The sequence below is a fragment of the Canis lupus genome, chromosome 12 (assembly GCF_048164855.1).
Source record: "Canis lupus baileyi chromosome 12, mCanLup2.hap1, whole genome shotgun sequence".
NCBI lineage: Eukaryota > Metazoa > Chordata > Mammalia > Carnivora > Canidae > Canis > Canis lupus.
In genome coordinates, this window is record NC_132849.1 from 61,376,817 (window position 1) to 61,520,995 (window position 144,179).

At 47.9% G+C, this 144,179-nt stretch overlaps 2 long non-coding RNA genes across 3 annotated transcripts in view; one reads left to right on the forward strand and one right to left on the reverse strand.

Moving 5' to 3' along the window:
• Positions 1-30,846: 30,846 nt before the first annotated feature.
• Positions 30,847-87,220, reverse strand: LOC140601806 (uncharacterized). 2 transcript variants are annotated; one of them, XR_012004909.1, is made up of 6 exons: positions 86,881-87,220; positions 45,376-45,859; positions 42,289-42,564; positions 40,793-41,116; positions 40,413-40,599; positions 30,847-40,296 (listed from the first exon to the last, which is right to left on the reverse strand). It is a non-coding gene; the product is annotated as an uncharacterized lncRNA (long non-coding RNA). The 2 variants fall into 2 exon arrangements; XR_012004908.1 differs by having other exon boundaries at positions 40,413-41,116.
• Positions 87,221-142,903: 55,683 nt separating this feature from the next.
• LOC140601807 (uncharacterized) overlaps positions 142,904-144,179 on the forward strand; it is a 16,507-nt gene continuing 15,231 nt past the window's right edge. The window contains exon 1 of the long non-coding RNA XR_012004910.1: positions 142,904-143,940. This is a non-coding gene — a long non-coding RNA (uncharacterized lncRNA). The remainder of the gene's footprint in view (positions 143,941-144,179) is intronic.

The following is a 144,179-nucleotide window of genomic DNA, read 5'->3' on the forward strand; positions in this document are numbered from 1 at the left end:
TATCATAAAACAGATATAACTCAGGAACAACCATATGGAAGAGATGCTTAGGACAGAGTATGGGGAAAGGGTGAGGAGCTTATATATCTCATCCAGGTGCACTGGTCTCTTAAACATCCATGTGTTTCCCAACCTAAAAGTTCTTCAAATCTCATCTCATCCCCTTGGGTTCTTTCACTGAGGCCTCATTTCATAAACACAGATGATTAAATCTTTGGCCATTGGCCATGGATTCATCCTCCCCCACCCAAATCTCCCCAAAGTCTGGACCCTCTAATCACAAGCTTGATTCTCCTGGCAACCAGTGGTTCAAAACTCGCCTCATTAACATAACAAAAGACATTTAAATCACTCTCATCATTTAGAAATTTCCAAGGGTTTTAGGAGGTCTGTGCCAGAACAACAGCAAACATATATTTCTTATTATGAATTACAATTTCTCATGTACCTTGTTTTCCTTGCAAAAGTGCTGTGAGATCAACTCAGGTAACACAAATGTTCTCAGGAGCTGAGAGCATGATGTGCATGTGAAATTAGCTGCCTCAGGATTCTTACCATCCCCTGGGCTTATGTTTATATAAAGATGCACCCCTGGAAAGTCATCCTGGGATTCTAAACAGTTTGATTTTTTCTTAAAGATTTATTTATTTTTACATACAGAGAGAGAGAGAGGAAGTATGAAGTGGAGGAGCAAAGGAGAGAAGGAGAGAGAAACTCAAGCGGACTCTGCACTCAGTACAGAGCCAAACTCGGGGCTCAATCTCAGGACCCTGAGATCACAACCTGAGTTGAAGCCAAGAGTCAGATGCTTAACCAACTCTGCTACCCAGGTGCCCTCTAAGCAGTTTGAATTTTTCAAGGGAGAAATATGCCAGAAGAAATGAGGCTTCGGTGGTGAGAGAAGTCTTCATGCTCTTAGAGCCAGTGAAGTGCTGAGTCCAGATTCAAATATGGGTCTATCTTGATTCCAAATCCTTGCATGTGGCTGCTGTTATCATCAGGAATCCAGGCAAAGCACAAATTGCCTAAGTTGCTGCTGCTGCTGCTGAGTATTCCAATTACACACTTGCTATATTTCAAACATGAAAATGATTTGTGTAGGTTGGTTTACATAGGAGTGACATTCAATAAAAGAAATACATTCCTTGATCTTTGATTTGCTTAACAAGCAGCTTTCAACTTTCAGTTTTATTAATTGCTCTGAAAACCTACAATTTAGGTAAAACTAATTACGTTTGATTTTACTCATTTGGTTAGCTCTCTTTTAATATAGGTGGGATTGAAAACAATCGCTCTCATCTATATGTGTCATATATGATATGACAATAGGAAATACCAGGAGACATCTATCCACTCCTTCAAAATTAGATCTAACTTGATTTCTAATGAAGGGTTTGCTCTTGCAAGAAATTGCCTTGACAAGTCTTTTCTTCCAGGAATCAATTTTTTTTCTTGTTTCTTTCTAAAACCAATTTCCTTCTGGCATCTTTTATACCTTCTACAATAAGGAATGACCAATGTTAATTTACTATGGATGCATACTATGGAATTCACACTTTGATCAAGACAGACATGGTATTTGTCACACCAGGGGGTTGGTGGCAAGACTTTGCAGAGAAGGAGTTCATAGGGGTAGAGAGTTTGGTTCAGAACAAGAGGTTATTGTGAGCTTTTAACACCAGGACTGAGATTTTGAAGACAGTGACAGACATAATTCTGAACACCCTAATTGCTTTTCAAGGTGTGAGTCAGAAACCAAAAATTCAAGAGAGTTGACCAAGACCTAAAATATAAGAAGAAACCAGGTACAAAATGAAGAATAGGAGATCAGACACAATGGGTTCCATACATTTTACCACCGAGGCTCACTGAGTGGGTCAGTCTTTGCAGGGCTAGCCAGATCAGAGTGACTCTATCCACAGGGCATCATAATACCTGAAGGTTCATCACATGATCATGCAATACCTGATATAGATATGAGATGTCTCCCCATGTCATATCTGGTCATTAGTAAAGCAAAATCACATTTATGGGAGAAAAAAGGCTTGGATTTACAAACCATACTGAAAATTGTGAGAACCCAGCCTTACTCAAAGCCATCTTGCAGGAAGTCTCAGGGAATATGACATATCCCATAAGGAAACAAATGGCCTTGACTGTCATCATCCTCCACTGCAAGGCACCTTCTTTCCAGTTCTTTCTACAGATGTGGGGCATGATTTTGTCAAGTCGGTTCAATGCCCCCCCCCAACTTTGTTCCTTATTTAAATGGTGATTAACATCTTCTCTCATGCAAGGCAGCTGGAAAGTAAGAATAATAATGTGTGTCAAGGGACTCATGGACAACAGATTTATAAATTTTGATGGATTTATTTTTCTACCTCTATCCCATGTCAACTTCTATCCCAAAGGATAGCTTAGAATCCATGAGAAAATGGGACAGAAAGGCATTTGTTATTCTTTTTTTTAAGATTTTATTTATTTATTCATGAGAGACACACAGAGAGAGAGGCAGAGACACAGGCAGAGGGAGAAGCAGGCTCCACGCAGGGATCCTGTGAGGGACTAGATCCCAGGACTTCAGGATCATGTCCTGGGCTGAAGGCAGGCACTAAACCGCTGAGCCACCCAGGGATCCCCGGCATTTGTTATTCTGTGGCATCCTCCTCCACCTCCAGGCAGAGACCTATGTAACACAGCTCATAGGGGGTGCGTGCTCCGGCTCAAACACGTCTAGCTTCTCATAGACTCTGCAGAACACAGTGAACCAACACTCCCAGGTAGACTAGCAATCATTCAGTGAGCTGGCTTTGCCATCTCTGAGTCCTGAACAGAGATTGTACCTAAATCTCACTGCACATGAACTCCAGGTGACCAAATATCATGTTTGCAGAGAAAGCATTTTATCTTAATTCTCTGATAGTCGTCCATTCCTTCCTTCTTTCCTTCCTTCCTTCCTTCCTTCCTTCCTTCCTTCCTTCCGTCCCTCCTTCCTTCCTTCCCTCCTTCCTTCCTTCCTGTAACACGATGGGGCCCCATGTGGCCTCAGAGACCAGCAGCAGCTGCCACTGCAGATCAATGTGCCTGTGGGCTGCCCTGCACCAAGAATGGGACCAGACGAGCAGAGAAAGCTTGTCACCTTTGATTACTCGCCCTATCCCAGTGCTAAAGAAACAAGATGTGAAGAATGGCCTCTCAAGAACATTTGATCCAGCCTGCAAAATCACTGCAACTTTAACCCTTCCCTGCTGGAGATCCATGTCTGGTCCTCAGAGGCATTTTCAATGGAATGTCATTTCCAATCAATGGCCGACACACAGACACGCACGCATTTCAGACGCCACAGGAAAACCATCCTTTATTAGGAATGGCCCGAGAATGGCAGACCTGGCTCCATGGAATTTTCCTTTGGCAACATGTTGTGGTTAGAAGGGCACTGGACTGGGTGGCAGGAAATCTGGCTTCTAGTTTGTCGTGAGCTGGCTGTGTTCCTCCATCTGTCCTAGGAAGAAGCTGGAGAGGTTGGCAGCTCAGGGCCCCTCCATGTCTGAAATCCCCAACATTACACAGCAGCCAACATCCAGGGCTCGAGATGCACACCAGACGAGGGTTAGTCTCAGCACCACCAGTGACCTGCAAGTCATTAAACTTTTTTTTTTTTGAGTTGGTTAGCAAAAACCAGGATAATAAGAGTGCTTAATACATAGAATTATTTTGAAGGTTTTAATACCATAATTTAATCAAAGTACTTTGCTCAGTGGTCGGTCTCCAGAAGGAATTTAAATTTTACAACTATACTTAGGATTGCTTGTAGGATCTGCTTAACTGTTGATCACCGTTCATGAATTTAGAAATAAGATGGCTTTAAGAAGTGGTTGTTCAGTAAAGATGTGTGGATCTCTATTTGTGCAAATGCCCCTGCATTACTGTACCAGGAAATGTATAGGAAGAAACAAACAGACAAAACAAATAAATACAGAGTGTGTAAAACATTGCTCGCTGAACCACATCTGGGGCCCGGCCACTCAAGGCCCTGCCTCTTCCCTGAGGGTGCACTGGCTTCTCTGCCCCTTTCTCCGTCCTCACTGCTAGCAGGTCTGCTCACATCACGTAAGCAACCCGTGGAAACCCCATTGACAGTCAACCTGCATAGAAAAGCCAAAGGAAAGAGTCAATGCAATTAACCCAGAGTGAAGTCCTGCTTCGAAAAAATTCTCCCACTCTATTCTTGGATTTATAGTACAAGGTTTTCACTGTAATGGCTCTTGTAAATTAATTGCAGACACAATTGTCTACGGGCATTCTCAGAATAAGTGGCAAGTAGTTAATTGCACCCCGAATTAGCCAATTCTGCCCATAATTAACCATTTGAAGACAATTAATTGCATGCATAATATTTGCACCTGCAACTAATTGGAGGCCCTTATATTGTTCCTGGAAGAAATAAATAAATAAATAACAACACCAAAAACAAAAGAACCAGGGGCTACTCTTCAAATGCATTCTTTCACGGTCCTGGGTCCCCAAAGCTGGAAGGGGAGGGGAGCAGAGGAGTCACTGGTCTGCCTTAGGCTGCCTCGGTACAAAAGCTACCTTATTTTTTCAGGAGGAGGAAGGTGGGCAGGATCTTCTTTGCTTGTGTTCCTTTTTCCCCCCTCTTCTTATCATCCCTTAGAACTAACTGTACTTAAACCTAATTTCTTCAGCTGTGCAATCATAAAATCTGAGCCTCTCCAATGCTTGGGAAAATTAAGACCATCCCACATACTAAAATAGCGCTGTTGTCTTAAAACAAAGGCTAAGTCCTCTTATTCTTGCTCTGGTTTTATGCAGAGGCAACTGATGGTGGTTGCCACGGTGAGGAGCAAATGGCCTCTGCGGCCTATGGGCCATGAGAAGAATAATCACATATGCATCAGTAGTTCAGAGGGGTGAACTACTATGTTTGGCGAGGCTGGTGAAGTCTTTCACTCTCAAAACAATAAATTGCTATTAATAATAATAACAATGACGGTAATACCAGCAGTGACCACCACTACAAATCCTGTGTAGTAAAGGCTTTTGCCTCACACTATACATAATCTCACTTAAGTTGTTACAGCAATTCCAAGAAGATATTTTACGTCCATTCTGTAGATGAGAAAACTGTGAATAGAAGCTGCCTAATTTCCCTAATGTTGCACAGCCAGTAGGTCATGGAAATATAATTTAAACTTGGATAATCTAATCCACGTAAAGTGCTCAGTACAGTGTCCAAAACACCATAAGTACTCAGTTAAGATTAACCAAGGTATTTATATCCCTATTAATTTCCAACTTTATTCTCTTTTAATGGCCACTTTGAAGATGGTGTAGTATTTAGGGATAAATACTAAGGGCTCATTATATTTCCATTACTGTTCTAAGTGCTTCACGTGAACTAAGTCGATTTAAATTCGATAATAAGAGCTTGAGAAAATATCATTATTATCCCCATTTTACAGATGATAAAACAGAGGCAGAGAAATGTTAGCTAACTTGCTAAAGAATATAAAACTAGCAAGGGGAGGAGATGAAGGATTCGAACACTGGCAATCTGGCTCTAAAAGGATGTGTCCTTAACTCTTACAACCTGGACAGATGGATTTGTCTGTTAAAAATGTGTTTGTATATACATTAACTTGGATATGATAGAGCTGTCTGTTAAAAATCAACTCACAGTATTTAAAAAAAAAAAAATTGTCCTTGTTGCCAAATGCTTGCTTTCCAAATGGGAGCAGAACCACTGTGGGAAGAGGAGAGGAAAATCCTCTGGTTTCCCCCAATCTAAGAAGCTAGAGCCCACTGGTTGTAGTGGGTCCTGGGAGGAGGAACTCTTGTCAGTGACTCAGAAAAAGATTTGTAGAACCATCCAGAAAAGTGGCTGAGAAATATGAAAAGAGGATCAGGGACAGAGCAAAGCATGGACCCAGACCCAAGCAGAGGAAGGGGGAGCGCAGGCTCACTAGCAGGAGGTGAGGTACCAGGAGGGAGGGACGGGGTTCAACACGAAGGATGCTGTGCTGGGCTCAGGGTGAGCCAGGGTTGGCTCCACCCACGTTGGGTCTTTCTAGGCCATCCTAGACTTCTCACGGGGATACCTGGATCTTTAATGAGCTGAATGGCTCCCTGCTTCGTGGAGGTAGAACCACACTATAGTAAAACCTGAAAAACACGGGTGGTTGAGCTGCCATTGTGGCAAAGAACTTAGATGTGCCGGCTAAATGTTTTGTGAGGAATAAACAGAACAGGGCTCACGCAAGAGGAGCAGATCAAGTGGAGCCTCCGGGGGAGGTAAGCAATCACCACATCTCAGCAACAGAATGGACACCAAACTCCTGGCAGTTGGGAAAACAGAGATACTAACACCTAGTGGTGGTGGAGGTGGTGGTGGTGGTGGTGGAGGTGGTGGGAGGGGGAGCATGAGTGTTCTCATGTGACCATGACAAGCTTCAAAGGCACCAAGACCTATGTGGCTCCCCACCTCCAGAAATAAACCTAAATCATGGCATCACCCACTTCCGTGATAAATGTTTGAACCCGGCAAAGCAAATGCTAGGCCAGGGAGCTCCATCATCCTGCGGCCACAGTCCCGGGCATCATCGTGCTGAGAGGCTGGTTTCACAATTGGGTGCAAACTCAAACCGCTGTCCTTTCAGTTCATGTTTTCCCAATTTCTCTACAGCATAAAAGAAAGGGTGTTCGAAGGTCTTGCTGACGCCAGGTGCTGCACACTCACGTGCCTATCTAGGCCCGAGGCTGTCCCCACATTTCTTCCACTCACTAGTGTCGCTCCTGGTCCATGAAAACAGTGACGTCAGCCTGTACGTGTTCTTTAAAAGGCAGTTCTCCCCTGGAAGAGTAATCCTTTCTTTCTTTTCTCCGTTTCATTTCCGTCATCTACTTAATTACCAACCCTGATATTATTTTGGTCGTAGATTAATGTGAAATGGATGAATCCATCCTCCACCCCTCCCTTTGCAACGTAAGAGCATAGCTGGTACCATGATATCACCGTAGCTGCAGGTGGATAGAAGAGGCGTTGACACCCGGTATGCAAGCCCCTCGCAGTCCCTAAGTTGGAAGACCCAGGTCACCGTGCCGGGCAGTAAGCAGTTCCTCTTGTGTGCCCATCCTTTTTGGGTAAAAAACACACCAACTTTGCCTTGTGGAACTGTCCTTTCCCTGGCACACACTGCAGAGCCTCATCTTCTAGAAGGATCATTCATCCTGAATAATTTGCACCCTTCCACTGTGTTATTCCAGTTGGGGGGGGGCATCCCATCAAGTCTAGGGAGTTGCCATAGTTACCTAGCATTTATTTATTACACACAGTTTGGGACTTTTAATAGACATCCAGGATGCCAAACTTGTGGTCAACCATCATCTTGAGCTTCCTCTGAACAGTGATTTTTGGGGGGAGGGGACTCGTATTCTTATACACATTTGCTAATGCTCCCTCCCACTCTGGATTCTGAGTCCCCATTCTGTCTCCAGACAGAATGTCAGCATGGAATTAATGTGCACTGGGGGATTCATCATCGGCCACCACAGCATCTGTTACCCTGTCTTACGCTTTTTCCCTATCACCCACCAAAACTTAAATTTAAAGCTTCCTTAACAAAATTGGCAAACATCCTGTGAGATGCATGCTCTAAGGAGGGAGCTGGGTATCTGCCAGCTTCTCTGTCCCCAGGTGGGTGCCGGCGGCAGTGAGGGTGAGGGGCTGTGGGGCAGGGCAGGGGTGGGCAAGACCGGAGCGCAGCTGGTGGGACCTGGGGATGGGAGCAGAGGCAGGATGGAGGGGACAGACGAAAATACCACCCTCTTAGCTCAGGGCAGCCTTCTAACGTGATGAGATTCCTCTCCCCCCACCCCCGGAGCTCCCCACCTCTGTATTTATTCTCATCGCACACATTACCTTTGCACATTGTTCACAGAAGCCTAGAGATCCCATTTCCCTCCTCCCCCCTCGGCCCCACAAAAGCACACAGATCCATCCAGGAGCCTCCTGACTAGCACGTGAGCAGCGTGAACTCATACATGCATAATTTATACAGACATGCGTTCGCTGACTGATGCCACAACACGCAGAGTCGTACAAAAGCAATGAAAAGAATTGCTCCTCGCACACGAGGCACAAATCAGATGGCGGTGCCCCCAGTGGTATTGTGGAACATGTGCCTTAATAATGTTAAAGTCTCCCCTCAGCCTCCATGGAGCGAGCTTCAAAGGTGCCAGCGTCTCAAACCACTGCATCTCTTTAGAACACAGTGACAACAGAGCCATTTCTCACATTATTTGCAAGTTGTTCACCTTGCCCACTCTTCAAACATGACCTAATTGCCACCTGCCAGGCAGTGGCCACGGTGTAAAACGTGGTCCTATTATGTAGGAAAGTGGTGTGATCATACAGCACCTCACATCCAAACAGCCAGATTGGAAAGAGCAGATGGAAACAAGACGGTGGGGAAGAGGGCAGGATAAGAATTAAGAATTTGTTTCTCGTTCATTCACTAGGGTACCCATCCCACTGTACATGAGTTTTTAAAAACCGGTCGTTTCAAAAAAAAAAAAATGGAAGAGAACAAAAACTTGTAAAAGGATTAGCCAAGGACAAAAAAAAAAAAAAAAATCTCACAGCTGGAGGCATTCCTTGTTCAGAGCTGGTCTGAAATCTGTTTCTCAGGTTGGAGCTGCTGGCACCTTCTTCCCGCTTCCACGAAGCCTGGCCTTTGAAGTGAGTTAAACACTGAGGATCCGTTTTATCAAAATTACAACATGGCTTGACTATGGCTTCTGGAGGTCTGGTCTTAGAGATGGAATATTAATGAAACAGCAAGCAGACAAAGAAAGAAACCTACTGAGAGGTTGAATATTTGGTCCTGGGATCATCTCTGTGAGAGATAAGAGTCTGGCATCGCATCAACGGGTCCAAGTGGGCTTGTGGGATCCATTCGAATCTTGCCTAACAAAAGGCTGGATTTTAAATCAAGGGCAGAGGCGTTTTTAGATGTCCGTTGAGGCAAATGGTAACAAGTGCACTGTTACACGAGTTCTGTAAAGACGTCCGGGATAGAACTAACACAGTGATGTGAGTCAACTATGCTTCAGTGAAAAATAAATAAATAACAAATAAATAATAAATATATAAATATTACTATAAATAATATTATAGTATTATAAATATTATTTATAAATAAATAAATAAATAAATAAATAAATAAATAATAAATCAATACATGAATATATAAGTACATACCCACACACGTACATAGAGAGCCTCTACAGTGGACTATTGCCTTTGTGGGGTGAAAACTGACAGTAAATCAAGGTCACAATTTATTACGGATGTGCTCACCGTGTGGGCTATAAAGCGAAATTCTGTCCACCAGGCTTTACATCTAGAACCTTGTTTGCGGCTGCAGCAAGGTCGGGAACACACGCATTAGATTTTTCCTGGCGAATAGCAGAGAATCCTGTGGTTCCAACCATCATGCAGGGGCACAGGTGAGAGTGTGGAAACCGGCCAATGGCAAAAAGCAGGTGTTTCAAGTTTAAAAACAAAGTGGGGCTCTGAGAAAAATACAGGCTTTGGGGGGAACTTTCTAACAAAATTGGCCTATGACTGTCTCGGTCTGTATGTGGTTTAGAAAATAAATCTCTCTTTATCAGATATCATGTATCTGGCCATTCCAGATACCTTATCCGTGACGTGTCTAAAGCATGGGTTGACAATAATTGTGAAGTAGGTACAGTACTTGGTGTGGAGAAAGTTTAATTTAATTCAGGGCTGAAGTGTGCTAGAATCAGCTCTGGGCACATTCGAGGAATTACAAAATTCGACATTGAATTTGTGGTTCCTTGTCTGCCACACACCATCTTTACTCTCCTAGAAATACCAGGAGTGGGCCTGCAAACCCACCTCACATGGCCTTTCTTTGTTCTTTGCCATACAGTTTATGTAGACTGCGGGTTGGCCTGACCAAGACAGCAAGCCTCAGAGTATTAAGAGCAGGTATTGCAACCAGGAAGACAAGGCATCTGAGCTCTGGTGGTTTTCCAGACACCTTCGAATCACACAGAAACCAGGTAAACGCAGGAACCAACACCAGACATGCCTGAGGCCACTCGAGGTCGTCCAGAAACACCCTAGTGTCAAGTTAGGTCCTCTCTTCCAGACAGCACCTGCCCCAACCCCAGACTTGATCTCCACTGGCAGAGATGAGCTGTTCAGAGCTTCTGACAACAGCTGGAAGAGTCCACCAATGTCCTTGAAAAAACAGAAATCCTGCTCTTCGGCACATTGCTGTCGAGGAGGTGATCTACCATGGGGCCCCACGTTGGCTTTCTGTAATGGAACCAGTGTGTTTAATTTTGTTTAAAGTAGCTGCAAAGAGAGGTTCAAGTTGATGTTCAGGTGAGAATGAGCTGGATTTTCCTTTCGTCAAAGGCTGTATCCAGGCACACGATGCAAGTAGGCCACTTCCACAGCGTGATCCCATACAAACTGGGTATGTTTCGGGGAACAATTTTATACAAGTAAGGTGAGTTGTGAGGCATTCAAAAGGAAAACACTAGATTAACGCTGCAGAGGAAGATATTTACTGACTTAAAACAAACAAGCCAGGGATCCCTGGGTGGCGCAGCGGTTTGGCGCCTGCCTTTGGCCCAGGGCGTGATCCTGGAGACCCGGGATCGAATCCCACGTCAGGCTCCCGGTGCATGGAGCCTGCTTCTCCCTCTGCCTATGTCTCTGCCTCTCTCTCTCTCTCTCTCTCTGTGACTATCATAAATAAATTTTTTTAAAAATCACCATTTAAAAACAAACAAGCCTTCTTTGTTTCTGCAAAATCACATTTTTGATGTCAGGGAATTCGCAGGGCTGTCTACTGATTTTCACAAGCCATCCTTTACCACTTTTTCCCCCCATAAATGCTTCCGCTGAAGCCAAAGACAGTTTAAAGGGCAGCCTATGGAAATAAGGCCTGGACTGAGCAGTTTGAGGCAAACTCCCCCCACCTCAGACTTTCACTTTGAAGGCCACTTGTGCAAAATCAGTGGAAGTATAACTTGAAAGTGGCACCATTTCTGACTGTGACTGTCGCTTCTCAATGGGAGGTGCAGGAGATAGAATAAGGGGGAGCAAAAGAAGTAAGGATATTCATGCTTCGGGGAAAGGCAGTCATTTGGAGGTTAGGCACGCTGGGAAGTAAAGCAGAAGATACACTTTGTCTTCAAGGTCAGAGCTCATCATCCTGTAGACTGGAGGCCAAAGCCAACCCAGCACATAACTGGAGCTTTACAGGAACACAACCATGGCCACTGGCTTGAGTGTTGGGTGTGGTTTCAACAAAGTCCTCTTGACTTACAAAATGAAAACTATTTACACCCTGGCACTTTGTAGAAAACGTTTGCCAGCCCCTGCTTCTAAGCAATGGACACCTGCTAGAATGTATCTCTCCATGATGACATGGGAGTAACAAGAGAGGCTGGAAAGCAAGGAGTGGGAGCTCAAGATCATTTTAAATTCTTTCTGCCCTAAACATTTGTGATCTCTCTCGCTCATGTTAGGAAATTGTGTCATCAACAAAAATGCATTGAACCACATGGTAGGTAGTAACTGAGTTCTTTCTTGGTGATGGTGATAGATTTTCTTTCATTATTTCTCCTTTTTGATTCCCATAACAAAGTGGCAAGTGGCACATCCTATGTTCTTCCCCCAATCACCAAGCCTTTGCTATTATTTAAACAGACACTTTCTATATCTTTACCCAGAAAAGTGAGCCAGGGATTTTCCTGGGTCTTGGTAGTAGGCCAAATACGACTGAACCTTATAAAATTAGGGATGCTTTTCCAGGGCCCAAGTAATACAGATTAGGATATACAGAGAGCTAGGTTTGCATACTTAAATAAAAAGTTTGCTCATCCATTGAGGTAAAGCTGAGCGAAAAGCCCAGCTTTATTTTTTTTTAATTTTTATTTATTTATGATAGTCACACAGAGAGAGAGAGAGAGAGAGAGGCAGAGACATAGGCAGAGGGAGAAGCAGGCTCCATGCACCGGGAGCCTGACGTGGGATTCGATCCCGGGTCTCCAGGATCGCGCCCTGGGCCAAAGGTAGGCACTAAACCGCTGGGCCACCCAGGGATCCCAAGCCCAGCTTTAAATACAATTTTCTTAATAGAAAAGGTGTAAAATGTTCCAACTAGACTGTGTATTGTGCACTATTAGCAAAGGCCGAAGAGATTTGTTTTCCATTGGAATAAGGAAAGGAACTTTCCTTTTCTGTGTGATTAGGATCTTCCACTACTTGTGGTGAGAATCATAATTCTGGGCAACGTGAACAGAGCTTGATTGAGAAATATGTCACCAATATCTTGTGGCATCTCGAGAAGAGTTTGCTTGATACGAATTTGTTCTAAAATGTAGTCGGTAACAAAAGGGGATGACCTGTGAGTTCATAAGGCTCTAGAGAAGGGAATTTATGTCTCATTCTCTCAAAATGTGGAATGATACATTGATGGATATTCCCTGGTCCTCATGCTTTTTGTTGGTTTCTTTTCTTTGTTATTTGTCTCGGGTTTTGAAGTCCATGAATAACTTGCTCATGATTCCCCCCTCAGAAATAAGCCTCTTTTTTACTTCTTACTTTTACAGTGTTCCCAGCATTTTGGATAATTTTCATAAGGCATTTGGCAGAGATGCAGTAGAAAGGGAAAGGCTTTTGAAGGAAGTCAACACAAACTTTGTATTCCAATTGCAAGACTCAATGGCCAGAGTGATCTTGGGACAGTGGACCTTACTTATCTCTTTGACCTTCGTGTTACCTATCTATAAAATAAATGGTATCTGAAAATTAAAAGAAAGGAAGCAAAAATAGCAGGATTCTCTAGGCTCTCACCAGTCCGTGGTTGCAGATAGGGTCGGAATAATAGTCTCTGGAGACTTCCCTCAAGTCATTAAAACAGGTTCCCCCATTGAACACCTGGCTCCCAGTTTGCTAACACAGTGAGCTTGAGGAATTCTCTTTACAAGAGCATCTTCTTGTGTCTAGTTGGGTTGATAGCCACCCCTCCTCCCTGAGCTGTGAAACCTGAGTGACACTGCTCGTGGACCATGGCTCTCAGAAGCTGGTCACTGTGGCCTTAAACTAGCATTGTTCCTCTCCTTGATGACTAGGGCTTTGTTGGAGGTGGCATCTGATGAGCTTCATCCCTCTTTCTTATCAAACACCATTGAGAAAGCTGCTTTTCACTTCTCTGCATATTCTTGTTTTCAGACATGGCACTTACTGTATCACAAGCAACAATCTGTCTTAGACTCCTCTCATTGATTTATCTTATACTCTTAAATGTGATAGACCCCCAGTCCTAAACTACCACCCATTTCTCCTCTGGGCAGCAGCTTGGATGGCTGGAATGAGACATCATAGCATGGACAGCCTGAAAAATTGAAACATATTTTCTCACAATCTGAAGACTGAAAGTCCAAGGTCAAGGTCAGAGTGCCAGTAAGGTTGGTTTCTGATGAGACCTCTCTTGTTGGGTGGCAAAAGTCTTCCTTCTCACTGTGTCCCTGCGTGGCCTCTTCTTTGGGTGTGTGTGGAGAGAGAGAAAGCTTGAGAGTTTCTTCCTCTTCTTATAAGGACACTAATCCTACAAGATTAGGCCCCTCTGCTGGGATGCTATTTAACCTGAGTCATCCTCGTAAAGGCTCTGTCTTCAAATATAGTCATGTTGGGCGTTAGGGCTTCACCCCAGGAATTCTGGGGGACATATTTCAGTCCATCATAGAGCTTCTGGATTTCTGGTATGTCCATCCTTAGAATCTACCTCAGTCTGTCTTGAATTTCTTCCAAGTTATGACTCCAGCCATGTGGATGGTTGGACATCTAATGCATGGTACAGTGTGCAGTAGCCCCTCAGGGAATGTCAGACTCTTCTATAACCACCCCCTCTTATTCTCAAAAAACTCTAAGTGGTGCTCTAAGAAATGGAATCTGTACCCAGGATTTTCATGTTAGAGGAAGTTACTTTTTATAGATGGCCCTGGAATAATATCCTTTGTTGCATGGTGCGTTCCATCGCCTACTGGGACCCACAGCTACGGACACCACTTAGCATTCCAACTCTGCCATCGCCAGGTGCCTTGTTGCCTCTCACCTTCTTCAAGGATAGCTTTTTCCCATTGCTGTCTGTGAAGGAACTGCAAAGTAGAAACAGAAACTCTGTCAGGAAACAGGATGAGGGACATGAAAAAGCATGACACTTGGGCATAAACAATATGCTCCCCACACCCTCAGGTGCAACTCCACAGTCTGCAAGCCTGCCCCATGAATGCCAGGGTATTGCTTTCAAAGACAGCCATTTTGGGATGAATGGGTTTTTTTGTTGTTCAGAAGAAGTGTCTGATGATCAACTGGGTCAACATGACAGTCATAAAGTCTTAAGCTTCAACAAAGAGGGGAAGACCAAATGCTTAAGAAGTCATGTGGAATATAGTGCAAATCAGGTCAATTAAAATTACATTTTAATGTAATTCCTGCCCTGCTCCTGATGCACAGAATGCTCCTTTTCTGAACTAACGCCAGCTTATGCCATCAGAAGACAGATCAGATGCTCATCTAGAAAACCCCAATGCCCACATGGAGGATCTCTGCTATGTATGCGCAGGGATGAGAACAAGGTCCTGAGAGTTTATCACACATGGAACATTAGACAAGGTGAAGGGACAAAGCACATGACAAGGTGGTCATGGTGTTTTTAAGGGAAGTTATGTATAAAAAGCCACAGTTTCTAATCCTCCCAACTCCCTCCCACGACCACCTCCCACCATTGCAAGTTGCTATTGCTTTATTTTATTAGCAAGATTAAATAAGTCTGAAAAAACTGGAATGGTTATTGATGAAGGGCTCTAAGAAGACATCTCATGAGAGAACTGAATTTCAGTATTCCATCAAAATATCCAGGTCCTACTGCATGGACCGACACTGGCAGTAAGCTTGCCAAGGAGTAATTTTAGCACATAAAATTTTACCATTCTGACTCTTATTCAGAACAAATTTTTAAAAACAAAGAGTTTTCATTCATTTTTCATTAAAGCTGACTGGGGCCCAACAGCATCATTTGCTCTGAGCTAAGGAGGGGGGACCTGTGTCACCCGATCTAGGCTCCATGCTCAATCACCCCAGACTCAGGCAAAAAAAAAACAGACATGGACGATCAAAATTCTCATTTCTATAAATAGCTTCCTTTCAGAAGAACATACTTCATACTTTATTGCTCACACAGACACCTCCCGGGACTCATGTTTTCAAAACCACTAATCTCCTTGGTTTCAGAATAATTTTGGAGAAATCTTACCACTCAGTCTTGCGTTTCAGAGACACATGTGCCCAATTCCTGCCTGTGCTCCTTTCAGGCAAGAAGATAGCTCACATTTTTTAGAGCATTCTTCCTTTCTCTTCTTTGTCTCAGACATTACTGTCCTAACAACTTGGAACCACTTGGCCTTCTGCAGAATGGGAGGGAGAGCAGAGCCCCTTTGTTCTGGGTTGGCTGGCACACATCTTTCTCTGCTCACATTTAGAAAGAACAGAGACTAGACTAATTAAATCCCATATTTTTTTTCAGATAACTCAATTGAATAAACTGACAATGATGTTATCTGTGGGCCTGTTGTCATGTTTGATCAAGTTCTTTACAGAGCTATATAATCTCTCATAAAACCTGCCTGAATGGTACAGTTCAGAGAAGCCTTTGAACAGAGCTGGTTGTCTGTTGTTTCCAGAATCCATCAGGAGTGGAGGTTATGGGGTTGGGGAGCAAAGTTTGAGAGGCTCATATCATTCTTATCCAGTGATTCTTAAATTGATTGTTTTAAGAAAATACAAAATAATAATTAAAAAAAAAACAACTTTCCTCATCTAGGGCTTTTACTGTCTTGCTGTAAAACCCTACTCAGGGCATAAAGTGATGTATATTTTCATTTATTTCTAGAGTGAAAAGAAGCACTTCAAGCTCGTACCTTTTTAAAGCTGAAATGTGTCCAATGTGTCCCATCTCCCAAGCTCTAGGCCTAATGTCCCACATGCGTCAGCTTGTTTGACGCCTGTGACAACCCAGACTACTAATTCCACTTTGGGGATGAGGAAATCAGGGCGTTAGGTATAGTGAATACATGTCAGGGTCACACAGGAGAGAAGATGCTTCTGAACTTACTGAGAACAGGAGCAATCAGGTCTATCCATCTGTCGGCATCAGTGAGGGCTCCAATGGGAAACATGCCTCAAATAGGAGAACTTGGAAAGTTATATCAGAGGTGTAGGTGAGGTGGAGGGGGCCAGGGGCTGCCTTAGCTGAGCTGTTACCTCCCCAACATGATGCTGTGGGAGGATCTCCAACCTTCCTGCCAGGGAATAGTAGCCCAAGGGAACCCTTAGCTCCTAGGTGGAGACAAAACCTCCCTCCCCAAGTGGGGGAAACCCACTCAGCCAACCCAACCCCGTCTGGAGCCCAAAGGGCACAGAGTCCTACTGACCAAGTCCCAGTCTCCTCTGGCAGCCAGGTCTCAGCTCTTAGCATCTGTTCTCACTTCCAGCCTTCAATCCTGCTTCTCCCCAAGCTATGAACATCCATGAACTCACCTTGTGCTGGAACAACAGAGAAAACTGAGATGAGGTGTGCCTTTAGAGGATTTTCAGGCTACAAAGGGAATAAAATAACCCCACAAATAACTGGAATTCACTTTGGAAAGTGGCAAAACCCACAGCAGATAAAACGTATTCAGTGTTGAGGAAAAGGGAGATTATGACTGTCTTTGAATCAGATGCTCAGGGTTCAAGTTCATGTCTAGTGGAGGATTTCCTAGAACCGTCTTCCTAGAAACCTGGAATCATTTGGTCCCCGACTTGGCTTCTGGACTGTGAGCTCCTTCAGAAAGGGACATGCTGACCTACACCGTCCGGTGTCCGATGACACACTTCCTGACCCTGGCCATGAATGGGTCCTTGTGTGGCCAGCATCTCATAAGGCTTCCCTCTCTCTTCCGAATGCTTGCAGGGCCCGAGGTGGCTCCAGCCAGGGTGTGCTAAGCCACAGCCAGTTTCAGTTTCCCAGGAAGGGTCTGAAATGTAGGTAAGGGAAGCGATATCCCAGATGACACAGTAAGCTCAGGTCACAGCCAGGTCACCTGTTTCCAGTGTGGCACTCCATCTTCATCATCCCATGCTGGCATAAAACTGGGTAAGACGAAGCTAGATGGAATAAAGCAAATCTTCCCTTTTATTAAGTTAAAATAAGTTCACAATGCCAATTGGTGCTGGAAGGTTTGCAAACACAGTATCTTGTCTTCTCTTAAAGTCTCCTGGAAAGTGGTTCCTGTGTTTGAGAACTGTCCCTCCCCATGTCTATGCCCCTTACTCTCTTGAGAGCCCCTGGGGACCAGAATCTGTACCTTCCTTGCCTCAGGGTCTTCTGTCCAAGCAGTGCCTATGTGTGAAGAGGATCTGGCTAATACTTCCCAAAAAAATGCTAGCACTGACCCTTCCCCCCCTTTGGCAGCATTTATAAATTTGTAGTGACTGTACCCACTGCAAACACTATGAAGTGCCCCTTTATTGATGTTCTTTCACACTGTTTCTCAGGTAAATCATTTTAAGGTGCTCTCAGAATATTACATTAATTTCCATTTTACAGATAAGGGAACAGGGCCGTGGTCAGGGCTGTGGTCTACTGAACAGTTGTAGCTAACACCCCTCCACCCGACTCTGTGTTGGGGACTGTTGGAAGCACTTGGTATACCCTGCCCACCTTCATGCTCAGGGCAAGTTTATGAGATGGTGAAATTATGATCTCTGGATTTAGTATGATGACCTGAAACACAGAAATGCCCACGTAAAGGGCCCATCACAGAGCAGTGAAAGGAACAAGCAGAGATTTGAGAACAACTGGCTTTAGCGCTCAAATCCTTATTGACTTCACTCTACTTCCTTCTTTAACGACAGGCCGAGGATGCAGAGCTGGCCAGCCCCAACACACCCTCCTCTGGTGAACGACTAGCTCTATGATATTGAGGATGTCTCTGTCTCTTACACCTCGTCTTCTCATTCTTTGAGAAGTGACACTAACGCCCCCTTCACTCACACAGGTCTGCCTTTCTAGATCACTCGCTGGGCTTGTCCTGCTCATCCTGCAGAGAAAACAGATCCATCCACCATTCTCTGGCCTTCACAGTACCAGCATCTCTGATCAAATTCTTGTATCCTCAACCTTGTTTAATATACCAAGGAAATAAGCCCACCATCTGTCCAGGCCTGGATCCCCCCAAATAAATAATTCTTTAAATTGTGAACATCAGAAGAATGTTGGAAAAGGACTCACAAGCTGAAATCTGAACATCTAAATGTTACCACTTCATTTCTGAGTGACTTTGAGTAGTTCATGTCAATTCTATGCATTTACTGTCCATCACCTGGAAAATGATGATAATAGGAACAAGTACTACAATAGTAATACTTGTCAATGGATTCAGATGAAGATATGTCAGAGCATGGCAAACAGTTTTTAAGAATAATAATGATTGGTTAAATGTATGGTCATTGTTTCTACAGATTTATTTGCTCTACATTATTGGAACACAGACAGAAACACCAGTGGTCTAACCAAGTAGGTAGCCCAGCAGGAGGGATGGCAGTCTCTAGACTGTATGCTCAGTTAATGGATCCTTGCTTTGTTCCCCACCTGCACTGCCCAGAAATAATCCTGCCTAGCAAGTGATGTAGGAGAAAGGTCATGTGTTCGACCTTCGACAACCTATGGAATGTTTCAATATATCCGTGGATATTCATACTTACCAAATGAGGATTATAATAATTCTCAGGGCTGCTGTGGGTATAAAGGGTGATGATATACATACAGTGCTTAGCTCAGGGTTAGACATAAATTCTGTTTTCTTCTTCCTTTGGATAAAATTCTTCTTATGAAATGGAAGGAAATCATGGGAAATTTTAAAGTTCATAGTTACCAAGTGTTACTATTGACAAATAAAATTGCTCGTCCTTCTCTCTTCTCCTTTGCCAATACTTTGATTGTTTTCTTGATTTCACACTCCATTTGCAGGATGCTAAGTGTCCAGGAGAATGTTTACATTCTTACAAAGTAAAGAGTGCCTAATTGATGAAAGGAGAGAGTGTTCGTACTAGTTTCCTGGTAGAAGCCAAATTCTCTCTCCTTCTTCCAAACCCCCAATGTGGTGGTGTATCTCTTTTCATATCTTATATAAGAGCCACCTACATGCATGAGCTAATGGAAGCAATAGATTTGGGGAGTTGAAAGACCTGGCCATAACTTTAGGTCAACAATTTTTATTCCTGATGCATGGGACCACCATGGTGATTTTATGAGCCTCAGTCCAATCATCTACAAAATAGGGATCAAGTGAGGCAAATGTGTAAAAGTTCTTTTTTTAAAAGATTTTATTTATTTATTCATGAGAGACACACAGAAAGAGAGAGAGAGAGAGAGGCAGAGACACAGGCAGAGGGAGAAGAAGGTTCCCTGCGGGGAGCCCAATGTGGGACTTGATCTCAGGGCCCTGGGATCATGACCTGAGCTGAAGGCAGACGCTCAACCACTGAACACTCAGGTGCTCCCATGTGTAAAAGTTTTTAACACAATATCTCATAGATAGTAGAAAGTTTATAAATTTCTATTTCCCATCATCTTTCCCCGCAAGAGCATAATTTGAATTTTGCATAGCAGTATAGCTCCCACAATGATGAGCAATGTGTTCTACACAAAATATGCTCTTGGTAAATGCTCACAGAATTAAGCTGAAGTATAAATATATAGATAATGCAAATATGCTAGGAACACAAGACTATTCTTTGTTATAAAAAGCACAAGCTCAGCACGTAATTTTGTGTATTTTGAGTATAGCCTTGTAATTTTAGCTGAAAGCCCACAATGTTCAAACCTATTTTTGTTGGTTGGTTTATTTCTTACAGATGATCTTGAGAAAGGCAATGGCTTCATAGAAAGAGTAAACTATTTGGAGTCAGAGTTGAATGTAAACATATCTCTTAGGCTACATGAACTCAGGGAATTTATAATATTTTATTGGCTCTAAGGTGCCATTAATTATAAAATATATATGTACCACTAAAATGAAATAAAATGTTCCATTACACAGAGGCATGATTGTTGATGTATTAATTGCAAGATGAATCCTTATTTCAGAGATGTTAAGGGGAAATATGATTCAGGGATCTATTTTATTTAACTTCTCTAATCCTTAGTTTTTCCATTAGAATAATAAAGTTGATGATAGGGATGCCTGAGTGTCTCAGCAGTTGGGCACCTACCTTTGGCCCAGGGCGTGATCCTGGAGTCCCAGGACTGAGTCCCACATCGGGCTCCTGCATGGAGCCTGCTTCTCCCTCTGCCTGTGTCTCTGTCTCTCTCTGTGTGTCTCTCATGAAAAAATAAATAAAATCTTTAAAAAAATATAAATAAATAAATAAATAAATAAATAAATAAATTGATGATAACTGAGAGGACATTGAAAGAATCATGTGGAAAAAGAGTATGAGTTTCCTTTTCAAACTCTAAAATACAGCAAATATTATTTATAGACAAAGGCTTCTTTTAATGAAAAACAGCTTTGAGATATGAAATTTCTCTTGCCCTTCTGATCTATTTCTGTACTAAATGTTTCTCAATATTGTTTTCTCCCCTGGAAATGCCCTTATTGGCTATTTATGGAATGTCATGACAAGCTACATATTTTGTGTTTATTTCAAAATATAACCATAGAGAGTCTCTGAATTTGTGCTATTTGGCTTAACTGCGGACCTCTAAAAGGAGTTTTTTGCTTGTTTGTTTGTTTTATTTTAATTGTTTTTAGTAATTATCCAAATACAAAATTTGTAGTTTGGTAATTCCTCAAGAAAAATTAAATATCCCATTAAGGTTATTCACTTAAATGAATTAGCATCAAACCCAGCCAAATCCAGAAAACATAAATAGGAAAGCCAATGAAAGAAAGAAAGAAAGAGAAGAAAGAACGGAGAAAGAAAGGAAAGAAAGAAAGAAAGAAAGAAAGAAAGAAAGAAAGAAAGAAAGAAAAAGAAAGAAAGAAAGAAAGAAAGAAAGAAAGAAAGAAAGAAAGGAAGAAAGAAAGAAGAAAGGAAGGAAGGAAGGAAGGAAGGAAGGAAGGAAGGAAGGAAGGAAGGAAGAAAGAAAGAAAGAAAGAAAGAAAGAAAGAAAGAAAGAAAGAAAGAAAGAAAGAAAGAAAGAAAGAAAGAGGGATCCCTGGGTGGCGCAGCGGTTTGGCTCCTGCCTTTGGCCCAGGGCGCGATCCTGGAGACCCAGGATCGAATCCCACGTCGGGCTCCCGGTGCATGGAGCCTGCTTCTCCCTCTGCCTGTGTCTCTGCCTCTCTCTCTCTCTCTGACTACCATAAATAAAAAAAAATAAAATAAATAAATAAATAAAAAAAATTAAAAAAAAAAGAAAGAAGGAAAGAAGGAAAGAAGGAAGGAAAGAAGGAAAGGAAGAAAGGAAGAAAGGCAGACCAGATCAGGGAAAGAGCTGGACTACTTAGATAATGAACTATTTTTTGGAATTTTTAAAGCATATCCAGGATATCAGATATGAACACTTCTATGACACCCTCAACATATTCATTTGACTTCAAATTTTGGGATTGGGGAGAGAGAGAGATGCTTTCTGGGTTCTCTGTTATACTCAGTGTCAAATGACACTTCTAAAGGAGTACATGTCATTTAAATGAAAAAAAGTTAAATGTTGCATATTCATTGTCTCCTGGGCTTTTGCCAATACCTCTTGATGTGACAAGCACCAGTGCCAAGAAATACTGTGATTAATGCCTTGTGAGTCCCTCCTGTGTTTCTGATTTTGTAACTCCACTCCTGCTGCCCCTGGAAGAGATGGTAACCATTCGCTAAATCTGATTCATTTGGGGTAAAGCTCAATGAGCTAATGAAGCTCAAAGGTTTTGCCAGTTCCCAAGACCATGGAATGCCACAATGAAGTTAACAAAGTCACAATATTTGACGGGAATAATTTCTAAAATTTAGGAAAGAGCAGGGCCGCTATGCCTAGTCCAGCATTAGCCCCGGGGATGAACCCAAGTTCATGTGCAGAGCATTTGACCAGAGCATTTCCTTCATCTAGAATATCTTCCTCCCCACCTCTCCTTCATATTTCAACTTTGCTTCCCTCCTTCCATAAAATGTTCACATCTCCATGTGTGTCTCTCTCTCAGGAAGCATTCCATTTAACACATTCTATATAGATTCACGATAGCTTTCATTCCGTTACTTGGGGATGTAGAGATGTCTGTCTCCCTCATAGATTTGAATTTCTATGTTTTATTCATATTTATAATCCCAGAGCTTATGCATAGAATTACTCAATATTTGTTGGTTACATTTGATTTTGAATAATAGAAAAAAAAAACATTGTAATAGGGATGGGGAATGAGATGTAATTTAATGCCATAAAACAGGGATCCCTGGGTGGCGCAGCGGTTTGGCGCCTGCCTTTGGCCCAGGGCGCGATCCTGGAGACCCGGGATCGAATCCCACGTCGGGCTCCTGGTGCATGGAGCCTGCTTCTCCCTCTGCCTATGTCTCTGCCTCTCTCTCTCTCTGTGACTACCATAAATAAATAAAAAATATTAAAAAAAAAGTTTTAAAAAAAATGCCATAAAACAATGGTTGTCAGATAGAACAATGGATGACACCCCACAGTTGCTGTGCTCCCATGCCCAACAACTGCCCCATTAAAACCAACTCCACCTTTTCACTCCCAGGAAAGAAAAACATAGATGAATCCAAATAAATTAGAATAATATTATAAAAAGAGAAATCATTAAATTTGCAAACCTAGCACTTCATTTTAGTGATAAAGTACTTAAAACACATCTCAAGTTTCTGCTCACTTGGTTCGGCAACTCTATACTTGAGAACTATTGCCCCAAGACAGTGCTTACCAAATTCCCCACGGTGATTGTCTCAAACCTCACTCACTCCCTTCCAGTCACTAGACACTCTCCAGGCTTCAGAAACTTACTTTACTTCCTCTTTTATCCATCCCTAACAGAGGGTCCCAACATTGGCACCACCGACGTCTGGATCAGATAATTCTTGGTGGTCTGGGCAATTCTGTGTCCTCTGGGACATTCAGCAGCATCCCCGGCCTCTATCTGCTAGATGCCAGTAGCAATCTCCAAGTCACAACCATCAAAAATGTCTCCAGACATTTCCAAATCCTCCACTTGGAAAGGAAAGATCTCCCCAGTTTCCACTGACAAATACAGAGACTCTTCTGGCTACGCTCCCTTGGAGCAGATGACAGAGACTATGATACTAGCAGAGCAGAAAGGACACATGGGTCGGGCGGCGAGGGTGGTGGGCGGGGGGCAACTGCATATTAAGAGAAGCCCAGAGTGAGTCAGTAGAAGAGTAAAGTTTCTAGAATATAAACATGAGTATGTCATTCTTTTGTGGGGAGGAGGGTTGTGCAGAGGGAAGAGAGAGAAAATTTTAAATACATTCCATGACCAGCACTGGGCCTGACGCAGGCCTCGATCTCATGACCCTGAGATCATGACCTGAGCCAAAATCAAGAGTCCGACACTTACCTGACTGAGCCCCTTGGGTGTCCCAAGCATGTCACTCTTGTGTTCCAAACCCTCCACCAGCTCCCTGTCACGGGAGAGAGAACACGGAGGAGTGCATGGCCAGGGCTCACACGTGGCCAGGGCTCTCTCACCGTCCTGTACTCTGACCCCGTTACCTCAGACAACAGACATTTGAGTGTGTTGTGATCCTTCATGCCTACCTTCTTGGCAGACATCTGTCTCTAAATGCCATATTTTGAAGTTTCTTGCCATCCATGTCTGCTCCCCGCCACTAGATGTGAGTTCCATGAGGACAAACAATTGGAGGACAAAACTCCTTAACTCATCATTTTGTGCCCAGCACCTTATTCGGTAAGGACAGTGGGAAAATGCCCAAAGTCTTTACATTTTGGCAAATAGCTTGGCTAGCCTGGAATTCCCTTATCCCCTTCATTTTATTCATTCTTAGAAATTCAGTCTAACCCCCTAAAATGCCTCCAGAGAGAGAGAGACTTAGATCATCTGCACTGATTTGAATGTGCCCCTTGTGTGCCTCCCTAAGATCTCAACATGTTGAGTCGTTCAGGTGGCAATCAGACACTCTCCTTCAACACCACCCATTTCTGAGAGCAAAGACCAAACAGCATGACCTGGGTCACCTCAATGTTTAGTGCTCATGCTCAGTTTCCAGGAAATGTTTTATATATTTTTTTAAATTTTTAAAGAACATCTCTATCATGTACTTTTAGCTTTTCTTTTTTGAGGACAACATAAGCCATGCCTCATTCTTCTGTGCATTATCCACAGAAAACACACGTAGCACAACATCTGGCAAAGAATATATTGTGAGCCAACACACCATATTTGTGGCTTCTTTGTCATTATAGGAAGCTTTGGGAGAATGCTGCACTTGGAGTCTTAGTTAAGTGCTTTCCAGAAGAGAGAAGACTGCTCTCTGGTTTCAGAGTGATTGGCCACCATAGTGAATGTCGTCAGGCCTCCACCTACACCCCTGTGAGCAACTTTTACTGCTTAGTACTCGCCATTCCCAGCTCAAGTACCTCTGTCTCCAAAGGTCTGTCCCTGGGACTGTTGTTGAGGATGACGCTCATCTACTAGAGTCTCCTCAGCCTTGTGTGCAGACAGCTGGATGCTCTTGTGAGGTCCTCTCCACTTGTTACTCTTTCCCCAAAGAATAAGGGGTTGGAAACTCAGCTACTCACAGGGATCAGACAGTGTGAGCATAGTTCATACCCCACAGCCTCTCAACCCGGAGCAAAGCTCTGGGGTCTTTTCCAAAGTACATTCTTGCTTTGCTTCTTCCCTTTTATTATCCTGGGTCCCCCAATTCTATACCTGCTTCTCCATGGAACACTTCCTTAATAAATCACTTGCACACAAACTCTTGACCTAGGGTCTTCCTCTGGGGAGCCAATCTAGAACAATCTCTTCCTTTCTCCTAATTGTCCACAGGGAAGGGAGAAAGGGCGAAGCTGGCTACATAGTTTATAGGGCTCACTACAAAATGAAGATGCGGGTCTCTGTAAAAAGTACTAAGAGTCTCAGGATCAGCAACAGCAGACCATTCAACTAAGACTCAAAAGTTGAGCATCCTGATGTCAGCTCTGCTGGATAATCTCATTCAAATTTCCCATATCCAGCAACCCTTCCACAACTGCAAACAACTAACTAGTAACACAGATGTACAGAGTTTGGATGAATGTTTTCTTTTTCTATAAACAGTTTTTATTTAAAGTATTATCAGCATAAAAATAGCTATAGAAATGGAAGATATATGGGACAATTTAAAAAAAATAGGCTCAACAAAATGATCTATGACACATAAGGGAGTTTTGAGATTCATTGCTCCTGGCAAAATTCTGAGCACACAGTAGTCACTCAATAAATACTCGTTGACTGACTAAGATATTTAAAATTTTTTGACTTTCTTTTTATTGGTTTCCTTTGCACTTGACACTGTGAGAAACACATAGGTTTGGAGTAAGCGAGTTAGAAAAGATGAAGGATCTCAGTAATCACAATGAGTTTCCAGATGGGAAAACTGAGATCGATATATTTGAATGAATTCTGTATGGTCATGTACCTGATATATGATAACGGAGAATTGTGGCGTTTGTTGTTTCCAGAACAACGGGATGTGATTTAAAATTGTTTGTGGAATTGTATTAACATAAACGTGAAATATTACCAGAGGGTCAGTGAAGCTGTGTCTGCATGATTTATCTGTAGCATGTAACGAACTGCCACAAAATTTAGCAGCTTCAAACCACATGCATTTGGCCTGAAAAGGGGGTAAGGGGGGCAGAGATGGAGAAATTGGGAATTTCTCAGGGAAGGGGCAAAGTGGAGAGGTGGTGAAGCTCAGAGGCTGTTTTTGTTGACATGAGAACACTTCGGAAAAAAGCCAGGTGTCATCTGTGGGAAATTTGGAATATGTGTAAGATAGATGTGTATATGCAAGTGATGGGATCAGTGGTATTATTTTGGGTGGGGTGAAGCAGCTGCAGGTGTGAGAACCTGAAGTGAGGTGGGGGGAGATGAGACCAGTGAGGGTGTTGTGAAGTTTGGGCTGAGTCGTGGAAGAAATCCTAAAGACATAGGAGTGTCCAAACGAGGAGGAAGAAGGGTCCGTGGAGGTAGAACTGACAAGCTGGTGGTGTGCGGGGGTGGGGGGGTTGTGATTTCAGGATTGGGGGAGAAGGGGCATTGAATGACCAGATGACATTGCAGAGCAGGTCTGGGCATGCCAGGCCCTTTCATCCTCTCCCCAGACTCATCACAGATGCCCAGATTTCCCCTAAACCAGACCCACTATGAGGTAGGGAAGCTATTTCCAGGAAGAACAGCAAATGCAGGAAGCAGGTGTTTGAGCAAATCCCTCAGATGCCAACAAGGGCACAGGATTCTGGGCCCAGGAGGCTCTATGCTGGTTTAGGGGCTCAGGGACCCATTAACGACTCACAATGAGCCGTCCTGCCAGGGGGCCAGTGACATGTTATGTCAAAGGACGAGTTCCGGTTATAGTAGTCGTCTATGGCCTTGTAATATAATGCCTCCAAACTTAGCAGCTTAGCACAACGCACCGTGTCTGGGTTCAGAAATCAAGGAGCAGCTTACTTAGCCGGATGATCTGGCTCAGGGTATCCTGCAAAGCCGTGGTCGGGCTGTTGGCTGGGGTTGCCATCCTCGGAAGGCTCGAGTGTCAGCTTCTAAGGAGCCAACGCACAGGGCTGGAGGCTGGAGGCAGAGGTCTGCAGGCCTGGGAGCCTCTCCTCGGCCAACTGGCCTCCCTCGAAGCTGGTGATGAGAGACAGAGGGAGAGACAGAAACAGAGACAGAAAGACAGCAGAGAAAGAAAACTAGAGAGAGCAACAGAAAGGGAGGGAGGAGAGAGAGAGAGATAGAGAGAGAGAGAGAAGATGCACAAGAAGCCACCGTGGCTTTGTGACCTGCTCTTGAGCTCAGACACCATCACATGCTCCTTATCCTATGTGTACGAAGGAAGGCCAGCTCACACTCTAGGGGGAGGAGATGATCTCCACCCCTCGAAGGGAAGACTGTCAAACAGCATGGATATGTTTTTAAAACCACTGCAGAGAGTGAACTGGGCTGCAAATAAATGTGTCGGGAAGCTTGAGCAGATGGGGGGCAGGCGAAGACCCCCTGCACACCGAGGGAGGGAGGGAGGGAGGGAGTCCAGCCCACAGGGATTTGCACCCGGCGCCTTCCCGGGCCTGGGGCCCAAACAAGGGCTCACCTGCCTTTGAGATTAGGTGAAATTTCATTTGTCTGAATTCTCGTGTTCTCTTCCCCACTTGTTCCAGACTCAAAGTCTGTCATCAGATCCTAGGGAAATTGTTTCGGAGCTTGTCGCTCAAAACTTTAAATAGGCTGATGTCAACGCAGACGGGGCTACAAAGTGGGTCCTGGAGGCACAACTGTCTCTGAGGGCCGGCCGCACTCATCCCCCGGGTGCTCCTCCACAAGACCTGCCCCTTTCAGGGGCTGCCCGGCTGCATCTGCTCATCCTCCGGGCCAGGAACGATGATGGCCATGCCAAGTACACTGTAGGGTGATTGATAAATAACCTTGTGCAATCTCCGGGCTCCCCAGAGGATCCCACAGCTCATTTAAACCTCTCTGATTTGGATGCTGAGCCAAGACAGCAGGATCTTATTGTCACCCCTCCCTGTGAAGCTAAAAAAAAAAAAAAAGAAAAAGTCAATAACAATTGCAGAGTATCTACAGCTGAAACATCTGAGATCCGTTGGCTCCATTTCCAGTGGTTGGGAGACAGAAAAGGCAGGACGATGCTGTAGAGGAAGCCCTAGACCTCAATCCAAGCCCTGGTCTGAGGGGCAGGCTTTGCGACCACATCACTGCCACATCCAAGAGGGGAGATCCTGAGGATCCTGAAATGTGTGTTCCACTCTGGGCTGCAGGTCACAGGCTCTGACTAGTGGTTACCAATGTTCTAGCAACTTCTGGCCCTCAGGTCCTCGCCCTGTATTGCAGTTCGGTATTTCTGCCTCTGTCAGCAAGGTAGGGAGGGCTTTTACCCTGCTCTGACCTCCAGGGCTGCATTAATTTTATTATTATTTAATTTGTTTATTTTTGGTTCCCAAGTATTAACCTTACTCTTAGTTTGCAATATCGTCTGACAAGACACCCAGGATTGGAAGGAGGGCATGTAAGCAACCACCCCTGTGCTGTGCTTAAATGTGCTTCTGCCTTGAGTCCACTGCATGCACCTCAGGGAGGCACCTGCAACCCCCCACCCCCACCCCCACCCCACCATCTCAAACACCTCCAGGAGGCTTCTCTGCTTACCTGGCTTCCAATCAACCTGTGCCTCCCAGAATTCTATGAGGCTGAGTAGATGTTACTGCAACTAGGGTCCACTGCCTTCCAGTTCAGTATCCCCAGCATCGCCAGATTGTGTGGCCCCCTGGGACCCACACCACAAAGCCACTCTAGCGAGTGATGGGGTATAAGTGCAGTTCATATCTGACCAGTCTTCATTCCACAAAAGAAAAATTAAAAACAAAATAAGGAAAAAAAATAGGATGCACAGTATCCAATGTGTTTCCCATGTTCTGACACTTTTTTTTATTTTAATTTTAATTTTATTATTTTTTTTTATGAGAGAAGTTTCTAAGAGTGTAGAAAAACGTGTTTCAGTGAAGGAAGGCCAATTTTCAAAACCACTCATTTGGCAAATATACAAGCTCTCAAGCCGGAAAGCCCTGCTTCTGGTTCCTCGCAGTTTACCTAATCCAAAAGCAGTGGTAATCATGTTGAAAAAAATTATCAGCTCTGCCAATAGCCTTGGGCTTTGCTTGCCACAGTAACGTACACAAAGCGAGGTGGCGATAAGGGGTTGCTTATGCAATTGAAATGCACTGCCATCCACACAGAACGCGAAGGCCTGTTTGAAGAGCTACCGGGCACAAAATTTATGACGCCCTTTATTTTACAACTGCACCGCCCTCACTATAAATGCTTTCATGGGATCAGCCGGTTTATTCCTTGGCTAATAACCCATCCATTCAAGCTGGAATGTCTGACTCGAGAGTTCTTTCTACAACATGCAATATTTGATCAGACAATAATCAATGTATCTCATGGTTCCAATGCCATATCAACTTCCATAATAAATTTCTCACCGTTGTATGGGTCAAGTTCCCCCAAATAGCTAATAACTTGGGAGAAAGCTAAGCCTTTGAAAAATCGGCTGGCATTCCAAGTCTGCGGGAGTCTCTATAAATCTGCTTTCCAGCATTATAAAATGATGCGTCTTCAGCATATTCTTCTTTTTCTTGATGTTGAATTGCATGTGCTTACCAGAGCAGAATCAATGAGGGATTGCTACAAGGATATCTTACTACAGCCATTCTCTTCTGAACCATCCATTTGCAAGAGATTGACTAATTAAATCACGTCTTGGGTCTTCCTTTTAGCAAGAAAATGCAGTTAGCTAATCTGAGCTCATATGCTAACACCAGAAATAGGCATTTTCACATAGGACGCATTCGTCGAAGTCCCACAAAATACTCTTCCTTATTTATATTCAGTGCCCATGGACTCAGGCCTGCGACCAGAACCACACGAAAATGGGCTGTGGATCGTTCACAACATTCAGGGTCTCCATACAAATCATGCAGCATCCCTCAGCTTCTTGACTTTTATTCATTAATTAATTCAGTAAATGATTATAAAGTATGTGATGTGCACCAGGTAACATTGGCCTCCATACCTTCCTGCCTGTGGCTTCACTCAGGCCTATAGTTCTATCTTGTTCCATACCTCCAGCCCTCGGTCTTTCTTTCCCTTCTCAGTTACAATCTGGGTGCTTATCCCAAGCCAGATATTTCCAGGCAGCCCACTGTCCTCTTAAGGAAGTAAGGAGATGATATAAAATGATTGACATTAAGATACCAGACTGAATATTCCAGCGCTAACAGCTTCTTGGCGAAAGGGAGCAATGTGGATCCTCACATCCTGCCAGTTCCTGGGAAGACTTTCTATAGCAAAACAACTATTCTGAAAGATTCCTAAGATTACTACAGAGATGCAGGGGATCCAGGATAGCCAGACAGCCTTGATAAAGAACAAATTTGAAGGACTTACACTTCCCAAAAGCTTAAGGCAATGTGGTACTGGTATAAGGATGCACTTAAAAGGTCAGCAGAATAAGATGAGAACCCAGTTGTAAACTTGAATTTACAATCAATGGATTTTTGACGAGGTATCAGGCAAACTCAATGAAGAAAGAATAATCATTTACACAAATGATGCTGGAAAACTAAATACCCACACATAAAAGATGAAGTCAGACCCCGATTTCACATAAGATACAACAATTAACTCAAAATTAACGATCCATTGAACCCTAAGAGCTAAAACTGTAGAAGTCTTAGAAGGAAATAGGAATAAAACTTTGTGACCCTGGTGGAGGTGGCAGTCTCCTAGATTGAACCCCAAAAGCATGAGTGACAAAATAAAATATAGTTTGACCTAATCAAAATTTAAAACTTCTGTGTATCAAAAGGTAAAAAGACCATTCACAGACTGGAGAAAAGTGTTTATCGATCATTTATGTGATATGAGACTCATATCCAGAATCTATAAAGAATTCTTACAACTCAACAATAAAAAGACAATCCAATTTTTTTAATGGGAAAATAATTTGAATAGACATATTTTCAAAGAAGACGTACAAATGGCCAATAATCCCATGAGGAAGGTAACAGACAATCACAAATGTTGGTGAGCCTGTGGAAAAATTGGAACCCTTGATCGTTGCTAGTGGGAAGCAAAATGGTACAGTCACTTGGGAAAACAAGTTGGCAGGTCCTCAAAATGTTAAGCATAGACTTACCATATCACTCAGTATTCCACCCCCTAGATGCGCACTCAAGAGGACTGAAAATATACGTCCACACAAAAACCTGGACACAAATGTTCCAGCTATATTATTGTTAATAGGCAAAAAAGAGAAACAACCCAAATGTTCAACAACCAATGAATGCATAAATAAAATGTGATCTATCCGTACAGTGGACATTTATTCAACTATAAAAAGGAATGGAGTACTCACACACACTACAACATGGATGAGCCTCAAAAACAAGCTCAGTGAAAGGAATCAGACACAGATGGGCACATGTTGTATGATGTCATTTACATGAAATGTCAAGAATAGGCCAAATCTGTGAGACAGAAGGTGGATGAGTGGGTGCCAAGAGGTCAGGAAGGGGAGTGGGGGTTGATTGCTAACGGGATGACCTTTCTTTTCGGGATGATAAAAATGTTCTGAAATTAGATAGTGAACAGCTCTGTGAATATAAGGGAAAAAAATCACTAAATTGTAAACTTTAAAAGAAGAGATTTTATGGTGTGTAATTCGTATCTCAATAAAGTTGGTATAGAAAAGTCCCCCTCATTTATTAGCTCTCTGCTCTGAGTCCAGACGTGACATGACTGAGTTTTCTGCTAGCAAATCACATACAAGGTGAAATCAAAGCGTTGGTGCCTGGGCTTTCTTCTGGATCTCGGCACACTCTTCCCAGCTCACTCTTGCCCTTAGCAGAATCCAGTTTCTTGGAGAGGAATAGGGCTACAGACTCTGTTTCTGGGCTTGCTATCCATGAGGGTCTCCACATTTCTCACCACGTGACCCCCTACATCTCAAAGCCAGCAATGGATGATCTTCCTTGGGTAAAATCCTAGCTCATGCTTCAAATCTCTTCATTTGGGATGGAAGCTGTCTCTTTATGTGCTCATCTGAATTAGATCAGTGCTGCCCAGAGTCATCTTCCTTTTCTAGAGGCACCTGTGCTATGTAACCTACCTTCACCACGGGAATGATATTCATCACATTCACAGTTATACTGGGTGTGTGCACCAGTGGGTTACAATCTAAGTGGGAGTTCTGTAAGTCTGCTTACCATGCTCCCTGGCTTTAAATCTCCCTGGCCTTATGCTGACCTGCCTGTCATGCTCCTCAGGATTATTCTGTGGATTCCCTTGAGTACCAAGTGGCCTAGCACAGAGCACAAAAAAAAAGTACTTTCAGGATGACTGTCAGGCATAATGGGTGCACCTTGCATGTCCTCAGTGGCAGGGGACTCTGGACAACATGGAGGTCCGTGTGCGTGGCATCCCTTCTCATGTGCATTCTAGGAACGGTGCTAAATTCTAAAGCTTTTAGGGATGGTCCTATGATTGTTCCAGAAATCGCAGTCTTATTTTCTATATTTGGAAACTCAACACTCACAGAAATTATGTGTGTTTGTGTGTATGTGATGGAGAGAACATGTGTGTGGGTGAGAAAGACAGAGATGGCTGGCAGAGCCATGGCTTTACTGCTGTTACTGCTTCAAACCATTCTGCTTAAAAATAGGAAATCACATCAAAATCAATAGAACATAATAAAAGTCATCACTGAGGTAAGAAGTCTGCAGAAAGACAAGCAGGTTTCATGGAATGCTGGTCCTGTGCTTTTCTTTCTCCTCCCCACCTTTTCAGATGGTGTGGATTTATCCACAATATGCCCAGATTCTGAAAACCCGAGGGGAGGGGTGAAGCTTAATTGCAGCCACATGAAGCCTGGGAGGGATTGGCTTATTGACAAGGCCTCCCTGCAAGAAGTAGAGGGACTGGCCAAATGATGGTAATTGACCCAGACAGCAATCGCGGAACATTTTAGCTTTGCGGAGGGATTGTATTCACCAGTTGTGATGTAAGATGAAGAGTATGATGCTATGGTTTGTCTTTAAAGAAAGGCTCTTACTTATTTAGCAAAAATGTCTTGGAGTCCAGTTTTCACAGCCACCTAAAATGGGGACATGACATGTACCCGGGTTTTCAGGAGTTAAATGTTAAGAAACGTCTATTGTTTAAAATGTGTGTTCTTTAGATAAAAATCTGATTTCAATAAATAACTTTTCCAAAGATTAAAAAAATGTTCCTATGCACCCGTCGGGAGATTGTATTTAAGACACATTGCCCAAACCCTCAAATAACTCTTTGAGAAACATTTAATTCCCATTCTTTGCAGATCAGAAAACGGAAGCTATCAAAATGACATTGCTACTTATGGGAGCTGAATGTTAGAGAGACCCACAAGGTCTTCTACTGTACTGACTTCATTTTTTTCTTTCTGTAGGACGATAGGTCTCTGCTACCCCTTGAGAACATGACTCACTCTTTTCCCATACATCTCAACAAGATAATGCTGCATTTTTTTTCCAGAGGAACTTTACAAATTTTTATCATTGCACATCTTTTGTCTACAGAAGTCGTGTATAACCAAAGGCACGTTGGATCGTTTGGTCATGGAGAATCCTAAACACATGAATTATGTATTTCACAAGGTTATCCAACTGTGTACCATGCATGAAAAGTTGTACATTTTTTTGATAAAGAACCACCTCAGAATATTTTCAGATCAAGATTTGATGTAAATAAATGTAACAAATATTCAATATTATTCCCATTTTTAGAGTCTTGTCAAAGCCATTAAACTGAGAAGTAAGGTGACAATCCCTCATTTTTGAAAAATGGCAGCCAGACTCATCCTTCACTAAGGATGATTGCTAAGAGGTCATCAACCTTCTTCTGAGACACTCCATCTATTGCCTGTCTTTGGACTTAAAACCGGAGCCTGGAAACTGGTCAGAGCTGGAGAGAGAAAGGAAATCAGGGTCATTTCCCCCAGAATCACCATCTTATCAGTGGGAGTGAGGAAGTCCTTTCTCAGAACCACAGAAAGCAAGTGGGGATGTCTGCCAAGAGAAAAACCTGAAGGCTAACCTGTTCCCCAGCCCAGTTTGGAAATAACCAAGCTGCCTACACAGTTGAGAACAAACTCAGGGGGACACCTGTCTTCTCCCAAAGCAGAATAGGCTGGGCTGACAGGAGGTGCCAGGATTTCATGCCGGGGTGGGGGCAGTGCCTGCATCACTTTTGGAGTCAATGTGGCTCTACTGGTTAGCTGTCTATACTTCTGCTGGGAGGGTCTGCATTACTATAGGCGTGTGTCTGCATTTGCACCAGAGGTGAATGCACTAACATTGGAAAGATCCACAGTTTGATTCTAGGCAGATGTACTTCCGTGGGTAGATACCTGCATTTCTCTTGGGAGAAGTCTATATTTACCATTGGGAGGCAAGGACATACATAGATTCTCAAGAGTAAGAATGGCTGGTGTTTCCTATTAGCAAGAGGAGACCCTCAGGAAATCAGCTGGGCCAAAGGTGGGTGATCATCTATACCAAGAAACAATGTATTGTCTGATATATGGGGCTAAGAGGAGAGGAAGACAGAAAGCCAATTATATCTCCTGTAAACCCACAGTGGCCCAATGTGACCAAGCCAGCAGTTAGGAATCTGTACAGAGGTCCCTAGGCACATAGGACCTTGCCCTTGTATCCCCCTTTACAGAAAGCAAAGGTAGGGATCCCTGGGTGGCGCAGCAGTTTAGCGCCTGCCTTTGGCCCAGGGCGCGATCTTGAAGACCCAGGATCGAATCCCATGTCAGGCTCCCGGTGCATGGAGCCAGCTTACCCCTCTGCCTATGTCTCTGCCTCTCTCTCTCACTGTGTGCCTATCATAAATAAATTAAAAAAATAATAATAAAGTTGTTTTGGGATCCCTGGGTGGCGCAGTGGTTTGGCGCCTGTCTTTGGCCCAGGGCGCGATCCTGGAGACCTGGGATCAAATCTCACGTTGGGCTCCCGGTGCATGGAGCCTGCTTCTCCCTCTGCCTATGTCTCTGCCTCTCTCTCTCTCTCTCTCCCTGACTATCATAAATAAATAAAAATAAAAATAAAAAAAAGAAAGCAAAGGTAATGAGGGTGTAGATGGTGTAATGTGAGGTGAACAAGTAAGAGCACATGGCGCCTTGCTTCCCCAGTGAAGGCTGCAGAGCCCGAGCAGACCTGAACCATGGGCTAGGATGTGAGATACAAATGCTGCCCTAGACCAGCCTGGAGTTTTAATAACCGAAAATGAGTTTATTGTAATGCCTGAGCATGATCCAGAAGGCTGTGATTGCTGCCCATTCAGGGGTAGGGAAAAGGCCAGCTAGGTGGGTTTGAGGATCGCAACACACAGTTTCTTATGTCTGTCAAGTTTAGCCCGTGCAAACTTACTCGAATAGTGGCTGCTGGGGTAGAAATGATATGTGAGGGATACTGCTTTCAAAAGTTTGGACTCTGTCTTAAGAGCCAACACCATTCATATCTACATTCATTGACGGTATGCCGCCTTTTTGCCTTCCACACCTACCTATGGCGCTCCCGCAATGCATCCAGTACTAGGTTATGGAACATGCAGGGACGCAAGAGCATCTGTCTGCTGCAGACACAGGGGGAGCAGGGCTCACAATAGACATTACTTCATGAAAATAAGAAATGGGGTGGCCACATTAAATGTCTCAAAGACAATGAACTTCAAATCTTCAAAAATTTTATGCACTCATTATATTGAAGAAATATGTTTAAGTGCATGACTAGTTGGGTTGATTATGCAAAGGGAGAAAAAAAAAGGAAAGGTCAATAAAGGGACAGTGAACTAACAAGAAAAACATGGTCAATCCAGACTTCTTGAAAACCCTGATTGCCATTTCACTAGAATAGCAATTACCATTATAGCAGCTGTGTTTGGGGAGAAATGAGAATATGTCAAGCGTTATGATCCCAGCTCTGCATTAACTACCTATTTGATCTTGAATAAGTCTTTTAACATCTCTGAGCCTACTCTCTCTCTCTAACCAGCAGCTCTAAACCTAAACACACATTCCCAGATTTCCAGTGTCAAGAATGCAGTTGAACAATCTACATATTTTAATGCTTATGTTGGGTCTTTTCCATAACAATTCCAGGAGGTAAGCAAATTCACTCGTATCCAGCCTCCTACTGCATCTTTTCCAAAAGATAAACTGAATTTTAGGGTAACAGATGTTTGCTTATTATAGGAAGACAATGCTGTAAAATTCTAGCAGCCCAGAGCATTTGTTTCCAAGCATGAGAGTTTAAGACACTCTGAACATTTGTAAGGCTTCGGTGGCTCTGGCTGGACAAGACGTGGTCTTTGTCCGTGATCTCTCCACGGCATGAGATCCCACGGCAGCGGTCACAGACGGGAGAATGAACTCAGGAGGGGCTACCTGAAGGACACCTACCATGGTCAAAAAAGATGGCAATTTTTAATGAAGCATGATCTTTTCATTTGAAATTGTGATTGACCAGCAGGGTAACTTTTCTCAGCTTGTTACGTTCCGAGTTCTGCAGGTTAGCTAGCTAGGCTCAGATGTGATTGGCATGCAGGGCCCCTTAAAACTGTCAGGCCACCTTGCAATTAGGCATGATGCCACCCGAACAGATGGCATGAATGATGGCATGCCAGACAGCCAATACACTTATCGGCATTGAGCATTCAGAGAGAATTTCCTCTCTCAGAATGTCAGAATATGGATCTATGGCATAGCGAGCAGCCGAATATTTCACATAGCGCGCAAACTGTAGGAAGAATCAGAGTGTTTTTGTACAGGGCTAGATATGGCACCAGAGCAGCATAGACTAATGGAGTCCCAGGGTTTAGAGATACTTTAAAGGCAATGAATTCTGGTGACCTATTAGATGCTCCATTCATTCATCCATCCACCCCCTGGGATATTGGACATTTATGATGAGTTAGGTACTATGTAGCTGTCTGCACAACCAACCAGCCAGGCCTTGACCACATTCACTGGCAGGGAACTCACTACTCTTACTATATCCATGTCACCCTCCACGGAATCACTTTAAATTTGATCACATCTTCTTAACACACAGCGTCCAGAGCCAAATCCACTGCTATACATACAGCTGGTTCTCAGATGGCAGACAATTCAGTAGCTTTAAGTAGAACTGTAACATTTTTGGTACTTTTCCTTAAAATATAAATATGACTTATTATTCAATGTGGTCACTTCCTCACTTCATTCCATTTTTATAAAACACCACAAGCTTTGTGATTCCAGGAAAGAAAACAAAAAGGCTATGGTTTAAAAACATCCCTGCTATGACCTTGGATAGTAAAGTAATGTAGAAAAGAGCAGTTTCTCTCAGGGTCAGACATGGCCTACCTCTCAGAGATGGCATTTCCTTGCTGAGTGATCTAGGGAGAGCTCTTTTGTCTCTCTGAGCTTCCATGTCCTCGGCTGCAGAATGGAGATAAGGTTGTAATATATCGTACATCTTATCATATATCTTTTCCTTTATTTGGCAAACATTTTATAACCATTGTGTGCAAGGCACCATGCTGGGGCATATTCTATTAATTATCAAATACGATGAGTTTATGTTATAACAGGTGAACACTACATATTGTTATTGAACACTGATGGGAAGTCACTTGATTGTTTGGCATCATCTGCCAAAAATATCTGTGGAATGAAAAATAAACTTTGGGCTTGAAAGTGACCTTATGATATAACATGGGCACGTCTGTCTACACCCACAAGATGGTACAATTCTTTGCAGGAAAGTTACTAGAAGTGAACTCCTCTAAAGGAAGAAAAGGATGAACCCACAGAATTGGATCGTTTGGATAATGGGCTGTGATGGATCAAGGAGAAGGTTGCAAGGAGCACAGCGGTCCTAGATGAAGTGTGAGGCCACCACTCTCTACATACTATAGTGCTATTGCTTCAGAGTATAGAAGACTTTGGGCAAGAAGGAGAGGAATTTAACCAAATTTCCAAGGACCTCTGATGGCCCAACACCATGTGTGCCTTTTCCTTCTATGTGTTCTCTCCACATAAAGCAGGAATGGGGGATATAAGGGCAAAGGATGCCTTCGTGATTATTCCTACTCCAGACCCGTGGGTCATGCCTGACTCCTTGGCAAGATGGATGCGTTAACATGTAAGCACAAGTGGAAGGTGCTTCACTATAGCCTCTTGGGATGGCTGAATGCCTGAGATCTGATAGCATTGCGCCAGTGGTTTGATGTACAAAGAACGCCACCTTTGGAGGCAATGCCCAACATGGCAGCTTTGGCACAGGCATTGGTGGACATCCTCAACAGTGGTGGTAATGGTTTTAATGTGGGCTGTTGGTAGTAGTACCTTCCCCACCATTGTGAGCACACGTGCTGCTTTTGGCAGTAGACGGTGTTACGGGTTGAATTGAATCTCCCTAAAAATTCACATGTTGACTTCCTAACGCCCAGTATCTGGGTGTGGGGACTTATCTGAAGATAGGGTTGTAGCAGATGTAATTAGTTAAAATGACGTCATAGAGTGGCACTCTAATTCTTATTTAAAAAGTGAAACATGGACACAGATGTGCACACGAGGACACCACATGAAGATGAAGGCAGTTAGGATGATGCATCTAAATACCAAGCAACACCAGAGATCACCAACAAGCCATCGGAATCCAGGGTAGAAGGGCTGGAAGAGATTGTCCCTCACACCCCGAGAAGGATCCAACCTTACCAACCCCTTGATCTCGGGCTTCCAGCCTCCAGACCTGTGAGAGAATGTATTTCTGTTGTTCGAGGAACAGGGCTGTGGTGCTTTGTTACAGCCGCCCGAGAACACTAACACACCTGGAGGAAGAGACAGTCCTCCAGGCCACAGAGCGGGGCCAGAGGAAACAGCCGAGGCTCCAGGTTGTGCTCAATGTCGAATTTTGCGATTCTGCGTTTAGATTCTAAGACACATGAGTGTGCTCTCTCCAAAGACCACACAAATAGAAGCTAGGGTGCAGAAATGACCAGCTAGCTGAATGAGTCGTCTTATAAAAAATGGTCACTTTGTCAAGGAAAAAAGGGAAAAACAAAACAAAACAAAAAACACCCTGCTAACACCAGGTAAATTTGACTGCTCAGGTGTTAGCGCCCTTCCTGGTGGCCCCAGTGGGGCAAATGGCAGCTTAGTGACCAAGTCCGGTTCAGGTACGTGACACCGAAATTTGCCTTACAAACAGAGGGGGCGAGGAAGGGGAGGCCTTTCTGCACCAGCCCACCTTAGCATATACTTCTGGTCAGCAGCATTAATCAGAATGGTAAATATTTATAAACTTTATTTATGGTGACTCTTGCTCTGCCCGAAAACTCTCCCACACCGCAACAGATGGGAGCCTAACATTATGCACCAGGTATAAATATATAAACATTATATAAGCAGGTAGATGAATATATGAGTTAGCCTTGAGACTAAATCAGAGTGCAAAGGTGTTGAGGGACATCCTGCTTTTGCCATTTTTTTTAACCGACTCTAGTTATGGAGTTCTTTAAACTAAAACTCAGCATAAGCAATCCTCAAGGGTTCGTGCCTATGTAAGTCCTTCCGGGACTCTGAGTAAATTCAGGGTAAGGCGCCGCGTAGGCATCAATTCTAAAAGCAACGTCCTAGATCGTAGGGCTTCTCTTTTATTCATTCTGATTAATGGCCTATGCAAACATCATTTAAAAAGGCACACTCCAGCGATTTAATGAGAGATTAAGTAATTTTCAAAGTATTACAAATACAAGGGAAATTCCATCCAAAACGACAGAAAGAAATGGTGTGGAGTATCTGCTGAATTTCTATGTGCTGATTATTGACCAAACGAACAAAAAGAGGTCCCATGTTGGAAATGCGCAGTAGCGCCTCACACATACTGGCACTGGAGGCGGGGGTGGCCGGGGTCAGTTCTTCTTTGCCTTGTCTCCCTTCACTGGTGTCTGCCTGTCTCTGGCCCCTCCCGACCCTCTCCCCCAGGCAAGAGTGGGAAGCGGGCTCCTCTGGAGGACAGCTAAAGGCTTTCGACGTGGATACCAAGGTCAAGGCCAAATGCCCACCCCCTGGCAAAGCATCAAGCCCAGTTCCCTGGGATACATTGAAAAAGCAGACGGAGAGTAGCTCACAGCTTCTCTGTACTAAATAAAAGTGGTAAGTTCTGATTCAAATGCAAAGTGACCAAAACGTGTTATCTCACCACCGGATACGGATTTGAGGACCTTGAACCCGTCTGCTAAGCCCACCTATCGATCCCAGAGTCAGGTCTCTGAGTTTCTAAGGCGTGGCCTGGTACTCCACGTAAGTTATGCCTCAATTTTGAAATGTGTTACCTATTGGAAGACAGAACAAGAAGGAACCCATTTTAAATTTTTTTCCAACACTGATCTATGACACAGATATAGGTGTACAATATCGTTTTACTGAAGATAAATGAATATGAACTTACGTCAAAGCATGTGTCTGGCTGGTAGCCTCCGGAATCAGAGCCCTGGCTGCAACCGCTGAGCTAATTGCATAGTGTAAGCCACAGTTAGGAACCCAGGGTACATAGGGGACAACTGCCGCGGAACAGACCTGGAACTGTCCTCATGCCTTTGAGGGATGCCTGCTGGAAACGTGTCCCAGATTGTCCCCTGTAAGGAAATCCCAGACCGGTAACCTTCAGAAAGCAGGGCACCTGTCTTCCCGGGTGCTACTTCCTAAGCCTGGCAGTGTGACGTCCCCCCACCAGGGGTCATTTGCTGCCCCAGGGTAAATAAAGGAAAGAGGGTGGAGAAGGATGGAAGGAAAACTTTCACCATGTAGCAGGAGAGATTTCAAACGCACATGGAAGGCTGACTGTGGCAGGTGTGCTGCGAAGGGAGGGAGTGCAGGCGGGATCTGCAACAGGGAGGAAAAGCATCCAGAGCCAAACCCGAGAGGCGGGGTAGATGTGGTCATCAGGGATAAAAAAAAAAAAAAAAAAAAAAAAACACAGTCAAAAAATGTTAGTAGTTTCTGTGAAGGAACTTGATTATTCATCACTCATTTCTTCACTCGTTCTTTGATAAATATTTATGGGGCAATCTCTGTGTTCCAGGCACGTGTCAGGCTGTGGGGAACAACTCAGTGGATAACGCGGAAGCGTCCTGTTCTCGAGGAGCTTTCGTTCTAGCAAAAGAAGAAAGGCCATAATAAATAAGCCAACCTGGAGGGAGATAGAATATTTTCAGATAACGATAAATGCTTTTAAAAAATGAAGCGGGTTAAATGAAGCATAAAAGACACACTGGGGGAAACTTTCGGGATCACATGGTCAAAGCGGCATCTCTGAATGAGGGGCAGAGTCCTGAAGGTCAAGAAGGAGGGAAACTGATGGTAGAAGTGTTCTCAGAAAGGGCAAAATGCACCCAGAGGTCCTGGGCAAGGAAGGCGGGGAGCTGTGAGGGATGTTGTGTGTCATTACGACATCTGGGATTTTGGGAAGACCTGAATATATATACAAAGAGGAGCCTTTAAAATTCTTATCAGCTCCACATCTAGGCAGGTTCTGACAATCTTTTAATTAGAAGGAAGAGTGAAGCAAAGTCTTACGAGCACCCATCCCTCCGTTCAGAGCAGAGCTCCCCGGAGACCAGCAGGTGGAGGCTGATCTGAGAACGCGCCCCTGCAACAGGTGCTGAAGAGTTGCACGTGCAGCTCTGGGGTTTCGGTGGAGAAAGCCGCAGATGTGAGAACCATGCTCAGCCAAACTGCCTGATGTTGTCATCAGGTGTATAAGCACTTCGAAAACGTATCTGCCTTCTATCTTTTGGGGAGATAATAGTGTGCCCTGGGATGATGAGGAGGGACTGGGGAAAATAAAATCAAAATTCCTTCCTGAATATCAGGGGTATGCTAGGTATGATTTTTTTTTAAAGACTGTTGGTTAACCAGAGGGTTAACAACAGGCTCGGTGCCCCCAAATCGTTCCTCAGGAAAACGTAAGAACATCTCCGCGAAGCCTACGCTTCTGAGTTGGGCACAGTGAAGCCTCTATCAATCAGGTCTGCTTCATGATCACATTAGATGTTTAAAAGTTGTCTCTGCATAAATTGCTTCCCCTTATTCTCATAATTAAGCCAAAGAGATTGATCTGAAAGAGACTTTCTTCTGGATAAAACATCCACTGAATAAAGATCTCGGACAGAATGTGATCACCAGTGACTATGAATGTCCCCATCCACCCAAACTTAGTGGCTTAAGGCGAGATCAACATTCATTTGTCCCATCCCCAGCTGGCCTCCAGGTGCGTCCCCATGAGGCCAGCCTCTCTGCTTCCCTCGGAAGGCTGGGAGCCGCACCTGCTCCAGAGCTGGTGGCCGGTGCTGGGCCCTCGCTGAGCTCCTCAGGCTTCTCCACCTGCAGGTGCACCTCCAGCCAGGGAGCATCGGGCAGCCAACACCCTGTAGGCAGGTCAGGGCTCCCCGGCCACACACCCCAGGGAGAGAGGGAGCCCGGCCCGGGAGGAAGCCAGGAGGCGTCCTGCGTGCTCTCCCTCAGAAGCGAGCCTGAAGGCCAGCGCAGGGTGGCGGGGAGGGCCCCGTGGTGACAGCCACAGTCTCGAAGGCCGCCGGTGCCTGCAAGAAAATATTAACAGACAAAATACACAAACGCAGTATTGAAAGACATTTCTATGGTCGTCGTGCTTTCTCAATATTCTTCAGTCAACTCCTGCTTAAAAAAAAGAAAAGAAAGAAAAAGGTTAAAGTTAGGAATGAGCTAACTGTGCAAGCTTTTCTCCAATGCCGCCGCTGATAACCTGCTCCCCGCCTTCTCCTCGATGGCTCTCTTCTCACATCCTACTTCTGGGGCTGCTGAGCACACTTGTTTCTCAATAATAACCTACAGTCCAGGCCAGTCTGATGAGATCCACGGAGGATTCGGGAGCACGTACAAATACGGGTTCACATCCTGTCCTTTGCTAGGGACATGGACTTGGGAAGTCCATCCAACGGCTCTGCGGTTCCGGCTCCTTAAGGGGAACTCACAATGCCTGTGTCATGGGGATGCCGTGAGGATCCTTCAGGCGATGCTTACAAAATGCTCACAGAATGCAGCACACCCTCTAGGGCACTCGGTTGCACAGTCTGGCCTTGACTCCTTCCCAGAGCACCCCGAGGCCAGGACGGCCGTTGTGTCCCTCCAGGTGGGTGGTCGGTCAAGACGGCTCCACCGTCCACCGTCTGCTATTTGCATTCCTAAGGACACACACACACACACACACACACACACATACACACCGCAGCACGAAAGGTAAGGCAATGTTACAGTCATTCTAGACTGGGCCAGAATTCCTAGTTTCAGAGCAAAATGGTATTTTTTCCATCTTCCCAGAGAATACTCATCACCTAGTCACCAATTTCAAAAGGAGAAATTAATAGGTAGCTTGCTACAGGCTTGAAGAGAGAAAAAGAGCCCATCAGTCAGCCCCCGTGGTGCCCCAGGTAGAGTGTGCCAGAAGCCATGGGAAGCAGGGTGTGCAAACCTTGTGTTTTAGAGCAGAAGCAGACCCATCTCTCTAAGGATGGGGAAGCCCATTGTGAGTTAGTGAATTTTACAAATCAGCAAGTAAGAAAAAAAATATATATGTAATTAAAAGAATTAACAGCGAATCGTGGCATGTACAAGGTTCATCTATTGTGGCAAGGATAATTTAATTTTACTTATTTAGGGTAATATTTCATAGTGTGCTAATGAGCGAGCTCTCATCTCTCTGGTAAAAGTAATGAAATGTTAGGATTAGGAGACCTCAGTGCTGCTCTCTGTTGGTCCTGACAGGGGGTGAGACCCCCGGAGGTTGTGCTCCACGGCCGGGGTGCGTGCACGTGGGGAATAGCAGTGAGAACGGGATCCGGGCTTCCCGAGGGACTACAGTGAAGGCACAGCCGTGTTCACTGAAAAGTGAGTACACACAAATTTAAAGGGATATATCAGGCGACATGTGGATAGCAGTCTTCTTCTGGAACCATCTAAAATGGATTCTTTGCTAAGAAATCAGAATCATCATTTGTTTAAAGGCAGTTTATATGCCAAGAGGCAATACTCCTTCTAGATCTTCCCATTTCTTCCAATGAATCTCTCTTCGTCCAAGCCAAGAAGGCAGAGCACGTAGCTAGGCTTCTTCTCTATTTCGTTTCCTCTCCGATCAGTCATGAACACCATCCTCATGATCCCTACCTGGTCCTCCCTCCCGACTCATCACCAGAGTGTGGGACAGCCCAATGCCCACATCCGGCTTCCCCATCCTTTGTCTTCCTTCCATTCACTTATGTCAGATTGATCTTCTCAAAATGTTCTTGTGAACATGGCAGCACTCAGCCCGAGAACCTTCCGTGGCTCTGTGTTGCATTCCTGTATTTCTAGACTGAGATTCAAGACCCCCCACAGGACCCTGCTTCTTTCTCTCTATGCATATTTCCTCTAATCCCACACAGAAACCTGATTTTCTGGTCTACAGGTGTTGTTGGGTAAACAAATTCATTGGACCTCTGTCTCTCCATCTACAAATGAGCCAGATTAACTCCAGGCTCCCCTTTACCTCCATTTTACCCTCTGTGTTTAGATTTTGATCTACTCTTTTTTTTTTTTTTTTAGATTGATTGATTTGGAGAGAAAGAGGGAGAGAGAGAGAGAGGGAGAGAGGAAGGGAGCACCCAAGCACGGGGAGAGGCAGAGAGAGAGGGAGAGAATCTCAAGCAGACTCTGCTGAGCATGGAGCCCAATGGGGGGCTCAATCCCACAACCCCAAGATCATGACCTGAGTGAAAATCAAGAGGCGAAAGCATAACCAACTGAGCTACCTGGGCGCCCTTCAATCTACTCTTGAATCCATAGACATTACTCACCCAAAGTTCCCCAGAGACTTCAGGTTTGCAAGCCCAGTGATGGGGTCCTCCCTGTCTGATGGACACTTTCAATGACTTCTCTCCTTGGCAATCTCTCTTGCTAGCTTTCGTGACATTTCTCTTGTTTGCATCTCCTCTGCCCTTTCTGACCACTTGCTCCCATCCCAGTCTGCCTCCCTGATCTCTTTCTTCCTATTTCATTAATTTTATGATTTAAATTTATGATTCCTAGGGTTTTCCAGTTATCTTCTTGCTCCTTTTATTCTCATGGTTTGACCACCTGGTTTGTGAGTGCTCTGGAAAGTTTCTGACTTCGGTGCCTACATCCCAGCCCAGGGCTGGAGCTCCAGGCACTCGTACCTCATCTAAAATTGACCCACATTGAAATCATAGCATCAGCTCCAAACACTGTCTTTTCTCTACATTCCCTGGTTCAACAGCAGCATCAGCTCAAGGTATCCCAGCAAGACTCCAAACCCTCCTCACTGCAGCTGAGCCCACTAATGTGATCCTTAAATAACTGTAGAATCGACCATCACAGACCTTCATTGTCTCTTCTCCTTTGGAAGAGTTCCCTCAATTTGTTGGATCTCACTTTTCTCCCCCATTGAGTCCCTCCTTGAACACAGCCATCAAGGTATGAATTCAACCTCAAGGTTCTGCTTGGAGCTTCCCAGCTGGAATCTTTCCAATAGTTTCTCACATCCTTCGATGGAAGCCCATGCTTGCCCCATGGACCGTGGGGCTCTCTATGATCGTCTAGAATGTCCTACTTCAATACTCTTCAGTCTTCCAGCTGACCTTCACACAGCTCAAGGTCATTCTCCCTGACTCCAACCCTCCTCAGTCCTCAGGGCTCCTGAGAAGGCCTCTCTCCCAGTCCTCACCATTGCATCCTATAATTGTCTACTTGTCTTTTTCTCTGCCTCCAGATTGTGTATTTTCAGGGCAAGAAGACTGTCTCATGAATCGTCATGGCCCCAGTGATCTTCCCAGAATGTGGCACATTGTAGTTGATCAACATTTCCTGTGTGAATAAACAAAGACATCTATGTTATGTTATGTTATGTTATGTTATGTTATGTTATGTTATGTTATGTTATGTTACAGCATCCTGGACTCCCCTCCTGGAGCACCAACCTAAAAGACTTTGCTGTCCTTTATCACACAGGCTCTAGTTGCTAATCTTGTATTTGGACAATGTCTGTGGCTCAGGGTGGAGCCCATTAGGGTCTGTAACCAGGCAGCACCTGGCATGACCGAGGGGAAAATACAGCCACAGAGTTCCCAGCCTGTTCCTGAACGCTGTCCCTGTCCCCTCCCATTTGGATTCACTGTCCCCCCATTTAACACTTGAACTCTTAGCTGCTGAGATTTGGAGTGAGGGGCTAATTAGTCAACAAGACATGACAACATCCTGCTACAGTGAGATTACATACACCTACGGGTGTTAGCAGACGCAGAGTAAAACCCAGCAACTTGAGAGACCTGAAAATGGTGTTATCTTCCAACAGCACACGGGAGAATGTTCCAGGAGATAAAACACACAAGACAAATGGTGTCTCTAATTGAAATGCACTGGAAGAATGGGGCCCATAGAATTCTAAATACACTTTCTGTTCCAACGTTCCTCCTATATGGGCACAGTGAACTGGATTAACAAAGGATTGTGAATATTTTTAACCACCAGAAAGAATGTATTCTTTCTAGAGGGGCAGACTCCAGAGACCGTAAAAATCTACAGACATCACACCACTGTGTTACAATTTCTGGTCTGTTTATAATTTATTATTTATTCCTTAATATTAATGCAAAATGCATGTCTTTATTTGGTGAAGAAGAAGAAGGTTGTTTAGGAACCCCAGGGGATTCCTTTCCACATAATTATATTTCTAATTATAATGGTGCTTGTGATGTAACAGAAGAATTGAAGCCCCACGGATGCCAGCCCAGATTCCCACGGCCTTGAGAGCGCACAGCTACTCCTCACTGGACCTGGTCCACTCTGGGCTTTCCCTGTATTTCTTGTCCTTTCTGACCTTCACGTGGCCGCCGCCCTTCAGGGGGATCCAGGTGGGATGCTCGCCAGACCGCCGCGGCCTCCCCGGTGCTGGGGCCTGAGGCACTGTGCTCAGGGCTCTACTGCACACACCCCGCACAGCACCCCCGGATGGGAGCTCTGCCCACTGCGTGACTGCATCAACATCACCAGAGTCCGCGCCCGGGCCCTGGGAGGTAGCGGCAGACACGGCGTTCACGTGGGAGAGCCTGGAATGACCATGTCAACAGGCACACGGTGGCAGAGAGTGCTTCAAGACCAGAGAAGTTTCATAAAACAAGGAATGAGGAGGGTGGGGCTGTATGATGTGAGAAAGTGCAGGAGGTTCGTCTGAGGAGGGGATACTGAAGAAAAGGCACGATGAAGCAGGGCTCACAGCTGAGCAAAGAGCTGTGTGGCATGGGTCTGCCCAACGTCCCTCCACCTGCCCCTCACCCGCCCTGCCCTGGTCTCCCTCCCCTGCCTCCCCTTCCCTCCCCTGAGGCTGCAGCTTCTGCAGGGTGACTGGGCAGCCTGACACACCTTCCTCCCATCTCCTCTCCCCTTCCCCACTCTCTCTCTCCCTCTCCCCACTCCACTCCTCCCCGTCTCTCTCCTCCCTCTCTCCCACCCCTCCCCCCTCTCTCTCCTTCCCCTTCTTCCTGCCTCCCCTTACCCAGTATTTTGGTCAAGATGCAGAAAGCACACCTAAAATCAGCATTCCATAGGAGACATGATGAGTTGGGGTGAGGCTGGTCCTGTGCACGTAGGTGAACAAGTCGCTAACGCCCAGAGGAGCTCCTGGGGTGGGGTCCCTCCTGCCAGCCCGCCCACCTCTGTTGGCTTGTCCATCCTCACCACCTGGCACCTGGTGCTCTTCAGAGGAGGGATAGTGTGGACGAGGCAAAAGGAAAGGCCTCAGAGCAGCCAGAGAATGGGACAGGAGCAAGGAGCACCAGAGGAAGGAGCATCAAGGAGGAGAGGCAGGAAGAGGGGACACACAGGGGAACGAGGGATTTACGTGCTGCCTCGAAGAAGCCCTCCCCACCGAATCTCTGTCTCCTCACTCATGTGATGGGGATAAGGTCCACTGCCCCCAAAAGAAAATGAAGAAGTGCTTTGAAAAGAACAAAGTAATAATACTAAGTGTAGCATTACAGCTAATAAGCAGCACACAGGCTGCTCTCGATGACGGCGACCCTGAGCATGCCATCTCCCTGGCAAGAGGAAGGGTCTGGACGGGGGCTATATCCCAGTCACACGGAGGCTCCCCAAACCATCCCCCACGGCCACCGGCATCTCGTTTGCGGCTTCGGTCGCTCAGTCGAATCCCAGGGTTCAGCACCCACCCCATGCCCCTTGAGCCACACTCTGCTGCACCTGGGAAAAGTCAGAGCATCCAGAGTTGGACACAGAAGTGATGACTTGCAATGAGCCTTTTACTCTGATTCACAAGCTCCAATTTCATATTCCGTATTGCATACAGCGTAAGGCACCTGCCACATAGCGTAACGTATGCCACGTAGTGCAGACTATATAGCACACCGTGTGACGTATACCGCACGGCACATACCACATAGACCATAGCATAGAGGTTTTTTTTTTTTTTTTTTTAAGATTTTATCTATTTATTCATAAGAGACACACACAGAGAGAAAGAGAGAGAGAGGCAGAGAGAGAAGCAGGCTCCATTCAGGGAGCTCGATGTGGGACTCGATCCTGGTACTCCAGGACCATGCCCCGGGCCAAAGGCAGGCACTAAACTGCTGGGCTATCCGGGGATCCCCCATAGCACAGATATTAAAAGAAGTCTTTGAAGTGTATTTTACCAAGCAGAGAGGAAAGGCATTCCGACTTGCAAAGCCTGAGCACTGTCTCTCGGGCACGGGGTGCAGGTCCTAAAAGAGGGCCTGGGTGAGCAAGAACCTGCACATAGGAGGAGCCTGGAAAACACAAGCTTCGTTTACGAAAAATCATTTTGGAGGCAGACGGAAGTCAGACTGGAGGGCGAGGAGCAACCCAGAGGTAGGAAGCCCAGGAGGTTGTTTTGCATTCACGTGGCAGGAATGATGCAGTCAGTCCTCAACCCGAGCAACAGCGGCCGTCAGGACAGGGAGAGCGCCCAACGAACCCAAGGGGTGCGGGTAGCCACGGGGCCAGGTTTCTAGCTGGGCTCATTAGGAGGGTGCTGCCAAATAAAGGTGGGGGGCACAGGGAAGCAGCGGGCTGCGGAGCCCATGCTCAGGAGCAGAGGATGCGGAGGCTTCGTTGGTTGGGGCCGTGGAGGTGGAGGCGCCCCGCCGCGCAGGCCGAGCCCCCTGCCCGCTCTCCAGCTGCCGGGCCAGGGTCCAACAGAGGCGTGTGAGCGAGGTACGAAGGTTTCAGGGTCATGATTGTAGAGTTGGAAATAAAGTCCCTGGGTGTCAGTACGGGTGTGAGGGAGGAGGTACAGCACTAGGTGAGGGCGAGGAGAAGGGACGGCGGAAGACAAGCCAGCAAGTGGACAGACGGGGCAGGGCTGGACGGCGACCGGAGGAGGCCGGAGGGACATCTGGAGACCCTGCGGCCCCCGCGTCTGGCGCGTCCCCGTCTCTCCCCCTCCAAATCAGGCCGCCCTGCGAGACGGTGGCACCTGCCTTGTCCCCGAGGGGGGCGCCCGTAGTCTCCCCACCATTGTCACCCTCGTGACGACAGGGCTCGCCGTCCCTTCGAGACGCTAAACACCACCAAGCTCCCCAGCCTGCACTTTCCCGAATACCCCCGTCCAATCCCAGCTCGCTCTGCAGAGGCTGCGGCTCCCAAAGCGGCGTGCACCTGCCCCTCCGACGGTCCTTAGCGGCGGGAATCAGTCTGGGCCGCGCCACCTTTTAGCTCAGCGATTAAAAGCATGTGATAAGGACGCGCGTGTCGGCTGCCAGGCCCAGCGCGCTGCGGGAGCTGCGGGAGCAGAGCCAAGGTGACGTCAGGGAGGACGTGATGACGTGAGGACGCAGGCACAGGAGGTGTGGCCAGGGCACGCGTGAGGGGGCGGGGCCGGGCGCGGGGGCGGGGCCGGGCACGGGCACGAGCCGGGCTCAGGGGCGGGGCCGGGGCGGGGCCAGGCGCGGGGGGCGGGGCCGGACGCGGGGGGCGGGGCCGGGCGCGGGGGGCGGGGCCGGGCGCAGGGGGCGTGCCCAGAGGACCGGCCCGAAGGAGCAGGTGTCTAATGGGTGAGCCCATCAGGGGGCCGTTTCCCAGGTAGATGGAGAACCACTTCCCGCTGCTCCATTTATAGCTTCTCGGGGCGCAGTGAATTTTTCAAGCCAGACAGCCCGATGGGGATCTCTGACTTGCACTTTCTTTGTATACTGCCCAAATCCATGAGGACCTCAGCATCCCTATTCCATAACTCGGGGCAGCAATTCTCCGCAGGGCACTGCAGGCGAGAAAGGCCGGTCCTCAGCAACCGACCGCCAGAGCGGTTTGTCCCTTTGAGCTGCGGCAGGCATGGCGGGGAGGGGCGGGGTGGCATCCGGGGCTGGGCTGGGTTTGCACCAGCCTCCCTTGGTTTTGGGGACGGCAGGCCTGAGTGTGGGAGGAGCACATTCAAGGTCTCTCCCTGAAAATGCACGAGCGTGTGCAGGCACTGGAGCCAGGCTCACACAGCTCTGGCAAGGAAAGGTTTCCAGGAGGGCAGGCAGGTCGGACAGGGCTCAGGCTCATACCCATCGCGGGCCCATGTGAATGGGAACGATTTGCAGAATGGAGTAAGCACCAAGCAGCCTAAAATAGGTACAGCCCCCCCACACTTGCCACCAAACAAAACTGGGTTGTTCAGAAAATGACACAATCCCATGCCATGGGCCCCGATTGTGTATTACACACTGCTGCAGAAAGTAAGGATCTTCTGGTAGAGGAAACTGTTTTGTGTCCCAGTTGTCAGGCACAGATGCAGTTTGGGGGATGAAATGGAGATCACGTAAATTAAGGGGACCCTGGTGCTCATGCCCCCCCTCCCCAAACGCCCATAGTGCCCCTGATATTCTCGGAATGAATACTATTTATGACCTTCTCCCTTTGATGAACGGGATGGCTTGGCCCACACACTTTCTAATGTGGTTTTCATAGAATCATCCAGAGCAAGAAAGAAAGAGAAAGAGCGAACGAGTCTGTGGCTGCCTCCCTTGAAAAAAATCACCGTGGGCCACAGCAAAACTCTGAAAGTAACAGTGTGAAGTCACTCTCCCGCTCCCCGTTTTGGATGGCAGATGGGAGGCAGGTGCATTTCTGCAGGATGAGCTGAAGAAGAGGAGCTTAATTAAAGAAGGAGCTAACAGCGTCCAAAAGATCTTGAATTGCCACCGTGTGGGCCTGCCTCTCCCTTCCCCAGAATCTTTTTAACTCCTTTCACGGTGGGTCATTGTCCTCACTGCAGCCAAACACAGTGCGGCTGGGGCTATTATTTGCCTGTGATCAAATGGCCAGGCAGAGATGACTATCAGGCCAATAGGCCCTTCTGCGCCGACTCTGCAATTGAAATGGCTCTCGGGGATGAGGCCTCAGCTGCTGCCCGCCGGGCCGCCTCTAATTATCACTGGGACCCAGCCTGCTGGTCACCGTCATAGCTGCCATCTACGCTGACCGCCTTGCCTCCCTGGCTGCCACTGCCAGGTCTTCCTTTTGTTCTATGCGGGATCCAACTTCTGTGTCCCTACAGATGGAGGAGACCGTCCCTCTGGCACCAAGGCACACTAACCCGAGTGACCAGTCTCCTACTTCTCTGCTGCCAGGTTGGATGTCTTTCTTGGCTCGGATTCGAAGTATTTTGGAAACATGGTGCTGGAAGGACCCTGGGGTCTGCTGTCCCCCGTTAGGGCTGTGGACCTGGAAGATCTGATAGGGGAGTGAATTGGGGGTGAAACCAGAATGCCGGCAGAGGAATGGTGATTCCCAGGGCATAGACTGGGGGAGTGTGGAGCCATTTCTGGGAGGTGTGCATTCCTCCCATCCTGAACTCCTGACCAGGAGAGTAGAGCCCCCGGGGCTCCAGGTCAAGGAGTGCGGCATGCCCAGTGCTGGGGTGGGTGGGTGTGCTGGAGCCAGAGCTGCCTTGGGGGAGGCCCAAGGACCAGGACAACACCTGCCCTCAAGGCCTGGAGACAAGAGAAAAGAAGGGAAGGGCCACTGCCTGTAGAGAGAGCCAGCTGGGAGGGAGGTGGACAGGCCATCATCCCCGAGGCCCCTATCAGAGGTCACCGCCACTTGCACCCCCTTTTTGGCATTATCTAGAACAAAGCTCTGTTTACAACGGAAAGCCAGGAAGGTGATAGAACTCATTAGGTTTACATGAGTAATTAGCGGCAGAGCTAAGACCCTGTTATATTATCTCCTTATTTAAAGCTTTGCAATTGTTTCAAGGAAGTATGTCTGTGGGATTTTATGACCTTTGATCTTTAATCCAGAAGAATGCACTTGCTGTGAATCACTATTAAGGACATGATATACTCTGATACACACACACAAGATCAGTAATAATCCCTATCTCTTTATTCAGCTGGTATTGCAGGCCATGTGGTTTTCCTCCATAAACAACACTCTGCAGCGCGACCCGGCAAGGTGGGCATTGATGCTTCTGTTCTGCAGATAAAGAAATCCTCACCAGGAAGGCTGAAGAAGCGGACAAGTAGTAAAGACCAAACACAAGCGGTCAGGGGAATCAGGATGGGCACCCAGATCTGCGTGGCCCCACAGCCAGACGTAATCACTTCCTTAATGCCCAAGGGCTGTGAGTGATGAGATTTATTTTTAACAAAAGAGAAACCCCACAGAAGCCTTTCAATAGATTTTTCCCTTTCTTAATCTAAGGAACGGAGGGGGAAGGTATGAAACATGGAAACAAACGCACTATCAGAACTGGCCCGTGTCATTAAGCCAAACCACCTTCTGAGAGTGGTCAAGCCTTTCTTTTTGCCCAGACGGGGGCCTGAGGCTGGGGTCTCCTTCGGAAGGTTTTCTATTCAAATGGTAAGAGGGGCTACTTCCTGGGTAATTGTTCACAGCCGCAGGGCCAGACTCTTTGAGTTTCCTGGGCACAGATACACTCACACACTCTGGACAGCTGTGCACACACACACACTCATGCACAGGGGACTTTATCCGGCCTTCAGTTCAACCATCCAGAATTTGATGTCCCAGACCAGTTAGAGGATGGGCAACAGGATAATCTGATTTGAAGGAAAAAAAAATCGTCTGCTGTCCACATACTTCTTGTCTTTCTTAACTGCCTGTCTTCTCACTATTCTTTCCCACCCAGGCCCTTCCTATTTACACCTAAGAACAGAGTCAGAGGAAAACTTCTCTGACCTAAGGCTGTGTTATCTAACACGTCCTCTATCATGCCAGGGGAGCATGTTGGCTGGTGACCGCCCTGAATGCACCCAGTGCGGGCAGAGCCTCGCGAACCCAGGCTTCCCCGGGATGCAAGTCCCACGTGCACACACACAGCTGGGCCAGCCTGCTGTTTGGTCCCCAGGGACACATCAAAGTTTCCCATGATGATGCAGGAGCAGATAAGGCTTTTTATATGCTGAGATCATGAAAGGGATTGTAAATTTGCATCTGTTAATCATCACTACTTTCTGAAGCAGCAATGACAACCTGATTTTTCATGTACTCATTCAACCTTTATTTTTTATTTATTTTTTTTCATTCAACCTTTATTAAATGCCAGCTGTATGCCTATAGCCACTGAATTGTGCCATATCACCCTGCCGTCCTGCCCCTAGGTGTGATGTGTGACGTCCACTCTCTTTAGAGGATTTCGGCACTAAAAGCATTACTCTACTGAGAAAATGTGAAAATATTCTCTTTCATCCGAAGTCCACCCTTTTGGAAATGGGAGCAAGTTTTCCACAGACTTATTTTCTTTTTCTTTACAATCGAGGGTCCTTTGTGAGATAAAGCCTCAAGGATGGAAATTAGCTGCCTCTGTCCTGAGAATCTCCCCGACCCTATTCTTTCAAAGGGATTGTCCAGAGCACTCTGGGACCACCACAATACAGACACGCACGGCTGCCTAGCGGCCTCACTTCAATAGAGAGGCTTACAAAACCTGCTCCCGGTTCTGAGGATCGTCTTCCTGGGGGCTTGGGCCTGGGGAAAGGAGGTCACGGTCTCGGAACTGCCCAGAGCAGACAAGTTCTGTGCTTTTCCAGATGTGAGAAGACCCAAGAGCATTAAAAATTGTAGAAAACTTAAACATCATCGTCATCCAAGGGATGAGGGATAGGAGAAGAAGAGGAAAATGGGGTTAAGGAAGACACTATAGGAAAAGTTTCCCTCCACCACGTCTCCCCACTCTGGGGCTCACCCCAGAAATGTACCTCCCTCAGGCGGGAGGGTGGCACCCATTCCCAGTCTCCCTTTATTCCCAGAAAAATAAAAACCAAGTGGTTAGCAAATGCCAGGAAGAAAAGGCAGATGAGCTGAATCAGCAAACAGCCCAAGGTGCAGCCCAAGCCCCGGGGGAACCCCAGGTACGACGCCCACTCTGTAGGACCGCAGGATGTCCTTTCTCTGCTGCGAAACCCCAGCCGCCTCCTGAAGGCTTGAAGCCTGAATCGATCGGAGGCCACCTTTTGTGAAAGTGATGCTATCATTGTGGTTGTAATTTATGCAAAGAAATTCTGTGGCCCAGGATGATTGAATTATAGCAGACAATGCGGGGTTTCTATAGCGTGCACCCCCTCCGGGTTTCTCACTTTTATCTCCATTAAGATCAGGTCTGTGAAAATTCAGTGCACATGGTTTTCGATCTGAAAAATGGAACGTTTCCACATGTTTCTGTACGTTTTTGAAGCAGAGAGACACACACCAACATTTTTACATCTAACTGAGTCTGGGAGGCACAGGCGAGCAATTCCTTTAAAGAGGCAGCCAGAAAGGGTTTTGCCGGGGACATTTAGGGGCAAAGCTGTGCAGTCGACTTGATTGAAACCTAAGGCACCGCGAGGTAACGCCCAGCCCCGGGGAGGAGCGCAGGCTGCAGGCCCCAGGCCCACCAACACCAGCTGGGACGTGCCTCTCCCCTCGGCCAGTCCAGCTCCTGTCCCCGCAGCCACCACCTCGGCCCCAGGTAGGATGGGGCGACAGAGAGGAGGGCAGGGCTGCGGCCCGGGCTCCTGTCCCTGGGTGACGCGCTCTGCACCTGCCTTCCGCTGAGGGTGCGGGAAGTCCCACAACGAAGCTTTGGGTGACAAGCGGAGCTGGTTTGCACCAAAGGCACCTCCTCTTTAAAGCATCACAGTGTGGATTTCAGCACCCTATTTGCTATCAGTGGTATTGTTGGTGTGTGTGTGTGTGTGTGTGTGTGTGTGTGTGTGTGTGTGTTTTGTTTTTTGTTTTTTGTTTTTTGTTTTAATGTATCCCCTGCCCTCTGGGGCTGATGAATTCCCAGGCCCGCTGCCTCTCTCCCTCTCTGTACAAATGCAGGGCATTCCTGACTGGGTCTGCGCAAGTGCCGGGCGCCCGGGAGCCTGTGGCAGGTAGGCCACCGTGCAGGGACCCAGGGGACCCTGCTTCTCCCTCCACGGCCCGTGTAGCCCCGGCCTGCACCCTGCACCCTGCACCCTGCGTCCGCAACAAAGACACCTGCTTCCCTCAGCGCCGGCAGGACCCGGAGGCGTGGGTCCGAAAGACCCTGAGAAGTGATGAGCAAGGGTTCGGGCAGCTTCTGGCTCTCCTGGGGAACTCGGTGGAAGAGTAGCTCAAGATTGATTTCTCAAAATGCTCTGACCTTCCGAGCATTGGGTCGAGCCTGTGATCTATCATGTCAGGGAGGAGGAGGAGGTAGTGTGTGTGTGTGTGTATGTGTGTGTGTGTGTTTAAAGAATATGAATTCACAGGGGAATCCCAAGGAACATTTACAGCCATAAAGGGTATATTCCTAATTTGGGCAGATTTGGGAATCAATAAAATGTTTATATGGGTGGGTCTACCCTCTGAGACATAGATACGTGCATGCATGTACACGCACACAACAGTCACAGACACCCATGCACACATACATGCACACATGTGCACACACACAGGCACATGCATGCGCACACACATACCTACATACCAAAACTAATCTAGGGCCCAAGAAAAAGCTGATTTTGAGAAATGTAATTTCTGATACAAGGTAAAGATCAAACCAGGAGGCTGTGCCTGTCCTGCGGATTCTCCTGCAGACACTCCCCTCACCACCTCACTCCACTCGGACCTGGATGAGACGCCCTACAGACAGCAGCTCCGGGGAGGGGGCTGGCCCAGAGGAAGCCGTGGGGCATATGTCACAGCCTACCAGGGTTTTGATAACCATGAGGATGCCGTGGCCCCGTTTCCACTCGCACTTGTATCTATAAACACAGAACGCCAGGGAGCCGTGACGTGCTCTCAGTTGTCGCCTTTCCTCCTGCAGCCATTGTCTCCAGCATTGGAAGAACAGCCTGAGTGCCTGGGGGCAGGTCGGGGTTGCTGCCTGGGCCCACACCCCGGAGGCACCTGGAGGGATGGCCGTCCTTTCCTTCTCCAAGCTTTTCAGAGAACTTCTCTGCTTCTCAAAGGCACTGAGCAGAGCGTGCACAGTAAACTGCCTGCTTCTCTCTCTTTCCCCTTGATTAGATTCTATCCAAGGAAGAACGAAATCTTAGGATATGGACAGTCCAGAGTAAAGACACTGATAAAATTTGAAATTAAGGAAAAAATTCTGTTATAAGATAGCGTATAGACAGTGATCCTCTTACACGCACGAGCATATATAAGACGCAGGTCTACAGAACACACAGGAAGAATGTGTACAAACATCACAGAGGTACTAACCTTTCGATGGTGTGATCATTGTTAATTCTATTTGGTTTTCTGCACTCTCAATTTTGTTTTTTTGTTTTTTTTTTCTGAACGAAGTACAAACGAAGTGGTATTGTTTCTATGATCAGAAAGTATTAACTTCAAGGCAGCAATCTGAACACTCTGGTCTATCTGCTATTTGCCGGCTTCCATAAAAAGTAGCAAAGCACTTAAAGTTCCACTCAGGGAACATCGCCCCCAGTGGGTTTTCTATCTTCACAGTTTGTATGTTCCAAGTTATAACTCGACCCCTCTGAACCTTAAGAGTACCTGTGGTATAGACCCCTAGTTGGTCCCCAGTAATATTTGGACCCCCCTGTTCCCTCACAATAGTAGAGCCCCAGTAATCAGCAGGGCTTGTGGTTGGGGGAAGGGGAATAAGATGACATTTCCCAGACTCTCTTGTGATGTGTGTGTCCCCATGACGTCCTGGACGGAGCATGTGAGCCATAGTGGTGTGTGGGACTATTGCACACATGGTATCAGAAGAAGCCTGTCCAAAAGAACTTTCCTTCATCTCTGAAATTCAAGCGTGGGTAGGTGTTGTTCAAAGCACACCCACCGCTGAAGCCCTGTAGGTCCCCGGGCTGGAGGACTCACCATAGCAGCTGTCACTCAGGGCCAGTCACTCCCCACCTCTAGTGTCCAAGGAGCATTGGAGCCTCCTCTCAATTGCTTCCTGGGCCTTGGGGCCAGGTGGGCAAATCTAACCTCGTACAGGCGCCTAGGTGCTCCACTCTGGAATATTTGTATAGTTTCTTGAAATTGCCCAAGTGTTCCTTAGTGCTTAGGTTACTGGTTACCAATCGTCTTTGTTGAGCCAGACTGCCGTGAAATGCCCATCTCTGCTTTCCTGGTGGTGCCATCACTCCAAATCACCTGCTACCAGCCCCTGTAAACCATGTCGGATGAAGGGTGTTCTTCCCAAAGCTACGAGATCCTGTCTTGGAGTAGCTTTCTCCACTCAATACCCTGGCCAGTGGATTTACTTCTGTATTTGCCTTAACTTCAAGCCTCCTCTCCCACGACAACCTCTTGGGTGTGCCTTATACAATGAGTGCAGAGCACGGGTGTGCAAATCAGCTTTCAGGAACAGGTGGCCTCACTGCTGTACCTGACTCACAGGGCTGAGGAGGACCACGCTTGCTTCTCTGGATGCTTTTTGCTCCCATGACTAGTCACAAGCAAGTAAAACTGAGTCAAAACCTCCTGTCTTGCTTCATTTTCTCCTCCTCCCATTCTGTTAATATCTCCATTGGTTGTTGATATTTACAAAGAGTTTAAATCCAGTCATTCTGAGCTTAGGGTCAAGGACCATCCCTCAGCTTTGCTTGGATCACATCTCTTCTACCCAGGCCTGAACCATGCCTCTGTTAATATCTCCATTGGTTGCTGATATTTACAAAGAGTTTAAATCCAGTCATTCTGAGCTTAGGGTCGAGGACCATCCTTGGATCACATCTCTTCTACCCAGGCCTGAACCATGCCTCTTGATTTCACATCTCCTTGCTCAGAGCCTCCATGTCCTGTCTCCACTCTCAGAATGACACAGAACCCCACCCCATAAGTACAGAGGTAGGTGACCTGCATGTTTTCTGATTGTCAGCATACCCAAAGCCTGCCTTAAGTTACTCACGCATTCTTTGCAACCTGGTCATTAAAGATAAAATCTCTTTGGATACGCAAATATCTGAAAGGCAAAACCCTATGATATTCCAGCAGCTGACACTTTTCCAGGCCTCAGATACTGACCATTGATTCAACTTTTCAGTAGAATGTCAGTTAAAACTCAAATATTTTTATTCTTAGCTCAGAAGTCTCAGTCTTAGGAAACACCTTTGAGTTTCTGCACAACACGGGAAACAATCAACAGAGCAAAGAGGCAATCTATGGAATGGGAGAAACCATATATTTGATAAGCAGTTAACATCCAAAATACATTAAGAAACTGCTGTATATCAATAGGGGAAAAATTAAAATGGACAAAGGATGTGAACAAACATTTCTCAAAAGAAGACACAGAAATGGCCAACAGGTATTTGGAAAGTTGTTCAACATCACGAATCATCAAGGAAGTCCAAATCAAAACCACAAGATATCTTCATACCTGTCAGGATGGTGATTATCAAAAAGGCAAAAGATAAATGTTGGTGAGGATGTAGAGGAAAAGGAGCCCATGTACAGTGTTGCTGAGAATGTTCATTGGTACAGTCATTATGGAAAACAGTATGGAAGTTCCTTACCAAATTAAAAATAGAGCTACCTTATAACCCAGCAATCTCTCCTGGGTATTTATTCAAACAAAATTAAATCAGATCTCACAAAGATACCTGAGCTCGGGGATCCCTGGGTGGCGCAGCGGTTTAGCGCCTGCCTTTGGCCCTGGGCACGATCCTGGAGACTCGGGATCGAATCCCACATCGGGCTCCTGGTGCATGGAGCCTGCTTCTCCCTCTGCCTATGTCTCTGCCTCTCTCTCTCTCTCTCTCTCTCTGTGACTATCATAAAAAAAATTAAATTAAATTAAATTTAAAAAAAAAGATACCTGAGCTCTCGTGTTCATTGCAGCATCATTCACAATAGCCAAGATAGGGAGATAACCTACATATCCATCAGTGACTAAATGGATAGGGAATGAAATATTATTTAGCCTTGAAAAAGAAGGAAAACTTACTATTTGTGCCAACATGAATGAACCTGGAGGACATTACGCTAAGAGAAATCATCCAGATTCAGGAAGAGAAATACTACATGATCTCACTTTTATGTGAGATCTAAAATCGTATAGATTCATTGCAGCTAAGGCTAGAATGGTGGTTGTCAACCGCTTGGAGGGAGAAGGATACAGGGAGACGTTGGTTAAGGGACACAAACTTTCAGTTATACTAATTTTTTTTAAGATTTTTATTTATTCATGAGAGACACAGAGAGAGAGAGGAAGAGACACAGGCAGAGGGAGAAGCAGGCTCCATGCACCAGGAGCCCGAAGTGGGATTCGATCCCGAGTCTCCAGGATCATGCCCTGGGCCGAAGGCAGGTGCTAAACCGCTGAGCCACCCGGGCTGCCCCAAACTTTCAGTTATAAGACGAATAAGTTCTGGGGATCTAATGTCCAGACTGGTGACTATAAATAATACGGCATTGTAGGAGTTCAGTCGGTTAAGCATCCAACTCTGGATTTCAGCTCAGGTCTCAATCTCAGGGTTGTGAGTCCAAGCCCCACGTTGGCGTGGAGTCTATTTTAAAAAATATATATGGTATTGTATTCTTGAAATTTGCTAAAAGGGTAGATGATTAAGTGCTCTCACCCCGCCCCCATGCACAAAAGAGGTAACTATTTGACACGATGGCTATGTCGATTGCCTCGATTATGTGGATTATTGCACAATGCAGATGTATATGAAGACATCAAGTCGTACATCTTGTACATGTGCAATGTTTTATTTGTAAATTATGCCTTCATAAAGCTGTAAACAAAACAAAATGAAAACAAACCTTGGGTTTCAGTGGACTGATTGCTTCCGTTTTGACGGTAGGCTCAGCACCGGGGGGCACTCCTCCGTGTGGACCCTGTGTCTCAGGAGAGACGGCCTTTGCCCTTGCCTCAGCAACATAGACCTGGGTGTCATTCCCACTCCACGAGACAGCTTTGGTTCTCCTAGAAAGTCCCACAGGGAGATGGGGGCCAACTTGTCACCTTCCAGGTCCTTCTCTCTTTGTGGGAATCCACCTCACCGGTAAACTCCAAAGACCTTCAGACCACAGCAGAACTTTCACATGTTGTTATTCCTCCAAATTAACCAAAATCTGATCCGAATATCTCTTTACCTTGCTGGTGGAATCTCGGTCGTGTTCTGAGCCTCACTTCCTGGACTTGTACAAAATTCTGTAAGGTTCCATGCAGTCCAGATGTTCAAGGAAGCATTGTCTTCAGCACCAGGTGTCCCACAGATAAACCCTGCCCCACGTCATCCCTTTGAGGTAGGCTGTGTCTGAGCTGAGTTTGGTCACCGGGATACTTTGTGGCTTTTCTCAAGGTCATTGCTCTGTGTTCAGTGGCCTCTGACTTCCCAGCATCTTTGATGTGTGTGTGTGTCGGGGGAGTGGTCTCTGGGCCTCACTGGGCAGCAGCTACAATGACATCATTGAGAAGTCAGCTCCCTCCTTGTCCCCAGATGTCCCCAGCGCTCACCTCGCCTGGCCTGCCAGCCCCCATCTCCCTTTGTTGAAAGCCCATCCCTCTGCTCTTTCCCCCACTGACTGCTCCAGCGTGGTCGCCCCCCCCCCCCCCCAGCAAACCCAGACTTCCAAAAACTCTGGCTGGAATCAACTTCTTGCTGCCTGGACACTCCTGTGTTGGGTCTTAGGACATGAAGCCATTAGCCATCTGGGAGGGAAGAGAACACACAGTCTTGGCAATTTTATCAGAGTAGGGATGAAAAAGTGTCCAAGGGGGACGCCTGGGTGGTTCAGCAGTTGAGCATCTGCCTTTGGCCCAGGGTGTGATCCTGGGGTCCTGGGATAGAGTCCCACATTGAGCTCCCTGCATGGAGTCTGCTTCTCCCTCTGCCTATGTCTCTGCCTCTGTGTGTGTGTGTGTGTCTATCATGAATAAATGAATAAAATCTTTAAAAACAGAGAAAGAAAGAAAAAGAAAAAGTGTCCAGGAAGGAGAAACATGCAAAGATACTCTGGGAACTTCTGTGCAAAATTACAGGATTGCTACTATGGTGATGTTCAGTTGTAGGGTGAAAGTCCAGAATGGAAAACACCTCCTTTCTTTCCAATTCTGACAGCCAGAGGTGAGGGGGGACGGCTGGCAGGGATGGGGGCCTGAGGATGGGGATGGGCTGGTCATCACTCATCTACTTGTTAACTTGTGAGTAGGTTGCCCGGTCTTGGTGTTTGGGCTCCTCAGAAGCTCGTTCCCTTCCTCTGGCGTATCACGTCAGCTAAGGTGGCTAGATATAGGAGACAGAGCGCCCCCCACCTCGGGGCCCTAGACCAGAACGTCCATTATAGTCCACAGTCAATACACTTGGGACACCAGATCCCAGCACTCAATCTCCATTCTTATCACCACATATGAGAATCATCCCCAGTGTCGTGTGTGAAATGTCTCCTGATGACACGTGGCTTTTCCGCACAGGAATACTGACCTGGACCTCGGGTCACAGAGAGGCCAGCAGGCTGCCCCCCCACCCCCCACCGAGGACCTGGTGAGACACGGTGAGGACACGAAGGCTGCGCTCCGGCGGTTTTGGGTGGCCTGGGGACCCGGCTGAGGCTGGGGGAGGCCCGGAAATCTCTGCCCCTCGGAGAGCACACCTCCTCCCCAGAGACCAGAGAAATGCCTCGGATATAAATGAGGCAGCAGAGCCGTCTCCATAAATCGCAGCCTGCAGGCCTTTTAGTGCGCCGGCGGATCCCGGCCGTTAGCCGTATTTAATTGCTCGCTGCGTGGGCTCCCTAGATCATTACCATCCCAGCCATCCTTCAAGGATCCTTGTTAGCGGCCCGGGGAGCACCATAGATGGAGCGACAGGGGAAAGGATGGAGGAGAGCTGCCAAGGGAGCTCACCCGAGTCGGTGGCTCCGGGGGACGGAGCTTCTTTGTCCCCAACTGCACCTGGGGGATCCCAGGGGCGCACATGGGGCTCTTGCTGATGCAGAACGGAGGACAAGAGAAACCCTCCACGATGTCCCCCAGCATCGCACATGCTTCCCCCAGGCTGAGCAGATGTCCGTGGTGCCCAGCTGAATGCGGGGCATTGGGAGTGACCACAGCCCACTTCTGGAGACGAAGTAGCAGGTCACCACGGACACTCACATCCACAATCCAGCTGCTTGGCAGCGGCAAGTGTCCTGGGGGTGTGAGCCCGGGGAGCCTCCAGGTCGGCTGAGACCTGTCCCCATTCCTAGGACGTTCCAGCTGGGCCAAGACTAACAGACCACAAGACATCCCAGTCCAACCCACTGGCTTTATTTCAGTGACTCTATTTTTAATCTTGTGGGCATCTTTTTTAAAGTCTTCTTGTTGGAATCTTACGTATGCTCCTTATTCCTTTCTTTTTCCCTTTAAATTGTGTCTCGAACAATCAAAACCCCATTTTGACTTGTCCATTATGTGCAGCTCCTTGGACACAATGCCTCCTCCTACTGAGTCTGTCGACCTTCGCGGCGGTGAGTTTCCACAGGTGCCACGAGCTCATCTGCTGTAGGAGCTGTCCTGCCCCGGAGCCTCAGACATGCCCAGGTGTGCAGGCACCTCTCCTGGTGTCATGCTGTTTTCTCCTGGGTGGGGGCCTTTGGGGGGCCAGTCAGCTCCACAGGAGGTTCTGCAGCTAATCCCTGCTCAAAATTCCCAACCAGGGCAGACAGTTGAATCAAGGCCCCAGGAGTAGGCACTCTTGGGGTGCAGAGCCAGCGTGGGCTTGTGTGCTGCGTTCCCCATGCAGAAGGCCGTGCGCTGCTAGTTTGTGTTCAGAGACGACCCACCTCCATCCCTGTCCCTGGTTTTGTAAAGCTGTTTGGTTGTCAAGCTTATGGCACATGGCATCTGCCTGCAACATAGACATCCCTGGGCAGGTGTTGACTTCTTGTCCCCTAAGAGTATTACCTGTCGTCCCCAAAGCTGCTCACGGTTCTCAGTTTCAGCTCTGCTGATGCTCCAGCCCTTAAGGTCTCCTTCTGTGGCATCATTGCGTGTGTGTGTGTGTGTGTGTGTGCTTTTTAAGTACATCTGTGGCGTTTACAGAAATGTGCTTGATAGTAGTCTGTAATCCTGGAGCAGGAATCTGGGCGAGAAGGAGTGGGCTGCACATTGCCCACTCCACCTTCTCCCTATGAATTTGCCCCCACGTAACCACAAGGAGCAAACGGAAGCATTTTCTGCCCCGATACCAGAGCAGAGTGGCCCGCAGTGACCCTGAGAGCCCGGAGGGCACAGTGAGCCCTGAGTGGGGTCAGAAACTGGTTGCAGACCCGGCTCTATCACCCCCGCTGTGGCCGCCTCCTCCTGTGCCTCCGTCTCCACCAAGGGACACACGGATCTCAGCCGTGGAGAAGGCGGAAGGTTCATCCATCATGGGAAGCAGTCCCGGAAATGTCACGGCTGGATACGGCCACCAGAACGCTTGCCACAAACGATTGCTGAGCTTCCCCCTCGTGGGGCCGGTGGCTGGCGTGGTCCTTTTGGCCGGTGCACAGGGTTTGCCTGAAACTGAGTAGCTGAGCCTCTGGCCTGGTCGCTTCGGGAAGCAGAAGGCGTGAGTGTGCGGCCTGGAGAGGACAGCGCGGGCCCCCTGCCCTCCCGGGCACTTGCTGGCGTTGGGGACCTCTGCCCTCCTGAGCTGGCTGAGAACTCGCTCAAGCTTCTGAAGGGCTCGGAAGGCATCGCGTGCGTGTTGCGATCAGACTGCCAGGGCTTCCCACATCAGGTGTGCTGCTCAGCGCCGATCTTGGCGAGAGCCCTGACCTCCCAGCATCCCCAGCCGCCACCCACAGAGGGGCACGGAGGCTGACCTCCGAGGGCCTGTGATGCCCGACGCACAGCAGAGCTCACAGCACGGAGGCGCCTAAGTGAGAGACCCCTTCTACAGCTACGTTAAGGAAAACTGTGTTTCCTTCCAAGCAAACATACAGGTTGCATGAGTCAGGTGACCATATTTTCCATTTTAAAATTTTTTTGTGGGGATCCCTGGGTGGCTCAGCGGTTTGGCGCCTGCCTTTGGCCCAGAGCCCTATCCTGGAGTCCCGGGATCGAGTCCCGCATCGGGCTCCCTGCATGGAGCCTGCTTCTCCCTCTGCCTGTGTGTCCGCCTGTCTCTCTCTATCATGAATAAATAAATAAATAAATCTTTAAAAAATAAATAAATAAAAATTAAAATGAATAAAATTTTTTTGTTTCTTTTTTTGAATTCTAATAAACTAATGTATCAGCCCGTCCACTGGCCAAAATAGTACCTTCTGCAAAGTACACTCAGATACTTTGGTCTTTGTTTCCCTTATATGTCAATGACAGTGATAAACATTATTTCAAAGTGTGATTATGAGGCAATCAGGAAAGTGCTTATATGAATATTTGGCACACAAAAATGCTCATAAATCTGTACCTATTAATCGGTATAAAATGCCAATTTTATACCACTCCTGCCTGACGGTCCAGGGTCCAAGGGTGCAGGCACATAACGCAGCCACCACCTCGCAGCTCCTCACAGGCCACTAAGGATTGAAAAGCACCTTCAAAAATTTCAAAGTCCCAATTCTGGGATGGGGAAAGAGGTTTCGCATGGGGAGTCCATCTGCTCAAGTTCAATCAGACCATGGAGGGCAGAGCCAGAGTGGACCCCCAGCCGGACCGCATCTCCTCGGCTTTCATGGTTAACTCTTTACTCATATGACCTCTGGGGGCAGCAATCTAACCTCAGAAATATGAAATAAAGGACAAGCTTGGGGACGGTGGAGGATCCGTGGTTGAGCTTGATGTCGGAGGGCTCGAGTTCTGTGGTGCGTCATCCCATGAGATAATTAACCATTCCTGGGTGGCCCGGCCACACCCCGAAGTCACGGAGCACAGATGAGCGGGGATGGCGTCCCTGCCCCTGAAGCACTGAGTCTTCTCAGGCCCTCTTACGAGGCATCCTGCTAGGGCTCTGGGCTCACCCCAGATGTACAGACAGAGCCCCTGGGGACGAGGCTGGGGATTCCAGCTCTGCAGGTGCTAACCGTGTATCCCAGAGTTTGAGAAACACCGAGATGAGACCTCAGAGCTCCGCGGGTTAGAAATGTAACACATAAAAAATTTTAAAAAAGGAAAAAAGGAAAAGAAAAAGAAATGTAACACATAAGACTGACCTGGCTATGACATCTGTTCTTTCCCTGAAGGATTATGTGGTGAACACGCAAGGTAAACCAGCCCCTGTGCTCTGTGCTGGGAACCCTGGACAACAGGACAGCCAGGGTCTGCCCCTGGTCAGGGACCCACACACATATGGAGCCCCAAGAAAGCCAGGCATAAGTTAGGGGTACCTGGTGTCCCAGGTGGGGGCTTGTGCCAAAGTGAGAAGGGAGTGGACGTCAGAGAAGAAGACTCTGAACGATGCCCACAAGGGCAGGAGTGGCTGGGCCACATCCACGGAGACAAACACCAGCTGGTTACTCATAGGAAAGCTGTGGCCAAGGCTGTCCTGAAAGTTGACCCCCAGCTAGACCTCATCTCCTTGGCTTTGATGGTTAGCTCTTTACTCATATGACCTCTGGGGGCAACAATTTAACCTCAGAAATATTAAATAAAGGACGACTCTGGGGACAGTAGAGGATCTGTGGTCACAGGGCTAGGGTGGAGGAGGGATGAGCACACAGAGCAGTGAGACTAGCCCGTGTGACACTGTCATGGTGGAGACGTGTCATTACGTTATGCATTTGCCCAAACCCATAGAGTTTGCCCGAACACCAAGAGTGAACCATGATGTGAATTATGGACTCTGCATGAAAAAGATGTGTCATTGGGACGCTCGGGTGTCTCCGTGGTTGAGCGTCTGCCTTTGGCTCAGGTCCTGATCCCGGGGTCCTGGGATCGAGTCCTGCAGGGAGCCTGCTTCTCCCTCTGCCTGTGTCTCTCCTTCTCTCTCTCTTTCTGTGTCTCTCATAAATAAAAAAATAAATAAATAAATAAATAAATAAATAAAATCTTATAAAAAAAAAGAAAGAAAGAAAATGACGCTTCACGGATATGGTCACGGGTTCTAACAAGTGTCCCCCCGGGGTGGGGGTGTTGATGATGGGGGAGACTGTGCTGGGGGGGCAGGGGAACGTATGGGATGCCTCTGTACCTTCCCCTCAATCTTGCTGTGAACCCAGAACTGCTCTAAAATAATCCTTTTAACAAAACAGACAAAAATACTAACCATTTCTAAACCACTGATCTTTAAAACGTGCTGTGTGTAAAACTGATAGTATCAGGCATCGGGGTTGGAGAGGCAAAGGGTCCGGCGCTGAGTGGAGGTCAAGATGGGGCCCCGGGGCTTGAGCCGGTCGCCGGGTCTGGCCAAGCGGGAGACGCCGCCTCTGCCTCCCGCCGGCTAGTGGCAGGTGTGGGGATGGGGGGCGCTGGGGCGGCTCCTTGGACCGCATGCCCAAGGGGACAGACGTCGGGACCTCCAGGGCGGCACGGCGCTCCTCCTTAACCCTACAAGTTGCTTCTGGGGGGCCAGCGGCCGAGCGCGTGCAGCCGGTGGCCCAGGGCTCAGCTTACGCGAGGGCTGCGATGAAGGTGGCGCCGGGGTCACCCGCACCTGCAGGTGGAGGCCCCGGGATCTGGGTCGGAGACGCTCGGCGGGCCCTGCCCTCGCCCGCCAACAGGGGCGCAAGGCTCCCCATCCATCGGGCTTCCCCGACTGTGCACATCTGCTCCCAGACCTCGCAGGCCGGGGGGCGCAGACCCCTGACCCCAGGGCCGCGCCCAGGGAAGCCGCCCGCGAGCACCTCGGGGTCCAGCCATGCGCCCCGGCCTCCTTGGGCGCCCCTCCCGCCGACCCCCGGACTGTCGGCTCACACTGCCCCGGCCCGCACCGCCCCACCCCGGCCACCCAGGGAAGCCCTCCATCCCCACCCCCACCCCACCCCCATCCGCGGCCACCCAGGGAAACCCCCACCCCCACTCCACACCGCCCCCCACCCCGCTACCCAGGGAAGCCCCCCACTCCCACCCCATCCCTATCCCACCTACGGCCACCCAGGGATGCCCCCTTCCCCCACCCCCACCCTATCCCCACCCGCGGCCACCCGGGGCAGCCCCCACCAGGAGGAGGCGCCCCCACCGGGCCCCCCCCCCCCGCCTGCCCCGCCTGCCCCGCCTTGGTCATCCCAGGCCCGCTGGGAGGGGGGCGGCTTCCCTAGGATCAGGGCAGCACTTCCCTCGTCCCCCCCGCAAAGAGGAGCCTCGGAGAGTCGGGGACGCGTCAGGCTGGTGCGAAGGCTGCGTCCCCGGCATCCACCATCCACCTCCACATGGCGTGGCTTCCTGGGCCGCCCGCCCGGGGTCCTGGCCGAGCCGCAGGGGATGCTGCGGGATGCGGGATGCGGGGGGTGGGGGGGGGATGCACTGGGGCTCCGCGGGCCTCCGACACCCCCTACCCTGGGAAGCCTGGGCCCCCAAGCGCCAACCCACCACCTGGCGGCTGGCAGAGCTGCGACCTTGGTCCTGGGAGCCATGGGCAGGAGCCTTAACCCCAGAGGCCACCTGCACGGTGACCTCAGCAGCCCAGGTGTCCTGGGGCCCTCCACAGCCTCACTGGAACAGCGGCACCAAGGGAAGTGACAGGGCCGAGGGACCAAGGGCAAGTGGGCACCTGCAAGCCAGGACCGCGTTGGTTGCGACTGTGACCTCAGGACGGGACCAGTCCACAGCCACACCGTTAACCCAGATGGAAGACAGACGGGAGCACGGCGGCCGGGCACCCCCGGTGGCACGGGCACAGCGTCCAGGTCCATAGGCTCATCCTCGAGTGTCCTCCCGAGCCCGACCCGGGAGAGACGCCCCACTTGCTCCCTTCACAGGGGAGGGAAAGAAGAAGGGGGAGGGGGTGTTGAGCAGCTGCTGGTGCCAAGCACGGTTCTGGGGACACACAGATTTCCCCATGAGGATCCACAGATTTCTCCCTCTGACGACTAGACGTTATTGCATTTTCCCCAGTGACTTCCTTTGGGTAAAAAATGCAAATTGATGACATAAGCCCAGAGACACTGTGTGACTCGTGCAAGGACCACGGCTAGTAAGCAGCAAACCCGGGACTCCCACAAGGTTGCTCTGGAAACTTTCTCTCCCCCCAAAGGCACCGGCACTGCTGCTCGGGCTTCTCGTGGATTCTGGTCTGAGGACAGGATGCTCCGAGCCTACGGCCTGCTCATTCTTCGGAAGGGAAATAAACCGAAACGACATGGTCCCCTGGGATCCGCCGGGAGGTGGGTCCAAGCTCTGCCCCTTATGGACCCCGTCCTGGTGTGGCCTCTGAGCTCCACCTGCTTCTAGCTCACCTGTGCTAGTGAACCTCCTTTCCTGAACCTCTGTGTGTGTGTGTGTGTGTGTGTGTGTGTGTGTGAATTAACAGACTTTAGGTTTTAGGCTTCTGGAATAATAGAGCAGATATCCTGGAGCATTCCCACACACACTTTCCCTCGCTGTCCCCCGAGTTTTCTGTACTAGGGACATCTTGCATCCGTGTGCCACCTTGGTTACACCTGATGAGCCAACATCCGAACATCGTGATTAGCTAAACTACGAGGTTGACATCATTCTATGGGGTGGCACAGACGTGTGCGATGTATCCGCGTGACAGTATCACACACAATAAATAGTTCTGCTGCCCTCAAAGTGCCCCACGTTCCCGGTGGGCCCATGGCAATCCCCGGCCTCTTCCCTGGCTCCGCAGCTCTGTATATTCCAGAAGGTGATGGACGGGAAGCAGCCTTTCAGATGCGCTGCCTTCGCTCAATAAAGTGCATTTGAAGCGCATCCAACGTCCCCCCATGCCTTTTCGCGGGAAGCCGGGTGCCTCCCAAGCTTCCTCTTCCCACCGCAAGGAGAAATGACTGTCCTTCCTCCCCTGCACCGCAGGCATGCGGAGCCCTCTCTGGTGCTGAGAGGCCTGAGCTGGTCACCGTCTGCGTGTTTCCCCTTGGAAACATTTGAGTCCAGAGCTTCCCACCTTCAGCATGAAAACCTAAGAAAATACCCTGCAAAACTAGATGCTTACCAGATAGGTGGTTTTTTGTTTTTTTGTTTTGTTTTGTTTTGTTTTGTTTTGTTTTGTTTTACAGCTAAATAAATGAGAAAGGACAGGCCGGAGGGCTGGAGGCAGGGAGACCTGTGGGGCGGCGGGGTAGGGACTGGCAGTATGTTTACTGCAAACCCACGAATGGAGCCGAGCCGTGCTTAGGTCACCAGGCGGGGGTCGCAGGGCCAGGTCAGGACTCTGTTCCATCAGGTGTGCATCTGCCGGGGGGCGGGGGTGGTGGTGATCAGCACAAGGAGTGTGGGGCGCGGCCTGCCAGGGACGGGGTCAAACTGTCTCCAGGACACTCTGCCTTGCTCAGGACAGGTCTGGAGACAGCAGGTGTAGGAGACCTCCGGGTGCTTTTTGAGGAGACGAGAACTTTCCTCCCCCCACACCCACAGGGCTTTCAGTGCCTGTAACGCCTACGAGGGGCCGGGAGAAATAGGTTTCTAATTTCTTATGAGCCGGTCTATAACTGCTGATAGCAACCCAGCAAGGTAGGTGTCCTTGTTTCAATTTCTCAGATGGGAAAACCAAAAGTTCAGAAAGTCAAGAGATTGTCAGACCAGAGGTGGGCGAGCCCGAAGGAGAAGGCCTGTTCCTCAGACCCGTAGACCCCCGTGGTCCTCCCGCCACGTTGCAGCCTCCACCGCAGCCTCCACCAGACTTCATCCCCATTGCAGCGCCGCCACCCCAGCCACTCCCGTCCCCTGGGAAGAGGCCAGTCTCCAAGGAGCCAGTCCGCCCTGGTCACGGGGGTGGACCTGGGCTGGGGAGCAGAGGTCTCCTTGCAACCAGCCCTGTGAGCACCATGTGTCACCAACAAGACAACCTCCTGCTTGAGCTTTTGATCCACAGCTTACTCTGTGCTTATGAGGTGCCACAAACTGGGGTAGGCCCAGGGCCTACAGGGCACGGAAGGGACGGGCGTGCCTGCCCTTGGGAGCATACGGTATATACGGGCTTCATAAAAAAACATAAAGGGCCAAGCAGAGGTCAGGTGATGGGAGGGGCTCCGGTTAAAAATTAAGAGCAGGGCAGGGTGGAGTGTTTGGAGGGAAGCAGGAGCTCCTACCGTAAACAGGGTGGCCGGGCGACGCTATCTATACGGTGACGGGGGGAGAGGGCGAGGCGGAGACCCAGGGGAACTGCCTCTCCCACGGAGGAAGCCATGGCAGCTCCGCCGGGAGGGCACACGGCACACAGGTGAGGAGCGGCCCTCGGGCCCGGGACAGGGGGATGCGCACGTCCATTGCGCTGTGCGCGCCGGGAGGGATCCTGGTGACCAAGTGGATCCCGCGGGGCGGGGACGCCCGTGCGCGATGATCTCCTAGGAAAAGCCACTGCAGGACGTGCACACAAGCCCTTCAAGTGACCCCCTTGCCAGCAGAGCGCCCTGCAGGCCTCGAACTCACAGCCGTGCATTGGGCAGCGGCCCGTCTTCCTTAGAAGACTTTGCAAAATGGTAACTTGGAAACTTTGGCAAAGAGAATTGTTAGTCTTAGTCTCTGTGGATCCTAACCAGTCGTTGCCCAGTGTCTTAGAAACAATCCCACACACGCAGAGAGCAAAGAGTATCCACAGGTGCGTGGTCCCATCCATGAGCACAAGGCCGCCGGGTGTCCGGGGCATCCTCTGGCCGCGGATGGCACCACCCCCACCGCTGGACACCTGCTCGCAGGGGTGTGCTCTCTCTTCAGGTCACGACTAAGTGCTGCCCCTTCCTGGACCCTCTCCCGGCCCAGCTCTCCTGCGTGGAATGCATTTCTTCCTCTGTTCTATAACTCGTCTCTGGTGTCCGGGCTCTGGCCATGGGCACAGTTCTATTGCACCCCCTTGGTGACCCACATTTGCAGAATGTCACCATGCTCATCTCTGGTGGACAGAACCCTGGCTGGAATGACGTCAGACCTGAAAGGCCTTTAGAGCAGAGGGTGAGACCAAGGGACAGGGCCGGGAGGACGGGGCCATGAGGACGGGGCCGGGAGGATGGGGCCAGGAGGATGGAGCCGGGAGGACAGGGCTGAGAGGACGGGGTCAAGAGGACGGGGCCGGGAGGATGAGGCCAAGAGGACGGGGGCAGGAGGACAAGACCCAGGAGCATGGGGCCAGGAGCATGGGTCCAGGAGGACAGGACCTGGGAGGACAGGGGCCTGGAGGACAGGACCTGGGAGCACGGGGCCAGGAGCATGGGTCCAGGAGGACAGGACCTGGGAAGACAGGGGCCTGGAGGACAGGACCTGGGAGCACGGGGCCAGGAGGACAGGACCCGGGAGGACAGGGCCAAGAGAACAGGTCCAGGAGGACAGATCCAGGAGGACAGGGGCCAGGAGGATGGGGCCAGGAGGACAGGACCCGGGAGGACAGGGGCCAGAAGGACAGGGACCAGGAGGACAGGGCCAGGAGGACAGGACCCGGGAGGACAGGGGCCGGAAGGACAGGACCTGGGAGGATGGTGCCAGGAGCACGGGGCCAGGAGGACAGGACCCAGGAGGACGGGGCCAAGAGAAAAGGTACAGGAGGACGGATCCACAACGACAGGGGCCAGGATGATGAGGCCAGGAGGACAGGACCCAGGAGGATGGGGCTGACAGGAGAGGGGCTGGGAGGACAGGGCCGGGAGGACAGGAACAAGGAGGCCTGGAAAACCACCCTGGACAGCACCGCACTCCCCACCACCCTCTTGCCCGTGCACCAGCGGCTTCTCCGCCACCCCTGCTTCTGAGAAAATGAGCACAAAGGGGGTACCTGCCCTGTCTCTTCGGTGTGAGGAAGGCAGGAGCGAGTGGGCCAGGGGTGAGGAGAGCTCACCAGGCCCTCCGTCTGCTGCCCGGGCTTGGTGCCGGGTGCCAGGGGCGGCGGGTCAGGCTCCGCTGGGGGGTGAGGACGAACTCCGGCTCCTGTGAGACGTGGGCCCTGCAGAGCCTGGGCTGAACGGCACGGAGGCGCCTCCGTGCCTTGGGAAAGTGACTCCCGCTCTGAGCATCAGGCCCCACGGGTGCCAGTAGGGAAAATACACGGGCCTGCCTCCCAAAGCTTTTGTGCAAACCAGAATACCCACTGGACATAAGGAGCATCTGGAGGGAGGGCGAGAGCTCAGTGACCACTAGCTGCTTCTGTTGCTACTGGTATGACTGGTGTTACCGGTACCACGACCACCACGACCCCACTCCTGTCACGATGACCACTCCTGGCCACCACAAGCCAAGGAGCTGGCATCCAAACTCCCCTCTTCCCCTTTGCCCCAGCCTGTCTCTGCGTGGCTCCCGGCAGCCTCCCCTCCCCCTTGCACATCTCATCAGAATGGCCCTGAGTGGGGAAGAAAAGGAAGACAGAGTCATTCCTCTTCCCCGAGAGCTCCCTACGCCTTGCCAAGAACACGCTCCACCCTTGAGCGCTCCGGTCTCTGGCCTACCTCTGCCTTCGGGACGACCGGGGCGGGAGGAGGACTCTGGGTGACAGGCCCGAGACACACGGACAGGTTCCCCTCATCACCATGGTGAGCGTGCCCTCCCTACGTGGAGATTCAGGTTTTTGGGAAACTTCTCAGCTGCATGTTCCGCTGGGGTCTTCCCAGCTCTCTGACGTCCGTACGAATATTATCACGATCCTTTGGACACTGGTTGGGTTTGTCAAACCGGAAGCGGGCTCACAGGTGGTTGAGGAAACCAAGGCTGACTCCACGACTTGCCCTGGCTCTCGCAGCTGGGAGGACGCCGGGCCAGGCCCCACGCCCAGAATCCCACCTCCTGCCCTTCCGCGTCTGCGGGTGACGCTCAGTCTGTGGGAGGAACGTGGGAATTCAGGCCAACGGGACGGTTACAGAAGGCCACCTCCTTCCCCTCTGCGTCCACGTTGTAGGGAACGACAGGGCAAAGAGCGTGGGCACCTCAGGCCCACCCATGAAACAAAGAGGCCCAGACACCCCCGTGCTCTCCGGGAAGCTGCCTACGTGATGGTCCCGGGTGCGAGTCTGAACACACGCCCGTGACACATCGGTCTTGTCCTCTTTCCCACACCAACAACAACGGCCCACGATCATTTCAGACAGAAAGCCCTGGATTGTTAATCCACTGGCGACTCAGTGACTCCACGGGGTGACATTCCACGGTCCGCAGGTAGACGTCAAGCAGAGCCCCGGCAAGAGGGGGCTCCCTTTCTTCTTGAAGAAACAAGAAGAGGTCCCTGAAGTCGAGTGACCTCTGCACAAAACATTGCACTTCAAGTCCAGGGGGCGGGTTTTGCTTCAAAGCAGACGCTCCGTGGTCCGAGGGGCTCCCGCTGCACCAGGGCACCGACGTGTTCTAAGTCTGCGGTCTTAGGTGAGTCACTTAAATTCACCTGCCTGACCTTTCAGTCCGTGGATAACGTCAGTGTCCGGCCCCAGCACCCCACGGGTGTGAGGATCGCAGGTGCAGGTGGGTTAGTACAAGGCCTTGCACACCCTGAGCGCTCAGATGGTGGTCCTGAGGGTTTCAATCCATTCTCTGATTTAAATTCCCAGGCAGATAAAATCCTACGAATGTTTTCAGAAAGGGAACTGAGGTCCAGAGACACGGAACGACCTGCCTAAGGACACGTGGCATGGGACTAAGCGGTCATACCTTGCGTGACCCTGCAATAAAGAGTCGCGTTTCCCATCTCAGGAAACATCCTATTGAGTAAGCATCTTCCACAAAGGACCTCTGGCAGCTGGGCGAACCCTCGATTTTGAGCCACGGTTTTATGCTTTTTCAGTGTTATAATTTCACGATCGTCTAATTAAGCAAACCGGTTCATTACCAACAACACCAAGGTGCTAATTCGGTCCCCTGCCTGTGACTTCCTTTCAGGCTTGTTTACCTGGGAATCCATGTGTAACTACAGAAAATCCCCACAGCAAGTGAGAGGAGGCCGGGGGCGGGGAGCCTCCCGTGTAGTATTTCTCCAAACCGGAGTCCAAATCCTCCGGGCCCCCGAGGTTTAATTACCTGCTGTTTCGGGGGTGGCAGCCTGATAGACAGACCCTCCCCACAAGCGCACACATACCCCATGAGGGACCAGGCCGGGGGCGGGGCTGGGGGGCCTGCGAAGCCTGGAGTCTGCATTCAATTTGGAACTTGAAATGGAACTTTCACCTTTTTCAGCAAATTCTGTGTGTTCCAGAGGTTTAACTTTCTCTCCACCCCTTCCAGGCCAAGAAGGAAGAACAATCGCGGTGCTTATTTTAGCCCAGAGTGTGAGCGAGAAACCCCTTTGGAACCTAGCAATTGGTTTTTGTTTTGTGACCAGCTCTCGCCACAAAAGGGGGACCCACCTCCTCCCAAGCATTGAATTAACCCTATGTGAGACGGGCAGAGGATTAAGAAGGTTGGTTCAAGCCCCATTCAGAAGGTCCCGAGGGGGGCTTTTTCAGAGGATTCTTCTGAACAAAGGTTGCCAAACTAAGTAGCTTTTTTTTTGTTGTTGCTTTAGCTCTGGCCTATTGTTACCACGGAAAGCGACCTTTTCCACTTAATTGGGGCTTTAGAATTCCACCTCTATTGTGTTTGTATATAAGAAACACTGCTAAGGGGCCGAGTACGTTTATGAATATAGGCCTTTCTGCACTGGGTGAATCCAAGGTGCGTTAGCTGCGTACGTGCACCTGCCCGTGCAAGTTGCTCTGATAACAAGAATCGTCATAAAATGAGCCGCAGCAATACTTAGCTTCCATGTCTCGTGCTCCTGGTAGACGTCGGTGACTCTGGCGGGTCCCCTGAGTACTGTGTCCCTCACGTCACAGCTAACCGTGGGTCACAGACCAGAGCCCGAGACCCCGCAGGAGGGAAGCAGAGCCAGGCCACACCGCCCCGCCGCGCCGCTGGGCCCCAAGATGTCACTGAGGACATTTTTTGGTTCAGCTTAGTCATCCGATCTTCTGTTTTAGGTCTCCAGTGAGATAGGAGGAAAGCCCCCAAAGACACGAGATTAGCATGTGGGTCTGTCTGTAGACGTGGTTAAAAATGTGACCGTCTCCAAGGGACCGGCGGGGACCGTCCACGGGCGCGTGTGGACTAGTGCAAGGCCACGGGGAGTGGGGAGATCTGAGGAAAACCGGTGTGGCCCAGCTCCCAAAGACATCCCGGTCAAACTGATTTTATGCATTTATTTTCAGACCGCTAAGCCAACCTCAGAGAATAGTGCCAGGTTTCGATTTGGGGCAGGGGGTTCCCAGTGAGAGACAGCTGCGCTCTGCTAATGGTACGAGGCAGATGTGCCAAACTTGGGGGGGCCCTGACACCTCCAGCTCACAGACACAAGGTCTTCCGTGGTGTGCACAGGGCTTTCAAAGCCGGGGAGTCCATCCTCGGTTCCACGCCTCCGGCTTCCTGTGGAACCCTACACCACGAGCCCTCAACAGGTGGCTCTGAACAGGGCAGGTGCTCCCTGCGGCACGGTCCCTGGCCGGCTTCTCTCCTTTGTGCCAGCTGCCTGGCCCAAGGCTACTTGATTCTGCTACCTCTGTGCCAAAGGGACCACGTCTCTCAGGGACCACTTTTCTCTCCTCAGGTGCAGGGTTACAGGAGCCCATCGCCTTCGCCTTTTGGCACAGAAATAATATGCACACCGAGTTCACAAACTGAAGGAGGAGGAGTCTTTAATTCAGTAAGAGGGGCATGGTGCTCAAGGGCATCCAAACACCCATTTTACAAATTCAATGCAAAAAAAACAAACAGACAAGCAAATCCATAAAGCATCCAGCTATAGGGCATCAGAGAAGAGTCTAGTCATGATGTTCTGTTTGCCCTAACGAGCACGGATGTTTTATACCTAAAATATCACACAGGATTATAACTAATGGGCCTATGTAGAGATTGTCTTTTGCTGTATTTTTAAATGAAAATGAGAAAAAGAGAGGGGCATCTGGGTGACTCACTTGGTAAAGCATCTGCCTTGGGCTCAGGTCATGATCCCGAAGTCCTGGGATCAAGTCCCGTGTTGGGCTCTCTGCTCTGCGAGGAGTCTGCGTCTCCCTCTCCTCCTCCCCCTGCTTGTGCTCTCTCTCTCTCTCTCTCAGATAAATAAATAAAATCTCACAAAAATAAAGAAAAAGAGAAGGGTGTTCTTACAGAACTTGTCCAGCTACCCAGAAGGGTTTCATCAAAAAAGCCTGGATGGCCTCTCAGTCGAGGGAATCAAGCCTTTGTCTAGGATGGAGGGCTATGAACCCCCACTCTTCCTGGGTCCCCGTTAGTGGCCCACACGATGGCTTGGACATCGAGGGGCTTAATGCATGTTAAGTAATTAATCTAGTATTTGGACAATTAAATTGAATCTGGACATTCTGTGCCATTTTATAGACTGAAATACTCTGTGTTGCAGCCGAAATGCTTCACATGGTCAGAGTGTAGCCTTTTAGCAAAGTCCCCTCTTAGCAAAATGGACACTGGCCACAATGTAAGAAAATGAATGACAGTAAGGTACAAAAAGGGAAATCAGCCCACAAAACCTCTTTGTATCAGTTGAAGGGGAAGCTACAAAAGCCAGTTCAGCTCCCTGGGGACAGCTCGAAATCCTCTCCGGTGTTCTTAGCTTATAGGCGGGTATAACCAGCTTTAGTATCAGAGTCCTAACATTCTCCAGATTGGGTGAAGAATATCTACACTGAGAAACACAGCTATTATAGGGAAATGCACTGATAACGGGGGAAAATAAAAGAAACTGACAATTGACTGAGGGGGAGAAAGGATAAAACATTGAGAAACACTGAAATTAATACGTAAATTCAAAAGATGTGGTCGCCTTGGGATATTTGGAATAGCAGAAAACCTCCCTGCAGAACCCGGAAAATACCCCCAAGCTATATGACAATTTATGATGTTTGCTCTTCTGAAGAAGGAAGAAAGTGATATAATAAAATGAAAAGGATTTCCATACAAATTTGTTAAAACTGTACAATACAGACGCTCAGCTTTCCGGGCAGTTCGCAGCCCCACGCTGACTCATTCGTTCTTGAGTCTCAGACTCCTGACACTGTTCTAGTTTTGCCCTTTGAACATTTTCCTATAAATCTGACAATTGTGTGAGCACAGTGAGGCATGGCAGCCAGCCTCCGCAGCTCACAGCCCTGCACCAGGCGTACAGAGGCGGTCTCTGTGCCCAGCGTCCCCCAGCCACTTACACCATCTGCTTTAACCCTCCATCCTCCCATGTCCCGCTCCATTATTTCTAACAGCATCTACCCTGCCATCCAGGAGCAAAAGCTGAGTGAAGCATCAGGCAGGATACAGAGCATATCTCTTTAAAAATAATAGTGACAGCGGCATACACGCACTTGTTGCATCTGCACAAGGGATGGCACTAAATAGATGGGTGTGGGTGTATTCCAGGGAGACTGGAGTTACAGAGATAAGCAGGGGGTGAAGTGGGCCCGTGGGCTGCAGGTGGCCGACCCTGCTTTAGGGTTTGCTTTTCCATAATGAGGAACTTTCTGAATTGGAGCATGGATCAAGACGAAGTCATTGGATACAGCTCAGAGGGGACTAGCTGGACGTCAGCAGAAGTCCTACGTAGGTTTCCAGGGTGTGCGGCATTTCCTTCCTAAAGGTTGGACAAGTTGCCAGGAGGATACCGGGTCTCAGAAACCACACACAGTAGGACAGAGATGATGAGGCTACTGTACAGATGGTGCAGATGCTGCAGAGGTGGGCAGATGCTGTAGGGACAACTACAGATGCTCAGAGGTGGCGCAGATACTGCAGAGCTGGTGTAGATGCTGCATAGGCGGTGTGGATGCTGTACAGAGGGTGCACATACTGCAGAAGTGGTGCAGATGCTGCAGAGGTGGTGCAGGTACTCTAGGGGCACTGCAGATGCTGCAGAGGTGATGCAGATGCTGCAGAGCTGGTGTAGACACCACCAAGATGGTGAGGAGCACATAGGTTAGGGGAGGGAGGCATGGCGACAGGCAGTTTCGAGGAGCACACTGAAAGCCTCATGCAGGGTGCAACTGGGAGATTTGATGGCACAGAGGAAGTATGGTGAGCCCAGACTGGGTGGAGAGAGAAATCCTGACAGACAGTGAAGGCATTTCATGCGTTTGGGCCTCCAACTGCAGTGGGATGATAAGGGTCAGCCGCCTAAGCCGGCAGAGGTGCATGAAAACAGCCCAAGGAAGAAAACCGTCACACGTGCGGTGAGACAAAGAATGGCGAAGCCGAGGCGCGAGAAGCAGGGCCAGGCCACAGAGACCTGATCTCCCAAGGAAAGCAGCTGTGACTCTGGGAAGCAGAACCCTCCCCTGTGCTTGACCTGGGGGCCTCCCGCTTGCCACCCAGGCCGCAGCTCCCAGCCAACTGCCCGAGCCCTCGGGTGGGCTTCCTGCACCCACGGGGCTGGGGTCCTTACACAGAGGAAAAAGGGTCATTCCTGCCATGCCCGAGGGCTATTCCTGGAGAGGTGAATCCCCTTAGAAGCTATTCGCTGGGCCTGGCTTCCACCAGAGGGACCCCAGAGACCCACGGGCTCTGGGGCCTTTGATACCCTCCACTCCGCTGACTGCAGGACCAGGCCATCCGGGCATGGGCTCCTCATCCTTTGATCCACTTGGGGATGAGAACATTCTGTGCTATGGCAACAAGGAGGTAGGTCCACCCTCCTAAGGCTGCACATTATAGTCACCTGGAAACTAAAAGTTCATGTTTGTGTAGACCGTTCCCATCAGATCTCTGAGAAAGAGGTGCAGCATCAGTATCCCCCAGGCAATTCCTGTGTCACCATCTATGCCGGATTGCAGCCCATCCATGTCCCGGCCTCCCTGGCAGGCCCCCCACCCTGCCTGTGCCTGGATCAGCTTTACCCAGGAAAGGAGGGGTGGGGGTTGGGGGCTGGCCCAGCTTCCCCAACTTCCACATGCTTTCAAGTCACCCAAGAATCGTACGAGACTGTGGGCTGTGATTCCGTTAAGTCTCAGAGCCTGAGAATCTGCATTTCCATCCAGCTCCTGGGCGATGCCTATCTGCTGGTCTGAGGACCACACTTCCAGTGGCAGTTTTGGGCTGCAGGAGACAGCGCAGCACTCAGATGAGGAGGACGTGCTAAGATGTTTGAGAAGAATGGACCCCTGGGAGCTGGAGAGCCAGGGGGCTTCCTGGAGGAGGTGTGAGCAGGAGGGTGGGGTTGGGCCTGGGAAGAGGAGGAGAGCCTGCGTGGGAGACAACAGAGGGGAGCGAGGCCTCAAACGCTATTCTGATGGCTTTGCCCACCTTCCTTGTCTCCTCCACGCTTATCAGTGTGACCCTCCCTCTAGGCCTGAGAGTCGTGAAACACTGCACGGACGGTTCTGTTTTTACTTCTCATTTCTACTGTTTTGTGCTGCACTTTTTCTTTTTGTTGTTGTTGTTGTTGTTCAGGCTTTTGTGCTTGTGCAGGGTGCACAGGATGGAACATCCTTCTCTTCTTTTCCGCCTAATGAGCAACTACTGGTCCTTCAAAACCCGTCTTAAATTACACATCGTCTCTAGTATCCCCTCACCGCGGACCTCAGGCGACACCACTGGGTCTCGCCCCCACGCTCCCGCAGCTGTCAGCTCTTGGGTTTGTAACAGATCCCTCACTCTGTGGCACGAGTACATTTTAGTGCTTCCGAATTCCCATGGGACGTAAATCTTATGGATTCAGGAAAGAGGTATGTAATTTCTAGGAAAACTAAAGTATTCCTGAAACCATAATTTATTCTGTATTTTTCTTTTTTTGCAACACTGTATTCATGTGGTTTTCAATGAACGTCCAAAATAATACATAGCGAATCCGTTTTCTGTGATTGGGGGTTATATTAAGAGAGACTTTCTGTTAAATATGTATTACAGTAAGCACATGATTTATTACGATGAAGTCATATGATGGGAAAGAGTAGATATTCCAATAACAAGAAAAAATGATCTCCTCCTAATATAAATATTTGATAATAAAAAACGCAAAACAAAGATACAGGAACACAAAATAAATGCCCAATAAAAATCACTTTAAAAATGAAAGACGCGGGATCCCTGGGTGGTGCAGCGGTTTGGCGCCTGCCTTTGGCCCAGGGCGTGATCCTGGAGACCCGGGATTGAATCCCACATCGGGCTCCCGGTGCATGGAGCCTGCTTCTCCCTCTGCCTGTGTCTCTGCCTCTCTCTCTCTCTCTGTCTATCATGAATAAATAAACAAAATCTTTAAAAAAAAAAAAAGAAAGACGCTGTCATGAATATTTAATATTTGAAATTGTCATTCTTAGAATAAAACTTTAAAACAAGCCAAGTATGAATTGCCCTACTCCATAAGCTTGATCTTAGTTACATGACAAATGTTCCAGACATAGAAAAATTTCTTTCACTTAGTGCTGATGTTGTTTGAACTGAGGTGGGATGACCCGAGAGCATCTTCACCTTAGACATGACCACAGCATCTCTCTCTATAAGCTCATATCCTGTTCCAATCCTGAACACACTGCGTCCGCTCATCCTGGGTTTGGCACTGGTGTTGAAATCAATATTGCCGTTGCACAGTCTATGTTTAATGGGTTTCTAATTCTATGACGGAATATTCCACAAAAGCATTTAGGTCGCCCCTTTGAATCTCTTGTAAAATACCGACAAAGAACTAGAGCCTGTGTGGTGGATGCCCACGCACCAAAAACCATGAGCCACAGAGACCCCAGGGCTCATCTTCAAATTCCCCCACTGTGGCCTCGTGCCTGACACGGAGCCCCTGGCTGTAAAGATGACACGCTGTGCTTTCTCTTTGTGGTGCATGCAAATGTTTGTTTTGTATACCAGCAAGTGTCCTCCAACCTTAGATGGTAGAAATGTGTGCAACAGAGAGGATAAATAAACAATGCTGTAGAATTCAGAGGAGGAAGAGACTCTCCGCAGCAGGGAGCAGGACAACGTCAGCTCCCCGAGCACCAGGGCGTGGGCCCCGAGCCCGGAGGAGGAGGGAGGACGTCCAGGTGGAGGCCGGACATTGGGGATCCGGGAAGGGAGGCTAGGTCCGAGTGGGGGGGCAGGGGCGGGCAGTAACTCAGGCCGAAGGCCGCCAATCTCAGCGCTGTAATGTTAGGGTCCCCCTCAAACTGTGTCTAACACACAACCTGGTCTCACAGGCCGGCACCCTCCCCTACCCGGTGCTGGGAGCTACCCTGGAGGAGGTTTGCTAAAATGGACTTCTCACTAACTCAGCCCACGTGGGGGCTCTTAGGTCACCTCCTGGCCTTCCTTGACCTGAGCCCCTCGTGCACCTAGCTGCTTGTTTACAGGTCATCCCGTGGCCAATGGGAGGGGGTCAGAGGACCTAGGCCTGAAGGTTGGGGGGGCGGATATCCCTGCAGCCTCGGGCCCAGGACCAGTCAGATCACAAAGTGCCTGGGCCACACAGTGACAGGATACGTCCACTCTGCACATGAGGGCAATGGCTCACGGATTATTCTGGCAGCAGGTCCCATGCCCCCTGCATGCAAATGCCACAGATGGTTGAGAGCCCATGTAACCTCTCCTGAGCCTTTGTGCACCAGGGATGGAGTATCTGGGCCCCCTGCCTCATTTGTAGAGAAGCAGAGCCCACTCCCTCACTGTGGCCGAGGAGCAACCCACAGGGAGCATTTCTGGGGTTGCAGGCAACCTGAAGAAGGTGGGACTATTGGAAACTGAATATCTTCCACGTGGCCACATTTTTCTTCCAGAGCAAAGTAGAAAAGTGGGGGACTGCGATAAATAAGGTCTTAGGTTTTCATGAGTGTTAAACATTGTAGGGATGGCCTTTGAGACTCCTTGTTCCCTAAACACACCACCGCTCCCCATCCCAGGCTCGGCTCCATTCGCCCACTCCTGTGGCCTCCAGAACAGGTCAGTTCCAGATGCTTCTCCTCCTTCAATTCAGGGGGCCACCCTTTCACGTCTGACCGTCCACCAGAATCCCTGCTTCCATTCCTGACCTGCAAGATCCCTTCTCCCTCAGAAGCCCGTGTGATCTTCCAAACATGAATCAGATCATCACAGCCCAGCCCGGCTCCAAAACTTCCTGGCAGCCCCTCAATTTTACCAAAACCAAACTCCTGATCCACAGTCCCCTCTTTAGGCCAGGCTGGCTGGCCTTCCTTCTACGCCTCCATCCTGACCTACAGAGGCCACCCCAGGACCTTGGCACTGACTCTCGCCTCTCCTCGACCCAGCCTTCACATCTTAAGTAGCCTTTCCTGACAGCTTGGTCCAAAATCAACCCCCTGGTCCTTATCAGAGCCCCCCATTTCGATTTCCTGCTCCTTGTTCATCAGCATCTGATACTCTTCATTTTCCTTTGATTCTTTGTTTAATTTTCTGTCCCATGCCCCCGCCGTGGTGGCATACGAGCTCCCCAAGAGCACAGCCCTTACTTATTTTCCACGGTTTTGTTCTCTGTGCTTAGAATAGTGCCTGACCTGGAGCAGGTGTACAACAAACGTCCGTTAGATGAATGAAACGATGGAGGCAGAAGTGAGACTTAGAGCCTTCCGGCACACACGCTGCCCTAGAAAGAGCACGCGTTTGCAAGAGAGCCCCCACCTTTACAAAATTTAGAAAACTCCAGGCTCGCCGCCCCCATTAGATACTGTCTTCTACCTGCCACCCCAGTTGGGCCCCTGCAGGACGCGGCCTTGCTCGGAGCCCATGCAGTCTCTGCAGATTGGGGGAGTTGGGAGGGGGGGTCCTTTTCCTCAGTGAAGATGTGTCTCTGCAACGTTGCAATGTCTCCCCACTCGTTCCCAAAGTCGCAAAACAAAATAATAAATAAATACACAAACAAATCCTTCATTCCCCTAAGAGACGTGAAGGTAAACACCACAGGCAAATGAAACCTCGAGGACCAGGATCAAAGGACCTAGCAACTCGTCTCAGGGCCGCTACAAATCTGGAAAAATTACTCCCTTCTTGCCGTCTTAATTTCCTCACCTATAAAAAGAAGTGATTGATTCTAGGCCAAAGCATTCTAGGTGAATGTGAATGCTCGTGTCTGGGAAGGTCATGCTGCCGTTTAAGTATAGTTCGTAAAAAATTTCAGTGACACGAGACAAGGATGATGGTAAGAAGTCAAGACTTTAAAATATAATATACATATGCTTTAAATTGTGTAGAAAACTTTTCAATTGGGGAAATCATGAATGAGACTTCCTATGTGTACACTGGGGATGACGCATGGCTTTTAGGTTCATCTTTTCCTTTGTTCTCGAAGCCGTGATCATTAGATGCGTCATATTTTCACAGCCCCTTCGCCCCTAAGAAATTGAACTGAAGAAAGCTAAGCAGGTAACTGCTAAGCTCCCTTCTTGCCCTGACAGCCTGTGACGGCCACCTCCAGAGTCAGCGGTGATCGCGGATCGGTGTGGAAGTGCTTCTCAGCACGGCCCGTGTGGGGACAGACCGGACTGGGGGCGGCCCCTCAAACACCGCACTCCCTCCATCCCGGCCACACTGAGGAATGACCTTGAGAGCCATATGGGACCCCCCACTCCAAAAAAAAAAAAAAAAACACTGGGATTTTTCTTAGACTCTGGGGAAGGAGGACTTTCATCTTGGAGCTTACCCATCAGAACTGTTGGAGGAATCAGGGTGCCAGGGTGGCTCAGTCGGTTGGGCATCTGCCTTGGGTTCAGGTCGTGATCCCGGGGTCCTGGGATCCAACCCAGAGTCAGGCTCTCTGCTCAGCGAAGAACCTGCTTCTCCCTCTGCCTCTGACCCTCCCCCTGCCCTGGTCGCTCTCTCACACTGTCTCTGTCTCTCAAATAAACACATTAAAAAAAAAGAAGAAAGGAGAAGAAGGAGAAGGAGAAGGAGGAAGGAGGAGGAAGGAGGAGGGAGGAGGAAGGAGGAGGAAGGAGGAGGTGGAGGAGGAAGGAGGAGGAGGAGGAGGAAGAGGAGGAGGAAGAGGAGGAGGAAGAGGAGGAGGAAGAGGAGGAGGAGGAAGGAGGAGGAGGAGGAGGAGGAGGAGGAGGAGGAGGAGGAGGAGGAGGAGAAGTATCCGAAGTATCATCTGTGCCCCTCACAGGGAATGCTTCTTCATGGAAAAAATCAACCCAGAAAAGAGCAAACGGGCTTGAGAAACAGAAAATTTTTAAAAAACAAGCCAAACATAAACGCCCACTGACTTCTGTGGACTTCACTGAACCCCAGTGTCCAGCTGGCACAGAAGCAAAACCACATTTTGACCCTTCTGGTCTCCTGACCCAACAAATTCCCTTCCTTGTCTAAAACAGTCTGAGATGCATTGGTCCCGGTGCGAAGATTCAGACACACGCGCAGCTTGTCTGCACCCCAGCCTTGTCTTCCCAGGGCGCCCCCCACCCCACACGATGGACCAGCAGGTGCGGGTGCCAGGGCAGCGGCGTGCATGCAGCAGGGCAGGTCAGGCTGGGTGCTGAGCGCACGGGTCCCCCAGGGACCGTCTCTGCGCTGAGGGACTTTGGTTCTGGGGCCGAGGGAGAGCCTTAGGCCTGTCTGCAAACTCCCGGAGCGTGCTTGCAGCGCGCGATCACGTGAGAGCAAAGCCAAGCTGCAAAGGAAACTAGAGAGGATGTGACTTATGTTGCAGAGTGTGTGCAGGTCGGGGTGAGTGCCACCCTGAGCCTCGGCCCGGAGCCCTCTGGGGACAGGGGCCTGCTCGGGGCTGCAGGGTAGCTCTCCCCCGCCCCCCGTACCTGTTGCACTCAGTCTCGGAGGCTGTGGCCCAGGCCCGTGGAGGACCACACACCTCTCGGGGGCCTGGGAGCCTCTTCCAGAGCACAGATGCTCCCTTACTCTGCTGCAGCAGACCAGGGCTCTCCCACCGTGTCCCGGACTTGGGGAGGCACAGCTCCCGCCTCCCAGGTTGGGGTGGGGGGAGGGTGCGAGCCATGATAATACAATTCTCCGTAATAGAAATAAAACAGGCAGCTTTCAGGGTAAGGATGGGCGCCCCAGGATGCTTTTGGGAAGAAACTACGGCTAAACTGAGTCTAACGCAATGAGTAGAGGTCGTATATTCATTTGGCCGGAGTGGGTGCTACAGGCTGAAGGTTCAGCCCAGAGACGGGAGGATGACATTAGGGAACCAGGACGAAAATCTGAGCAGTGAGCACCTGCTGTGTGAAGCATGAAGCTGGAAGTCTCTGGAAAGGAAGCTGGGGTTGGGGGGGTTGGGGGGGCTGGAATCAGCCCAGACGGTCCTCGGAAGAATCCTGAATGTAACCGTGAAGGCACAGAGGAGGAGTTAAAGCGATTTTATCAGGAAAGTGAGTCCTCTTTGCTCTTCGGAGAGTTCGGTTGGAGGCACAATTTGGATGAATCTTCTGGTTTCAGACACCAGAATATTTGCCTCATCATGACCAGGACCTAGAGCCAGAGCCTACCCAGTGGATCGGACATGGGGAGGTGGACCCCAACCCGGGTGTAGGTTATGGTCTTCATAGCCAGTCAGCCCCTGAGACCCATTCGTCCAGACTGTTCCCGAAATGCCCTCATCCCACAGCCCCCGGCTCCCTCCCATCTGCTGTCGGTGCCTCAGACCTGCCAGTGGGGTCTTGCTTCACCCAAAGCTCCCTCAGGCCTCCATGGCCACAGCACCTGCTCCAGCACCCACATTAATCTAATGGTGGTTGGGACCTTAACTCACTCCCGTACCCATCACCGCACAAGACTGTGCCCTGTCCTTTCTAAAATGCTCTGAGAGGCTAACAGCTCCCCTGAGGCTAGAGCTTAGATTTCATGGCTCTTCCAAGTTTGCACCCATATTTTGCTGTCATTTTTTTTCTGTCCCAAACCACGGTCAGTGGGTGGACGGTGTGTAGACATGCTGAGCACCAGACCCCGCGCCGAGGACTCAGGCAACAAAGGTAAACAGGACACAGATTTGTGCCCGGAGCAGCTCAAACCTGTCGCAGCAAGTATTTAACCAGCTTTTCCGAAAAGGGGCCGACCCGCCCCAGGGTCACGCGGCTCCCCCAACACCACACGGCTTCCTGCTCACTGCAGGGCAGCCTCTGAATTTGAACTCAGCTCGCCAGGCGCCCTGACACGCTCCGTGCTCACTAGCCCTGTGTGGATCCGGAGAAGCTGCGAGAAACCACCTCTGGGGACTTGCTAATCAGGCCCCTCTGCTGCTGTCACCCAGGAGCCTCGAGCTCGAATCCCCCACCCGCTCAATGCTCTTGGAAAGCGTCTCCCTGATTTTAGAGGTGGCTTCCTGAACAAAGTGCGCGATCAGCCCACTCGTGCTCCTTGGAAAGAAATTAGGGAAGCGGCAAAAAGCATGCAGCAATCAATCTGTCTGGGAGCAGCACCTCGCCGGGCAGGCAGGCTGCCCCACGCCCACCGCCGAGGCCGGACCCCGGGCAGCAGCGGCCCCGGCTCCCCTCACCTGTGCAGGTTCTCAGCCAGCCGGGCTGCCTTTGTCACAGCAGCGGGCTCCCAGCCGGGGAGGTCCGTGCTCCAACAGGCTTGTCTGTGAAGCAGCCATGCAGCCCCTGTTTCCTCGCGGGAGGCAGTCGTCAAAGCATCCTCCGGGCTGCAGAACGAATCCCCTTTGGGGAATCCTCTTCAGGGCTCCCCGGGGCGCCTGGCACTGCCTGGCACAGCCAGCCACGTCCGAGCTCCAGCCAGACTGCTGACCTGGCACCGGCGCTGTGTGATATAACTGGCTCGCACGGGGAGGCTTTAACTGTCTCGTCCCCAAGCTCAGAGCCCTCGTGTCTCTCTGCGATGCTCCTCCTGCGATGCCACTGCTCCGCCGCCCCGGGCTTCTGTCTGCCAGGGCCCCAGCCTTGCAGGGGCTCACAAACCCAACCCTTGCAAAAGATGCTGCCCAAGGATTCATCATTTTCAGCAGAGTAATTATTAATCCTAGGGCTTCTGTTGAAGTCCTTTTCTTTTGTGAGGCCAATTAAAATGCATTTTCAGCATTAGACATTTGTAAATATTCTAGTGTTTTTCCATAAATACCTACAGGTCGAAGTCATCGTGTTCTTAAAAAAAAAAAAAAATCCAACAAACACTCCTTCGTTCCTGTGTGACATGCTGTTCTCATTTAATTTATAGGACTCGCAATTCCATATGGAAAGGATATGGTTGACTGGGGAGACATGGATATTTAAAAAAAAATGTAATCGCATAAGAAATTAATAATGCAGGTTAGGCTATGGATTATGTCGTGAGGGGAATGGAAGGGACGGAGGAAAGAGCACAGGATTGACACCAGAGAGACCCCGGTTCCAGTCCCAAACCTGACACTCGCCGAGCTATGCGGATTTGTGCAAGTGCCTGGTTCCCGGGCGTCACGCCCCTGCCAGGCTTGCGAGCATTTAGGCTCCCTGAGCGCCGGCGTCACTTCTGGCGTCACCACCCGCTAGTCCTTCATATCTAGAGCCGGGAAGAGAAAAGCTCTCTACTAGCAGTTTTTGGACGGGGTAGTCTTTGGATTCACTGAGGATTCCCGGGCTTGGACTCCCAGCCCTGCCCCTTCTAGCTCCGTGATTCGGACGGAAGTCAGAGAAGACGATGCCTCGGCCTCTTCATCTACAAGATGGGACAACGGAGCCTGTCCCTGGGCTGATGCGGCTCCTCTAAGGACCAAATGGGTCGTTGCTTCTTGCAAAACCACCTAGAGTGGTGCTGGGCCCACGGGTCAGGGGCCACAGCTCTCTGAGTTGTGTGCGCGTCTCTTGCACAAGCTCGAGAGCCCGAGAGCCCGAGTCTCACCCAGAGGGGGCTCTGCTGATGCTTGCGAAGATACGGCCACACCTCTGTGTTTAGGAGGCGGGGGCTGGCCTTCGCAAGACAAAAACAAAACCATTTTCCTGAGCATTTACCGTACACGGGGGCTTCTGTAAAGTCCTTTTCCTCTGTTAACTGTTGTGTTTCAGGGTACCATGGGAAAGTGCTTTCCGTTAAATAACCATTTAAAACGGCCCCAATCATCAAACAGGCCAACACTAATGTAGAAAGCTTATTCAACTTGCCCGAAGCAATAGATGTAATCAGTGGCGAGTCCAGGACGGACGGGAACCCCGGAATTCCTGCTGCAAGCCCACGTGAAGAGCAGGAGTCATTCATCACACAGATCACAGAGGAAAGGAGGCTTTCCAACAGGACTGAGAAACGGGGGTGAGGCTTGACGTGGGAGGAGGAGGAGGTCTGCCTTTTTCTCCCCAGCCATTCTGTTTTCTTGTGTAACTGGGATCTCCAGGAGTGTATTGGTACAGTTATTCATCAACAGCTTGTGAGTAAGGACCTCAAAACATTTATTGCCGTATGAATTAGATAAATGATAGATAGATAGATAGATAGATAGATAGATAGATAGATAGATAGATAATAGATAGATGGATGGATGTCCTACACTGATGGATGATAAATGACAGCAACAACAGCAGATGAGGACCAACCTGGGAGGCAAGCATCCTCCTGCCGCCAGCACTCTGGGGGGTCCCCGCAGTGGTCTCTGTGGATGAGGCCTCATGCCCAGCCCGGGTCCAGGTGCAGCGCCAGTAACACAGAGCAGGGTGGAAGAGTGGGCTTGGAGCCAAGGGACAGACACCAGACAGCCCACCTTTCATGCCAAGGGAGCACAGGAGGAGAAAGGAGATGCAGGTGAGCAGAGAGGAGGGTGTGCCCAGCTCCCCAGGACAGACACAGTCCACTGCCAGCCTCGGAGGCTTGTGCTGAAGGACAGAAAAGAAGGGAAAAGAACGACAGTAACAAGGAAAGCCCCGCTTCCCACCCCCAGTTGTTCATTACATCAAAAACCTGGTGAGGTGCATCCCGCACGCAGGGGGCCATGCCGAGCATCTTCTCCAGCCCCCAGAAGGTCCTGTGCGCCAGGACCTTCACCATCTTCCAGTCCGTCCTGGGGTTCTGGGTATTGCAAAGTGTCCTCCTAGGACTCCACACAGGCTCCTTCTTGTGTAACAATGAGTTCAGGTCAGCTAAGGACATCCCAACCTGCCCCATTTCTGTTTGGTCCACACACCTCTGGCATCATGACCAAGCCACCTGATGTGATCACTCCTTCACACACCTACTTTTCCATGGTTCCTGAGGGACAAAGCTGTGTCTTCCTCATCTGATCTCTGCCCTGTCGAGACGGGTGACCGGGGATCTCTCCTCTGGGTGGGCGAGGGCTGTCCTGAGCGCCCATAGCGCCCGGCTTCCACTCACTAGATGCAAGTAGCATCCTCCCCATTGAGACAACCAGAGCCATCTCCAGACATTGCCAAATGCCTCCTGGGGGCAAAATCAACCTCGCTTGAAAAAACGCTGCCCTGCTCTGATTACTGGGTTAGAGCTAATGTTAAAAAAAAAAAAAAAAAAGTTGTTAGAGAAATAATCACATTATGATAGAATGCATTCGACGTAACATAACAAGCAGCCATGGAACAACTGATATCTTTCTATGTATTTCTATATAAAAGAGCAAACTAGGGATCCCTGGGTGGCGCAGCAGTTTGGCGCCTGCCTTTGGCCCAGGGCGCGATCTTGGAGACTCGGGATCGAATCCCACGTCGGGCTCCCGGTGCATGGAGCCTGCTTCTCCCTCTGCCTGTGTCTCTGCCTCTCTCTCTCTCTCTTTGTGTGACTATCACAAAAAAAAAAAAAAGAGCAAACTACAAAGTCATTCCTTCATTTACTTGTTAGGAAAATTAATGAATATCCTGGACACTTTTTTTTTTTTTTTTTTTTTTAGTACTTTCCTAGCCCTGAATATAAAGCCACAAGAAAATAATTGTCTATTGTCACCAAGGTTAGCAAATGAAAAAGTCTTTCAAAAACACCTGCATGGGCAAATACACACGTATTCCCAGCCAACAAACATTATCTATCGTCAGTTCACATATTGATTGATTCCTTTCACAAATAACTATTGTTTCTGCTCTGGGTCGGACACTACCGTGCCCAGTGCATGGATTATGAAGCTGTAGAAGACCCAATCGCTGCCTTTAGGCAGTAGGGGTCGGAGAAAATCCCAGCAAACAAATGGGGGCAATAAAACGTTATTCATTCTTGCAATAAATATTTAGGCAGAGTGCTGCTGCACGCTGGTAATATGATACCGAGCAAAATTGGTACCATCTCACGTAGCTAACAATCTAGAAGAGCTAAGACACAAAATGAGAAATGAGGAAGAGTATTATCATGGAAGTAAGGCAGGCCACGGGGCTCTTGGGTGGGTGCACACGGATTAGGGGGATATTCATGGTGATTTCAGCACATGCTCATAAGTTCTTTGATACTCGGCTCATAAAACGTGGAGTCTGATTCACCTCCTGTTGGATATGAGTTGGAGTTAGCGACACATTTCTAAGGGAAGGTAGCAGAAGAGGCACCGTGTGACTCATGGGACAAGGGCCTCAAGACAAAGACACTCTGCTTGCTTCTCCCCAGGTTGAGACCCAGGCACGCAGCCAGCGCCGTATTGAATGGACGTTCAGGAGATACAGCGTGGCCCAGGTGGACAGCCCAGCCGAGGTCGTGGCCAGGGGTCACATTAGTCACCAGACCTGTGAGTGTGCATGAGCTTTTCAAGGAGGCCAGCCTTCGAGTCACCCCGACTGCGGCTCGGTGGAACAGAGGAGGATTATTCCTGCCAAGTCCTGCCCACGTTGCAGATTTGCAAGCAAAATAAATGTTGTCGTGCTTTGGGGTGGTTTGTTACAAGCCACAGTAACCCTGACCATATCATCTAGATTGGAGAGATATTCCCACAGGGGTAGCGGGTGCACAAGGGTACTCTGAGTAGTTTGTGCAAGGTTTCGTGTATTTTCTTCAAGATAAATACGGAGAGCAAGCCAGAGGTGCATGGAAATGCAGCTCTACAGACTTTTAAACACAGAGCTGTAGGTACTAACCTATATGATTTCTGTATTTCCTTCTTTTCTAGTTTCCCTGTTCATTAGGGGGTTTGGTTGTGCGATGACGTCACTAGAGGGCTCTGAGTAGCCCCCACAGAGCTCTTTCCTGGGTGGTCTTTCCAAATGCCCAAGTCACGTTAGAAGGGATGGGATATACAATGTTCATACAAAGTGCCTTGGCCAGGAGCATGGATGGAAGACAATTTCCCCCAAACAATGAAAAAGAAAAAAAGAAGTGAGAAAAGAAGAGATCTATGGGCTCTGTGCCTTGGCCCCTAACGTAACAACCCGAGCACAGTCCAAGTCCTCAGGGAAAGGCCACCCCATGATGTGTCCAACCTGTGCACCCGGGCACTTCTGTCTTGCACGAGACCCCAAGTGGCAGAGGGCCCCACTGGTGTGAAACTCCTGGTGTTGCGTTCACATCTCAGCGACAGCTTTGTGGGGCAATGACCCTGACCTGTGCTCTGCATCACCCCCAAAACCTCGGCAAGATGCTGAAACTGTTGCAAAGTACAAAGAGGAGCAGGCTCCTGAAGGCTAGAGCCTGTGTTCTATGACCCTGGGGACACAACTCTCAATCAGTCATGTTGTGGACAATAAAGAAATGAACGTTTCACGGACATCCGGATTGGATTGGTGAACTGAGACACGTGTATGAAATACTGTGCATAACTGGACACCATTTAGGCATATCCTGCTTGGGGGCCCTATTTCATTTTAACATCAATGTAATAAGTAATAGTTCACATTCTATTTCAAAGATCGTATCACATTGCATCAAGTAAAGCAGGCAAAGATGAGAAGGAGTGCCTTTTCAATGGTGCTGTCAACCACGGTCCCCGTAAAGCCATCTCGCTGAACCGTGCGTGTTCCCATTCGGGTGGATGGAGGATGTAAACTCCCTGAGGCCAAGGGACAGCCTGAAATGCCCCCAATCCCCTCAGTGCTGAGCTGAACGGTGCTGCCCCTGAGGGCTGGGCCGAGGCTCTGGGAACCGGGAGACAATTCCAAATGGCCCCAGCCTTCCTCCTTGTCCAGCCCGGGGTCCTCGTCTCAAAGCCACACAGTAAAGTCCAGCAAAGGGCTCATCGTTGCTCTCTCTGTGTCCAATACATAAATAAAATCTCAAAAAAAAAAAAAAAAAGAAAGAGAATTTAAGTTTAGATCTCCGCTCCACTGTAAACTAACCGTATAGTCTTTGGTGTATCACTTAAACCACATAAACCTCCGTTTCCTCATCTATGGAATGAAAAATAATACCCCCACCGCGCGCACACACACATGTGCACACACGCACGGCTGTTAAAAGTATTAGATGAGGGGGATCCCTGGGTGGCTCAACGGTTTGGCGCCTGCCTTTGGCCTGGGGCGCAGTCCTGGAGTCGCGGGATTGAGTCCCGCATTGGGCACCCAGCATGGAGCCTGCGTCTCCCTCTGCCTGTGTCTCTGCCTCTCTCTCTCTCTCTCTCTGTGTGTGTCTCTCATGAATAAATAAATTAAATATTTTTTTAAAAAAGTATTAGATGAGAACTCGTACACAGCGCACCTGCCCCAGTGTCCAGCAGACAACAGGTGCAGGGGCACGCCGGGGGTGCTTTGCCCACCCCACCCCCACTGCCTCCTCTGAATCAGTCTCCTCCCTGAGAAATGAAAAATAAATGTCTTGCAAATATTATTTCAACTCTGTATTTTCCCAATCCTCTCGCGAAGGCAAAATGATACCCTAATTTGGACAGAATGAGCTAGCCCTGCTAAGTGAGGTTTGCAAAGCGTAAATCTCCACGCAGCAGAAATCAGCAGAGATCTTCAGCCGAGCAGGGGCCCCCGCAGACCGGTGCGGCCACGGGCTCTCAGCTCGGTTTCCCCTCCCAGCAGCAGGTCCCACTTGAGCCCTTGAGTACAAGGATTCATGAAGGAACCTCAAAAGGCAGCAAAACTATGCGCCCCTGGTAACTCTACGTTGTTCAGATATTTGTGGTTTCCGTATGGCTGAGACTGTCTTTGGAAGCCTGGATACCTTGACCTAGGATGGTCCGCAGCCTGCGGATGCTGCAAGTGCTACGTGTGGCTCTCTCCCCACGTAGTGCACCTGGGGGCGGGCTGCAGGAAAGGTGCTGCAGTGCCTGCCCGTGATCCTAGGGACCGGGGCTCTCAGGGGTCCCCCCCACTTACAAGAAAGCAGACCGCGCAGACTGGGGTTGGCGGGCCCAGGACGCGCCCCTGGCTGCCATGGTGCAGGAGCCAGGTTCTGCCCTCGAAGTGACCTGCTTTTCCCCCCGGCCTTCCTCATTTTTCACTCAGACATCACCTGCCCTTCGATGGCCCACCAGCGGCACCCGAGCACATCGGCTCGCTCAGCATAACCCTGCAAAGGACACAGGATGTGCTTTTTTTCCTCCTGGGCTTCCCAGGCCGATTCAGAAGAGATGCACAATGTCCATGAATATTTAATGAAATTAATGTGGCAAAGCACGGAATTCCTAGAATTTGGGGGTGAGGTCCCGGCCAGCTGATTTTAATTTTCAGTGAGCTATTTCTCTTTCTGGCTCCTCCCCGCCCACCCACCCCTGTCTGAAGTCATATGCAGATTAAAAATGCTGAACACAGATCATCTGGCCAGCACTGCGCCAAGTGTGGTACCACAGGCTGCCCGGAAGCCTCGTAGCAAGAGCCTGTGAGGTATTTGTCACAACATACATGTTACACACCAGTAAACTAAGATCCAGAGGGGTTAAGCAAGGCATCCACTGTCATGCAGCTGAAAAGTGCAAGAGGTGGGATTCAAGCCCAGCTGATCCGCTGTGGCCCCCCCTGGATGTGTACGGACACGCGGGGGGTTGCACATTCTGGGCATAACCTATTTTTAAATGGAATGCCGGGACACCTGGGGGGCTCAGTGTTTGAGCATTTGCCTTGGGCTCAGGACGTGACCCCCGAGTCCTGAGATCGAGTCCCGCACGGGGCTCCCTGCGTGGAGCCTGCTTCTCCCCCGCCTGTGTCTCAGCCTCTCTCTGTGTGTCTCTCATGAATAAAGAAATAAAATCTTTTAAAAAAATTAAAAAAATAAAAACACAAAAGCCTTCTATTGGTTCCCATCACGTCCCCTTGAAGGAAGACGGTTGTCCTGGGTTGTATTATCATTTTACAGGTGGAGGGGGCTCAGTGAGAGCAACACAGTGTGCTGACCGCTGGGGCCCAGCCTCCCCGCAGCACCAACCCCATGTAGTCAGGGTCAGCGGGGAGCTGGGGATCAGCTTGTGCCCCTGGACACCACTTCCTGCCCCCTAATTTTCTTTTTACTGATGGTATAGCTGAGGCAGAGCTTGGTGCATGTCTCTCTGGGCCCAGCTCCCGAGAAGAGATAAAAAGACTACCCATGCCCTCCTTCACTCTCCACTTCTGAAAAGCCACAAGGTCCCAAACATGCAAGCATTCACTCAGTCATCCAGTCATTCAAGGGCCGGCTGCTTATTCTGTGCCAGACCTAGTGACGCATAACTTCCGTGGTCACGGTGCTCACAGGAGCACAGAGCACAGGGTGGCTGGCCCCTTGGGTGTGCAGTGAGCCAGGTACAGGAAGTGACCACAGGGCGCACCTGCCCGGAAGGCCCAGCAGCGCCAGCATCAAAGGAACAGGGGATCCCGGGAAAGAGTTGGGAACCTGAGAAGCTTTCTGGAAGGTGAGAGAGGAGAGTGTGTCCAAGAATCTACGTGTCACCGCCCACGAAGATGGACAGGGCAGGCCTTTATTGCGGGTGGTTGGGAGGACGCGGGCAACCTTATCGATGTTAGGGCACAGACGAGAACCCTGGATAGCAGGGTGGCAAGGGGAAAGCTGGCACCCAGGGCCATCTGAAGCAGGAGGCGAGGGAGCAGATGGGCAGTGGCTGGGATCTGAGGAAGGCACGATGAGCAGGCTTCACGCATTCAAGGAGTTTGCATTGAATTGTGTCCCCAAGAAAGATACCGAAGTCCACATCCCCGGGACCTGTGAATGGGATCTTATTTGGAAATGGGGTCTTTGCAGACATAATGCACTTAGGACGAAGCCATTAGGGTGAGACCTCATGGGAAGGATCCCTGGGCACAGATGCACAGGGACAAGGCACGAGAGCTGGAGGCCGGGGTGGGAGCGTGCAGCTGCAGACCAGGGGATGCCAAGGATTGCCAGCAGCCACCAGACTCCTCGGGAGATGCCATGAAGATTGTCCCCGTGTCGCTCCACTAGCGCGGCCCTAATGAAGCACCGCAAATGGAGCCGTTCCGAGCACGGAAATGATGGGGTCGCAGTTCTGCGGGCTGGCAGGTGTGCTGTCTCAGGGGACACGCTCCCTCGGGAGGCTTAGGGGAGCCTCTGCCTTCGCCTTCAGGTGGTGCTCTCCATATCCAATGTCCCCTTTAGGAGGACCCAGGCCACCGTGGTGGGCCCATCCCCGCCAGCATGACCTCCCTTTCATGCAACTGCACCTGCCGTGATCTTATTTCCAAATAAAGTCACATTCAGCGGGACCCAGCGTTAGGACCTCAACACACAAACTTGAGCGGATGCAATTCAACACACACCGCCACGTGTCCCAAGGGTTCAGAGGCGGAGCGTGACCCCCGCCAACACCTCGATCGCGGCCCCTAGCTTCCCAAACTGTGAGAAAATAAATTTCTGTTGTTTTAGGCCGGTAGGGGTAACCGTTTGTTATGGCAGCCCTAGGGAACTAATACAGCTGCTAAAATAAGAGGAAAACTAAAATGAGAACATGAAGAAGAGGGATGTTCTGAAGGAAAGGGTTATTTGACGGCAGAGAGGCAGGATGCAGCGGGCACCTGGCCGTGCTGCGGGCCACAGAGGGCCACGCACACATGGTGGGGGCTCGTCGGATGCGGATGGAGAGGTGGCCTCTGGGTTCCCTTTCCGCACTCCCCCCCTCCCCCTGTGGGTACCGACCCGGTGGGAGAAGCTGCTACTGGAAGAACCGCGAGTCTGCAGGTGGGCCGCCCGGGGCGAGAGCTCGGGTCCTCAGACAGGCCAGGCCCGCAGGCTGCGCCCTAGGCGGTTTGCACCTGCACCACTAACGGAAAACAGGCATTTACCTTCTTTCCTTTTCCTCCTTGTCCTCCCCCAGCCCCAATCTGGAAGACTGAGCAAATTTATTTAAATGCTGAACTGCCAGCAGCGTGCCAAAGTGGAGTGAACCCAAGGAGGCTTCTAACTCATTTTCAGTCAGTGCAAAGGGGTCACTTAGGATCCGCAGGTTTCTTGCCACCGGTTGTGGAAAATGTTCAAACAGTTTGCTGAACCCTCAGAAGTCGTCTCTCCTTGACCCCACAGGAGGAGCCTGACCCCACAGCTGCTCCCGACCCCGCTCCTCCTCGGGCAGATGCCCCCTAGGCCAGACTCCTGGGCCCGCTGCATCCTCACCCGCTCCAGCTCCGCCCCTGCCTCTCCCACCAGGAAGAGTCTGGAAAGCCGATAGCTCAAGCACGCTCAGGTCTGGCGTGGGTCTTCTCTCCTTTAATTATTTTGGTCACACCGCATGTGCTTTGACTCCGATTACAAATGAAACTCTGATGGCCCGTCATTCAGAGACGTTTTCAACGTACCTTCGTTTGCTCTCAAAATACATCAAGCCAAGTTTTTAGAAGACACGGTTTCAGGATACATTTCAGCTAAAATCACTACGCGGTTTCAGTTTCAGCGGATGGTTTTGCAAATTAACGTGGTTTAGTTCAGTTTTGGGTTCACGGTTCAGGTCGGGTCGTGACCCTCAAACATTCCTAGATAAGGTGGATGATATTAATTTCTTATAATAATAATGCTGAAGACAGACGTGAAAATAACCCTTTGTCCGCGACCCCACGGTCCTTGCAAGTGTACAAAGGAAAGATCTCTGGTGACTTTCATAAATTAGCCCAAGGTCGCAGCTCTTGCAGACGTGAGCTGTGCGGGTGCGGACACTCCTCAGATCAGCGGCTTGAGGTCGCTGCCATCCCCTGGGAGGTGACAGTCTGCAGCCTCCTCCCAGAGAACCCCGGCGTGCTGGGTTAGAATGTCTTCTCTGCGCAGACGCTGTCAGTGGGAAGGGTCCCTTCCAGGCCGGGGGCATCCTGCCACCCGCGAGGCCTCTGACAAATTGAAACACGCGCCGCCGTTTTGCTGAAATACTTGGATCAACGATGGGATTTTTTTGTTCCCACTGTCTTGGTTTATTTTCACGGCAGCAATTGCTCACCAGCACGCGGAGTTCTTTGCCCCAACCGTGCCACGCCCATGCACACTCTGAACCCGCAGGCCCAGGGGCTGCCCCGCAGGCTGCGCCACATCCCAGGAGGACAGCTGAGCAACCGGGTGTGACAGCAGAGGGCCATCCCTGCCTGAACCCCTCAAGGAGAAAACACGTCCCCAGGGGCAGTCCCGACACGTCCCTCTTGGCCCCGCTTCGGTATTTCTTTAACCCGCAGAGCCATTCTGAGCCTCCGAGCCTCCTTGAAACCCCTATGTCTTGCACCTCCGGAGGCTGCTCCCTCGGTCCCAAAGTCCTGTCCCCCTCCCGGTCCCCCTCCTCCCCTTCCCTCCTCCTCGGCCTCCCCCTCCTGCCTCAGCACTCTGCAAATGCTCTTCATCACCTCCTCCTCTTTCCCCTCCTCCTCTCCTTCCTCTCCTTCCTTCCTAGCCTCCTCCCCCTCCCCTCCCCCACCTCCCCTCCTCCTCTCCTCCTCCTCCTTCCTCACCTTCCCCCTTCTTCTCCTTCCTTCCTGGCCTCCTTCCCCTTCCCCTCCCCCTCTCCCTCCCTTCCCCTCTCATCCTCCTCTTTCCCCTCCTCCTCCCCCCATTCCTCTCCCTCCTTCCTGGCCTCCTCCCCCTCTCCCTCCCCCCTACCACCCCTCTTCCCCTTTCCCTTCCTCCCTCAGCACTCTTTGCAGATCTTCCCTCCCTCTCTCCTCCCCCCGCCTCATCTCCTCTCCATCCTCCCCCTCCTCCCTCAGCACATTCTGCAGATCTTCACCTCCAGCCTCATCCTCTTTTCCAGCTGCCTGCCTCTCTCCATGTTTTCTTGTTTGTTTGTTTGTTTGCTTTTTGCCACAAAAGCTCAAACACAAAGCAGAAAAAAAGGCTCCCTGGTGTCAGGAGTTGGTGGCTGGGTCTGCAGGGGTCCCAGAGGCCTTTCGCTGCTGCTGCCCAGGCAGACGTGCCCCCTGCAGACCCTCCCCCGGGGTGACCGGAGCGGCCTCACAGTCCCCGAGGACTTGGCGCTCAGGCTCCCAGCCGCTGGTCACTCCCGCAGTCCACCTCTACGGGGCGGGACCCTGCCCAGGAGGCCGGGGCACCCTGTCACCTCACGGCTCGTCCCCAGCCCCCCACTCCAGGGTGCAGGCCTCCACGGGGAGCTGGAGCCACTTAGGGCCTCCTGGCCGGGGCCCTGGGGAGGGACGAGCTCCCAGGCTCTCTGGGCCCAGCCTGGCTCCCCCTCTCCGCCCCGAGAGAGACCCCAGCACCCTGCCAGCAGGCGGGTGACAGCCCTGCGCAGCCCTGCAGCGGGGAGAGGTGGTGGCTGGCTCACTACGCAGCTTAGCCAATGCCAAGAATGTCCTGGAGATACCTGGAGAGTAGCCGTCGTCCCTGTCTGTCCTCCTCACCCTGACAGCACCTGGCACAGCCGACAGATCGTGCAGGTGACAGGGACCTGTTAGATTTATGTAGCACTTTCTAGATCCCAGACACTGCGGGCCCTGGCGGCTCTGATCCTCAGGCGATGCCTGGAAGCCGCGGGAGCTGTGCCCAGGGCCCTGCACCCTCTGCACCCGAGTCCTCCTCCCCGCCTCCCGGGGCACCTGTCGCCCAGTTGTGTGAGTCCTGGCCCCCAGGGCCTTCCAGTGGGGAGGACGAGGGCTCCCAGTCATCTGTGGGCTCTCCCACGGACCGACAGCCCGGCTTGGGTTGGGTGTTTCTGTGAGTCCTATTTCCCTCATCCCTAAACAGGGGCTTTTAGGCTGGTGACCTCAGCCAGTGGGGACGAGGGGTGAATCCCGGAAGGCATCGCAGAGCGCCAGCCCTGGCGTCTAGACCTCCGCCAGGACCCCCTGCACACTGGGGTCCCCCCTCCGCGGGGACAGCACTGGTGACCTGAAGGCTGGCCCCACACATCTTTTCTGCACGCCTGGAGCTTAGCTCAAGGTGTGGTGCAGGGGTGTGTCTTTTAAAACAGGAAGGGCAAAAAATTAATTAATTAATTAAAAATGAAAATAAGTAAATAAAACAGGAAGGGCCACATGGAGGGGCCCTGAATGGGGAAAATTAGAGAGGGAGACAAACCGTGGGAGACTCCTGACTCTGGGAAACACACAAAGGGTTGCAGAAGGGGAGGTGGGTCGGATGGGGCACCTGGGGGACGGGCACTGAGGAGGGCACGTGATGGGATGAGCACTGGGCATTATACTATGTGGTGGCAAGTTGAATTTAAATAAGAAAATGTAAAAAAGAAAAGAAAAAGAAAAGAAAGGCCACGTGTTTTGCACAAATGGACGAATCCGACTCTGGGAGCAGGTGCATCACCACTCCTGGATCCACCCCCGGCGCCCACCCACACCCAAACTTCACAAGGGAACTAAAGGGGCTCATCACCCAGAATGGTGGGCTCTCGAAGGTTCTCAGAGCCCACCGGGTCTTAGCTACACACAGGGTGCAAGCAACCGAGTCACTGATGTGCACCGTCAGCACCTGAGCAAGGAAGGGTTTTTGTGTTGGAGAATTGTCTACTGACGGGGGTCTAAGTCTGTATTGATTTAAAAACTGCTTTTGTTTGGTTGTTTCCAGGTAAGCAGATGCCAAATTGGTGCTTTCCAATTCAAATCCAATCATGTCAACCTTTAGCTTAAACTCTCTGTGTGTCCCATGATCCTTTAGGATCAAGGGCACAATCCTCAGCCCTGCCGCTGGGTGCCCAAGACACGTCCCTCGGAGAGCCCTCCTTCTTTCTCCTCTGAGCACTGGCCTTCTTTTGTTTTGTTTTAATGTCTCACTCCTTCCCTGGGCAGAGCTATGTCCTCCCCCACGTATTCTCATTAACTCCCCTGGGTGTTTTTTTTTTTTTTTTTTTTTTTTTAGATTTGGGCTCAAATATCATTCCCAGGAACCTTTCCCTGACTGTCCAGCCCTGTACCGTGCTTTGCACAGGATCATGTTCTTTTCCTCCCGGCTTCTTAGACTTACATGTTTCCTCTGGTCACCTCAGCTGTCAACCCCCTGGGAGCAGAGGTTATCTCGGTTTTCCTCACTTGTGGATCCTTAGCGTGTATGGAGGTGGGCCTGGCTCATAGTAGGTCCGCCGTATTTGTGGACCAGGAATTTGCTAACTAGAAGAGCATTGATCTGAATGACTCAGATGGCTGTTCCCACCCGGGCAGCAGGGTAGGAGTGTTTGCTGGGCTTTTGGAAGCCAGGGACCTTTCAGAGAATAGTAGTCTCAGAGCTAAAAGAGATTTTAGACACCGTTGAACTGAAAACTCCCTCTCTTTGCAAACCTACTAGGGCATGCACTCCACTTGGTAAATGGTCCTCCAGGCTTCGCTTGGGCTCATACTGTGCAAGAGATCTACATTAATAGTTGATAAAGCTTACATCACCCCCAAAGAGTCTGTAGGACAAATGAAGGGTAAAATCGCCCGGAAGAAATATATCCACATTTCAGGATAAGCTATTTTAAATCAAATAAGCAAGGGGAAACATACGTACAAAATTACAGAAATAAACCAGTCTAATTGGTGTTTTTGTATTACCTTCCGACTCCCGCCTGCCAGGGAATCAATCTGTCCGTCAGGCAGGGGACGCTGCACAGTGTCTCTCCCCTGGTTTGCTTCGGACATTCTGTTTCCCTGGATCCACCTCGGATTTCTACTGTCTGTTGACACCTGGTGACCTGGCCCGATTCTTTCCTGTTCTCAGGAGAGCTATCCTAGCCTCCGAGCATCCCACCATCTCTCTCATTTGCTAAAAATTCAGTACCCGACACAGAAAATCTTGCTGAAATTTCAAGGGGTTCTACATGTGCGTTTCTATCACTTGTGCTGAACTCCTGTGATTCATTAATTTCCATGTGTCTCAGATGTGGTGCTGAGATGCTATTGAGTTTCACTGAATCTCTGCTATTTCTGGGTCTAATTTCTGCCGTGGGACCCGCAGATAGGGTAAATGCGTGTCTCCGGGGCAGGCAAGGCGACCGGCGGAGCGCCCTCCCTCCCCTGGTTCCTTCGAGTGCTAGTGAAGGTCCACTAGTGAAGTGCTAGTGCTGAGAAGGAGGTTTGTAGTCTTCACAAACGATTACGTTCAGGCTGAGCTTAGCCAGGAAAGCACACTTTTTTCTTTTTTTTTTTTTTTTAATGTTTCTTGTACCCTTTTCTGTTTTCTTTTCTCCATTCTTTGCTACGCGAATGCCTCGACAGAGTCCCCATGTTGCAAATACATGCTTGCCCCCAGGCCTTGAGTGAATTCGCTGTCTGTTTAATACCTACTCCATATGGGATAGATTAACACAAAAAGCCTTAGCCTTGTACAACACTCAGATGCTTTCATGTAATGGCCATGAGGATGGGGGCGGGACATGAACACATAAGTGGGTGCATGTACCAAGAACAGAAATCCATTGAGTTCCCCCAGACCAGACGTCTGCATTCTCGAAGGTTCTCAGCAGCCAATAAATTTGACTTGAACTTTTTTATTTCATGCATTCTGCTGTTAAAGCAAACCCTTCTTTCTAAACGAAGTATAATTGCAAGATACTATTCTGAGTGCCAAAAACGTCAACTGTAAGTTGCAAACATGGACACATTTAAACAGAACCATATGTTCGATTGAAAGGAAAAATCAGAAACAAACCAATCGTTCTACCTTTTGCTAAAGAGATAAATTGCAAGGAAGCAACCATGTCAGACAAAAAAAAAAAAAAAAAAATTAGGGAAACAGTGATCCTTATGCAATACTGTATTCATAGAATTTCATCGGAAGAAAAGTGACCAGTGCTCCATGGACATCATTGGCAAGACACAGCCTTGTAAAAACCTAATGCTTTGGAGGGAGGGAGGATGCTTGTGAAGTTTATTCAGCATCTACTCAGCTTATTTCATTCTGCACCAAAGTTATTGCACCGAGTTACAAAAGCTCGGTTTTGTTTGAGGTCTGTCGGTAACTACCTCTGTGACCCTGGTAGTGGCTTCTGAATAATACTCACAGTCTCAACCAGGTCACACGTCACCTGTCACCGCGACTCACCTCCCCCACTGCAAACCCTGCTCCTTGGGCTCACTTAGTGCTCAGGAACATCCTAGGAGCTGTGTTGCTGGGTGAATCCAGTTCTACATAGGAGAAAACTGAGCTTCGGGGCTTTTAAGGAACTTATCCAAAAAAGGTAGATGTAAGAAACTGCGAGGTAAGGATTCTAAGATTTATTTTTTTTTAACCCTGTGGTTTTCCACTGGACCACGGGATAATCTTTTCTTTATTTTAATAAGCTCGCTCTGCTTTCATTGGCTCATCTGTACCAAGAGAAGTTTGGATCATATGTCCATACCTCAAATTGCGGTATGTGTATTAGAGATACATAAACCATTTTAGGGGGTCATAGACAAACTTTAGGAAAGAGTAGTTACACACATGTTTATGTATGTTTTGAAAGCATGAAACTAACTTAATAAATATAGAGTTTAATGGATATTATTGCTTAATGTGAGACTTTTTTATTTCATCATTTTTTAAATTTATTTTTTTTTTATTAAACATAAAAAGTGAGCTGATTTTAAGTAGTGTTTACAAGTAGTGGTACTATATATGGGGAACGAGGTCATGGCAAAAAAAAAAAAATTAAAAATTGAAGCTAATGCCCAAATACTTGGAAATTGTAAAACAGTGAAGTTGATAATCCCAAATGGTTCTTCTGGCTCCCATAGTCCAGAAATCAGTGATTTTCCTAACCCAGAAAGAAAATGTATAATTTAAAAAGCAAGCCCAAATATAGAATAATGGAATGATGGAAAGGCAGGAAACCACTAATATGTAACAATCAAAATAACGCAATGGGGATTAACACTGAGCTTCAGAGGGTTTGTAACAATTTATGTTTCAGAAGAGTTCCATCTTGTCACTGTGAGCATGTCTCCCTATTTGAGTGGAATTAGAAAGCATTAGAATTCCCTAGGTCAGTCCACTTATCTATGGTGTCTTCAAGATGCCATCCAGCTGTCCCGCAAGGGAGGCTTTCACATCAGGCCTGTTTGCAATTACACCAGCATGAGACTTAGTCACCATGTAATTCAGCCCGAAAATCTCCCGACTACATGTTTTGAATCAACTTGATGCTAGGTGATGTTCAAGGTGACGGCATATGAGGTGTATTTTTCAATGAGGATTAGCTGGTCCATAGGCATGAAGCTATGACACAGAGAAAGGGAAAGTTGTTGACAAATTCACTGCCTTTTGTGGAAAGAGTGGCTTTCTAATGTCTTTTAAGGTAGCTGCGTAAATAACATTAACTCCATTTAATGAAGCGTGCAAGCTAATCTTAGTGAAACTCATAAAAAAATAGGTACTTAGAGCATTTAAATTCTCTATTAATAATCAAATGGAAATCTCTCTAGATAGGATGTAAATAAGGCAGAGAGAGTGAGTTTGCAGAAAAATAATTGTTTGGGCAGTCAACATATGGTAGAGAGTGTTCCCCATCCCAAGGTTAAGTTCTTTCTCTCTGTCTCTCTCCTCATCTGCTTCTATCTATCTATCTATCTATCTATCTATCTATCTATTTACCCGTCGACCATCTATCTACATACAGGACTGACTACATAATTTGTAGGACCCCGTACAAAATACAAATACTGATCTTTTTACAAAATTTATCAAGAATTTCAAGATGTAGCCTGAGTGAGATTGCACAGATTGTAAGCTTATGAAGGTGACTCTCTCTCTCTCTCTATATATATATATATGGGTTTATATAAAGTTCTGGACAAAAACACATATGTGTGGATAAAATGCTACCCAAGTAGCATATATATATGTGGTTTTATTATTCTCATTGTTCCTGTAAAATGTCATGAGCTCAAAAACCTTAACCTCATACATTTGGGTAGCATTTTATCCCACATATGTGAATAAAAGATTGAACCAAGACATCTTATAAGAGGAAGCAGTCAAGGGAACGCACCACATATAAGGTTTGGTTTGGTTTGGTTTGTTTGTTTGTTTTTTGAAATCCAAATTATAGTAGGCAACATAGTTTTACAACAAACATCCAAAATAGATTTTTTTTTTCTTTTGCCACAAAGCCATGCAAATTGGTTCTAATTGTTGGTACTCAGTGTAGTTTCTGAATTATTTGCCAAAGAGCCTTCATTCAGGCCAATCTGAGCTTCTTTCAAGAGTAGTTAACATACAATATTAGTTTATTTGATATTAGTTTCAGGAATGTAAAATAATGTTTCAACATTGATACACATTATAAAGTGATCATCATGATAAGTGTAGTTATAATCTATTACTGTACAAGGTATTATAATTAATCCAAGCTTCTAATGAGTCAGTTTGCTTTCAAACTGTGTAACTTGAAATCTTTATTTTCTCTGAGGGGTGGAGGGCATAGGTGGAAACTTCCATGAATACTGGATAGAAATACAAGCTTATGTTTCCATAGCAAGGTAGCCACACCGGTTCCATTGGGTCCTTGTGAGGCACTTTGGACCTCTCAGCCCAGGCACGGTGATTTCAGCATTCGAGACTTTCCCTGCTCTGGCCAGCCCATGCCTAAGCGACCTGCCTGGGTGTTCTGGCTTCCGCTTCTGGTTCCTTTTCTGAATCCTTCAGCTTTTCTCAATATGAAGTCAACTCCGCTCTGGTTCTGGGTGGTTTCTGATTCAGCTCTATCCTTCCTCTGCAGAAGAGCACTCCCCAGGGTGATAAGCTGTCTCTCTTGAATAAAAAATGGATTTGCTTCTTTTTCACTACATATCTTGTGTTTATAAAGTTTTGAGTTTAAGAATTGTCTTCAAGATGGTTAGGGAAGGAAGCCAAAATGAGTAGGCCAAACCGACCACTGCAGTTATTTATTATCCTGGGCTCATGTGAGCAGACCAAATGAGGAGAACACTTCGCAGAACACTGCTTATGTAGGGTGAGTGAGCCAGGCTCTACAACATAGGTTATAGATGATTATGAACCCTAGAGATCGCCTGTGAATCTAACCCCTTGAATTTCATGTGAAGAAACTGAAGCCCAGGGGCATAACTTCTGTCTTGATAATGCATATGCCTGGTGGGATTGCCTACAGAATATATTCATGAAAATCTTAGCCTGGTCCACAGACTATTTTCACAAAGTCTTAGCCTGACCTTCAAAGCTTTTTGCAATTTCCTCTCAACCTAACTCTCTAACATTCCTTAGCCATATTGGACTAATTACGGTTCTGAAACACAAAAAGTACATTACCTCCTTTTCATATTTATTCATGCTATTCTTTTTCTGATGTGGACATGACATTTCATCTCCTCTATGTCTTTCCAGGCCCGGTCAATCCATTTCCTATCTATCATACACATTTCTGAGAATTCTCTTACATTGCTATTTAAGTTTGTCCTTATTGCTTATAGCTCTCGTTAATGAATTTTATCTCAACTTTCTTTTCATACGTTGACTGTGATTTCTGTAATGCACTGCCAGTTTGGCTGGGTCCTGGGCATACCAGGGGGTTGTGGCCTTCAAGGGATTCTAAGTGCAGAACACTTTTCTAACTTAAAGCACTGCAAAGACAGTGTGGAGTGACCAATATGTGTGCAGGAGAGCATGAGAAGGTGTGTCTATCCAAGGCTTCCTGGAGCAGATAGGGCCTGAGTGGGATTTACACAGTATTGGAAATTCTCAGGATCAGGATATTTGAGTGAAAGTATCAGCAAATAGAGAGAGAAGAGCCCCTGATGTAGAAACACTTTCCAAATTCAACAATATTCAGAGAGGCCATTCTTTGCACGATTCTTTGTGATGTAAAAGATAATTGGAGCTCTTATTTCTTTTTCTCGCAGATGATTACATTTCTTGCTTTCCACAACAAGAAAGAGACCTCTCCAAGAGCATATGCTTGCCTGTTAACAACCGAGCAAAGAAACTTGAAGGGAGAAACAATAAGTATTGCAAAAGAGAAACAAGAAATTCTGAGTGCATTCTCCAAGTGGTGTTTACACTTCATGTAGATTAACTGGCATGCTACCCTCTCAAAGAATGTAATATATAATCAGAAAATTTTAAGATCTTCATGATCCTTACAGAGTGCCGATACCAATTTCTTTTCTTTTGTGAGCCTGTAAGGTCAGGAGAAGAGAAGTGATTTATTTATTTATTTATTTATTTATTTATTTATTTATTTACTTATTTACTTATTTACTTATTTATTTATTTATTTTCACAAGTCACAGAGAACCGTGAGCCCAGAGGTAGAAGTAGTCTGTTGTCCTAACATCCACCCTGCTGCTACGTTCCTGTTTCCAGAACGACACTTTTCAGGGGAAATTCAAGAGCATTGTTACCTACTGGTAAAAAGCACTGCTAAAGCCAAGTAATGACAGATGTGCGAGTAATTTATGGAAAGCCAGAAGCAGCATGCGTAGGCTTTAGCTACCTGGAACTCTATTTCAGGCAAGAAATGATCGATAAGAGTCTAACACAGTCTTCCCTTCCATTTAAGGAGGGGAAAGGATTACTGTGAAAACTGCACGAAAACAATATTAGGGCAGTGGCAGTGAACTCACCATGCACAGATTTGCCAGGCAACCAGAGTAAAAATGCGATGGATCTGGTCTATTGATTACATTCACTTGGGATCCATGAGTGAGCTTTTTGCTCAGTATGGGTACAAGAAAGAGATTCAGCAAACATCTGAAGGCTAATGAAAGCACTCATGCTGTCTGGATGGCTAATTGGCTGGTATTTTTCAATCCTGGCAGGGTGGATTTTCTGAAACAAAGTAGAAATACCGTCATAATTCAGCTGGTAGCATTTTTATAAGGCTTTGGAAGACACTCTCGGGGATAGCTATTTCTTCTCTTCTAAAATCCCTGAAAGGTTATCTTTTCACCCATACAACGCCACACTTTCTTTTTCAAAGGTCTCCGGTGCCTCTAGAAGGACTGAAATAACATAAGCCTGGAAAAATATGCTTTTGAAACAGTGGTGACATTTCTCTGCAAACAATTGACAATTTCCTACATTTGGTTTCCCTCTGATGGTAATTAGTTAACTGTGTTTAACTTGGTTCACCTTTGAGGAGGTTGTCAAGATAATGTAACTCTATTGCCTTTTAATTATTTTAATCATTAAAACATTGCACTGCCACATTCGCATTCTGTGGGAGCTGAAGCCTGTAAACACAGAGAGGGAAAGCAATTTGAAGCCAGCAGAAGAGCAGTAAACTTGTTAGTTAATTGAACAAACCCTCATTGAGCACCTACCATGTGCCAGGCACTGTGCTTAAATCTGGGGAGATGTAAAGAGGAATTAGCCATGGTTAATGCCCTCCAGAGGCTGACAGACACATAGAACCAACTATAAACCATTTGATAAGGGATGTAATAGGGCTATAAACAAAGCGTTTTGAGAATGCAGAGGAGGGCGCAATCTCTTCTGCATGGCAGGGTTGGCAAAGCATATCACTTAATGTTCTTTCAGTGGAAAATGGCCAAAACACAACCCAAACTTGCTTAGAGAATAAGGGTGTATCGATGAAGCAGGGACACTAGTCCCCTGGCAGGGGTAGGATGCAGTTCAGGGACTCAGCTGATTTCACCAGACTCTACTTTGCCCCATTCTCTCTTGGGTGAGTTTTCCAGGTGTGAGGGGTGGCTTCATTTTCGGACCATGTGTTGGGGCATGACGGCAGCCTTTCTTCCAAGTTCGAGACTGGCATGCGTAACACCTGCATGTTTTGTGAAGACCCAGCAGAAGGCAGAAGTCATTTTGTATCCTACTGGTTCTGAACGAGTTCAGAGGAATGCCTTCTTCCCAGCAGGCCAGCTAGCGGCCGCCCACCACAGGGCCTGCAGGGGAAGCCAACTCCATCCGGCCCACAATGGCTTAGGGGCCCTGGAAAAGCACCCCCTTCCCCACCTCCCCCCCCCACTCCCACCCAAACCCACACTCTTGTTTTACTAGAAGAAGTTTGAATAGATATTGGGAAGCCAAAGATAAATGATGCATGAGCTGGATCTAGAAGCACGGAGACAGAAAACGAAGGTAGGCGTGTCCGTCAGGTTGCCAAGCAGACGGCTCACAAAGAGGGAAGCACACACAAGGGGTTTCCCGAAGCGGGGATCACTCGGTAGACGTTTGTGTGGGAGGCATGGAACGTGACCTAAATGCCACACCAGCCATATTGCTGTCCTTCTATCTTAATTGCTTATTTCTAAGGGCTGATTTTTAGAGTATACATGTTAACTTTTACATGATTTGGTGATTTGGGTTGAAGGGACGCATTCTTGCTCACCTGTGCACAGGAAAGCCGGAGAGAGAGGGAAGAAAATAGGAAGTAGGTCAGAAGCCCTCTATCTGTTTCCACATAGAGGTGTGGAGCTCCCAAAACACCCGAAAGTCATGGTAGACTCATCATCTTTCTTTCTGGCCATTCAGCATTAGGTAAGAGCACAGTGAATTAGAAAGGGTGAAACTGGTGTAAGTTGAGCCTGATGACACCCAGAATGGAAACTTGTCTCTTGACCGCATAAGCTCTATTCCACTTCCAGACTCAATGACACAGAAACCATGGAAATAGTGTGATTGTGTGGCCATCGCTATGGTCAGGACCCATTTTTGTAATGCTAATATCTAATCTAATTGGCCACAGCAAGGGCTCTTATCTTCTCCGTATTTAAGGGCCAAGTGTGCCTTGGGAATTTTGATACAAACCACGGTAATTACAATGTAGAATTATGAAAAGAAAAAGTAAGTCTAACTCTCTTATTTTCCAGGAAAGGATACATTATTTTGCCTTCCTGAGCCCTGGCATCCACCCTGATCAGACTGGGGTGCCCACTGAGAAGTATGTGTATTTCTGGCAATATAGTGTCCTCACGGGATTGTTGAAAGAATCAAACTAGATTAGGCCCTGGGTCCTTGACATTTGCTATTCATTCTGTCAAGAACATTATTTTTTTCTCCCCAATCCTTCCAGCTTCAACTTTGCCATGTTAATTTGTACTTATAAAGCTAGTCTTAGAAATGCCACCTGGGTTTTCTCTGACTCTTTGGGCCCTCCTTTCACTGGGTGCCATAGGTCCCTGGTGGTCCCTCTAGCATCTACTTTATGGGAGTCCAATTCCTGGACATTAGTCCAGTTCTCTCCCAACTCCATAAAGGGGGGAGCTAGATCAGCGTCTTACACTGCTGTATTTATACTACTGTATTTCCAGGGACCAGCACAGAGCCTCGTGCATCACGAGCAATCACAAGTACCTGTCCAGTCAGTGAACAATTGAGTGAGTGAATTAATCGAACACCTAAGTCCCGTGCTTAGTGATCTAGGCTACAGATTAACAACATGCTGAGAAGCGGACCAGTGGTTTGAAGTTAACTTGACCAGCATAGGCAAAAACATCTCCGTGACCCCGGAAGTATATTTGGGTGTCATTTTGTCTTCCTCTGTTTTCATCAACAAACAACTCAGTTTATTGAATGGAAGCTCTGGCACAGCGGCAAGAGAAGTAGGTTTTGAGAATGCACTCTCAAATTCCAGCTGTGTTGTTCATAAGGTATTCGATGCCGGTATCTCACCTGTCTGACTCTGATTACTAGTTTACAGGTGGAGAATAATAATAATTGCACATGTGTGCATATATTTAAAATTGTAAATTTAATTTACATATGTTAATTATATACTACAATGACTTGTTAACATTTAACTTTATGTGTGTGTGTATATATATATACTTCATATATATCTGCATATACATATATATGTATATATATATATATATATGTATGCCTAGTAGAGGTGTCACAAAAGTTAAAAAAAAATTAAAAAATTTTAAAAAGCTTTGTAAAAGGGAAAGAGGTACTTATACACAAGGTGTTCCTCCTAAACCACATCTGCTCTTGATAGATATGCAGTGTAGTGCAAACATAACCAGGAGAGTTCCAATCAAACTTGGGAAGAACAACCCTCCAGGGTCCTCTCATCTCTCCCTTCCTTCCTCAATGACCAGTGGATTTTGCTTACAAAACGAGCTAGCTGTGCATGATTCTTTCTTTCTGGAATAGTGAGTTGTGTTGGGCAGTCCCCCCACCCCCGGAGAGTTGTGCACCAGCAGCACAGACCCTTCTCGCCAGAGCTTTGCTCCTTTGTTTGTTAACCTGTACACAGATTCAGGAAAATTCATTTGCCATCATCTGATCCGTTATTCTACAACCACTAAAAAAACATTGTTTTGCACAAGTAATTTCATGTCCAGAAACCTTACAAGTTCATTTTCCAGGTCTTTCCAAGTTTCTGCACCAGAAACAGAGGAAGCAGGACCATGGTGTGCCCCTGCCACCCCATCCCTGCCTTCACTTACACAAACCCCTACAGGTCTGAGATCGGTTTGACATTTAGAATTTGGCACTCATGCTGATTCTAAATGTAGTCAGAAACACTCTTGCTTCTCTCTTTCAGTAAATGAATTTTCAATTTACCAATAAGAAAATCACAGTATCGGGCTGTGCTAAACCTGACTCAACTTTGCATTTGTTGTATAATTAATATTAATTGAATATGCATTGATTTTGTTCCTTGGACTAATGGAGTAATTTTAAAAGAAAAGCTTGTTTCAGTAATTAAGCAGATTAAAATAGACAACATATATTTCTTGTGTAATCAGTCCAATAATTGAGTTCCACTCGTTTAAATTCGCATCTACTCCCTATTTAATCAAAGTTAAATGCTGTGTTTATCCTAAAAGTAGATAATGTATGGATAGGACATTTAACCCAGAGAATCACATTTCAAAAATCGCCATGAATACAGATGTGTTATTCTTACTTAAAGTTGATCGGGAGTAGGCGTTCTTTGAAAGTGTTCTATACACTGGGGTTGTTTCTCAAACCACACTAATGAAAACAACATTTCTACATCTCGAGATGACACAAGAATATCATATTGCAGGCCTTATAATGCCACGGGCCCAAACATGTAAATAAAGCGACCACAGCAACATAAACAATGGCACAATCACAGGCGTATATTAGCAACTATAACACAGAGCTCGTTACGGGGCTGCATATCAAAACAACAGCACAGCTGGGAACAAAACCTGACTTGTGCAATTTTCACTTGTGAGGATCTAAAAAGGCTTTAAAACTCAGATACTAAGGGAATGGGAAAGATTCCATGAGCTTCCGGAGGCAAAATTCTTTCAGGCCTCGAGAAAAGTATGACCCAGAATATCCAACACAGTATTGAAGGGGAACAGAGGTGGAGACGGCCACTACCTGAGCTCGAGACTTACTACAAAGTTCTAGTAATCAGGGCAGTGTGGTATTGGTAAAATAGATCAATGGAACAGAACAGAGAGCCCAGAAATACACCCACATAAATATAATTAATTGATCTTTGACAAAGGGATAAAGGAAATACAATGGAGCAAAGTTAGGCCTCTCAGCAAATGGTGCTGGGACACCTGGGCATCCACGTGCCCCCAAAATGAATCTAGACACAGATCTCACACTCACCACAAAGACTAATTGAAAATAGATCACAGGCCTAAATGTAAAATGCAGAACTATAAAACTCTTAGAAGAGAACATAGCAGAAAACCTATGTGACCTTGGGTATGGCGATGCCTTCTCAGATCCAACACCAAAGGCACAAGCCATGAAAGAAATCATTGATACGCTGGACTTCATTGACATTAAAAGCTTCTGTTCTGTAAAAGACAGTGTCAACATAATTAGAAGACAAGCCGCAGAGTGGGAGGAAATATTTGCAAAAGACACATCTGATAAAGGACCGTTATCTAAAATATACAAAATACCCTTAAAACTCGATCAGAAAACAGACAATCCAATTCAAAACTAGGTCAAAGACCTCAACAGACACTCACCATCGGGATCCCTGTGTGGCTCAGTGGTTTGGCGCCTGCCTTTGGCCCAGGGCATGATCCTGGAAACCCAGGATCGAGTCCCACATCAGGCTCCCTGCATGGAGCCTGCTTCTCCCTCTGCCTGTGTCTCTGCATATCTCTCCTCTGTGTCTCTCATGAATAAATTAATAAAATCTTTAAAAAAAAAAAAAAACAGACACTCACCAAAGAAGATACACAGATGGCTTATAAGCACAGGAAAAGACGCTTCACATTACATATCATCGAGGCAATACAAATTAAAACACGGTGCCACCTATGAGAATGGCCAAAATCTGGACCACTGACGACACCAAATGCTGGCAAGGGTGTGAAGCAATAGGCATTCTCACTCATTGCTGGGGGGAAAGGCAAAATGTTATGGCCACTTTGGAAGACAGTCTACTGACTTCTTACAAAGCCCATCGCATGATCCTGCAATCAAAAACCAGCAATTGTCCTTCTTTGGGTAAAATTGGGTAAACTGTAGTTACCCAAAGGAGGTGAAAAGCCATATCCACACAAAATCTGCATGTAGATGTCTATAGCAGTAGTGCACGTGCACATACACACACACACACAAAAACACACACATACATCTCATCAGAAGTTGGAAGCAACCAAGGTGGAGGTAAGTGGATGAGTTAACTGCGGTCCATCCAGACAGTGGAGTATTATTCAGCACTAAATAGTGATGAACCATCAAGGCGTGAAAAGACATGGGAGACACTCAAGTGCATATTCCCAAGTGAAGGAAGCCGACCTGCCAAGGCTACATCGTGTAAGATTCAACTGTAGGACAGTCTGTAAAAGGCAAAACGAGTGAGACAGGACAAAGACCCGTGGTTGCCAAGGGTAGAGGGAGGGATGCATAAACAGAGCGCAGAGGGGTTTTAGGGCCGTGAAACCACTCTGCAGGATCCATTTTGGACAACACATGTCATGATACATTTCTCCAAACCCAGAGCATATAGAGCACCAGGAGGGGACAATAAGGTAAATTATGGGCTCTGGCTGATTCTAATGTGTCCGTGTAGGTTCACCACTCGTAACAGATGTATGGATCGCTCGGTGGGGAATGTGATAAGGGAAAGTCTGTGTGTACACGTGGGTAGGGTGTATCTGGGAAATCTCTCTACCTGTTCCTCAATTTTGCTGTGAACCTTAACCTGCTCTAAAAAATAAAGGCTATAAAACAAATAAACAGGATGCCTAGGTGGATCAATTGGTTAATTATCTGCCTTCAGCTCTGGTCATGATCCTGAATCCTGGGATCAAGCCCCGGGTCAGGCCCCTCCCCGGCGAGGAGTCTGTTTTTCCCTCTTCTTGTGCCCGCCTCCACGCTCATGATCTCTCTCTTTCTCTCTCTCAAATGAATAAAGTCTCTAAAAACACAAAATAAAACAAATAAACAATAAACAAACCCTGTGTACCCCCATGCTATAAGGAAGACAGAGATGTTGACACCCCCATTAAGAGGTAATGAGGTTTCTGAATACAGTCCCCATAAATAGCCATGGCCCACCGGCCTGTCTGAGAGGGGAGCCTTCCTGGAGGCAGACGCACCCCGCCACCCCTGTTCCAGAGAGCCAACACTCTGAGCCTTGCACAAAACAGGCGTGCTGTCCATAACTGGCCCAAACTCATTAGTTAAAAATAGAAATCATTGCTGCCTTTTTAAGCCACTGAATTTTGGGGTGATTTGTTATATAGGAGTAGGTAGTGGGAACAAGGAATCAAGAGATAAGGACTCACTTTTCAATTCAGTCAATAACAGTGCGGGATCTTGGAAATTATTGAGTTGCTTTGACTTCCAGCCACATTTTGCACTGAGCCGCAGACTCCTTTGGCCCTCAGATCACCCACTAACTTCCAGACATTCTTCCTTATACGTGCAAGCCTGCCATCCAGGGATGCTCCTGCCTAAAATATTTTCCTCTTCGCTGTGGATATATATGAAGTACAGGCATAAATAAAGAAATACAAGAACAGATTTCTTATCCAGGAAACTCGGAGCTTTACATAGTAATAAACATCTTGCTTCCTGCTTAAAATGCCCTCTGGGGAACTCATGGAGATAGTACATGTGTGCATTCAACTCAATTGTTCCTAAACTCATTCTGTTGTGCTCCAGTGACAGATTGGCATCCGGACTTGCCTTCCTGGGGGAGCCTGCACTTTCCTGCAGAGTTGCATATGTGCAAAGTCTGGCTGAGCACACCCGCCATCTCCAAGCCGTCTGGGGAGACCTGAAGCCCCCTCCCCAAGGTTGAGTTCCACCTCACCGTCACTGAGCTTGCTCTAAGGGATACAGCTCTGCTCCAGCTGCAGCGACCTGCAGTCGTACCTAACTTGGGGGGGGGGGGGCGGAGGGAGGAGATGAGACATTCAGGTGAGCGATGAGTCTCCCGATGCATTCTGTGAGATGAGGATGCCAAGGTCCACCTCTCCAAGGACACGCAAGGATGGGTAGAGAACTTTGCCTTTGCTCCCCCAGATAGCCATCGTGTGTGTTCACAGTGAGGTTGGGCCATTCTCAGGCTCTCTCATGGGGACTGTGTCTCTGGCCATTGACCTTGAAATATCATGCCACATGGGGGCATTTGGAAATCCGCACATGTGAGCTCTATCCCTGAATGCTCAGGACTTCCTCCTCTAGTAACTTAAAAAGTAACCTGTTAAAAAGCGCAGCATTGGATTTGTCTTTAATGCTGATGATTCGGAGATCTGATAATGAGGAAAATTATCCCGCTCTTTCCACACAAATCAAGCCAAGTGTTGCAACCTTGTGGTAGGATTATGTCTTTGAGGGCTTTTCCCCTCATAGGAGGAGGGACAGCAGCAGCATCCTATAAGTCACGGCTCTTTCAGCCAAAAGAGCGGCAGCTCCTCCACTATTTACTTACATCTCCTCTGGACTGGTTTTCGTAGAAAGCTACGTGATAGACATCGGCAAGGTAGATGAACAGGAAACCTCCCCAAATAGAGGAAAGACAGCCCGTTTGGAAGGCCTCTCCTCCACTATCTGCACACCATGTGGGCCCCATGTGACGCTTCCCTTTCTGACCACTCAGCACCCAACTCAGGATACAACCTGCTGAAAAAGCACCAATCCTGTCATTTTTGTGTTCAAATGTGTCATTACATCTCTGTGGCCTCCAGAACAGACTATCCTCTGCACTGGCCTCCTGGGCTGTTGGGGCTGACTCCCACCCACTGCTACGAGGCCCACTTCACCTACGTGTCAGTGACCTCCTGCTCCTTGCTTACGTGTGCCCACTCCCAGCCCCATCACCTGGCTTTGGTGTCCTCCCTGCCTGGACTGTCTTTCCTTCCACCCACTTGTCCAGAACTTTGAGGATGAGGTCAATTCCCACTTCCCCAATGACACCATCTCTGACCTTTTCCAAATGAAAGAAGTTGCTGGCCCTCCTAAGTTTATGAGAATACTTTTCTGCAATTTTCCCAGTATAAGGCAGGACCACCCACCCTTACAAGTTTGGAAAGTCCCATTTTATGTCTTCCACTGGGGTGTAAGCTCCTCAAGAGCAGGATTTTGCACAATTAATGCATTTTGTGTTGTGTACATGTGCTGAAGCGTAGAATAAATGAATTTTCCCTTCACACCCAACCTGCATGCAGGAAATAAAGGACTGGATTCAGTATAGTAAAACTTACATTAAAACTGTCAGACTAACTTATATTTAAATTTCATATAATATTCATAAAACCCTTTGAAGAAGGATGCCTGAGTGGCTCAGTTGGGTAAGCCTCCAATTCTTGGTTTTGTCTCAGCTCATGATCTCAGGGTCCTGAGTTTGAGCTCCAAGTCAGGCCTTGCAATTGATGCAGAGTCTGCTTGAGATTCTCTACCTTTCCCTCTTCCCTCTCCCTCCCCGCTCATCCCTCTGCCCTCTCTTCAAGCATGTTCTTTCTTTCTCTCTCTCTCTCAAATAAATAAACAAAATATTTTAAAAAAGAAATATGTAAAACACCTTCGAGGGAAAACACCTATGTGTGGGATCATTAGGTCCTAGGATATTGTGGGTTGAATTGTGTCCCATAAAAAATTGTTGAGGTTCTAACCCTAATCTGTGAATAAGGCCTTATTTTCAAGTTGAGTTCTTACAATTGATCCAGTTAAGGATAGGCCCTAATGAAATAGGACTGGGTCCTTAACCGAAGGACCCAGGTGGACACAGGTGCTCACAGAGAGATCACCACGTGAAGGTGAAGGCAGAGATGGGGCGATGCATCTACAAGTGGAGGAGTGACAAAGATTGCCAAGGAACCGTCAGGACCCAGGGAAGAAAGGCCACAACAGATTCTCCCTCACAGCTGACACCTTCATTTCAGACTTCCAGCTTCCAGAACTGTAAGACAATACACTTCTGTTGTTTAAGCCACCCAGTTTGGGTGACTTTGTTATGGCAGCCCTAGGAAACTACTACATATGGTGCATCTATTTTAACATTATAAGAAACTATCAAACTGGTTGCCAAAGTGTGTGTACCATTGAATTCCTGCTCGTATAGCAACGTGAGTGTGACAGTGGCTTTCATCCTTATAAACACTTGGCATTATCAATCTCTTAAAGTTTATCCCTCCTAGCCGTGGTCATGGTATCCCATAGTGTTTTTAATTTCCCCCCCACTGACTATTGATTATGAGCGTCCTTCATATGTTTATTTACCATCTTCATATCTTCTTTGATGGAGTATCCATTCACATATTTTCTCCCTTTTGTTTATGTAATTATCTTCATATTACTTAATTGTAAGATATAATCTGGATACAGGTTCTTTAGTGTGTGTTTTGCAAATGTTTACTCTCAGTGTGTGGCTTGTCTTTCAATGAAAATTATCAAAGTCCTTTGAACAGAAAAAAAAATCTCTTCGATTTTGAAGAATTCCAGTTGATCAACATTTTTTAAAAATCATTCATCCTTTTGATGTAATTGTGAAGAAATATTTATCTAATCCATTGTTATAAAATTTTCTCTTTTCTTCCATAAGTTTTATAGTTTTATCTTTTATATTCAGTCCTTATTGACTTATATTTTTGTGTATGGTGCAAAGTGAGAGTTGAAGTTTACTGTTTTGCATATGAATGTTCCCTAGGTCTACTACCATTTATTGAAAAGAATTCTTTCCCATTGAATTACTTGAGCACATGTGTTAAAGATCAATTGACCTTTTGTGTATACCTATTTTTAGCTTCTCAGATCATTTCCATTGATCTGTACGCCTATCCTTATAATTTAAAGGTTATTGTTTTATCTATATAAAAAGTCTTGACGTCAAGTACTGAGCATAGAATTCTAGAATTCAAGGTTGACATATCTTTTTTCCTTCAGTATTTTAAAGATGCTACTCTCCTATCTTCTGCTTTCCATTATTTCTGACCAGATATGTGCTGTTATCTTTATCTTTATTCCTATTTACATGATTTTTTTTTGGCAGTCTGGAAACTTTGAATATTTTCTATTTATCACTGTTTTTTAAGCAATTTGATTATGATATAGTTCTCATTTTTGCTACATGTAGAGTTTCCTGGCTTTGAGTTTCTTGAATCTCTGAGTCTAAAGTTTTCATGAAGTTCGGAGAAGTCAAAGCCGTTATTTATATCTTTGAAAGTTTGTCTCTGCTTGGTCTTCCCTCAGCCTTCAGAATGCCAATTATAGGTATATTAGGCTGTTTTATGTTGTTCCAAATCTCTCTGAGCATTATTGCTTTTTTTTCAGCCAATTCTCTTTCTGTTTTGGTTAGCTTCCATTGCTATGTCCTCATGATACTAATCATTTATTTGACAATATCTAATTTGCATTAATTCTCCCTGATGTATTTTTTTAATCTCAGGAGATACGGTTTTCATCCACAGGTCACCTTAGACCATGTTTATACCTTCCATGTCTCTTCTTAAAATGCATCATCTTTCCTCTACCTTTTTGAGCTTACAAACACCTCAGTACTCAAACCCACTGGTGGTCTTCTTTCAGTGACACAGCCAGGCAAGTGACACACGCTGCTATTTGGGAGCACGTCTACTTCCTGGGTTGTCCAGTTTCATCAAGCCACAAGGAACCACTTGGTCAATCCATGAACTAAATACATGGTTTAATGTAGAGCTCTAATTAGGGCTTCAGAAGGTATTATTTGGAGCAAACCAGCTTGATAAAACGTGCTAAAATATTCTCCACATAAAAAAAAAACTTAATTTACCCAAACAACTAGTCTCTCAAAATAAGCAGCTCATACATTTTTACAAAGGATTCCCATTTCCTGCATCCTTCCTTACCTACTCTCTAGGCTGTTGTTAAGAGCATCGCATTGTATAAATAACCCATATCTCACTGACCACCAGTAACTTCATAACTTCTGTGCCTGGTGAGTGAGTGTCAAAACTAGCACTCAGATTCCCAAACTTCTAGTTAATATTGCTTCTGTGTTCTGGCCAATAGCATCAGAATCATCTGTAAAGTTTTACTTTTCTTTGTTGAAAAGATGTTATTTATTTATTCTAGAGAAAGAAAAAGAAAGAGATAGACAGCACGAGTGGGAGGGGCAGAGGAAGAAGAAGAGAGAGAATCCCAATCAGACTCCGTGCTGAGTGCAGAGCCCTACGAGGGGCTCAGTCTCATGACTCCGAGATCATGACCTGATCCGAAACCAAGAGTCAAACGTCCAACTGACTGCACCACCGAGGTGCCCCTCATCTGTAAAGCTTTTAAAAAATTCCCGGTCAGACCCCAGCCCAACTCCACTCTGTCAAAATCTCTAAAGGCAGCTCCGGTGGCTCAGCAGTTTAGCACCGCCTTCAGCCCAGGGTGTGATCCTGGAGACCTGGGATCGAGTCCCACATCGGGCTCCCTGCATGGAGCCTGCCTCTCTCTCTCTCTCTCTCTGTGTGTGTGTGTGTGTGTGTGTGCCTCTCATGAATAAATAAATAAAATCTCAAAAAAAACACTTCACTGAGGAACATGAAGTTGCCAGTTCTACTGCCAATGCTGTTACTCCTTAAAAAAAAAAATATCTAAGATTGAGACTTGGCATGTCCATTTTTCACAAGTTCTAACATGTAAAAAAGTGAATGTCCCCTCCAGATTGTGTAATGTAAAGCTTATGATCTTTCCATGATGGGAGCTCTATTCAATTCAGATGCCATGTTCAACATTAGCTAATATACTTACAAAGCCATGCATAGTAGACTGGCTTTTTTTCACTCTTCTATGCATCAGTTATTTTTGTTTGCTTATTTTATCAATTATGTTGGATAATTTATTTTAAGTTTCTGGGGCAGTGGATACTCTTTCTATTGTCAAAATGCAGTAAGTGAGCCAATACACAACCATTATTAACATCAGGTGTTAATACCATATGCAATGATATGCAGGAGAATTCTGAATTTTGTAGAAGCCCCCCAAATTTTAAGAGTTGTGGGCTTCCATGTCCCAGATGTACCTGTGTCTTACAGCTAACATGGATGTAAGAAGAAACACTACCTGATTTCCTAGCTAGATGGCAAAGAAGTTATCCAAAGCAAACCTCACCAATTCATAGAAATTGAGTAGAAAAGATAAAATTGGAACGATATCAAATGCCTGCAGCTTTAGCATTTTTAAGGATATATAGATGAAAGAGAACACTAACAATAAAACTCTCAGTGGCTAAAAGTTCATGTGCCTAAGAAGATCTGGATGAAACTTGCTTAGAGACATTGGTTGCAGTGATTTGCAGAAAAGCTCATACAATATTCACATGCAAATGAATCCTTCCCAAGGTGCTTCAAAATAGTTTGATCTGCTGAACTGCTTTAAAAAAAAAAAAAATGCCCTCCAATTACATTTACTCTTTTATCTTAAAAGAAGAACTTCAAACAATTTTTACAAGCAATATTATAAATTCCAAATGAGTGAAGTTCACTTGATGGAGGTTGCTGTCTACAACAAAATCTCTTTGTAAACACTTACAAAAGTCTGAGATCATAGATGGACCGGCCTCCTATTAGGCACACTGACGTGAAGTGTGAGCCTTTTAACCAGCATTTATTTCAGGGGCAAGTAGTTAGTTGCCTTTGTGTGTGAGCTTCACAGCCCTTTCGAAATGCGTATTATCCATAAAGTGAACATTACTTTCTCTACCATCGCTCCTTGTTTCAAGGCATCCCACACTATTACTCATCTATAAAAAGCTAACCTTAATTTTTAGGGCATATGACCAGCCTTCGTGATTTTCCAAACAAAAAGTATGATTTGGCGATCAAGCAATTTATTTAGTAATGCCTCAACAGTCCAACTGTAGCAATTCTGCAGCAAACATTTGTTTCGCTGGCAAGCACTTTCAAGCAGAAGCTTTTCTTTTGAGAACTGCAGGGAGGTAAATATTTGATTTTAGAGAGTTAAGATGGCCCAAGGATTTTTCAAATGTCTTCTCAGGTCAGCTGATATTTATTTTGGCCATTAAAAACAAAACAAAACAAAAGAAATTCTTGAGCGTTGCGGGGTGTGTTTCCAATCCAAAATTAGTATAGAAAGTTATTTGGTAAATAGATTCTAAACAAGTTTTAACACAATTTTGTAATATATATATATATATATATATGTAATTATGTAATATACATGTGTATATCTATCTATATGTATGTATATATGGAGAAAGAAAAAGAAAAAAATAAAAATAAAAAAATAAAAATAAATTTAAATTTTAAAAAAAAGAAAGAGAGAAAGAAAGAAAGAAAGAAAGAAAAGAAAGAAAGAAAGAAAGAAAGAAAGAAAGAAAGAAAGAAAGAAAGAAAGAAAGAAAGAAAGAAAGAAAGAAAGAAAGAAAGAAAACAGGGAACAAAAAGTCAAAATTTCTAGGACAAAATCTAGCCCCTTCTACAGCTATAGCTTATTTCCTGCCATGCCCTTGCCCTTTTCTTTTTGTATCTGGAATCTTCCCACCTTTCAGAAAAAGACTCTGAGGATTTGTCCTCTGCACACTTCTACTCTCCTCTGGGAACACATCGTATCCCTCAGCTGGAAGTCAGCCTTCTCCCATGTTCTTCATGTATCCCTCAGTCACACGCTGCCTTGTGACATCACTTGTCCTGTTGGTTTTGTTTCCTTGCACCCGTGTTTGCCTTGGGTTCCCTCCTGGGTGTTCACTTTTCCTGGCCAATGATTGGCCTTTACAGCTCTGCATTCCATTTCATGAGATCACCCAACAGTGACTTCTACCAAAGAACATTTCAACAAACTTTTGCCAACTAGGAAGTCATACCCACGTTGGTCAATTCAAAGATGGCAAGGTCAAGGGCTGTATTCCAGGTGAACTAGCACAATTAGGAAGGGGTCCGCCAACATACATTTTTCTCGAAAATGCACGCAGGAAATATTCTTGCCTTTGCTCTGTGCATCGTTTTTCTTCACGGCTCCTTTGTTGTTCAGCTTCCATTAAAAGTCCAAGAACCGTGTGAAAGTAGACATTTCTCAGGTGAGTGAAGGGAAAACAACCAAGTGGACAGGCCACAACCTTTCATGCTGGAAATAGCTAGAAGGTCCACGAACACTCATTGGACTGTGTATGGAGCCCCCCACAAGCCCAATAACTTGGTAGACAGGTTGGACACTGATGCAGAGTTCTGAAAACTTGCTTCATTAAGCAGAATCCTCTCACTTGGCACAGCCCACATCCTCCCAGCCATACCCAGGCTGCATTTTGCAGCTAAACATTGCAGGGCAGGGGAAGAAGTGAGGTATATTATGTAGCTCCTTGGCTGTGATTCCCTGGCAACTCAGTTCAGACTCCCTCCCTGTGACAAAATGAGCTTGTCAACTTCACCTGGCCTGCTACCTCACAGTATTTACAACAGAAGATTTTAAAACAGATTTTGTAAGCTAAACTATGTATCCTGCTTCTCCACCGTCATCTTCGTCCTTTGTTGATGAACTGATTATTCTTCCAATTGCTTCACTCTCACTGATTCTGAAAGACCACAGAACAGGGAAAGAAATTTGAAGACAAATTGGAAACATGTGCAGCTGCCTACCCTTCTGGGCAAAATCCACTGGAGCAGCAGAACCTCAGTTCTCAGCCTGTTGTCTTCAGCCCCTTTGCTCCCCCTCTTAAAGAGCATTAGCATCATGCAGATGATCAGCAGACCTTGTGACATCACCACTGGCACAGAGCTGTGGCTTCAGCTGTTTTGATGAGAAACCTGCCCCCTTGGCCATGTTAGCCTTTACCCTCCATTGGAGGGAGCGGCTCTCCACCCCACTCTCACCTGCCTGGAAGCTAGTTTGGGTTCCACACTGAGGTTAAACCCTGTACCAAGTCTCTATTCAAAGGGGCTGTCAAAAAAGGAGCCCCTTGAAACCTGGTCTCCAAGATGACCACCGTTTATCTAGCGCCTAAGGATGCTCCATGCCAGCCCCTGAGTCAGGTCTCTCCCCTCAGTGAAAGTCTCATAGCAAACTTATTAACAAAGACGCTGAGGTTCACATGACTTAAAGGTCTTGCCTGATTATATTCTATTGGTATTCCTCTATTAAATGGAGCGTCCTGGATCCAGACTTGACCGCCCCATTCAAAAGCCTGGCCTCTTTCTCCTGAGCTCTACCTCTTATGAAAGTTGTATTTTGTGGGGTTTTTGGCTTTGAGAGATGCATTTATTTACATTATGTTCTTGTTATAATAGATTTTAAGAAAATAGAACCTGATTTCCTAAAGTGCAGTGCAAGTATTTTTTTATAACCTCCACTTAATTTGAGGTAATACCCATAGACATCCTAGCTTTTATCCAGATTTAAACTGAAATAAAACTGCACATTAAGAATGCATTTTACCAATTTTCCACAATGAACATGTATTGATTTTTTAGGTCAGAAGAAGAGAAAGCCTTGTTTTAAAGTATCATATTTGGATTCAGTAAATATGTTAAAGATATCAGTGACATTCTGGGTGCTGGGTTGATTCCATGCATATATTTAATCTAGTTTATTTTAAACTACAACTCTGAGGCAGATGGTATATACATTTATTTATTTGTTTATTTATTTATTTATTTATTAATGGAGAGTTTGTGACAAGGAACATGGATGGTGCTAGGGCTTCAGGCAGCACTTCCCTCTCGGGACACCACCTTCCACTGAACCCCTGCTTCTCATGCCTGTATGTGCCTAGGAATGAAATGATAATCTTGCCAAATCACAGATCCCAATGCATATCTGGAGCAAGATCTGAGAATTTGTGTATCTACCGAGCTCCCAGGCAATACTACTGGTCTTAAGCTGTACTTTGGGTAGCAACGTGCTCTGTACATTGTTAATTCACATTTTCCAGAAATTTAAGAATCTCTTAATCCTTATTTTTGTGGCAGTACTTTCTGATTTAAATTTTATCATTTAAGCAGCTGAAATGCTTATAGTAAAAATGAGTTCTCGCAGAGCTTCTATTAATATATAAAAAAAAGGAAATGTCTTAGAACTATTCCACGCACATATTACTGACATTATGATGAACTAGATACCATGACCTAAGTGAGTGACATCAACACTGCTTGAGCTGTAGAGAATGTCAGAGTAAAACCATGTAAAGAACTTAATATTCTATTAGTAAATGACTCCACAGGAATCATGTGGCTCCCTAGACACACAAGCAACCTCAGGTTCCATTAAAGAAGAAGGAGAAAGAGAAGAAAGAAGAAGAAGAAGAAGAAGAAGAAGAAGAAGAAGAAGAAGAAGAAGAAGAAGAAGAAGAAGAAAGAAGAAGAAGGAGAAAAGAAAAAAAAAGCATATCATGCTGGACATTGGTCAGAAGCCAATTTGGTGCTGCTCTGGGAGAAAGAGTCAAAGTCATGTTTTTTTCAGAGAAAAGTAACCATTTTGGTGAGAGCAAATAAATTCATGTCATTCACATATTCCACTAATATTAGTTGAGCCCAGACCAAATTCACATCAAATATTGTCTAAATTGTTGAGGCACAAATATAAGTAAGCATACCTCTTAACTTCAAGGATCTCGACACTATCTTCAAAGGACCTGAAATATTTAATGTGGAGAAGTCTTGAGAGAAGGATGAAGACAGGCCTGACTAGCTGACAAGCATCTTGAGGAATTGGACAAGCAGGAAAGACAAACATGTGAAGCTTGTTCTCTGTGACCACATGCAGTGAATCTTTGGCTTATCATATTATCTTCCAAATAACATAAGGAGAATTTATTGTCCCTATTATGGTTAGTTGAGTTATAGATCTAATAAACATCCATTGGAATAAATTCAATCAATACAGAAGAGTCTAAGGCACGCTGTGACAACAGGTATTAACAATTTTGATTTGTTTGATCCACAGTGTTGATACTTTCATATTTTAAGGAAAAATTTAATAGCTTAGATTATCCAACAATGGCTTTTTGAATAACTTTGTTCTCTCTCACTGAGAATCATCAGAGGGTAGTCACATTGCAAAGGAATAATGGTTTGGGGTGTTGGAAATAAACACACAGTAAGGCTCCTCTTAACGGTGAGGTTCCTGATACACACTTATTTCATTAGAACTAACAGTGAAAGGCAATTCTACAGATCCTAAAGCTAAGCAAATATCCCAAAATATTGTCCACAGGTGCTTGAAAGAGAACAGGAGGGATTTGGAAGGTCTCTTGGAGTAGCTGGGCTCTGGGCAATAAAGAAGACTGAAACTTGGTCGATGAAGAAGATTCTCAACAACTGAAACCCTAAATTTGACAATCTGTTTGTAAGGTACTGTGGAGACAGTCATAATTAGTTCTTAATGAAAGCAGAAATTACAACTATTTGGAATTGTGTTTTAAAATAGCAAGATTTCTATTGGGGTCAACACCAATAGTTCTTGAGTAAGACATGAGATAATAATGTTTCATTATTGTACGTTTGCTGCAGTCTTCTAAACCCTTCTACGAGTACTAGGAAAGCGAGGACAACAAATATAGCTTTTGATCTCCCAAAATCTTATAGATAAAATTTACTCTTACTCTCAATAATTAAGAGGCAAGTGATTCATTAGAGAGACATTTTGCATTGATTCTTTTTTAAGTTTGGATAAATATTGTCATGGACCTAAAAGGATGAGTTAGTTTAGAAATGGTGGTTAAGGTTTGCCTCCTTTCAATTAAAAAAGGAGCAAAGAAGGGGAAATAAGTGATTACCCCTGTGGTTCATGTTCATTAGTATTAAATAGCCTTAATAAGAATGCATACTAAAAAAGTCTCCTTCTTAATACTTGTGAAGTCAATACCTTGAATCGTATCCAAAGGCTTTTTAAGCAACACAAAACTACTTAGTATTCACAGTATGGTCTTCTGTTTCCACAAGGAAACATAAGCTTAAGTCTACAAGTTAGAATACATCATAGATGTTCGCAATGCAGTTCTCTGGAAGCTACAGTATAGCCTTACCTCATCAACACTGAACTCTATACTCCGCAATTTGGTGAAAAACAGACACATGGATCTGATTCACTCCAACCACTTTTAAAAATTAAGCATTCAAAAATAAATTATGGGCTAAATGTAATTTTCACCTTGTACTACAGAATTATGGAAAAAAAAAAAGCAAGAGTTTATCTTTGTCTTTAGGAGAGCCAACGTGAATCCTTAAACACTTGGTAGGTACATCCTCTCTTTCTATCCATTCAAGTGAGCGTGTCTTTGTACCACATGGTGGGTCTAATTTACATTCCCCTTACAACTAATGATGTAGAACAGTCTTCCAGAGGCTTTTGGATGTTGGTGCATCTTCTTTTATGCAGATTCTATTTAAGTCTTATGCCTGTATATGTTGAACTTTTTTCCCCCGTTAATATTGAGTTGTACGAATTCTTTATGTGATTTAGATAGAAACTCCTTTCCAGTTACGTACACTGAGAATGCTTCCTCCCAGTCAATGGCTTGTCTTCTAATTTTCTTAGCTGTGTTGTTTAAAGAGTAGAAGCTTTTGACTTTGAGGAAGATAAATTTATACACTTTAATCCTTTCTATGTTTTTTGTCCTAAGAATTCTCTGCCTCCCTCCAAGCTGCAGATTTTCCTTTGTTTTCTACTAGTCTCTATAATTTTAGTGCTGAACATACATACACCTATGGAAGACATTTAAATGAGCTCAGATCTAATAATCTTTTGTTTGTATACCATGGTCTGTTCAGCTAAGCTTGCAGTTCATTCACAAAACTACTCCAAAATATTATGATGACAACACTGGTCTCTTCTTTCACCTCATATTCGTCAGCAGGAGCTGCAAACAAAGTACCATGGACTGGGCAGCTGAAACAACAGAAATTTCTTTTCTCATAATTCTGGGGGCTGGAAGCCCAAGATCAAACTGTTCAAAGGGTTGGATTCTCTCTCTTTGGCTTTCAGACATCTGCCTCTCACTACGTCCTCCTGCGGTCTTCCCTCTGTGTGTGCACACCCTGGGTCTCTCCCTCTTCTCATAAAAATACCAGGCCTATGGGATTAGGACCCACTCTTTTGACCCCACTTAACCTAGTTTGCCTTCTTAAAGGCTCTATCTCCAAATACAGTCACCTCCAAATACAGTAGGACTTCTACTTGGATGGGGACAAAATTTAGTCCATGACAACCACTCAAAATATTTTAATGCCATTCAGAGAGCATGTTCCTGGGCAGTATAAAAATTAATGGGAAAGTACCCTATAGTCATAGCTCCATATAGCTCCCTTATACTGAATCTAAGATATCACAGAGCGTAAGTTGTACCCTACTTTCAGAAATAGTAAGATGGGGCAGGAAGAGTGTACTTTTTAATCAATGATACACAGCAGTCTAATGCGAGTGCTTTCCAGATTTGAGATTTATATAGGACTACAAATCAAAAACAAAGCAAAACATTTCAATACCACCAGTTCACACGGAAACTTTAGCATTACAAACTAGGGAAAATCATTTATTTTTTTAAGATTTTATTTATTTATTCATGAGAGATACACAGAGAGAGAAGTAGAGACACAGACAGAGGGAGAAGCAGGCTCCATGCAGGGAGCCTGATGTGGGACTTGATCCCAGATCCTGGGATCACATCCTGAGCCAAACCACTGAGCTACCCAGGTGTCCCAGGAAAATCATTTTAAAAGTAAATAGCAGTTCTTCCAACTGAGGAACACAGGCGCAGACAAGAATGTAGGATTATGAACCAATGCCAGCTGAGAGAACAGAATTTGGGAATCCCTGCTCTAGTTTACTGTGACGGACTGACTCTAAGGTCTCAAGGGCACTAGAGAAAAGAGGGGAAAAAAATTTTTAAGTTCCCACTTCAACAAAACAGACCAAATCCTTTGACTTTTTTGTGTACTGTATTTCCTTTGGGTGAGGATAGAGGGGTCAACCACTTCTGAATTCTTGTCGGTCCCCTGATCATAGGCCATGGTAACAAGAAAGCTAGACCTGTGCCAGCCAAAGGTAGAAGTTAAAGTTCTGCTGTGATGCAGCCCAGCAAGGAGAAGTCTAAGCCACTTCTAACATTCAGCCCTGAAAGTAGATTCCAGGCAAGGCTGGGAGGCTGGGCTAGGAGCAGTTGTATCTGTACAAAGAAGATAGCCAGGGTCAGTGGTGGCTGGTGCAGAAGGGATGCAGCCCCAAGTCACCCAGGATGGGTGGGCTCGTTGTCATAAGTAATGTTGTGTGGATTTTTGCACATGGTAATTTCGCTAATTACTCATCTCCATATAACTTTACGCATGGAGCGCTGGTTCTATGTCATAAATGATCAGGACTCCAGGTGAAGCAGACGCAGGCCAACCAAGACTATATCATGTGGCTCCTTGCTTGGAAGGATTCGTAAAACTTGCTCAGATGTAAGGACACCACCTCCAAGAGAATTTGTTGTGCTAACGGATTCTTATTATAGAGAACTGAATCTACATTCATGAGTTTGGTTCATTTCTGGAAATAACTGTCTTAGAGTCCTCTAAGCTTGGGGAATGCTCGCTCTCACCATTCCAGAGCAATCGCGGCTTGGCAGAGGCCGTTCCATCAAGGGGCCCTGGGCCTGAAGAGGACACAAGTTGGGACAGAAAGGCCTGGCCCAGCCCCAGGCCTGAAGATCTATCTCCTAGGCTGCTCTCTGTTCACTGTAGCAGAGTTGGAACCACATGCATGTTATTCTCAATCCCGAGAGACCTCAAGGAGCAGAAGTGGAAACAACCGGCCTGGTAAATCTGTAAATCATTTATCACTGGTTGCCTAGACACCTGGAAGATTAGAAAACCAAAGAGAGCAACGGAATTTGCGCTCGGAGAGGCTGGGGCTTCCGGGTGGAGGTGCGAGGGCACCGTCTACAACAGGCATGTTGGTGAAACATCCTGCAGCTCCGTGCATTCCAGCCCCAGTGGCACATTTAGGGGGGTTTGTAACGTGGCAGGTGTTTCAGGGCAGCGCACACTCAGTCTGTGGACTGCCTTCCGTGTTCTCTGTGACCCTGCGGGCTTACCTCACTTCTCCGTGCCTCGGGCTGCTCGTGTAAAACACCGAGGCTCTACGAGATAACCAGCAGGTATGCTCCCGAGGAGGAAATGTGCTGAACATTGGGCACACATGACGTACTTGCAAATATGAAATACGGATAAAATAGTAAATGAAACATCAGCTGTTATAATTATTTGCAGTATCAACTCGGATCACTTAAGCATAACGACCCAGCGACCCCCACAGGGTGAATATAGCCACTTTTCTAATGATGACATTGGGAGGCTCATTCGGAGTCACAAGGGTTCCAAGGCGGTAGAGGCCGATGTTCCATGTCGGGTCCTTTCCACCATCGTCCACTGTCACAAGCCCCATCTGACCGGCAGGATGACCACGCATGGAGACGGGCAGCGGCTGTGTTTTAAGGTCTGGGAGTGGGAGTGTAAGCGAGCATGTCTGACACACCACGGCCACAGGCCTGTGCCAAGTGGCTGAGAAAGATTCGAATTCAGGTGCGTCAGGTTCTGCAGATGACGGTCTTCCTATAAGACAGAAACAGAATAAAACAGAGATGTGACCGACTAAGCAGAGAGTTCAGGCCAAGGGTCGGGGTGAGGCTGGAAAAAATGTACTGGCTTTTCTGGGGGCCAGAGACCCTCAGAGACCTGCAGCCAACCCTGACTGACATCCTGGCCTTCAGTCCTGGCATGGTGAACCATCCCCCAGAAGGCCGCCTGACAAGGTCAGGGTCTTGAGCAGAAACCAGAAAGTCTCTGGCTTCCCCGGCATCGCCCATGATTAAGCAGCAAGGGCATTTGAGTGAGATAGTCGGTGGGGTCCGAGGCCCTCCCATCAGGCTCCGGCTGCCTGCGTGCTCCCATGGCAAAGCCCTTACCTTTATCAGTTGTTGTAAATGTGAGACTAGCGGGAAAAAAGGAGGTAAAAAGGCAGAAATGAAAACTGACCCAAGGCCTAGAACTGTCATATATGAGAGAGAGAATCCTTTGCCCGTAAGATGTGGGTGAGAGGCTTGGCCTTCAGGGGACCGCGCCTGGAGGTGAGCGAGAGCAGCGCAGCAGGTGGCCACAGAGACAACCAGCCTTGGCTTCCCGCTCTGACAGTGGTTCAGGGGCCAGCAGACACGAGTGTGACCCGGTGGGGTGGGGGGGGCAGACACGGTGGGCAGTAGAGTGTCACGAGCCTCACTCTGTAGCAGATCCTAGAAGAGGCAACTCTCAGGACGCTGGGTACATGTCCTCACTTTGTGGGCTGGGCAGAGGGGCGCTCTGATGCACCCTGCTCCCCCCGCCCCATCCTCCAAGCCATCGGATGCAGCGGACCTCATCGGAAAGATGATGAGATGTCTCGGTCCGGATGAGCAGAAAGGCCCAGAGTGAGGGCTCACAGACCTGAGCGGCGTCCCCAGGAGCAGAGACGGTTCCACAGCCCAGAACTGCAAACCCAGCGTCACTTTGTGCTGTTTGACGATGCGGCGAAAACCTGCAAGTCAGACCTGAACGCCCACCTCCCTGGGGTGCGGATGGGAATGCGGGGAAGCCAGTGGGCCGCCCCACTTTGCCTGTAGAAGGTGGAAGCGTGTGCGTGTGAGGAGGGGAGGGCTTCAGGTAGGAGGTGAGGCACTCCGTGCTGCCCTGAGCAGGGCCAAGGCTCCAGGCTTCCCTTTTGGTGACCTGGACACCTGCTGCCCTACACCCCTGCACCCCTCGCACCCCTGCACCCCGGGGCTCATCTCTCTGCTTAGGATGGAAGGAAGCAAAGGGAGTCACCGCGACGGTCCCTAATATCCCTGCAGTTCTGCAGCCTCTCCAATGGGAGGAAAGGAAATACAGAAGAACAAAGGATTGGGGGGAGCGCAGAGGGGAGACAAGTCCGGGACTCCTGTCCACAGCAGCCGCCAGAGGTCACATGGCCCTCCTGCTCCGAGTGCTGGGAGGCGTCCCGAGGCGAGGGTGTCCGGGCACGTGGTCCCCAGGGGCGGCCACGCCTGGGGGTTTTCTGGGGGGCGGAGCCCAAGCAGTTGGGGGATCCAGACCTCGGCCCTGCGACAGGAGCTGGGGATGCCGAGGGCCGGGGACCCACTCAAGAACGCAGCTGTGCCCCCCTGGAGGGAAGTGGCCGGGCTGTGGCAGCAGCTGCTCCCGGGCCCACCCTGGGGGGTCCCCAGCGAGTCTCGGGCCTTGGCAGCTCCGACTGTCACCCGGCCGCAGGGTTCCAGAATGCATGTCCCACCACACCGATCACCACCCCACAGTCCCTTTCTTCCCCCTTGGGCTCGACAGGAAGCCTCAGGGGCCACTTCTGGTAGCCTGGCACGTCGCCTGAGCCCGGGGCAGGCCTGGCTGGGAGCTCCGCATGTCACACTGCCCCGCTGTCACCGCGCATGGACTCTCTACAGGACCCTTCCCCGCCTGGGCAGGGAGAGGAGGAGGGGGCTCCCTGGCCCCAGTGGGGCTGGCCCTGCCCCACACCCATACATCCCTGCTGGGCAGGGAGGCCTTCAGGACAAATGGCTCTTGGGTGTGTCCCCAACTTGTGTCTACACACGTTGATCAACCAGAGCAGTGCCCTCACATACATGAGGAGCCAGGCTGCCTCAGTTTCTCAGAATGAGCAACATTGGCTCCTCCAGAGTCAACATCCCTGGTGCTGAGAGACGGTGGCACCAGGTCCCCCCTCCGAACCATGGCAGAGGATGGAACCGCAGCCCACTGTTGCGTTGCAGAAGGAGACGATCCCCGGCCTTCACAGGCAGCCCCCGGGGCCGCTCCTCACCCACCCTCCACAGACCGAGCACAAGTTGCACACGTCTGTCCTCCGCAAGCTAAACGGATGCGTTGGGCCAATGGTGACTTCAGTTTCAGGACTTTGTGCAGATGCACACAGTTTGTGTGTGATTCCAGGGCCACTGGGAAGGCCACAAGGGGGTTGGCTGTCCACACGAAAAGCTTCTGGAAGTGTCTGTGGTGGGGTGGCTGTATCTAAAGGAACGGTGCTGGAGTTGTATGCTTTGAGCCGATCTCAAAGGAACCCCTCACCTGCCTTTAGGCACTGAGGAGGGAGGGAGGCCTTGCCTTGTGGGGTCACCCCACCCGTCTTCATGGTTGGCTGTTCTGGAAGCATCACACAGCAAAGAACGAGGCGAAGGAAAGGAGATCTTTGTGAAGTCTGATGCTGAGGAGCAGAAGGGAAGCGGAGTACTGGGGAGACTGGCTGTATGGTTAGCTTTAATACAAATGGCAGTTTATCCAGAAAGACCTGTGCCCAGTGAGCTCGGCATCCACCTCCACCCCCCGTTCTCCTGACCGCGGGGTGCTGGCTCCTCCATTGGGGCCCGCGTGTCTCTGTGTACAGGAGGGGGCAGCTGGGGCCCGCACGACAGCCCTCGTCCACCTCAGCCTGCCACCGCCCGCTCTTCCCTGCGCTGGCTCTTTCGAAACCAGACTGGCTTTTCCGAGGTGCCATCCCCTCCAACCCCAACAACAGACAGAGCCACAGGCCAGCCGCCGGAAGAACACACGCCCGTTGGATTCCAGCTATTTCCATGCCCTGGTGCCACCCACACAGCCTTGGTAAGGCACCCAGGGACACCTCTGCAGCTGCCGCCAGGGCGCCTGTGGACAGTGGCCTGCGGTGCCACCTGGCCAGAGCCTGGAGGGGAACAGCCTCCCCGCCACCCACCAAGCCAAGGGGTCCCACTCATCGTCACCAGGGGTCTCTTGTCATGAGCCTGGGCTTTGCAGGGGGAGGATGAAGAGCACATTGTGGGCCGGCATCCTGCTGCCCTGGGCACTCGTGACGGACTGCACCAGGGCTCTGGCCCTCCGTGGTGCCTGGGGACCGGTGGTGGGCTCCAACCCACAAACATGAACTGCCATCTGAGTCTATGGATCCTTACCCAGCGCAGGGTTGCCGTGTGGGGCCACCCTAGAAGACACTGGTGATGAAGGAGAACTCGGCAATGGAAAGTGGATGGGGAGGACCATGGAGCCCAACACTTTCCTACCCAATGTCTACTTCTTGAACTGATCAAAGCAGTTTGACTTGTCCAGTGACTTGAAATCCTGAGCTTAGGCAGCAGGCAGGGGCCTCACTGTGGCCCTCTCCTCCTTCCCCTCTCCCCACGGATGGCCTCTTGCTCGTCTACACAAGTCTCTCCATGGTGTCCGGAGACCAGGGCCCCTCCACGCCTCACTGTGTCTCCCTCACGGGCCCACTTCCCCACCTGAACCAGCTGCGTGAGTTCCCTACGGCCACCACGACAAAGCACCACAGAGCAGGTGCCAAAAAACAGCTGAATGTTACTGTCTCACGGTTCTGGAAGCAAATGTCCAAAATCAAGCTGTGAGCAAGGCTCTGCTTCCTCTGACAGCTCTCAGCACTCCTCGGGGCTGGGTGACTGTGGCCGTGTCCCTGCACTCCCATGGCATTTCCCCCCTGCCCCTTCCCTCTATGCATGTCACCTCAGTGTCTAAATGTCCCTGTTTGATAAGAGCACTAGTCCTATCAGGTGAGGGCCACCAAGGGAACTCATTTTAAGGACTCCCTGTTTCCAAATAAAGTGACATTCCAAGGTACTTGGGGTTAGGACTTCAACATATCCTTCTAAGGGGACAGAATTCAATTCCTGACATTATTGGTCACACAGATTCCAAAAATGTTCCCACAACCCTGTGGGTTGTGCATCACTGTCCCCACTGTATGCCAGAGGAAGCCCAGCCTCGGGAAGGGCAGCAAGTGTATTGAGGTCCTAGACATTGGGGAAGGAGGGCACTGAGCCACATCGTCCTGACTTTGAGTGCATATGCTCTGTCCCTTTCCCACTGGGGAAAGTTGGTCACATCCCTATCACTCTTCAAGATTCAATTCAAAGGCCACCTTCTCCAGAGACTGCCCCAGATTCTGTAAGTAACCACTGATTTGTCTGTCTTAGCAAAACATTTTCCCACTTGCCTACATTTAGTCCCATAGACTATTCTATGTGCTAATTATTTGCTCACATTTTTTTTTTACCTTTAAGAATGATATACTCTAGAGGAAAACCCAAGCCTGCATATCTATAGGCTCCTATCTGCACAAAACACACCCCTTGGCACGTGTGCCAGAGCCACTGTGTGTGTCTGTTTCACTTGCCCATAATAGAAAGGAACCTGCGTTCTTTATATTAAAGTTCACTGAAGTATGTATTTTCCTAGGTACAATAGCATTTTATTTCTGAAATCAATTTGATTTCTTCCTACTGCTGCTATGGAAACACAATAGTTTTGGTGAGAAAAAGAATGTAGCGTGAGATAATGAGTGGAATGATATCAGGATTGTCAATTCCTTTCCCCAGACTCCTTGTCAATAATGGGTTCTAGCCTCCTCCCAAAATAGGAATATGATCTGTGCTTAAATGTGGTGGCTCCAGAACTATTTAAATTTATCCAGTATGGTTTTCTTTAAGGAAGAAAGTTTATTGTATCTAGAGGGAACTATTCATCTGACCAACATCTATGTGTTACATACTATGTATAGGAATTATGGAAGTGGAGATAAAGATCTGATGAGCCATGGTTTGGATGGTTGAGGCGATGTGATCCAAAAGTGATGACACACTTGAGGACAGTGTGACGGAAGGAAACTTGTGCTAAGTGCATTCATACTGGTGCAACCGGGAGCACGCAGAGCTCAGAATCTCCACTTAGCTGAGGAAGCAGAGATCCGGTGCTGCAGAGGCTACTGCAGCTAACGCTGATGGAGCAGAAGTGTTGGGGAGGTGATAGCTACACAAAAAAAGAGACCCAGAGGCCTACACGGTCCCTCGGAGTCTCTGGTTGAGTCCAGACCTGTGTGTGCATGACAGGAAACCCTCGGGGACTGGGAAGAACCACCAAAAAGTGGGCAGCTCCCACAAGAGTTGGTGTCCCACAAGCCAGAGTAGAAATCATGAGGGGCATCCAGGAGAATCCCAGAGGGTAATTAGGACTCATCTAAAGCTTTACCAGACCCGCTCTGACATATTGTAAAAGCAAGCCTTGAAATGGTCCAACTGATGTAAAGTAACTTCTCTGTGTCACAAAACAAACCCCAATGCTCTGAAGGATACAACAAAATCCAAGAATCAATAAGACTGACTCTTTCCAGCATCTTATAAGAAATGATCAGAAGTGTAAAAGAAGCAGGGAACTATGACTCATAACCAGGAGAAACAGCAACCGTAGGAAGACACCCAGAAATGACCAAGATTATGGAATCGGAAGACAAAACACAGATGCAGCAGAGACATGATGGGACACTGCGCAGCGAGGGAGTGCAGGAGCTGCCGTCAGAACCTGGGGAGTAGAGGCTCAGAAGCCTCATTTGAAGTCCTTCTGTAGCACTGCCTGTCTGGGACGTGGACAATGTCCATCACTTTCTGTGCCCACTGAGGAAGTGTCATCTGCAATGTCCCAACCCTGTCTGTCCTGTTCAGAAGTTGTGTTGTAATTAATTTGGTCTTGGAACTGAAATGCTCTATTGTCTTGACCATTAACTGTTGCAATGATAAGGACTGGTATCAATCTATTTGTGTGTGTGTGTGTGTATGAAAAACCCAGAGGATGTTACCACTGCAACAAAAAAATGAACATGACAAAAAACTAAAACCTAGCAAATAAATGAAAAACAAACAAACAAATAATTCAGACTCTGTCTAGGCATTATTTTATTGATCTTATCTAAAATATAATAAACCTAATTAATTCACATATTAATTTCTTTGTATTTTATTCTTATATATGAGTATTTTCTCCAGTGATGCCTTTGATTATTTGCTCTACACTGATTTTTCTAGATTAATTTGAATAGCATCATAATTTTAAGATGAGATGGCTAGTCTCTTTTCACCTTGAATAGTGTCTTCTTCATCTTCATTTACTTTTCTTTGGTTTTTCTGATTCATTCTGGAAGGGGTTTAAAATTAATCATCAAATCATAAATTCTATTTTTATATATCAACTCCTTTTTAGTGCATGCCATGTAGCCTTTGGTTCCACTGTTGATTTTTCTCTTCCTTTTCTTTTACCTCATGCATTCAATTTCCTTTTCCTATCTCCATAGGGTCTTTATATTCACTAATCTATTAATTCATCCAGCAAACATTTACCCCGTGCCTGCTATGTGCCAGGTACTGTTCTAGGCACAGGGAATTCAGCAATCGATAAGACAGACAGAGATCCCTGTCTTCCTGGAGCTGATGTCCTCATGTAGAGGACAGATATTTAACCAACCCAACCAACAAATGTATCATCAGATAGGACTTTATCATCAGACAGTGATAATTACCTTGGAGAAAGACATCACTGAGAAGGGAGTAATGAGCGAGCCATGAATGGTAGGCAGAGAGCTCTGGAAAAGCAAAAGTCTTAGCACAGCCCGCATCTGGCTCACTTGAGGAGCAGCAAGGCCAATGCGGTTATAGAAGAAAGAAAACCATGGAAGAAGACACCACAGGCTTGGGGGGATAGGGAAGATCAGCTGGGGCCTGCAAACAGAGTGCAGGTGCAGAGGAGCAGAAGTTGAGGAATCAGAGCAGTGATCCCTGTAAAACACGAGGGTGGCTTAGACCATGGAGGAACAGTCAAGACAATGAGCAATTCTGAATATGTCTTGAAGGTATAGCCAGTGGGGTTTGCTGCTGGATTGGTTGTGAAGTGAGCCATGAGGAGTAAAAAATGAATCCACAATTTTTGGCTTCAGCGTTTTGGGAAGACTGGACTTCCTTACTGCCAGGGATTGGGAAGTGGACGGAGCAGTGAGAAGGGGCTTTATCTGGAGCTCAGTGGGTGGCAGCGAAGGTTTCCACATCCAGGAGACATCGAGTGGATACTGTGAGCACGTAGATGGAGGTATGAGCAGATGAATATATGAGTCTGGAGTTCTAGAATGGGGCCAGGACTGGAGAAAGGGGTTTGGGTGAGATCGGTATGGAGGTAACATTTAACGAAGGGGATCACCAAGAGGGAAGAGGTCCAAACATTGAATCCTTGGGAATCCCAGTGTTCAAAAGTCAGGGAAGTGAGGAGGTACCACCAAAGACTGAGACGGGGTGTGCCATGAGCAAGAAATGCCCTCCGCCTGCCATGTCCAGAAGCCAAAGAAGTGAGACTGTTCATAGTGCCGCTGCTGTGCCCCATGGATGAGGACGAGATGGCTCAGCGCTGTGTCTCCCTCTCTGATTTATCCATTTGTCCTTTTGTTCTTTATAAGGTATATAGTTTCTTGTGGGCTACTGGGGATGCTAAGCACATTTTTCATATTCTACCCATATTTTCTTCCTTTAAGTTTTAAAGTCACATCCTTGATCCCTGGATTTTTTTTTTTTTTAATCAAAACCACGAAGTTGCTTTTCCTTTTGCTGACTCCGAGAGATTAGCTGTTGCTTAGGCTCCAACTAATCTCTCCTTGGTTGATGACCCAATCCGTTCTCAGAGAGAGAGCCACAGGGCAAGTTGCAGACAATATCTGGCCCAATTTCAAGTGTCTGGTAAGATTTCCCCTGGTCGCTTCTGTTCCACTGAGGCTCGAGCTGTGAGTCTCACTGCCTCGCTCCACATCCAGGATGGCAAATGAAATTCAGCCTCTCTGGATGACTCAGCCGGTTCGTCATCATTGCCAGAAAGCATGCTGAGGAGAAAAGGGGGCAGTGAGCCAGGGCCAGGCCGAGCCGGTGGACATGCAATGGGCAGTTAGCAGCTCTGCTTCGGGCAGAGGGAGCGAGGGCTGAATGCTCACCATTGTATGATCTGGAGGGGAGGAGGTTTTTAAAGAAGATCTATCTGCACCCCTGCTGGCCCACGTTCTTCTTGTTCCCACCTCCCTCCCCGTCAGGAACATACCTGCAAATATGCAGTCATCGTCTGCCTTCTGTCCGTGAGTCCTCAGGATTGTAGTCCTTCTGTGGAAGCACAATGGGGAAACTAAGGGATGTGGGAGGAAAGGGCACTCTGCTCCAAGCCCGTTCCGCTGGTTGGGTTTTCAGGTGGGCACAGAGCTGGGTGCTCTGCCTCAGAAAGGAGATGGAGCCGGTTGAAAAATTTCTTAAATGCAAATACAGATTTTCTGTCTCCAGATCCTGCGTGCATACTGGTCAACAGACACATTTCTCTGCCCTCTTCCACCTGCCTTCCGGTCTTGGAAAGTCCCACCACGACGGCACAGGAGGTCACCGTCAGTCTTTGTTTTTGGGATGCTTGTGAGTTTTCTTCCCTGTTCTAATAGAAATTATTGTCTTTCCCCTCCTTGCCACCGCGTCACATCTAACTCACCAAGAAGTCCGGGTTATTAGACCCACAAAGCGTGTTCACTTATTTCTATATCAGCTGCAACTGTGCAGGTCACCTCCATATCCCGTCATCCCTAAGTCAAGCTAAAAAATATATATATATCCCAATGGACATCCTTGTTTCCTTTCTTTCCAGATCATCAATTGGTTGGCACATGTCAGAGTGATCTTTTAAAAACGCAGAGCATATGATAGCAACCACCATCCTGACACACACACACCAACTTAGAACCTTCAACCTTCCTTTGTTTCCTGCCTCATGTGGAATAAAATGCAAATTCTTCAACCTGGTGCATAAAGCCCTCCTCATGGGTTCCTTACAAGCCTTCTGAGCTCCGCAGAGCGGCCCTCCTGCTCCGGCCCTCTCACTTCCCACTCCAGGCACGCTGGCTCCTCCAGGCACTTGACAACATTACTAAGCTCACCCCCTCCTCGGACACTGGCATTGGCTTTTGCTCTGCCTGGGACCTTATTCGATTTCTGCATGATAGTTACTGTTACGGGATATTTTCCTGGTTTCTTTACAGTCCTTCTGCTTTCTGTCTCACCATTCTGATTTCTTGTCATTTCATTAGCCCGCTTTGTGTGTCTTTTTCAACATTACATCCTAATAGTGTAGGATGCTGTCTGATGTAAAAAAAGAAATAGATATTTGTTGAAAGAGTGAATTGATGGATGGATGATAGATGGATACACGGATGTGTGGGTAGATAAATAAAGTTGGGGTGAAAAATCACCTGGGAGCAGGTTGACTAGGTGTCACATCAAAATGACTACTTAATTGAACTTTCTTGTGGAGAACATTACAACTCCTTAGTTTGGATTGTTTGGACACTCCAAGATTACATATCAGTTTTTATTGTTGAATATGTCACCTCCTCCCCAAAACTCAAGTGTTAATTAAGTCTGAAAAATGGTTTGTCCCATAAAAATCTGCTGATCTGATATTATCATCAGGTAGTTCCAGGACAAACTGACGGGGGACGGAGCACACTACCCAACTACTCACATCTACTGCATATTTACTGCGAATTCGACCTTCTACAGGACTGCCTTTTGCATATGGAAGATACCCGAAACAAAAAGAAATCGAAAATATACTATACACGCGTACAGATGCCAATGCCTAGCCTTGTGGAACTAACTCACAAGGTGGTTGGGGAGGCAGCGCATAAGCTCTCGTGACAAATTAAATTCTACTTTCAATAGTAACATGAGAACAGTTTTTCCGAGATAGAAAGTGTCCGTGTGGACTGAGTTGGTGGAGAAATCCAGAGTGTCGGTGTTGCTGGGGACGGAAAATACTCCAAGTGGGAGATGTCTGCGGGCAAAGACAAGGGCGTCCTTCCCCCTTGCCAGACCTGTCTACGTCACAGGCGATTAACAAAAGATTACCTGGTTTTCTTCCAATTAATTTCACTCAATATGGATTCCACAGCCCAAAGCACATGGTTACCACGATTCAAAAAGCTTCCATCGCCACGGTCCTCTGTCTCACACGCCGTTCCTTACAGGCTGATCCAGCTGCTGTCCCATCCACGTCTGTACCAGTTTTAGGCGCGAAGTATGGGATCGCAGCACTTCTGGGTTGCCATGGCCAGACTCAACCCGCGAGCCTCATTAGACCAGAGCGACTGTCCCGGGCAGGGTGACTAAGTTCCTGCTGCATGTTGGAGGCTAATGGCCCTGAGGCGGCAGGACCCGAGTCCCTGCCAAGACCAGCTTCGGGGCCTGGTGCTGGATGGAGCCTTCTGCTTGCCCAACATGGGACAGCACGACCGGTTCTAAGGAAAAAGTCAAGACTCGTGTATTTACACACTTTCTCTGCCACTTTCTCTCCGTGTGCCACAGGCCACATCACTTTTCTGAGCTGAGCTCCCGTTTCTTCCAAAGTAGGGGAATTTTAGGAAAAAAAAAAAAAAAATCTTCACAGGATTGCTGTCAGGCTCAAGATCACCGTGAAATGGTATTGAGGGCAAATGTTTGTGGTCTCTGAAGCACCTCCGTGCATGTTAAACCCCATATATACTCTGAAGTGACGTCCACACTCATACCAGATGTTAGGGCTCGAATTTGGTTGACCAGGCTAACCAGCCGCTTGCCTGAACTCCTAGGCTTTTCAAAGCAAAGCCAACTGCTGGTCACTTTCTTTCCATCTGTAACCAGCATATGCAGAAGGCCGGGGGTAATTCCGTTGCGGTCTGCTGGGGGCTTTCTGCCTGCGGGTCTCTCATAAAGCTCGTCTGGGTATCTGCTAGGCTCTGCTGATGGAGCAGCAGGCTTTTTTGAGAGTGAAGAGAGACGCATGATTTATTTCCCTGGTATGTCTGGCATGTGCCTTCAGACGCTGGGGATGTACAGTGCACTATTATTAAGGTACAACTGCGCCCTAGAATTCCCCAAGGAAACACTACCGGAAAACATAGATAATCCTGATCTTCCAAAGGCAAGTGTAGACACATGACAAAGGAGAGACTTTGAGGGAGCAAGCACTTGTAGCTACCTCAGCTCCGGAGGACAGCGTGGCTGCTTGAGGGTGATCTGAGCAGAACGGAGTACTGACTCTGATCAAACAAATCAACAAAAGGCCTAGTTGTGCTCTGTGATTATGGTCCTTGTTTCATTTCCATCCTAGAGACGCTGTATGAGCTGTGGCCACAAATAAAAGGGAAATTAAAAACCCCCACCCCCGCCCCCCAGGCCCACCTGGCTAAGAATCTGCGCTTTGCAAACAGAGTAGGATGAGAGGCAGGGGTTCTCGTTCCCAGACACAAGTGTGAATGGATTCTGAGTTCAATGGCGATTGGAATCTCTCATCTCTGGGGCATGAAAGGTTTGGGGAAAGGGCTCCACCAGCCCTTCCTGGGGCAGAAGTTTGGAATGGCATGGAAATAGGATCATATGGGCAACCCAGCAGTGTCCAGAAAAGAGAGATGACACATCTGACCTCTGTCGAGAAGAAGACCAACATGCCCCTGGTCCTATGGACTGCTGGGTGAATGCAGGGGAAGTCACAGTCCCAGCCCAAGGAACACAATTCGGAAATTCCACTTGCCAAACAAAAAGTCAGCAGAACGCCTTAATGTAAAATCATTAATATGATTATCTTTATTTTGAAAGCCTAACTTCAGGCAATATTGTCAAGCACAGATGCCTAATTTAGTGTGGGGAAGTTTCTACAATCTATATTTGTATACAAGCCATATGGCAAGACCAAAGTATTGCCCATCCTCTCCTGAGTACCATCCCACACACACACACTCGTGCATGCACACACGCAGATGCACGCAGGGACGCATACACTGGCAGAGACATACACACAAACACACACAGATGCACAGACACACTTCTGACCTGATTAGTTCTGACCCTTTGAATTAAAAACAGAAAAAAACAAAAAGGCATTTAGCATGTTCTCAGTGTTATGAAAGCCAAACTGGATAAAAGATATTGATAAAAGCTGGCTTCTTCAAGAAACATAATCTAAATCCTTGGGAATTTTGAAAGAAAGAAGGAACTATCCCACTGGATTCAGAGAGCGCTGCCTATTTGCCTGGGCTTCTCTGAGGACGTTTCCATGAGCAGCCTTTCCCAGGAAGCAAATCTCTTTGCAGGTGAGACACACCAGCACCTTCAGAAGCAGCCAGAGGATTCATCGAATGCTTCCGTGTCGTGGCTGACCTCTCGTGAAATGATCTGCACCAGTCAGGATAAAGCGGCCCCTGGAAGGGCTCTCCGGGCACCTGTTGGCGCTTTATGAATCTTAGGCTGCAAGACGGAGTGTCACGAAAGCCGCAACCCCTGCAGCACACACCTGTCCTCACCGTCCTCCTCTGTAAACCCTGTTTCCATCTGATTCTCAATTAATTTACAGGTTGTGCTCATTGTCTTCAAGTGGCGGATTTACGGAGCATCGTGGTACACTAACCCGTCCTCAAAGCACCGTTCAGACACCTACTCTCAGAATTTGCCCGCAGTGGTGTTCTTGCCTGTGAAACCAAGCTCCAATGTGTTGCATTACACGAGGGGGTTCCAGAATCCGGGCTATGAGGCACACTCGCTGCTCTGGAATAAGGTAACGGGTGCATTCCTCACCTGGACCTGAGTTTTAATGTTTTTCACATTATTAATCACTAAAATGCTTGACGCCCCATCTGATGAATTAGTACAACAGGACAAGGTCTCAGACAAACGCCATCCTTCAAGGACTTCCTATTGTGTCTTATTTGTTTTATTTTACTGAGCTTCTGAGCAAGGTGTGGAGAACTGACAACGTTCTGGTTGTGCTGCTCTGTGCGTGGACAGCCTTGCCTCTCACAGTGGTTGTTATCTGGCAGGGGGTGCATGTCACAATCACCTGGGTCTATATGTGACTGGGGGACATGGAAGCCCTGTCACATTCGGGATCTCTGGCACCAGGCAGGGCATCGATGGCCTCGGAGGCTCCCAGAGTTAGCAGTGACCGCTCTCCAGGTGGCCGAGTCACACCTCAGTGCCACCTCTTCCCATCAGCCCCGCGGGTGCCCATCCACCAGCCCACGGCCCTCTAAGCCTCAATTCCCTACAACTTCCCTGGGTCTCCCAACAGGCAGGGGGAGAACTCTGTGATGATTTCATAGTCACTGAGCCTTCTAAGAATGTTTCTCATTTCCTTCCTAGGAAATCCCCAACATGTCTCCAAACCAGCTCCATTTCCAGGGGGTGCAAACAGTCGGCGGTGTGTTAACGCTCAGCTATGACATTGGGAGACCTCAGGTTTAGGTTATTTAGACATGTGGGATGAGCAAGGAGTCCCCGCCCATCCGATGCTGGCATCCAGGGCCAGAACCTTCAGAAGCGAGCCCACCCCAGCACCAGGGCAGTGTGGCAGTGTGGGGTCTCCTGGACGTTGGCTGCCCTCTCATGACCGGGATGGCAGTGCTCAGACAGGGCCAGGGTGGCCACACGCCGGGCCCCTGGGGGCTGGAATGCAGTGACCTGGAGGTGGCTCTGCGCTGACACTGACCTCCAGACCTGGGTCACGGTCTGTCCCCAAAGCCACCGCTAACGGGACCACATGTATCAGTCAGGGACGGGGAGCATCAGGGTGAATTCCTGGTGGATGGGAGAAAATCGGACATGAGACAGAGAAGGGCTCAAGCCCTGGGGCCTGGTGCTTGTCGACCGACACTTATTCTGGAGCCATAGCAAGACACTGAGATGTCTTCAACTGGGGAGTGACTTCCTAGGGATGTCCAGTTAGGAAGCTGCCCTGGAGACTGCGTGCGGAGACCAGGGGCCTGCTGCAGAACTGACGAGGAAAGCAGGGAGGAGGGTATGGACAGGGACTGTTTCCCACGGAAGGCACTGCAGCACCCGGCACGAGCCCTTTCTGCCCCCTTTATAAGTTGGCCTGCATTTTTGTCACCCTTGGCGTCAACCCCAGCATCTGAAAAGAGGCAGCTCTTCACCCCCGAGTAAACACGGCTGTGGGAAGTCAAGGTCCTGATCGATCCCAAGCTCCCACCCCATCTACACCTCCAGCACAGTGCAGATTCCTCTCCCCTGCCCCGCTGGAGAGGGCTCGCTCCCTCGTGTGCTGCCGCAGCCCCACGCCAGACCCCTTCCAGGGAACTCCATCACCAACGCAGCGCTATCCCTCGGTGGGGAACCTCGCAGAGAGGGAAAGGCAGAAAGAGCACGAGCAGGCCCAGAGGCACCCAGGTAGGCCCCCAAGCCCTGCTTCCCAGGTAGGTGCTTGCCCAGTACCCTGGTCCCCACGGGCAAGTCAATTCTTCACTCTTTCCCGGTGCTCTTCATACATCATCTGACTATGACAGAGCTGCTTCTTCTTGGAAAAAAAAAAAAAAAATTGCATGAATCAAAAGACAGAACCTGAAACCAAATATTTGCTGACAGCTAGAACTCCTTAGTGTGGACTTGAAGCCCATCTGGATTTTGCC